Source organism: Prionailurus bengalensis, chromosome A2 (assembly GCF_016509475.1).
Source record: "Prionailurus bengalensis isolate Pbe53 chromosome A2, Fcat_Pben_1.1_paternal_pri, whole genome shotgun sequence".
NCBI classification, from domain to species: Eukaryota; Metazoa; Chordata; class Mammalia; order Carnivora; family Felidae; genus Prionailurus; species Prionailurus bengalensis.
Window position 1 is genome coordinate 60,667,652 of NC_057348.1, and position 130,754 is coordinate 60,798,405.

A 130,754-nucleotide genomic window follows, 5' to 3' on the forward strand; every position below is an offset into this window, starting at 1 on the left:
CAGCACCAGGCGCTAATCTGCCGATACACCCCTTCCCTTCCCCCGAGGAGTGCCACCTTGCCGGAAGTGATGCTTTCCTTGCTAATAATTTCCTTCTTTCTGTCCCCGCTCTGCCTTTAGATACCGACGTCCTGTGCAGCTCCCTCCTTGGGACTCCTTTGTATTTGCTGGATGGGTTGCTGCCTGATTCGTGAATCATTGAATAAAGCCAATTAGGTCTTCAAATGTCCTTGAAGGAATTTTTGTTAATTTAATATCTGAAATAACGTCCTTTTTTTTTAGTTTTTAAAGTTTGTTAACTTTGAGAGAGAATGAGAACCAGCAGGGGAGGGCAGAGAGAGAGGGAGACAGAGGACCTGGAGTGGGCTCTGCACTGACAGCGGACTGCCTGATGTGGGGCTTGAACTCGGAAACAGTGAGATGACCTGAGCCAAGGTCAAGGGTCGGATGCTTAACCGACTGAGCCACTCAGGCGCCTCTGAAATAACTTGTAAACCTACACTTGGGGTCAAATACTCAGATTGGGCCTGATGTGTCAGATGTGGAAGGAGTGGGCACAGGATCCTTCATTCCTCCCAGGGGGCCTGTGGCCTCCCCGCAAGTGTGGCATTGTTAGGTCACACCGTCTACTGACAACCTGGTAAGGGGGGTCCAGGAGAGGCCTGTGACCTTTAGGAGGGCCAGGGCTGTAGGTGAGTCCAGCAGCTGAGTGCAGGTTGAGGAGGAGACAGAGAAACCAGGCGCTTCAGCAGGGCCTCCTGCCCGCCCCCTGGCGGCCTCGCGCCGTCCCAGAGGGGATCCAGCCCCCCCACCCAGCCCCACCTCTCCCCCTCCCACCCCTGCTGTTCCGGTTCTCTGAGTCCCTCCTGAATGATCTGCTGGGTGTCTGTGGCCCAGAGCTCTGCGGCCATGCTCTCCTCCACCAGCCACGCGGCTCTGGGAGTCCAAACCGAGATGCACATCCGGTGGAAACACACAGTGGGTGTTGGATAGTACCGAAAAGGGTAAAAACTTTAATCATGTTTATACTGGTTACCTGTTGAAATTATAATGTTTTCGATAGATTGTGTTAAATAAAACATGATTAAAATCCACTTCACCTTCTCATTTTCTCTCTCTCTCTTTTTAAATATTTATTTTTGAGAGAGAGACAGAGCATGAACAGGGGAGAGGCAGAGAGAGAAGGAGACACAGAATCCGAAGCAGGCTCCAGGCTCTGAGCTGTCAGCACAGAGCCTGATGGGGGGCTCGAACTCATGAACCGTGAGATCATGACCTGAGCCGAAGTCGGACACTTAACGGACTGAGCCCCCCAGGCACCTCTCATTTTCTCTCCTCTAAAGTGGCTACTGGAAGACTGAACATGCCATCTGTGTCTTGACCCCTCTTGCCGTTGGACTGTGCTGTTCTGCACTGTTAGCTCCCAGGCTTTGGGGTTTCCAGGGCAAGCCAAGTCCCCCGGGTCTGAACACTGGCTTTCTGCTTTGCTACGTAAGCACTGCTGGCAGAAGACAGGCATCCTGCCTGCCGAGAGGCGTAAGCGTGGTCAGAGTAGAAAATGCGAGGGGCGCCTGGGGAGCTCAGTCAGCTAAGGTTCAGGTCATGATCTCATGGTTCACGAGTTCAAGCTCGGCATCAGGCTCTCAGCTGTCGGTGTAGAGCATGCTTTGGATCCTCTGTCCCCCTCCCCCCCGCCCCCACTGGGTCTCTCTCTCTCTTTCAAAATAAATAAATAAACAAACAGAAAGAGTAGAGAACAGTGAGCCACTCTCCACTGCCACTGATGCACTTTCTTGCTTCCCTGTGGACGCTGGTCTCTTCTCGGTGCCCACAGAGTGTGCAGGTGCCCTGCAAGCAGCCGTGGCCCCAGGTGGCGATCGTTAGGCTGTGGGTGTCCAGTACCCGTTAGAGCCGTGTGAGGCAGGTGTGGACACAGTGGATGCCCAGGTGGCTGGAATCCATGCCCGGCAGGACAGGCTCTGTCGGGAGACCTGGGTCCTGAGCGGCGCAGTCCCGGCATTGACCGTGACCCCCACAGCCCATGTGTTTCCAGACCCGCAGCACAGGCTGCCGCCGAGCATAGTCAGGGCTGTGGTTTGGGCTCACAAGATTCGCCCTAAGACGCACAGCCCACGCTCAGACATGAGCTCTGGGGCAGGGGTGAGTAACAGGAAATGGACACAGTGCACCACGGGGAGGTCCCCCTCCTGGCTCCCCAAAACTGTAAGGAAGCTACAACTGCTCTGTATGACTCCTCTCGTTTGTGCAGGTGACCCTCCTTCCTTAGCATTACGTTTTCATCACGGTCCTGAGGGTGGCCCGGTGCTCCCCGCGTGGTGGCCTGCTGCATGCAGCTCACATCCCTGCGCCTGCTCATTGCCCCGGCTCTGGGCCATCTGTGCTGGCCAGTTGTGGGGCGCGTGTGGCTCCCTGAGGTGCTGTCAGAGCCGCTGGCCCGCAGCTGGTCTGCCCCCGCCGCCGTCCTCCCGCACTTCACTCCCCTCTGGGAGCCTGCGTGGACTGCTTCAGCACCTCAGAGCCTGCCTGCCTGCCACCATGAGGACGCGGCTGCCAGAGCACCACGCATGACACAGGTACGCCGCCCTCCCCCGGATGGCTCAGCAGAAGGAGCCTGCGACTAGATTTCAGGGTTGCAAGTTCGAGCCCCATGTAGAGCTTGTTTGAAAAATAAATTAAAAAAAAAAAAAAACCACCAAAAACCCCTTCCCTTGTATGCTACGATTTCCCATTTCATCAGCTGCCATGTTATTTCACGTATGGGTTTTTTTTTTCTTTTTTATGAGAGCATTTTGCTTTTCACATAGCTCTGTACAGACATATGACACACATATATGCATACATGTACATTTTTCTGTCACATCTATGCCTTGCTCTCATGCTTACAAAGATTTCCCGTTGGGGGACCTGGGGGGCTCAGTCAGTTAAGTGTCGGACTCCGGCTCAGGTTGTGATCTCACAGTTCGTGAGTTTGAGACCCAGGTTGGGATATGTGCTGGCAGCTCAGAGCCCGCTTCAGATCCTCTACTCTACCTTCTCTGCCCCTCCTGAGAGCTCTCTCTCTCAAAAACAAACATTAAAAAACAAAGATTTCCCATCGCTAAGGTAATATAACTATTTAGATGTATATTAATCAAGTTTTCTTTTACATTTGATACTTTTATCAACCTAGATTAATTTTAGTAACATCTCCCAGATACCTAGTAATTTACCCCAAGAACACTTATTGGGAGGGCAGCAGTTTTTGTTGCTGTTCTTACCATATTTCATAATCTTAGAATGGAATTGTGCTGTGGGCTCCCTGTCTTGCTTTGGTCTGTTCTTCCTGTCTGTGGGTATCAAGGGGCCTCGAAGGTAGGAGAGCGTATCCTCCTGATTGTGTGGTAACTGTGCACCTCTCTGGCTATTTCCATGTGTTATTTCTTCTGGATGATTTTAAAACATGATAATATAATGCTTGTATTTAATGTAATTTATATGCTATGTGACAAGCCTCTTCATGACCCTAGAGAGAGAGCTGATAAAAGTCAAATGCATTTACAATTAAAAACTCAATAAGAAATGTGTCTAGGGGCGCCTGGGTGGCTCAGTTGGTTAAGCACCCAACTTCGGCTCAGGTCATGATCTCACAGTTCATAGGTTCGAGCCCCGCCTCGGGCTCTGTGCGGACAGCTCGGAGCCTGGAGCCTACTTCAGATTCTGTGCCTCCCCCTCTCTCTACTCCCTCCCCTGCTCCTGCTCTATGTCTCTGCCTCTCAAAAATACATATTTAAAAAAAGCATAAAAAAAGAAACGCATCTATTTCCTGAATAATCTCAGGTTGAAAGCCAAAATCCCCCACATGGGAGCACGATCCAGGCATCCCCTCGATCAAGAAGGCGATAGTGACTTTCACTGCCCTGCGTATTATTTAAGTTTTTTTTTTTCCCTGCAGGAACTATTCTAGAAGTCTTGAGAATAAAAATGCAGGAGATAAATGAAATCCAGGTATTAAAATCACAAAGAAGAGGACGAAGAGAGTTCCGTTCTCACAAGATAAGGCTTTGCACTAGGAAAACACGGGAGGATGGGGATCACAGGAACGTGGCACGTCAATGCAAGGGGCCTGTGACGGGTCACATAGGCACACGGTAATACTCAGAGCCACCTCTAAACACACAGACACACGGAGAGGTAGACTCAAAAACACCATCGGTGAATGAAAGTAGGACTCAGGTCTACGGGAGGGAAGATACTGTCACTGAATGGTGCTGGATACTGAATGTCCATGTGGGAAAACCAATGAACATGTACATTTACTTTACACCAGACGCAAAAACTAATTCCAGACAGATCACAGACCCAGACGTATAAGTGAAAATCGTAGCGCTGGGGCACCTGGGAGGCTCAGTCGGTTAAGCATCTGACTTCGGCTCAGGTCATGATCTCATAGTTCATGAGTTTGAGCCCCGCATTGGGCTCTGTGCTGACAGCTCAGGCACAGCACCAGGTCTGGCCTTGGCTGGGGGTGTCTGGGGGAGGTCTTCTCCCATAAAAGGCTCCTGCCTCCTTTTGGTGACCCTCCCTTGGGCTGGCCGCGCCCTGGGGGGCCCTTTCCTCCTGCCGCAAGTGCATCCCGAGGGCCCACCTGGTGTGGCCCCATGATGAGGTCCGACGACTCCCCTCAGCCAGGAGGTTTGCGCCCATCCGATGGGCAGCTGGTGAGCCAGGTGCTCTCGTTTCAGGTCTTTCCAAGACCATGGGCAGACCACCCTCTCCTGTGAACACCCTTTCCAGACAAGCCCCAAGCTGCTTGGCCTCCCCAGGCCCCCACACCACTCTCCTTTTCCCCTCAGGAGCCAGCAGGGGCATTCTGTGGGCACATTTTGGGGCCCTTCTGCAGGAGTGTGTATGCTTCAGGCACGGACACCCTCTATGTGAGCAATTCCCACCCTCAGTGGGACGGCTTGGTGGGTTAGGACCCAAGACTGCACAGCTGGCCCCTTCTGTGGGAGGAGGGGTCTTCACCCAGCTCCTGGGCCCCTCCTGACAACCCCTCTTCATGGCCAAGCCCCTCGTCTATAAACTTGGGGTCCACGATGCTGAGCACACAAGTGGATTCTGAGAACTTCACAGGACAAAGAGGCTTACCATGTGGGACCTTTGCTTGGATAAGGATTGAGACAAATATGTGGATTTTATTTTGATAACAGTTCTTACAAACCAACTGTAAAAGGACATTTGGCGAAAACTGAGCGCTGACCAAGTGTTCAGCGACATAAGGGAATTATTACACGTTTTGTTAGTTTTGATCCCAGCTTTTGGTCATGTAAGATAACATGCTTCATTTTGAGAGGTGCGTATTGATATATTTAGGGATGAAATGGTGTGGTATCTACAATTAACCTGAAAATATTTCAGGAAAAATTGAACCAAACGTGGCAAAATGTTCACACTTCACTCTTAGTATTGGATATATAGTTATTGTATTATTCTTTTATTTTTTATTATATTTTTCTAATTTTATTTTTGAGAGAGACAGAGCATGAGTGGGGGGGTGGGGAGAGGGGGCAGAGAGAAAGGGAGACAGAATCTGAAGCAGCTCCAGGCTCTGAGCTCTCCGCACAGAGCCGGACATAGAGCTTGAACTCATGAACCGTGAGATCACAACCTAAGCCGAAGTTGGACGCTTAAACGACTGAGCCACCCAGGTGCCCCTATTATTCTTTATAAATAACATTTTTTAAAAAGTTAACAAAAAAAATAAAAATAAAAAGTTATCATTTATGACAGCACCCAAATCCAGTGGGCCCACGAATTCATGTGATAAAGATGTGCAAGACTATTGCAGAGAAGCTCAGACAACTTATGACAGCTCATTGGCTAGACTTGGGGACACGGAAAGATATGCAGACATGGGTCAGAAAGCTTAATCTGTGTTTCCATTACCTATCACAGTGCAAAAAACATCACCACTGGATGTAGTGGCTTAAAACCACCACTGCTCAAAACTGCTGGTCTGGCAGCCTCCGCCCCACCTCTGTCTCTCTCTGTGTCTCGTGCTCTTCCCGACGTGGCCCCTTGCGACGTGGCCCCTTGCCACGTGTCTCTGGCTTCTCAAGGCCCGGGCCCGGAGACGCCCCCACCTCTTCTCAGGGCCAGCCTGGAGTCTGGGGGATCCTGCTTGGGCGCGGACATCCACCCGAGGCCAGAGGGCACCGAGGCCCTGACCCGTGAGGGGCAGCAAAGGCTGAGTCTCGTGACTCAGCAAAGCCAGTGCCTCGGCTGGTGTGCTGTGGGGCGTGTGTGCCTGGATCTGCCCCACTCAGCACATGATGGCTGGTCACAGAACCTGTCCCCTCCCCCCATCACAGAGCAAGATAAAGCTCACACTGACCTCGGACCTCGGCAGGTACGGGGCTGAGTGTCATTTGCAAAGCGCTCCTTATGTGACAAATTGGAGGATTTGTAGACTGATGTGAGGTTGAATACAGGGGTCCAGACCTTCCTCTTCCTGGCCTGTCTCCTGACCCCTCTGCTGGTGTCCAGACCCTGCAGCCCGGGGAACCTGCCTGGCAGTCATGACGCTCCTGTCTGGAGGCTGGAGAAACCACTTTTGGCTCTGGGCCTGCAGCACGGAGCACCCCCAGCAGGGCTGGACCCCCAAATGTGGCCAGGAAGTGTTTTCTCCCTCACAAAGCCGCAGAGAACCCGGAAAGGAAGCAGGCTGTCCTGCTGGCCTTGGCCAGGACCACCCGCTGTGCAGAGCAGCTGACTCTCCCGATCCCAGGGGATCTGAGCACCCTTCACCATCAGCTTGCTCTTCAGAGAAGGGCTGGCTTGTCCCAAGGCCACCAGAGCTGGGGACAGACATGGGAGTGGGCTATGTGGGACTCTCCATGGGCCTCCCGGCTGGGCTCCCAGGGCAGGAACAGCCTAACACAGCCACCCACCCAGCAGGTGGTGACCTGCGCACCCCCTGGGGAGGCCTCAGAAGTTGTGAGCCCTTCCAGGTGGCTGTGGTGGGCACATGCCACGTCCTTCCATATCAACTGGGAACAACAAGGCAAGGATGCTACCCAAATTTAGTGAGTCCCAGGAGGAAGGGGCCACCTATGGACAGAGATTTCTGGGGGTGGGGATGGCAAGGCTGGGACACTGAGGGACAGAGGGGCTGGGGACCCGCTCTACTGGCCAGAGAGAGGGAGGCGTATCCATCTTCCTCTGGGTGGTTTCTGAACAGCCCCGGACTCAAGGTCCTTTGTGTCCCAGAGGGAGGGTTCCTGGGGCCTGAAATGCCCGCACTCAGCAGAGACATAGCAGCTGGGACAGTGTCTGCTGCGCTTAGCCACAGCCCTGCCCTGAAGTGGCCCTGGGAGCCCCGAGCTTCCCCATGGCTCAGTAGGGATAAGGCGAGGAGCCTTATGGGAGGGGAACAGGAAAAGAGACCCTGGCCCTGGAACATAAAGGGCACTTTTCCTCCCGGACTGTGGGCAGCACATCCAGCGGGTCCAGTCTGGGGTCCCTGGAAGAACCGGGTCTTGCTGCCCCACCGAACTGGGCCCCCAGGCCTCTTCCTCCCCTTCCCGTGACCGCACGGGGTCAGCGGAGGATGCTGGGGTGACGTTTCCCAAGTTGTTGGCAGTTGTGCGGACGTCCACCCACAGATGCAAGTCTGGAAGGGCAGAGACACGCTTCCTTTATTGTGCGTTGCGGGGCTGGCGTTGGGGGGGGTGGTGCGGGGCTAGGCCGGCGGGTCAGCGGCTCGGCCAGAGGAGGGTGTAGGCCCCGCGGCTGCAGCGGAAATCTGGCTCCGGCTGCTCGGGCTTCGGCTCCACTGACACGAGGCGCCGGGCCCCGCGCTGGCTCAGCGGGATGCAGTCGGAGACACGGACCTCCAGGGCGCACCCCTCCCTGAATCCGGGCGGGAGGGCCGTCAGGGGCGGGGCGGGATCCGCGGCGCAGCACCCTCCCTTGTGCGCTCCGGGACTCACCCCTGGCAGTGCGCCCCCTGTCCCCGTGCCCCAGGACTCACCCCTGGCAGTGCCCAGCTCCCCGCGCCCCAGGACTCACCCCTGGCAGTGCTCCCCTCACTGCGCGCCCTGGACTCACCCCTGGCAGTGGCTCCCTACCCCCGCGCGCCCCGGACTCACCCCTGGCAGTGCCCCCCACCCCCGCGCGCCCCGGATTCATACCTGCCAGTGCACCCCCCCACCCCCGCGCCCTGGACTCACCCCTGGAAGAGCCCCCCCCCCCCCCCCCCCCCGCGCACCCGACTCACCCCTGGCAGTGCGCTGCCAGCACCCCCACCAGCTCCCCGACGCGGTTGTCCAGCGGCGGCTGGGAGCGGTGGAGACACACGACTAGGTCGTCCTGGCCCCGCGCGTGCAGCACCACCAGCTGATCCCGCCCACTGGTCACGCTCAGCCCGGTCACCTGCTCAGCGAGGGCTAGCTAGGTTCAGCCGCCCACCCCCTCCCCACCCGGCTGTCCCTGCGGCCCCTGCGAGCTCCCCCTCGCCCCCCGCCCCGCCCGGGCTCCCGCCCCGGGTCCGCCCCAAAGGGGAGGACTGGCCCAGGCGCTGCTCCCAAGAACTTGCTCCAGAACAGGGTGGAATGTTCTCGAAGGGCGCCTCTAACCCGGTGCCACCACTGCCCTGTGGCTCTCACCCTGAGTGTGCTGGCGTGGCGGGACGCTGAACCTTCTGCCCTCCACCCATTAATGTCTAACCGGCGCCAGTGGCGTGGCCAACGCACCAGGTGGGCCCCCACGCGGTTACAGCACCCCCTCCCCCACAGGGGCAAGAGCATGGTGGGACAGGAGACAGGGGTGCGGGGAAGAGGGCCCCGCGGCTCGGTCCCTGCCTTTCCCACCATCCCGAGCTGATGCTGAGTTCTAGAAAGCTCAGGTCTTCCTAGGTAGGCTCGAGGGGCGGGGCGCCGCAGAAGCCCCCACCTCACCCCCACGGGGCTCACCAAGGCCAGGGGCACGGTCCGCATCACCCGGTACTGACGGCCCGGGTCCAGCTTGTAAAGGTGCCGGTCAGTGAGCAGGAGCGCCCTGTCCTGTCTCTTGTTGAAGCGATTCACCTGCGGGACGGGTGCTTTGGGGGTCCTGTCGCGCCCCAGGGCCTCCTCTCCCTGGGCCCGGGTTTTCACGGACCGGGGTGGAGCTGACAGCTCCCGAAACCTCCACCCTGGGCTGGGCTGGGCTGCGGCTCTCCGGCCCCACTTCTCACCTTCCGGACGTGGCTGGAGAAGAGCACAGTCCCAAAGCCGTCCTTCTCGCGGAGAGCATTCAGTCGCTGGGCGAACAGGCCAGAGGCTGTGGGGTTGTCGGTGGCCTGAGGACAGATGGGGCCTGCCTGAGGGAGGTCCTTGCTTGACCAGCAGCAAGTCTGGTGAATCCACACGGCTACCCTTTGCTTTGGAAGCCAAGCTGAGTGAGGCCTTGTGCAGCCTCCCCTGGGTTCTCTGGGGGCCCCCCTGCACGGACCAGTGCAGCCCCAGGTTCTATAGGCCTGTGCCCTCCACTGCTGCCCACCAGCCCAGAAGCTGGGATGGCAGGGGCCAGACGGGACCAGGGAAAACTTTGAGCCCCTGGCCTTCATCCCCTGTAGAATGGGGCCAGGGGCACAGCTCCCGGTGCCTGTGTGAGGGCCAAGGGGAGCCATGGCATAGGGGTGCATGAGCCCAAGAAGGGGGTGGGGGTGGGGACAGAGGGTGGAGGAGACCATGTTCAGTAAAGCCCAGGCCAGCTGGTTCTGGGTGGAAAGCTGAAACTTCAGAGGCAAGGGGCTGGCAGAGGGGCATGGCCTCCAAGCCGGCTGGACAGCCAAGCCCTGGGAGAGGACACTGGGGGTGGACACCAGCAAGGTCTAGCCTTGAGCCTTTCCTTGGCTCAGCACTCACAGAGGACAAGTAGTCCCGGGCCCAGGCCCGCCGGCAGCCCCAGTCCTGCCGCAGCTCTTGCAGGATCCCCATGGCAGCCACCTTGGCCTTGATCTGGGCCATGTCTGAAGGTGGGATGTTCTTCACCAGCTGCCGGGCCCGCCACCTGAAGGGAACCTGGTGGTCAGATGGACCCCATCCCAGGTCCTGCCCCCCAGAACTCACATGCATGGCCTCTACTCCCTTCCCCCATGGGACAAGGCCCAGCCTCTCAGCCTGGCCCTGGCTGCCCTGTGTTTCAGCCTCCCTGGTCTGAGCACAGCAGTTGCTGAGGCTCCCTCCCGGAGAACTCCTGCCCAACCTTCAGAGCTCTACTCAGATGCTGTTTCCCCCACTGCCTGGCCCCAGCCAGCCACCGTCCTCTGCAGGCTTCCAGCAAGGAGACCTCGGGGCTCTGCTGATGACCATGGGGGTGTGGGGACCCAGCTAATGTGCACGGCCTCCTGTTTTCCCGCTTATGAAATGGGGCTTGCGAGGTGCAGGTGACTGGCACCGGGGGTTCAGTGGGCGCTAGCTGCGTGGGGGAGAGCACAGGGGTGGGGATGAGGGCTCGCACCTGCAGAACAGCAACCGGCAGGTGTCCTGGAAGGGCTGCAGCACAGCAGGGGGCGTCGGCCAGACCAGGTCCCGGCCGTACAAGGGGGGCTGCCTCGCGGCCTGGAAGCGCCTGTGCAGCTCCGCCAGGTGAGCGCGCACTTTGTGCTTCCGGAACCAGCGCATGATGGTGTAGACGGCCCGGAGACGCCGGCAGCGCCACCTGGCCAACGTGCCGCGCCATGCCTGGGGGCCCAGCCAGGCTCTCATCAGTCCCAGCCAGACCCCCACCCCCTCCACCCACAGCCTGCTGCTGGGCAAGGCTGACCTGTCTGTGTCACCCAGGGGCCACCTCCACCTGGCGGCAGGCTGCTTCCCAGGTGGGCACACGGCCCTGCCTGTCGGGGCCTCTGCCTGACCCCTGGGAGAGCTCCCGCTGCACACCCTTAGACGGAAGATCCGACACCCGCAGGTGTGGGTGCTTCCCCCCCCCACGAGGCGCTGAGCTGAGCTGGCCCAGGTCTGACCTCCAACCCCAGGAGGCCCCAAGATGGGGGGCACCCCAAGAATACAACCATGAAAACCCAGACTGGAGCCCCACAGCAGGCAGCCCAGACTCAAACAGATGGAGGACAGGATGGATGGCACTGTGGACAGCCCTGGAAACATGGGGCCACAAGGACCCAGTGTGAGCCTCCTGAGTCCCATTTCTGTGACAGAGGTATTGTGTCCTGTTCCTAAAAACGGTCCCTATGTGTTAGGAGAGAGAGCAAAGCTAACAATTATTAAATGCAGTGTGTTGTCACTGGCTGGGTTTGTAAAGATGTGAGAAGTAATAGTGGGACATTTGTGGAAACCTGAACACAGGCTGCATGTGATTCAGATATACGGATGATGTTTTATCAGCGTTAGGTTTCTTGTCTGCTAAGGTCAGCACGGTTTGACATCCTTGTTCTTAGGATATGTGTGCTGAGATATTTGGGGGTGTCATTACTTTATAGAATTCAGGAAAACAGAAATACACATGTATGAGTGTCTGAATGTGGGTGTGGGGACAGACGCACAGAGGTGGGGTAGAGGGCACAGGATGTAGCAGTCCAGGTGGACAGTAAGTAATCAGAGAAATCTGTTGACTTTTCAGTAGGTTTAAAATGTTAAACAGGGAGAGACACGGCGGCATCCCCATCCTTTAGAAACACATCCTGAAACGACTCGAAACAAAATGATTTGCTTGAACAGAACTGAGGTGGGGTGCAGGTATCTGCAGAAAACCACACTGGTCACAGGGTGACACAACTGATTGCGGGGAGTAGGTGGGGGAGTTTGGAGCACCAGCATGCATGGTTTTGTCCAGGTCCCAAGACTTTTAGAATAAAGAAGAAAAAAGTAAAAAAAAAAAAAAAAAAAAAAAAAAAAAAAAAAAAAAGGAAGGTAAAAAGATGGCAGCCAGATTCCTAAAAATCTTGTTCTGAGCACCTGGATCCACCCCAACCTGGAACCGACAGCCTCAAGAACTGAGGTGAACTGAACCACAGCCATACTTTTTGATTAAGTCAGTTTTAGTCCTGGTCTGTCTCTGGCTAAAGGGGATTCCTGTGGTGCCTGGAGGTGTGCCTGTGGGCCGTTGGTGCACGCACACCCCCAACTCCAGGTGGTGCACATCCACCCCTCCCCCCTCCAGGTGCACATCCCTCCCCCCTCCAGGTGCACACCCCTCCCCCCTCCCCCCAAGGTGCACACCCATTCCCGCCTCCCCCCAAGGTGAACACCCTTCTCCCCACACTCTCCATGGTGGGCACCCAGCTGGGCACACCTTCTGCAGCAGCAGCACGATGATGGGAATGAGGCGCGCGCGGCTCTGCTCCAGTGTGACCAAAGTCTGGGGTGAGCGGATGAAGAGCTTGGTGTGGCCAAAGGCCACATCGCCCTGCAGCCCATGCTGCTCCAGGAGGGCACTCGCGGCTGCCCTGTCGGAGCCCAGGAGGTGGTTGGGCCACGTGTACTCACAGGTCATCTTGTACCTGTGATGCAGGACGGGGCGGTGGGCGCCATGCTCTAGGGACAGGTGTGGAGCCGCCCCACGCTGGCCTGTCACACCTGGCCCATGCCACCGCCCCACATGCCACTCACTCCAGCCCACGGCCACCCTGTCCCCTGTCCTGCAAGGGTCCTCGCTGCCAGTGTCCTGTGTGTCTGCGTCTGAGGGACCCTGGCTGCGTCTGGGACCCTCTGCCTACCCCTCAGACTCCTCACTGGAGCCCGTGGGGGACAGACACTGGGGGGATGGGGCTCCTAGTCACAGGGAGTGGTACCTGAGCAGGAACCGAGGGTAGGGCTGGCGGGAAGCAAAGCCAGCCCTCCGGACACGCACATTCTCCAGCAGCCCCAGGTACTCGACCTGGTGGCGACAGTGGCCCTCGTCCAGCTTTGCGGCCACCTTGTCCTCATTGGGCTTGATGCAGCGGACGTAGAAAGGCTCCTGCCACGACAGAGGACACTCAGGGAGACCAGCGTCAGCCCCCCCACCCGGCCACCTGGCAGGTGTGCCCCCTGCCCCACTCCCTCACTGTGTGTATGGGAAGGGGCTCTTGCAGGGGAAAGGGGAGGCTGAGGGGCTGTGCCGGCCTCCCTCTTGCCTCCACAGAGGCCAGGCTGAATGTCCAGATGTTCTGTGGCTAAGCAGGCTCTGGGGTCTTCCTGAGGTCCCTTTTGACTTTGAGCTCCCCAAGAAGCTGCTTTCCTGTCCCTGTGAGTCCCGCCCATGCACTAGGCAGTGGGGACAGGAAAGAGGCTTCAAACCACGAATTTACTCAGGCTTCAGCCCAGCCCAGGACATGTCATTGGCACTGTGGCGGGTTCCTGCTGGCTGGTGGGGGTGGGCGTGGGGGTGGGGTGCAGCTCACTGCAGGAGGTGAACACCACCTTTCCCAAGATGTGCAGAAGTCGGCCGGGGGGGGGGGGGGGGTTGCAGTTTGATGCACAGGCACAGACAGAAGGACCTGGAAAGATCCAAGGCGGGGGCAGGGGCAGGAGGCAGTACCTTGGAGGCCAGGTTTTCCACCAGGGCCACCATGGAGTTCTTGAAGAGGGTGCCGGCTGTCAGGGGGCGCTTGGTCACCTCTGTGATGTCCTGCTGCCCGTCTGGCCACATGGCCCGCAGGGTGGGGTCTGAGCTGCAAACACAGGCCACATCCCCAGCCGCCCTCTGGAGGGCAGCCCCGCCCCAGCTCTGCCACTGGTAAGCTTTGTGGCCTCCGTGTTAAACCTCAGGCTGTCAGCCCATGAGGCGGGTGTCAGACCTGGGCGTCTGAAAGCATGTCGTGCTTGAAGCCCTGGGGCTCCGCCTGCACCTCTGGCCCACACACCTGTTGTATAGCAGCCGCTTGAAGTCCTGGAACAGGTGGTCCCTGTTCTTGTCGATGAAGCCCTCCACTGAGTACCTGCAGAGGCAGGGCTGGTGAGGGGCCTCTGACAGCCCCAGGAAGTCCCCACCAGCCTCCCCCCTTCTCCCCTCCAACACCCACATAAGACTCCCCTCTCTGAGAGCCTCCCTCCAGGAATATGAGTCGGTGGTTGTGCCCACGGCACTGAACCCTGGCTCTAGTGCATACGTGCTGTGTGGCCTGGGACCAGTGACAACCCGTCTGTGCCCTGATACACATCACATGCTCAGAACAGCGCCTACTGAGTTTCTGTAAGTATCAGTGGCAGCAATTAAATGAGGAACTCCTGACTCATTGGTCTGTTTTGACTGTGGCACCAAGAACCTCAGATTCCTTGTCTTGCCCTTTGATGACAAAGGCTAGAAATCGCTCAGGGCCAAACTCTTGGCTCCACCTGGGGCTCCGGCAAAGGCTGCGGGCATGGGGTCTGACCTCTGGCTGCACTGTCTTCTCCGCTTCTTGTCCTTGTGAGGGACAAGTAGACACTTGTGCCTCTCCCTGTGGGCCACCTCAAGTCCCAGTCAGGATGAGGTGAGCAACAGGTAAATTTGTAAAAATAGCACGGAGATTTCTGAAGGACTCCGCGGGCATTGGTACTGAGCTTGTTGGAAACACTGACTTTGGCCCCTTTGCGCCCTACCCCCAGCTCCCAACCTGCACCTCCAGGGAGGATGCCTCCATAATAGCGTGTCCCTCCCCCAGCACCAGCATGGGGTGGGGCCTAGATGAGAGCATCTTTTAAAGCTTCCAGAGGATTCTATGGTGCAGGCAGGACTGAGAGCTCTGATCTTAAAACCTCCATTTCATGCGTTTCACTTATGTACCTGCTGACAGGCACGTCTCAAGTGTGCAAGAAGGGGAGATGGGGTGCCTGGGTGGCTCAGTCGGTTAGGTGTCCGACTCTCAATCTCAGCTCAGGCCATGATCTCAAGGTTCATGAGTTCAAGCTCCACACTTGACTCTGTGCTGACAGCCTGCTTGGGAATGTGTCTCTCCTTCTCTCTGCCCCTCCCCTGCTGTACTCTCTCTCGCAAACTAAATAAATAAACTAAGAAAAAGTAAAAAAAAAAAAAAAAAAAAAAAAAAATGGTGAGAGGGCCTTACGTGACATCCCCTGCATAGTGCTTGATCCGGAAGTCTCGGCCAAACTCCATGGTCTTGTCTGTGGGGCAAAGCTGGGGAGGGGGCGGGCCAGGGTCAAGGCACAGGGCAGGGGTTGGCACAGAAGACCGTCCTTGAGGGGAGGCCCGGCCACCAAGGTCCCACCAAGACAGGCAGCACGGTGCCTGTGGGGCTCAGACAGGGACCAGCTGGGGACAGGTGGGGCGGGGGCGGCCGCAGGGGGCAGAGGAGCACCTGGCGGCTGGTGTAGTGTGCATGGTGGCGGTGGTTCGTGTCCAGGCTCTGCAGGAAGATACGGTCAGTGATGGTGCCCGCGGCACTGCAGGCCTCATCCAGCATGGCCAGCACGCCACGGTGGGGCCGCTCCACCAGGTCCACGATGGTGGCGTTGTTGAAGTAGTCCACCTGCAGAGCAGCTGGCGTCTCCAAGTGTGCCCGTGAGCCTGGGCCACTCAGTGCCCCAGGGCCCCCGTGCGCACCGCCCCCCATGGCCCCCACACACCCTTGCCGGCACTCACGCTCTGCCAGGCAATGCCCTCCCGCTCGTACTCTTCCTGCTCCTGCTTCAGGATAAGCTGGATGAACAGTTGCTGCAGCTTCTCGTTGCAATAGTTGATGCAGAACTGCTCGAAGCTGCGGGCAGTGGAGGGACCTGCGGTTATGCCCTGCACTCGCCCTGCCGGCCCGTCTGGGGCTGTTTGCTCTGTGTAGAGCCCATGCACCCACGGCGGCCCCTCCCGGAATAGCTCCCCTGAAGTTCCCCCGAGGCGCCCCACTGTGGGGGAGCATCTTCCACTCCAGATCACCCCCCCCCCCCGCCAATGCTCCAGAGTGGATTTGGGAGTCATGGCCAGGGGAAGTAAGCCCCAAATCTTGCCTTCTTGGGCACCACTGGATGGGAAGCACAGTTGAGGCACACTCGGGGGCATGAGCCTGGGGCTAGGGACCAGCTGAGATAGACAGACGCCGCACATCCTGCTCCCTAGCCCTGCGGAGCTCCGTGGGACTAAGGCGGCCCTAGAGGTTGGGGTCAGAGCGTGGGATGCGGTGGTTGGGCCGCCCACCTGTTCACAGGGAACACTTCAAAGCCATAGATGTCCAGCACGCCGATAACTGTGTCCTTGCCGTCACGCCGGGGGTCCCGGCCGCGGGGTTCCATGACACAGTTGATCCGGTTCACCACCCACTCAAACAGCCGCTGGTACACTGCCTGGGGGGAGGCCAGGAGCCAGCTGCTTTGAGCTGCGTCTGTCCTTGCCTCCTCTGGGAAGGCCTCCTGGGTGTCCCCGCCTCCCTCCCCACAGCCTGCCCCCAGAGTACCTTGGCACAAGCGTCCCGGGCATAGCTGGCCTCTGCAGCCGTGTGCCCCTTCTCAATGAGCTCCCTGCCTCCTGAGGCCACAGTGCGAGACAAGAGGCAGCGCATCACTGACTCCCGGGGCGTTGCCGTCAGCTCGGCCACGTGGTCCACCAACACCTCCTCGGCCACGGCCACATGCCCCTGCTCCAGCCCGCCCTCCTCCATCTCCACAAACTCGATGTTTCCCTGGTGATAGCGAGCCATGACAGTCAGGCTCCCCGTCCCAGATCTCAGAGGAGCCTGCCTGCACACCTCTACCCAGGGAGAAGAAAGGACAGGCAGGGATAGGGGTGTGGGGGGGCCTGGCTTCTGCCAGGGGAGTGGCCCCAGATGAGGGAGTGGTCCACAGCGCACAGTAGAGCCTTCTCCAAGGCTTCCCACCCAGAACATTACATCCGTGGTCCTGCTGCGTCCTCCTGCACCCTCTGCGCCCCCTGCTCTTCAAGCCACCTCACAGAGAGGCTCAGAGGGGTGGAGCAACTGCCTAAAGCCACACAGACCTCAAATGACAGGTGCAAGAGGCATCCGCAGGATGCTCAGCTTTGTTGAGCCTGCTGAGTGCAGGCTCACCTGCCAGACACGGACGTGGCATGTTGCAGGCCTGACCCGTACGTGGGCACACAAAACCCCCAGCTTGGGGCGGCCTCCAGGAGAGGGCTGGCTATGGGGCTGGACTGCCAGAGGCCAGTCTCCTCCTCCAGGGGTGGCCCTAGGACACCACGGGCCCTCAGCCCCTAGCCGGGCTCACCAGGTGCAGAATGGCGGCCAGGATCCGGCGCACGGAGTCCACCTCCTCGGGACTGAAGCCGATCACCCGCATGGCTTCCATCACTGCCTGGTGGTGGCTCCTCTCGTCACTGTCCAAGGGCTGCAGACGGAGGGGCTCAGCCTCCCGGTGCCACGCTGAGCCCGTGATGCCTCTGACCTGTCCTGCCTGCTCACCTGCTGCACCCCTCCCCACGCAAAGCCCCCAATTCCTCCCCGTGGATCCCCGTCAAATCGGGGCCTCTGTGGTCCTGCCGCCTGCCTATACCCAGTGCCCTGGCACCTGGCGCCATGGAGCCTGGGCACCCTGGTGCTCCTGTGGAGCCCCACCCCCACTCACATTGAGCCCCGCTCCCTGCCGGGTGAAGCTGTACAGGGCGGGGTTCCTCTGCAGGTGCAAGTCTTCCAGCTGTGAGTCCTCACAGCCCCGCAGGACCTGGAGGTCAGGCACACCCCTTCGTCAGGCCCTCCGAACTCCAAGGACTCCCCCCGCAAACGTGCAGGAAGACAAAACCGAGGGAGTTCATTGACAGTGTGGCACTGCCTGAGTCCAGCGGTCAGACATGCTGTAGACACCATGGGAGTACAGAAATATCCCGCTTCAGCAGTCAGGCATGATATAAACACCACCAGAGTCCAGGAAGATCCTATCCAGGGGGCCTCACCCAGTGTAGACACCGTCCCGATGGTGTCCAGGGAGCTCCCCAGCCGCAGGGTGGGTAGGGAACTGGCGGTATCACAGCAGAAGGGAGACCGGGAGGGAAATGGGCTGTGGGTGGGGCAGTCGGAAGGCCTTCCTGGGCGCCACTACACCCCTGCTTTGGCTCACCTGGTAGAAGGCGTGGAAGTTCCGTTCGCCCACGTGCTGCTTGAGGACCCGAGACTGAGGAGAGAAGGGCAGCTGGGCCCTGGCCCCACGCAGGGGACCCCTCCCAGAGCCCCCAGGGTGGTGCGGGCAGAGTGGGTGAGGCAGGCCTGGTGCAGAGGGGGCCCCCTCAGAGCCTGGCACCTCCCAGAAAGTGCGTCCTGCCCCCGGACCCCAGGCAGCAGGGCCCACCTTCTCCAGCAGGTAGCTGTGGATGTGCCCCCCGACAGGATCTCCTTTGAAGTCGAAGTTGATGTCCATGTACTTGCCAAAGCGGCTGGAGTTGTTGTTTCGGTTGGTGCGTGCGTTCCCGAAGGCCTCCAGCACGCACGTGGACTTGAGCAGCACATCCTTGACCCTGGCGGGGCAGGGGGGCCAGGCTGGAGGCCGCAGACCCGGCACCCCTGCCTGCCGCCTCCCATCTTGCGGGCTGGGAAGGCCACCTGCCAGGTGCTCTCGGAAGTGCACCTCCTTGCCTCCCAGGCACCTGCAGCCTGCAGGGAGGACAGCACACCCCGCCCTGCACCTCCATGCACCTCCAGTCCCGGGGTGGCCCAGAATTTCCAGCAGTGGGCCCCCAGCCCCCGGAACTCCACCTTGGCCCTCTCGACAGGAAGGGCCCAGGAAGAACTGGGGCTCTCACACAGGAAGCTGCTCCCACGTGGCCCCACTAGTCACAGCCGGTAAGCAGCGGGCAAGGAGGTGGACAGGCGGGCCCTCATCCGGGCCAGGCCCTTCCTGACCGTCTGGGCAACTACTCCCTTCTGTGGGGTCAGCCTGAGGGCCCAGCGCCTGTCTGTCGGCCCTGTGCACCTTGCCTCTTCATGTTCCTGGCGGTGGATCCCCCTGGCACTGGGCCTGCCTCCCCTGGGGTTGAGAGGGCCTGCGCGGGTCACCTGGAGCCCTCCTGACAGATGAGCCCACTGAACTCTTATGGGTCTTCCCCTCTAGGCGTTACACCCAGAGCCACCCCTTGGCCAGCTCTCCCTGCTCTCACCTCTCCACTTCTGCCCTCTGGCTGGGGTTGGTGACGGCAGCGATGTACTGCATGATGTGCTTGCTGGCCTCTGTCTTCCCTGCCCCACTCTCCCCTGCCGGGCAGACGGACAGTCAGACAGAATTAGCAGCTGCTCCCCTTGACCGGTTCCCTGTGCACCCCCCTCCACCGGGTCCGGGGAGGCTAGGCTACCTGGGCCCTGGCGACGGGGCACGTACCCGAGATAACAATGCAGGTGTCCCTGGACCGCCGCTTCATCGCCCTGTAGGCGGCGTTGGCCACAGCGTAGAGGTGGGGCGGCCGCTCATAGAGCTCACGGCCCTGGTACTTGGCGATGGCCTCAGGCCCGTACAGGGGCAGCTCCTGGTAGGGGTTCACGGACACCAGCACCTCGCCGATGTAGGTGTAGATGCGGCCCTTCTCGAACCTGGCACAGGAGGGGCTGGGCCTCAGCGCTCAGGACTGGGGTTGTACACCCAGGTGCTGGGGCCGTGGGCCGCTGTGGGGAGCCTTGGAGGGGCCCTAGACCACCCCAGGGCTGAGAGTGGGAAGCGGGTGCGGGGTGATCTGAGACTTCCTGGTGCCTTCCTGCCGGAACCCCACCCCTGCTGCAGGGTCACGTTGGGGTCCACGCTGCTCTCCACGGGGGTACCAGGAATCAGGACCACCCACTTCACGAAAGGCCGATTTGCCAAGGCCACACTGGGAAAGGTGGAGCCAGGTGGTCGAGGTCGGAGAGGAGAAAGGGGCTGGGAGGCAGTGGGAGGAGACTCGGGCTGCTTCCGTCCTGAGGCCCCCGCCCAGCCCCACCCAGATGGCTGGGACTGGGGAGGAGTGCAGGGAGGGGGCCTAGGGCTGCGGCCCCTCCCCCTGCACGTCCTCAGACCTCTCAGCCCTTCCTTTCGGGACCCCCCACCAAGACCTACATCCCTCCCCCTCTTGACCTTTCTGCCCTGGGAAGCACCCGGGGCTGCCTGCTCCCCAGCGGTCTGGGACCCGCCCTGCCCCAGCAGCTTGTGGCCCGTCCCTGTCAGGGGTTCCTCTTCCTCTGCTGCCGCCTCAGTAGAGGGAGTCCCTCAGCTCAGCTCCCTCCACACACCCTCTTGTCGCCCGATCTGCCCCCTGCGAACCATGTGGCCGGGTTCAGTGCTCCATCGTGAAAATGGAGCTGGGGATGCCCTCCCATCTCATGGGCTAGGTTGTCAGAATGAAGTGAGGTTATGCTTAGCCCTGGACAAAATAGCTCTTCTCCTGTCCTCCTCCTTCAACAATGTGTGCCGGGCGGGTGGTGCCCCCCAGCTCCACAGCCGCCTTCTGTTCCCCCTGGCCGTCCAGCTGTCCGGGTCCTGGCGGCCACCCCATCTCCCTATCCCCTGGCTCCTGCAGGGCAAATCAGACCCCATGTCACTTCTAGCAGCCACGCCCTGCAACACCCCATGCGCCCCCCTGAGCATCATCTCAGCTACACCCCGGGACAGGGCCTGCTCGCTTCCCTCGGGGCGGGGGGGGGGGGGCAGGGCCCAGCACGATCCCTGGCCAGCCTGAGAGACTGTGTGCCCTGTCGGGGCTGGCACCTGCCGGTCCCTCCCAGTCCCTGCCGGGCAGGAGGGGGCAGAAGGCAGCCAGACTGTGTGGAAGGCAGGGGTCTGGGAAGCCGGCCCATCACTGGCTGGCCACCCTCGCCCTGGGAGGACTGTCCTTCGTGCCCGGCCAGGTCCCCCTGTAGTCACCCAGACAGCGGTCCGGGTGTGTGTGTGTGTGTGTGTGTGTATGTAAGCACCACCCCCCCAACCTGGGCTGACAGGGACCAGGGAGCTTGGGGGTGGGGGAGGGGGCCCGGTGCCCTGCGTTCACCTGAGCTTTAGGTTTTCCATGAAGTCCTCCATGGTCACTTGGTCCAAAAGCACAAAGTCGGCTTTGCCGCAGTCAGGGCCTTCCTCATCCATCCTGCTGGCGGGAGGCACCCGGGCCAGGTGGCCCCGACCTTCCTGTGCAGAGGGACAGAGGGGAGGGTGCTGGGAGCAGGCCCAGCCCTCCGGGCCTGTCTCCCTGGGCGCGTGTGGTAAAGGAGGAAGTGGGTTCTGGCCCTGGGGAGGGGCTGCCCTCCCCCCTTGCCACTCCCTCCCGAGAGGGGCTTTCACCCTTGCTTCCTGGTTCCCCCACCCAGAGGGCGGTCTCCCGATGGTGGAGGCACTGGGGGCTCTGGAAGGTTTCTGCTGACTGCCTCAGTAAGCTTGGACCCTCTGTGGTCTCTACGCCCACGCCTTGGCCCAAGCAGGGGGGAGGGTCACTCGTGTGGCTTGACGTGGTCATGGCTGCCAACCCCATGTGTGTGAACTCTCAGAGCTCAACACTAGGTGCGTTTTAGGGTGGGTACCTTGTATCTTGATTAAGAGTGGGGAATGCTGAGGCCCAGAGCTTGGGGCCGGGGTCTAGAATAACATTCTTGTAATTGTGCAAGGCCACACCAGGATGTAATTGTGCAAGGCCACACCTGCTCCAGGTCAGACTGCACCACACCACAGGGCTGGTGGCCTGGGATCCTCACGCTGAGGCTGAGGCTGAGGTGCCACAGGAAGCCTGTCCCCCCCTCCCCCGGCCTATCCCTTCAGTAGTATCAGGAATAGTAGAGAGCTCTCTACAATGGGCAGACCGGCTGGCTCAGATTTGTCTCCAGCCTCCTTGACCCCATGGCATCCTCCAGGCGGACAGTTCTGTCTCCACCCGCTGGGTCATGCGGAGGCCAGAGTATCGGCCAAAATTGAGTCATCCGTGGGATGCTTTCGGGGGCCTGTACTCAAAAACTAGTCTGTTTAACTGCCTTTCAATGAACCCACTTTATGAACTCTGCAGTAACCGACATGCAAGTTAAGGGATTTTTTTTTGCCCCTCAAATTCATGAAGATGAATACAACCTAGTAAGACTGGGAAATGCTTATTCAAATGCCTGATTAAACTGGGCGGGCACCCTTGCACACCCTCTTCTCTTGGGAGCTGTTGGCCTGGCCCTTCCATCAAGACAGGTCTGGTGCTTTTGAAGGGCTTTTCCACACCAGCACTCAGGAGAATCTTGACCCAGGATGTCACTTCCCCAATCTCCAACCCATGGGGTCCCCCGTCCCCTGGCATGCATTAACACTAGAGGAACTCAGGTGAGGTCTGAAATTCCAGGGACACAAAAACCTGAACGGAATCAATTTTCACATCACTGGATAGTTCTCTTTGGGTTTTTCCTGGTAGAAATGTCAAGACCATCCTGAGCTTGGGGATTTGGCCCCTGGGCAGAGCTTGCTATGGGCTTTATGGGCTGTCAGTGTGACCTCGGGCCTAACCAGTCTTATCTGGAGATGGGGATGACATCACACCAAGTCCTTTCCCTTCCTGGTTGCCTCCCCATCTTGGGGGGCACAACAAACTCCTTGTGGGATTTCAGCTGGGGCATTGAGCAGGAGCACAGGGGGTGTTTCACTCTTCTGACCTCATGGGGTCAGCGGAAGTTCCAAGATGCCTCCCTCAGCCAGGTCCCTCTCCTTCCCGGCCCCACCCTGGCCCCTGCTGATGCCCTTGATCTTTTTGGTTTCTCCCTGGCAGGTTCCCGGATCACTCAAGATTTACGTCCATCTGGGGTGTCTGGGTGGCTCAGTCGGTTGTGTCTGACTTCTGGCTCAGGTCATGATCTCGTCGTTTGTGAGCTTGAGCCCCGTGTCAGGTTCTGTGCTGACAGCTCGGAGCCTGAAGCCTGCTTCAGATTCCCAGTCTCCTCCTCTCTGTGACCCTCCCATACTCATGCTCTGTCTCTCAATAATGAATAAACGTTAAAAAAAAAAAAAAAAAAAAGATTTACACCCACCTGACTGGGGAGGGCGTACCGAACCGCAGGCTGCTGCAGGGAAGGCCCCACCAGGGAGGGCACCTTGTCAGCCACCGCCCCCTCTTCCCCCTCCACCCCGGGGGTTTCCTCCCAGAAAGTACACTTCTGGTGTGGCCTGGAGTTACACCTGTGGGCACTGTGCATTCACACTATCAGTTAACAGACTGACCGCATGCATGACCGCACATGTTTTCTGATGCAAGCCGGGCCTGCTGACATTCCTTGCCAATAGCCTCACCAACGTGAGCTAAATAAACCCCTAAACCTGGGAGCGGGCAGGTGTAGTCCACCAGAGGGCCGGCGTCAGTTTTCCAACAAGTCAACTGTGTGTGCATTGCTCACACTGAGTGTCAGCCCACACATGGGCCTGGCCACCTGCATGTGTGTGCAGGTGTGAAGATGTGCCCCACACCCAGGTCTCACCGCGCTGGTGGGGACTAGAGGGAAGGAAGTCCGTCAAGGCAGCAGAGGCTGCTCTGAGGCTCCAGGTAAAGCTCCTGATGGTAGGGGGCTGGCGCCCCATCACCTATACAGCCATTTGCAAAGACAGGAGTGACAAGAAAGGAGACCCCTCCGGGCTGAACCACACACTGAAAAGATTTTATTAACTATCCCCATCTTCCCACACAGGAGCTGTCAGAGGGGCCGGGGTCACAATGACAGCGACGAGCCTTGTTTTGGAAGCAGACAGCGCAGCGGCATCCAAACCTGAGATCAGAGAACGCCAGTTAGAGTCGCACACCAGGCCCCAGGCCACCCTGACCCCAGCCTGGGCAGAAAACAAAAAATTCCAGCTGCCTCCATGAAGGGGAGCATGCCAGGACTCGTACCTGCTTTGAGAATGGGAGCAGCACAAGGGCATGTCTGTGGTGAGGTCACACCTTCAGGCAGGAGGAGGAGGGACTTGGAGGCCTGCTGTGAAAAATTAACTTGAGCACAGCCAGGGACTCCCAAATGTCAGTTGCCATAGAGGCAGGGACAGAACTGGACCAGGATCCACACCCCTGGCCACACCGTGAGCTAAGCAGCCCTGTGATGGGACTCAGCAGCAGCCTGGCCTTCCCAGGCCAGCACACCACCAACCCCGGAGGTTCCTGGGGAAAAGGCTGCAGGTCGAATCCAAAACCACCAAGGCAATCAACACCGTGCCAAAGAATCAGGGCCTGAGGAGTCCAGGTATCAGATCACTATCGTTCAAAAATAGTCTCGTGAGCTTGAAAGCAATTAATCTTTCTGGGACTCCATCATCTGATTTTCAATATGGGAAGATCAGAATAAGTTGATGGTTTTGAACTTCTGGGGCAGGGGACTCAGGGAACTCAGGGAAATTAGTAGAGGTGAAGTGAAGACAGACCTCTCCAGCACACTCACCACTGCAGATGCCAGGAATGGCTTGGCAGCCACCGAGGCCATCTCTCAGGGCTCTTGCGTCTTGGGATTGCAGTGGCTGACACACTGGGGGACCGCGGACAGTACTGTCATGTGCTGGGCAGGGTGACAAGGTGGCCCGCCAGTTTCAAGCATGCTGGTAGGGCACACAAGGCCCTTTGATTACAGAGCTGACCCTTCTCAGCAGCAGCAGTCAGGGCGTCGGCATCTTCCCCCAGCCCCAATTCCCACCAGGGGAGCTGGAAGACACCCACACACAGGGAGGGCTGCGTGTTACAGGAAAGCCAAGCCTTTTACCTGCTCTCTGCCCCAGAAGGAGGCACTCCCTTGTATGTCCCAAAGCTGGCTGCTATTTGAACATCTGAAGATGGGCCGGAGTTCAGTCAACGCCTTGCTCACAGGACCGCAGAAACAGGAGACTGAGTGTGTCCTCGAGGCCGGTGTGGTCAGCGTCTGCACGTGGACTGAAGAGGCAGATCCCAAGTCTGCTGAAAGCCTCAACCTTCAGAGGAGACGTGGTGTGACCCGGCCACCCAGAGGAGCTATGCTGCCCTGCCATGACCACACTTGCCGATCCCTGACAGCACCCAACAGCCCTCCACCAAGGCCAGGACACCCCAGGCATTCCCCTCCCACCTAAGCTTCCCACCCGCTTCCAGATTCCACTCCTCCCTCTGGGTCTGGCATCTGGAAAAGGGCAGACAGTAAGTAGGGTGGGAGAGGCCTGCTGTGCAATCACGATCTGCCAGTTTCTGGCTGGGCAACCCTGGACGTGGGCCCCTGTTCCATATTGGACCCAAGACCACCTCTCGGGGGTCCCCAAGGATTTGAACTGGGGGAAGAACAAAGACCAACAGGGGTGCCCTCCTTTAAGATGAGCACACGCTGGCTTCACCCTCCAGCAGCCCCACTGCAGAATTTCACCGTTTTTTTCCTACAACTTGTGATATCCCATCCATCCATCCATCCCACCGGGCTCGTCTGGCACTGTTTTCCACTCATCATTCCCGGAGGCTCCCCCTTTACCACTCCCCCTAAACTTCATTTCCAACTTTTGCAAGGCTTTTAAGGACAATGAAATAAAATCTGCAGCGAGCGTGAACACAGCAAACACCCCCAAATCCACAATAACTTCTGTAGATGTGAACGTTCTGTGAGCTGCATGGTCTCCAACAGTAGCCACTTGCCAAAGGTGTGTCTCCTGAGCACCTGCCAGGTGAGCAGTGAATAAAAACCCGGATTTGAAACTTTACTTCCTCTAAACTCACGTGGCAACTGCAGATGTTTACAACGTGCAGCACATCAGAAATGGAAAAAACGCGGTCATCTGTTCGAAATGTCTATAACCTTGCTCTGGATGGAGCAGGGCAAGGCCTCAAACCGTTTCCCAATGTTCTTGCAAGCACTGAAGGAATGCACGGGGCCACCCCAGACCCAGGCACGCTGGAGGCTTGCCGCTCACCTGCCCGAAAGCCCCTAGGCCTGGGGCACCGGCCCGGCCTGCAGACCAGACGGGAGGGGCTACCTTCAACGCTGTCCCCCACGACCCTGGAGCTCCTGAGCGGAACTCCCTCAACTTCCAAGAACAGAGAAACATCCGTACGACCGGTCATTACCCAGAGCTGCCCTCCTGCCAGTCTTCCCGGCAAGTACTCTCCAGCTGCGATCAGTCTCCGGAACGGCGGGCCGAGACCCCCGGGCACACTCGGCGGATTCCGCAAGGGCTTCCGGTGAAAGCGGGGTGGCGGGCGCCGTCGGCCGGGGAGCAGCGGCGTGAGCGGCGTCACTTCCCCGAGGCAGCGCCGCGAGGAGGACACGCGGTCAGCCGGCGCCGGGACGCCGCCCCCGGCCGCGACCCCATCCCCGCGGCGCTGCCCCCACGGCCGATCCTCCTCTGGCCTTAGCAGGGCGCGAGCGCCGCCGGGTACCCGCGATGGCCTCGGATGCCCAGGCCGCCCGGCAGCCTCCTGTCGCCAGCGACACATGGCAGCGCCGAGCAGAAGTCAGCGCGCCGGAAGCCGGCCGCAATGACGTCACGCAGCGCGCCGGAAGTCGGCCACCGGGAGGACGCGGGCGGAAGTCGGGTAACGGCTGTCCGGGGCCGCGGGGGCGTGGAGTGGGGGGCCCGCGTCCTGTCCGCTCCCGTCGGGGTGCGCACACCTCTTTTCCGCCTCACGGCCCTCTCCGCTCGAGTGGTGTCCCTGACGGCTCAGGGATCCGGGGTCCCGGCGCGGGGAGGGCGCACGGCCGGCGGGCAGGGCCGGTCCCGCTGGGCTGAGCGCGAGAGCGCTTTCTTTGTCGTCGCCTCCCGTGAGCGGTTTGCCCGTGGTGCGCAGCCCGTCCCGGTCTATTCTTTCGCTGAAATAAAAGTATTTCCTTCTCTTCTGCTTTTGTGGAGCGCTTGACTGGGTTGGGAGGGCCGCGCCGGGGAAGGTACTGAAGCCGGAAAGGGTGCGGCTGGTCGGAGATTTTAGGGCCTTCTCCGAGGGGACCGGGGGCACGGACTGCACGTTCGGGGGTGTGGGATCAGGGATCAGGCTCGCAAGGAGAGAACGGAGTTCTGTAAGTAAAGAAGAGCTGAGCAGTGCTCGAAACTCATTTTACTTACGGCACCTGCTAATTCCATTCAAGCACTTCAGCGTATACGAATCCCATTATGTATTTTATTAAATCTCATGAGATGGGGCAGGAGTTTTACTTCCAGATTGCTCACATGGAAAATAACATTTACCGAAAGAGGTTAGGAGGCTTGCTCATGATCTCCTGGAAGGCTAGGTTTTTCTAGCTCAAGAGTTTGGTGCTGTTTGCCTTCCGTGAGTCTGCCACGAGATAGAGAAACGGTGTGAGGGTGTGGGTGTATATGTGTGACCAAAAAAGGTGGGCTCTCCCCAGGACGGAAAGAGAAGAGCTTCTTTCTAAAATCATAACAAAATTCACTAGAGAGGAGATGATGCTCTATGGAAACTGTTTTCCAAAGAATAAGAAAGTGCCAGTGGCTTCTGGGTGGCTCAGTCAGTTAAGCATCTGACTTCGGTTCAGGTCATGACCTCCCAGTTAGTGAGTTTGAGACCCATATTGGGCTCTGCACGGATGGCTCTAAGCCTACTTGGGATTCTTTCTATCTCTGCCTCCCGCCAAATAAATAAATACACCTAAAACAAAAAGGGTGCCGAAACATTAAATACCATAGAACCAAAGCTCACTTGAGTTGTACAGGGAGGGTGCATGAGACAGGCACAAAGGGAGACAGACCTCTCAGCATCAATTTAACGACTTAACAGACTATCGAAAAGAACTTTCTTCAAATCCACATCTCCAAAGAATAACTCCACTATTCTTCCAAGCCAACTGGGATATATGCCTGGAAAAGAATATTACCAATTTGGCTCTGGAAGAATACATAAGGAGTTACAGCCAAGGAAATGTCAACGGGGAGCTGGCGGGGTCTCTTCCACAGGAGGCCACTCAGGGTGGCTGTACTCCACAGGGACTGTCACAATCTAGAGTTGGTTTGGTCCTTTATCATTTACAGGCCTGGAAACTTGAAATTACAAAGAGAATTCACTCGAAGTGAGTTGAAATTCTTTTCTTTGCTGAGTAAATCAACCCACTGGATTTGTCATGGGCACAGCATGGTATGAGGTGCATGTGTCCAAGAACAACTTGGAGACCTCTCGTTAGTTATGTGCTCTTTAGTCTCATGAGGGAGATCCTGGATGGGGGAGAGGGACAAGAAAGAAAACACTGAAGTCAGCCTTCAGAACAGTGAAAAGATTCACTTAAAAAAAGGGGGGGCACCTGGGTGGCTCTCTCTGTTGAGCATCTGACTCTCGGTTTTGGCTCAGGTCACAATCTCACAGTTCGTGAGTTTGAGCCCCCAGTCGGGCTCTGCACTGACAGTGCAGAGCCTGCTTGGGATTATCGCTCTCCCTCTCTCTCTCTGCTTCTCCCCTGCTCAAGTGCCGTGTGTGCATGTGTGTGCGTGTGTGTGTGTGCACACGCTCTTTCTCTTTGTCAAAATAAATAAACTTCAAACAAACAAAACCCACACCAATTAGCTGGAATCTAGCCAAGACATGAGTCCATAGAAAACTGTCTTTGAGAGGGTCAGTTGAAGATAAATCTTCACTTGTTCAGGGCTTTCTTGAACACTCGAGAGCTTAGCCAGGGGAGACTGTGTCCATCTTTGTCTGGCCAGGTGCACATCATTTGTCTCATTAGAACTCGGACACAAAGAGGAATCCCACACAGTCTCTAAAGGGCCTTACAGTCTAGTAGAGGAAATATCCTAACATTAACTCTAGCTAATTAACTCTAGCACCAGGACACACAAAGTATTCTGGGGCTGGAGGAGGGAAAAACTGCATCCAAAGATTGAGTGGAGGAGAAGATGGGTGAAAATGCCCAACAGTCAAGTCCACTAGGGATAAACCTAATAGACCAGGTCTGGTTTATTAACCTGTTGCAAAGAGAGAACCCTAGAGATTTCTCCATTGTGTCTCATGAGGAGACTGGAGAGGGAATTTTGTAAGGTTTTGGGTTGCACTGAATAATTCTGAGGAGGGGAGAGGGGAAGTGAGGGCCATCTTCAGATGGTTGCTGTCACGAAGTGTGGACCACTTAGTAACTGGGTCTTAGGTATTTTTGTTCATGAGGTGGGGCCACAGAGCAGGCTATGGAGGTTACCAGTAAGAAGGAAGAGGCTGTCAGGACACTTCACAGCTGAGTTGTGACCTTGGGAGAAATGTTTTCTGTTAACACTGCACTGGCTCATCAGTGCCTATTATGAGAAACTGAATATACAAGAGGCCAGTGGCCAGACCATTTATGAAAATAGGCCCACGGTCTGCAGCAGCCTGCCCAAAACCAATGCCTCTCTGCAGAAGCCCGCCCAGGAAGCCGGCTGCTCGAAGTCAGACTTGGGGCAATTCGGACTGCTGGCTCTGGTGACAACCCAGAAAGCCATACAATACCCTCTGACAGTCCAAATAAGCCAGATGGCCAGGACTCGGTCAATAACTGACATCTTACCTAATTTTTGTTCCCGGGTCCAACTCAGGACCAACCAGAGAAAATCGAACACAGGAGATGCCCCACTTCTCTAGAGTTCATCTCTGGCTCCCTCAGGCCCACAGCCCCCATCAGGGCACCCCTGAGTCCCCCTTTTCCACCATGAAGCTCTCCCCCTCCCTTGCTGCCTCTGGGCCTCTACCAGGCCAGGTGATGGAGTGACTCCCTCACTATCGCAGGCTCTGAACAAATAGCCTTTTCTTGTTCTCATTTGGTGGGTCCTCATTATTTCCCTGGGTTCAAAGAGCTCCTGGGTTGGTGAGCACATGGTGGTGCTGGTGGATTGGTGACCTGGAGATACATGGAACCCCCGTGTGTCCGTCCCTATACCTTGGTCCAGACATCTCTTTCATCTGGAGGCTTACCTGTAGCTTTTGTCATATCCTTTTATAATAAGTTGGTAAACAGTCTGTGAACTCTTTCTCTGAGTTCTGTGAGCCGCTCTAACAAGTTAATTGCACCTGAGGGAGGGTCATGGGAACCGCAATTCATATTCATAGGCAATTGGTCAGAAGCACAGATACCACTTTGGACTCGCGGTTGGCATCTGAAGTGTAGGGGGTCTTGCAAGATGAAGCCCTCCACCTGTGGATCTGATGCCGTCTCCAGGTGGATGGTGCCAGAGTGAGTTACAGTGGGATACCCAGCTGATGTCACAGAATTGCTGGGTGTCAGGATCTGGTGTCACACAGCTGGTGTCAGAATCGCTGCAGGAGCAGTAGCTGTTAAGAGTAAAGGAGACACAGGAGGAGAGTGGTTTTTCCTAAAACATGGGCTACCGCAAGCTGTAGTAGTGTTATGGGCTGCACCACCCACTGAGAGTATAGAAAAAGGTACGTTAGTGGGAGACCCAGAAGACCAGACCTCCGTGCTGGGGTGGGAGCCCTGGGCTGCACTGCTCATGTTTGCGGGGGTGGGTGCCAAACGAGGCAGATGTAAGACTGAAAGATCATTTCCCCCACCTCTGCTCTATATGCCAAAGGGCCTGGAATACCTTTGGGAGCGCTAGGGACCAGCTATTTATTTGGTATCTGTCTCAAATAGGGTCCAAGGGATAGGCCAGTAAAAGTAAAGAGAGCTCTGAAGAATGGGAGAGAATAGTAGAGGTAAGAAGGAGCCGCTATTCTGAGGGCTGGGATAAAGCCCCCGGGGGAAGAGACCTCCTTACCCCCAGGGCTGAGGTCCAACTTGCTTGGAGATAGCCTAGCTACAGCTCACCAAATGGCAGAGAAGCGCTGGCAGGACGTCTGGCAGTCCCTCCGGAGTGCCAGGAAAGCTGTTCAGGGGCGCGCCTTTGCGGCTATAGGGCAGGAGCTGGAGCAGCGTGCTGGCAGCCTGCACCGCGGAGTCGGGTGCTCGCGGAACCTGGAGCTAGAAGAAGCCGTCCTTGGTGCGGGGAGGTGGGCTTCGGGGAGGCCTCTCGTTCTGCAACTGGCAAGGGAACTCACTGGAGCCGGGCAGCAAAGCCCCTTCCTCCCGCACTGCCTTCCAGGGGGTTTCTTCCCCGGCACACCTCTGCAATGGCCCACCTGGCAGGGGAAGAGCGCTCAGAGGGCCCAGCTCCATCCTGCAGTGCATGGAATGAGAGTGAACGCGGAGCTAGAGATAACACACAGACAACCGGCGCAGCAAGCAACATTGTAAAACATCAGTGGAGACAAGTAATGGTTTGTTTGGTATCAGTTTACATTCTAGCTGTGCTGCAAGGTTCTGAAAACATTTTTTAAACTTTTTTTTTTTTTTTTTTTTAATTTTTGAGAGAGGGCATGAGCTCGGAGGGACAGAGAGGATCCAAAGAGGTTCTACGCTGGCAGCACACAGCCAGATCCGGAGCTGTAACCCACGAGCCACCCACGAGCTGTGAGATCATGACCTGAGCCTAAGCTGGGCGCTTTACTGACAGAGCCACCCAGGAACCCCTGTGCTGCAAGGCTCTTTCTTGCTAGCAGCTTGGCTTAGTGGCAAAATAGTGTCCTCCTGTTGCTGGCTCCCACTTGCAGCGTGGCGGGCAAACCACCAGACTCTCCAGACTCGTCTATAAAAGGCGGCAGTTACCCTGGTGACTCTTAAGGTCATTGACTGTTACGGTGACTGTTCTGATAGGACCCAGGCGTTGCTAGTTACTGCATCCCCACCTTCCTGAGGGCTTGTCTGAGCAACACAGGCACTGCAGCAGAGGAAGTCGCGGAAAAGGGCACGGCTGAGGCAGACCGAATTTAGGCGCAGATTGAGAAAGATAAAGGAAGCGGCTTCGCCCCGCTGGCCCCGCCCAAGCCTTCCGATGGCCCCGCCCCCAGCACCCAATCTCCCTTCCTGCCAGCCACGCCTTCCTATTCCCGTTGGCCCCGCCCACCCATCCGGCAGGCCCAGTCCTGGGTATCCTACCAGCCCTGCCCCCTTCCCCTTCCTGTCCTCACCTTCCGGCCGACCTCGCCCCTTCCTGCCAGCCACGCCCTCCCTCCCCGCTAGCCCCGCCCCACCCGGCGGCTCGCACTCAACTCACATGGCCCGCCCCCGCCTTCCTGCCAGCCACGCCCACCCTTCCCGCTAGCCCCACACCACCCCTCCGTCCTCGCCGCCATCTCATAGGCCCCACCCTTCTCTTCGTGCCAGCCCCGCCTCCTTCCCATTCCCCCCTCTCCACTTTCTTGCCTCGTCCCTTCCCTACAGGCCCCGCTCTCACCTTCCTGCAAGCCACGCCCCTTCCAGCTAGCCCCTCCTATCCCCGCCTGTCCCGGCTTCATCTCACAGGCCACGCCCTTCCCGTCCTGCTAGCTCCACCTCCTTTGCCTTCTCGTCCCGACTTTCCTACCGGCTACGCACCTTCCCTACAGCCCCGCTCCTCCCACCAGGCCAGCCTCTTCTCCACACCTGGCCTTTACCTTGCTACCGGCCCGCCCTCCTCCTGGTAGCCCGCCCCTTCTCGCAGGCCCGACCCCTCCCCCAGCCACACCCTGCTCTTATGGCTAGCCCCTCCCCTTTCCCCGGCCCCGCCCCCTGTTTCCATTGGGCCGGAGCGCGGCTTTCCCGAGCGCGAGGCAGGCCGGGAAATTGGCTGCCCTAAAGATGGCGGCAGAATTGAAAAGTTGGAACCACTCCTGCGGCCCTGAGGGGCGGGGCCCGGGCTGGGGGTGGGGCAGGCGCGCTCTCAGCCCCCCCGAAGGGCAATGGGGCGGGAGAGGGGCGCGGCAGGCGCGCTCCCGCGGCCGCGAAGGGGCGGGGCGCGCCGGGAGCGTCCCCGGCAGCCCCGAGGGGTGGGGGCGGGGCGGGGCGCGGGGCGGGGCCGCGCCTCGGCCCGGAAGTGCGGGGTGCGGGGTGCGGGGCGCGGACGTCCCCTGGCGGCCGCGGCCGGAAACTGCGGCCGCGCGGGCGGGAGGCGCAGGAGCGGCGGCGGCGGCGGCCGCGGGGCTGGGCGAGCATGTAGCGGCCACGGGCGGCGCGGGGCTCCCGGGGCGGGCCGGGCCGCGGGGGCCGCTCGCGGCGACATGGACGAGGAGGGCAAGAAGGGCAAAAAGGTGAGCGTGCGCGGGCGCGCGCCCCCCGGGGGCCGAGCGGGGGGCGAGCTGGACCCCGGGGCCGGGCGGAAGGGCCGGCGCCGGGGGTGGACCGGGAGGGTCCCCCGGGGTCGCGCTTCGGCCGGCCGGCGCGGGGTTCGGGAGGTCTGGTTGGAGGTCGGGCGTGGAGAGGTCGGGGGGAGCGCGGTCGGCGGGCGGGCAGGCGGGAGCTGGAGCGCGCGCGGCCGGGCCCGGGACAGGGCCGCGGGGGTCGGTGCGCGCGGCCGGGGGTGGGCGGCGCGCCCCCGGACAATGCGGTTAGGTGGTCCTGGGCCCGGCCCGCGCGGCGGGGGAGGAAGGAGCCACGCCTTTCCTCCCCTTCCGGCCAGTGCACCCCCCCCCCCCGCCCCCAAACCGGGCTCTGCACATGGCCATCCCCGCGGGTCAGCGACCGGGGGCTGCCGCGGAGCCGGTCCCAAAGTTTTCCGGGGCCGCAGCCCTGGGGACAATGGGGGTTCGGCCAGCCCCAACAAGGGCTGCTCAGCGGACCCGGGTGGGAGCAGAGGCTGCACCCCACGGGGCAGCCGCTCGCCGGCCGAGGTTTGCTCTGCCCGAGTGTAGCCGAACGATTTCAGTGACGCTACATTTGGCAGTTGTGTCTCGGACATAGTTCAGGAGGCGCCGTACTTAGTTCCTGCAGTTTTAAAAGTGTGGCTTTAATTATAGGCTGGAGTCGTTGGTACGTTCAGCGGGGTAAGCTGGAAAATGGGTCTTAGTGCTAAAGGATTTGTCTTCTGCAGAGTTTCGCTAGTGTGCACTCCGTGCGCCCGCTTAACACAGACCTTGGTGGGTCCTCCGAGCTTCGCAGCGGGAGCTGGCCCCGGCCATGACCTTCCATGACCCCTCTGCAGCACCGTGCTTTACCAGGCGCCCCGTTTTAAAAAGGCTGTATTTGAGGTCCAGTAGCGGGGGTCTTCAGGGGGTCGTGCCCAGCTTGTCCTCACTTTCTCTCCGGGCTGTGTTGTGAGCACTCTCGCTTCTAGTTTTGCAGTTCCCTACAGAGATGGTTAAGTCTGGTAAACAGCCCAAGAAAGTAATTCAGCCTGCAAGCGCCAGACTGCAGAGGGAGGTTGCCCACCTGGGGGGAAAGCTCCAGAAGAGTCAGTGCACTTCATTCTGCTGTGCTGCAGGCAGGCAGCAGGTGGGCCGGGACGGCCAGGACAGGGCCTGTCCCCAGTGCATGGCTGCCAGAGGAGCTGTGTCCCAGCACAGCACCAGTCTTGGCCTCCAGGTATATTTCACACCCAGGCCAGATGGTGCTGGCTAAGGAGAGTCACTCCCTTTGAATGGATGCTAACCTGTCTATGATGGGGAAGCATAGGGTAGGCTGAATTCTTTCTAGAGCCTTCCTTCTAGCAGGTTTGGTAGAAACAGTAGAATATTCAGCAGTGTTGAGAGAGACGGGAAATCAGTGAGGCATTCCTGAGCTTTTGAAATAGAAGTGACAAGCCAGCAAAACTCAAGAGTTTTGGAGTTGGGGCGGTGTTGAGATTCAGGCTAGAGAGAAGGTTAAAGATGAATTTCATTGTCTCTGTTAGAGAAGATAATCTCTTGTTACATAGTTGTCCAAGTCAGGCTTCAGTGTTTCTCTGTATCCTGCCACTGCCCTACCTCTTTTTCCCTGGGGGGCAGGGGGTGGGGAGGGGTGGGGGTGGTGGTGCTGGTCCCAGCCGGCTCTGGGACACGAGTTCCCATCCAGGCCACCACTTAGCACACTTTCTCTGTTGCTGTCTGCCAGGCATAACTGCTCTGCTCCTCCATTCAGTGTGAGGTCACTTCCAACTCACGAAATTTGGTGCTTATGTTGTTCTCATTGGGGTAAACTAACCAGATTAATCTATTTTAAAACTGATACACAAAGTGGGGCACCTGGTGGCTCAGCCGGTTAAGAGTCTGACTTCAGCTCAGGTCCTGATCTCATGGTTTGTGAGTTCAAGCCCCGCATCGGGCTCTGTGCTGACAGCTCGGAGCCTGGAGCCTGCTTTGAATTCTGTGTCTGCCTCTCTGTCCCTCCCCCACTCGCACTCTGTCTCTCTTTCTCTCTTAAAAGTAAACATTAAATTAAAACCTGATACACAGAACTCAATAGCTAAAATAGCAGAAAACATCTCTTTCAGCAACGGTACCGTGATGGGCGCGGCTCTGAGGTGAGAATGCCGTCAGCCCTCTGCCCGTGAGGTCAGGGACGAGTGCTAATTTTATGAAAGTACAATTTGGGCATGTAAATTCTCTCTTCAGGGGCGCCTGGGTGGCTCTGTCGGCTAAGCATCCAACTTCGGCTCAGATCATGATCACACGGTTTGTGAGTTCGAGCCCTGCATCGGGCTCTGTGCTGACAGCTCAAAGCCCGGAGCCTGCTTTGGATTCTGTGTCTCCTTTTCTCTCTGCCCTCCTCTGCTCGTGTTCTGTCTCTTTCTTAAAAGTAAATGTTTGGGGCGCCTGGGTGGCTCAGTCGGTTGAGCATCCGACTTCGGCTCAGGTCATGATCTCACAGTTCGTGAGTTTGAGCCCCGCATCGGGCTCTGTGCTGACAGCTCAGAGCCTGGAGCCTGCTTCCGATTCTGTGACTCCCTGTCTCTCTGCCCCTCCCCTGCTCATGCTCTGTCTCTCTCTGTCTCAAAAATAAGTAAAACATTAAAAAAAAATTTAAAAAAAAAGAAAAAAAGAGTAAATGTTTAAAAAATTTAACATAAATTCTATCTTCAAGTTAGCTCCCTCAAAAAATGCAGATTTGACCTTTATTTTTAATTTTTATTTAAAGGTTTTTAAGGTAACCCTTAGGCCCATCGTGGGGCTTGAACTCATGACCCTGAGATCACGAGTTGCATGTTCTACTGGCCAAGCCAGCCAGGCACCCCCAGATTTAACCTTTAAAAACATGGATTGATAGGCTTTTTCAGGTCTTCAGACCCCAGTCAAGCAGTTATTCAGGCTTGTTCTAACGTGGCCTATTTATTTCCTCGGGATGGGAATCTGTGAGCTGCCAGAGAATAAATAGAACAGAGTGGGTTTCATACAGAGTGGCCCCAGGTACAGCCCTGTCCTTTCTTTTTTTTTATTAAAAATTTTTTTTTTTATGTTTACTCTTTTGGGAGAAAGAGAGAGAGAGAGAGACAGAGAATCTGAAACAGGCTCCAGGCTCTGAGCTGTCAGCACAGAGCCCGACGCAGGGCTCAAACTCGTGAACTGTGAGATCGTGACCTGAGCTGAAATCAAGAGTTGGACACTTAACTGACTGAGCTGCCCACGTGCCCCTGGACCAATGCCTTTATATGTTCGTCTCTCCAACCGTCAGAGAGCCTTCTCCACGGGTGTGTGTGTGTGTGTGTGTGCAAATATTTGTATACCTGAAATGAAACTTTTGGTGCTTAATATAAGCAATACACTCTGATTTTTTTATTCTGTTCTCCCCTCCCTCCCATTAAAAAACTGCCGGTCACGCCTTGTCGCAGCCGGAACTGCTGAGGTGAATTAGCCAAAGGCACTTGGGGTGAATGCCTTGTTTCATCTTTCCTCTCGGGTGGTTTTCACGGTGATTCTTGTGTGACCATGTGGCGCCCTGAGCAAGGAGGCGGGAAGAGCAGTGCACGACGTGCCTGGCAGAAACTGTAGGTCAGGCGGCCAGTAGGTGAGTCCAGGGAGACCAGCAACTGTGAGGCTCATTCCTCTCTGAATCGGAGAGTGTTACACACACTCCGTGCCCAGCGCGGAGCCTGTCGCGGGGCTTGAACTCACGACCGACCATGAGATCAGGACCTGAGCTGAGGGTCAAGAGTCCAGCCCTCAACCCACCGAGCTACCCAGGTGCCCTGAGATAGTATCCTGTATTTATTAATTTTCAACATGAGGAACGTGGAATCCCTGCCACCTTCAGTCAGATTCCGTGATCCACTGGCCACCGTGCTTTAGAGTCCGAAGGCGCCAGAACCTTGCAGGGCTTGGCTGTTACTGCTCTGAGCATCATTCGGGAGGAATGTCGTGTGGAGGAAAACATCTCTTTCAGCAACGGTACCGTGATGGGCGCGGCTCTGAGGTGAGAATGCCGTCAGCCCTCTGCCCGTGAGGTCAGGGATGAGTGCCTTTTGTCCCAGTGCGCTTGGTCACTGCAGTGACCGCTGGTCTCACGTTTCTTCATTTCTGTCGGCAGCCCGGCTCTGTGGTGGGAGTCAGACTGTAGGTTTAACACACAGCATCTTCCAGTTCATTCATCCCAGCGCCTTTGACCTGCCACGTGCAGTGAGGAGAAGGGCTAAGGACACTGCACTTGTTGGGGCCATCACCTCTCACATGTCATTGGAGAAGGAGGGGGCCAGTGCCACTGCGTCGGGAGAGACACGGTGGGCAGCAGCCTGTCTCACGTGGGCACCAGTTCATGACGCTCAGCAGCGGGGGAGGTGCAGGGACAGCCTGGGCCCAGTGGGGCGGGGGGATTTGGGTCCCAGCTGCAGCAGAAGACCCCGGAGGTTTTCGTACGCCTTTAAGAACTGTTTGTTGGCAACTGACCATGTGCTGGACTGGACGCTAGGGGACACATGAGCTCTGTGGCCACTGAGCTGGAGATGCGGCTCAGAGGGCAGATGAGAGTGAAGTCGGAGGAAGCTTTGATGAGTGTGCGCAAGACCCTGTTGTTATGAAGACGTCAGGTGCAGGCATGGAGACAATCTTGTACTAGAGTTCCTGTGCCCTGAGTGCAAACATCATTGGTCTTCTCCTCATCCAGCCTGTTCCCCAGCTGTGATGGGCTGGACCAGGGCCCCCCAGTCCTCATGGGGAAGCCTGGACCCCCAGCACCCCAGAGCTGGTGTATAGGTGCAGACGGGTCTTTGAGGAGGTGATGGAGGTAAAACAAGGTCACGAATGTGGGTTCTACTCCAATGTGACTGGTGTCCCTATAGAAAGACAGCTGGGACACAGACATGCACAGAGGGACAGCCACGTGAGGATACGGAGATGACACGGCCATCTGCACCCCCTGGAGAGGCCTCGGGAGGGACCAGCCCGGCTGCGCCTGGATCTGGGACGAGCAGGATTGGGAAAGAATAACTGTGTTGTCTGAGCCACCTGGTCTGGTGCTTTGTCAAGGCCATTCGAGACGTCAGGATGATGTGGCCAGAGTCTGTGCTCGAACTCTGTTGGGGGGAGTGGTCTCAATGTAGCCCAGGGGTTCTGATTGTCCCCACTGACCCCTCAGACACGGATGAGCCACTCAGTGGCAGGATGATGCGTCGCACACTCGGGATGTGTAGCCCATGACAGGCTCGGTGCCTGGAGGTCTGCAGCGGGGGGCGGGCTGAGGGTGTTCGTCCTGCCCCGTGGTCTGCACAGGTACATGTCTCTGCCCTTCCCCATCTCTCAGCCCAGGAACGGCAGCTTGGTTTTAATGGTTCCGCTGGGAGCTCCGCTTTGGATTTGTCAGTGGACAAGTAAAAAAGAAATCCCCCCCCTCCAGCTCCAGCCAGTGCCAGAAATGTTACACTGTTTCCTCTTGGCACTGTAAAAGTAGCAGTTTCTGGCCAGGCTGCCAAGAACTGGGGCACCTGATTGTGGGCATTGGATCCGAGCAGTGGAAACCATCCCCTTCGCCAGGTGCAGCAGGCAGTCGGAACTGGGGCTTTTGTCTGAGGCTTAGGGTGCTGGGTGTCCTGTAACTCGGGAGGCGGGAAGAACAGTGGACTTCTCAAAGAGCGGCTGGTGTGGACGGGTGTGGCGCCATGCACTCATGCGTGGTGGACTGCTCGACCTGCTGTCCCATGTGACTCTGAGAAGGAGACTTCTGTCTTTGAGTCTTTACGGTCCGTCCTACGGTTAGAGTTGCACGCGGTGTCTTTCCCCAAATCCACTATGCCTCCTGGGTATTGTTACAGCCTCCCTGCGCTCAGGCGTGGTTCAGGATCCCTCGCTGTAGACCTGGTGGGGACACAGTTCACTAATTTCATGCCTATGTGTCAGGTCTGTCATCCTGTGTGTCACATGTCATGAAACGTCCCAGGTCTAAGTGCCAGTAGACACGTCACCATACATGGCTCTAACCAGTTCACGTTTGGCGGGGGAGCAGTGGCCGGAGCCGATCTGCCCTTGTGTGCCCTGATGTCAGACCCATTTCTGGCCCTGTTACGAGGCTCCTTTCCCCCAGCACTGAATCTTCAGCCCCCTCCGTGGAGGGAGAGTATACAGTCCGCCCCCCAGTATTTTATTATGAACGTTTTTGAATACACTGAAGTTGAAAGATTTTACAGTAAATACCTGTCCGCCCACCCCCTAGATTCTACCGTGAACGTTTGCTGTGCTTGTCTTGTCCCATACCTACTCCTCTGCTTCTGTCTGGACCCCCATCAACTCACTTTGTCCTCCTGATACACTTGAGACATCATTCGCTTCGATCTGAGTATGGCAACGTGCACATCATTAGCTAGAGTTCAGTGCTGTTTACAGTTTTTTTTTGCAGTTCTCTGTGCAACCGATATAGAGCGAAGTGTGCGTGTCAGCTAAATTTTGACAGTTGTGCATACATACAGCCCAAACCCCTGCCAAGATGTAGGCCGTTTCCCTCACTCAGAAAGGTCCCTCGTGCCATCCCTGGGGCGGGTACCGTGCCAATCGTGTCCACTCTGGAAGAGTTCTGCGGGGTTACTTTCTGTTCTCAAACCTCACACGTGGGTTCACGCAGTACACGTTCTTGTGTGCTTGGACCCCGTTACTCAGCATCACGGCTCTGAGACTCATCCATTGTGTCGAGTGGCGCTCTGTTGTGCGCAGAGAGCACAGCATGTTGATGCGTTCGTCTGCCGCCGGCCCTTCAGGTCCGTTCCAGCTTCAGGCTCTTAGGAGGAGCTCAGAACGTTTGCGAGCAAGTCAGTGCGTGGTTGTATCTTGTCGTTTCTTTTGGGCAAATACCAAATGCTGGCATTGCCAAGTATATGGTAACCACGTTTTAACTTTGAGACACTGCCCCACGGCTTCCCAGTATCTTTGTCACCTAATTGTGGCAGCTACTGCGAGACTGGGCGCTCAGATCTCGGGCGATCATCCTGGGTTCGTTTTCTGTAGTTCCGTTCATTTTGGCTTCAATCTTTTTTCTAAAGGACGTACACATTCAGGATCATTGTGTCGTGGAAGTCGTGGAAATGACTCTTTTTCATTGTGAAACAACCATCTTTATTTCTGGTATTATTTCTCGTTTTGAAATCTACTTTGCCTGATGTTAATATAGGCACACCAGCTTGGTTTTTTTTTTTTTGTTTGTTTGTTTTTTGTTTTTTTTTGCGTTTCTGAAAATCTCTTTATTGTCTAGGTAAATAGAAGGGTGCTAGATTCTCATATCTGCTTCTGCATTCAGTCTGTTGCTATATGTGGTTTTGGATGAAAAGTATGAAGAAAATCTGGCCTCACACGGATATGTAGCTGGAAAAGGAAGAAATATTTTAATAGCCTTTTCAGATAATGGTGGATTCTTTTTTTTTTTTAATTTTTTTGATTTTTTTAAAAAAATCATTGCTTTATTAGTTTTTTAAAGGGCTCCACACCCAGGGTTGGGCTCGAACTCCAGCTCGTAGGATCAAGAGTCATATGCTCTACTGAGTGAGCCAGCCAGGTGCCCCAGTGGTGGTTTTTCCTTTTTTTTTTTTTTTTTTTTATAAATATGTTTACTTATTTTTGAGAGACAGCAAGTGGGAGAGGGGCAGAGAGAGGGAGAGAGAGAATTCCAAGCAGGCTCTGAGCTGTCAGCACAGAGCCCCAGGTGGGGCTCAAACTCATGAACTGTGAGATCATGACCTGAGCTGAAATCAAGAGTCGGACACATAACTGACTGAGCCCCCCAGGTGCCCTGGCTTGTTATCGATACTATACCAAAACTCAACAAATGGTGGTCTCCTAATGGCTAGTCACAATGTGCAGTTGGAAAGCACTGTCATAAACTTTTCATGTTCTGTGCCGTTGAACCACACCAGCTTTCTTCGACTGCACGTGGGCATACTGTGTCCCCCAGCGTGTCTATAGCTTTGTATCTAAACTGCATCTGTTATAATCCATGTACTGCTTGTGTGGTTGTTACGCCTTTTTAATCTAGTCTAACAACTTGTGCCTTTTAATTTTGCCTTCACAGGTAATGTAATTATTGATAGCCATTTCACTGTTCATTTCCTGTTTCTCTTCTGTGCTTTGATCCTCCCTTCTAGTCTTTTTTGGGATCGAGTATTTTTAGGGTTCTGTTGTATTGCTAACCACTCTAGTTTGGCCTGCTGTGGGGGCTGTAGGGTGCACAGACAGCCACAAATCACTGCCATGCTCCCCCCCCCCTTTTTTAAGTGGGCTTCTTGCCTGGCGTGAAGCCCAACACAGGACTTGAACTCATGACCCTGAGGTTGAGACCTGAACTGAGATCAAGCAGCAGATGCTTGACTGACCAAGCCCCCAGGCGCCCTGCCATGTTCTTTCTTGTCCTGCTGCGGGAGACTGTCAACAGTCTAGCTCCTGATTTATTCCTGTACGTGTTGTAAAGCCAGCATTATCATTTTTGCTTTAAACAATTGATTTTTTCAGGGTGCCTGGGTGGTTCAGTTGATTGAGCATCCAACTCTTGATTTTGGCTCAGGTCATGGCGTCGCGATTTGTGGGATAGAGCCCTGTGTCAGGCTCTGCGCTGACAGCTCGGAGCCTGGAGCCTGCTTTGGATTCTGTGTCTCCCTCTCTCTCTGCCCCTCCTCCATTCATGCTCTGTTTCTCTTTGTCGCTCAAAAATAAATGTTAAAAAAAATTAAAAACAAAACAATTGTTTTTTTGCTTTTTTATATTGAAATAATTTTAATTGTGCGTGAAATTGCATAACTAGCACACAGAATCCCTGTATACCTTCCCCCCAAACTCCCCGGCTGTTAACATTTCTAAATCGTTTAAGAATTGATTGCCGACGTGATGCCCCATGACCCTGTTGCCCTCAATGTGTGTTTCCCAGGTGCAAGGACCCTCCAGCGTCAGTCAGACTGTTGTGATCAGGAAAATTAGCATCAGTCCAGTATTGCTGCCTGATTCTGAGACCCCATCCACACTTGCTAACTGACGCTGATTTGCTCTCTGGTGACACTGACCCATCACTTGCCAGGTTTCTGCATCTTAAAGTCTATTCTTATTTTACTCACAAGGCTATAATCTTTTATTATCATTATTTACTTTTAAGTTCAAATTGTCCCAAACTCAGCCAAAGGGAGCCACTTTAGGCTGGCTCTGGTGTCTATTTATTTATCAAAGTTTGTGGATTTGAGAGCGAGAGAGAGCATGAGGGACAGAGAGAGAGAGGGAGAGAGAGAGAGAGAGAATCCAAAGGAACTCCGCATTGTCAGTGCAGAGTCTGATGCGGGGCTTGAGCCCACACACCATGAGATCATGACCTGAACTGAAATCAAGAGTCCGGATACTAAACTGACTGAGCCGCCCATGTGCCCCTGGTGTCACTTTAGTTTTAATTGTGGTAAAAAACCCATCACCTACCTTTTACCGTTTTAACTTTATTTGTATATTTATTTATTTACTTATTGTTAAATTTTTTTAAAATCTTTATTTAATTTTGAGAGAGACACAATGTGAGAGCAGGAGAGGGACAGAGAGAGAGGGAGACACAGAATCTGAAGCAGGCTCCAGGCTCCGAGCTGTCAGCACAGAGCCTGACACGGGACTCGAACCCACTGTTCATTAGATCATGACCCGACCTGAAGTCGGACGCTCAAGTGATTGAGCCACCCAGGCGCCCCTTAACCATTTTTTTAAATCTTTATTTATTTTTGAGAGAGAAAGAGAGAGCATGAGCAGGGGAGGGGCAGAGAGAGATGAGACAGAGAATCCCAAACAGACTCCGTGCTGACAGCTCAGAGCCTGACACAGGGCTCAAACCCAAGAACCATGAGATCATGATCTGAGCTGAAGGCAGACACTTAACCGCCCGTGCCATCCACGTGCCCCGCCAGTCTGGTCATATTAAGTGTGTTCACATTGTTGCATGGCTGGTGGCTTTTGACCAGTCCCCAGTATTCTATGAGCTCTTGCTTACATTTGCTACAAGATGTTCTGGGCTAATCTGCAGCTTTCCTGCCTCAGCCCAGAACCAGACATTTGTCCAGGGGCCTGGTTGTTCTCAGTGGAGGTGGTTTCTAGAAACCAAGATCTGGTCAGTGGATGTGTTCACTGCTGTGGGGGTGATGTTACTTCTATGAGGGGACTAGTAACCTCTTGTGGATTATTTTTCTTGACAGCGTATTTTTGGAGAGCTTTCATTATGCATTTGTTACTCCTCTTTGGGGCTCAGTGGCATTTTCCCTTGGATTAATAGGATTCATAATTGAACAGTAGCCTATTTATAGAATTTTACGTTGTCATTTTGCTCCAACAGAAAATGCAGAGATTGGCTGTCTACTAACCTTTCACACGTGTGTACTGTCTCCATGGATTAGTTCCCCAAAATGCAATCGTCAGGAAGGCTTACGTACATTTGTAATTTTAGTAGGTACCTGTAAGTTGTTCCCTACGGCAGTACAGGTTTTGATTCTGGATCAGACTGTTGAATGCTTGTCAAGCCGATAGGTGGAAATGGTATTTGCTAATAATTTGGGGATTTATTTTCCAAAATGAAATGAAAAACGCACAGCTGAGAAAAAGTAGCAAAATGTATTTAAGAAATAAATGGAAAAAAAATCCCATCTTCTAGAAACAACCATTAGAGCTTTTCAGGTGGCTTTCTTACATGTGCGTTCTTTTCTGTGTTTGTGCACAGTTGTATTTCTTTGGTTTCATTCATTGCAAACACTGGTTTAGTGCTCACTGAGTGCAGGGCTTTCTGGGAAACTGTCACTGCCTTCCCAGAACTCCTTCACCATCTGCTGGGGGAGCTTTTAGTGCCATGAAATAGAGAGAGTGAGTGCTGTTAGAAGGAGCACAGGGCGGTGGGTCAGGATGTGCACTTTGCAAAATGAGTGGATTCTCTGAAGGGCCCTTCTTCCATCTCCTTGCTATCTTCACCTTGTCACGTGGTCCTCTTGTTGCTGGACAAGTAGGGCCCACCCTGCCTGCCCCTGCTGGGCTGCTCCTTGGTGACCAGCACAGATTTCTGTAGCTACATCTGGCCTGTGTAAAGACAAGCAGGAGGTGGAGCTCACCTGTGAGGAGTTACTTGTCCTGGAAGAAGGTGGAGGCATCAGGGTAACTGGTTGTGGGCATCCCTTGAAGATTCTGTTGTGTTTTAATGCCTGTTACAAAGAGACATCCGCGGACCCTATTTCTGGGGTGACCCTTCTGCGTCTGTGTGAAGTGTTATCGTAAATTTGCTCCTATAGCTGAAATTTTGCTGTAATTACCAGAGGGAGAAAACCCGGTTGCAGCACACCCTGTCAGCGGTGTTTTATCACCTGGGGCATGCAGAGAAGACACCATGCGACAGCCATGGATCTCCCGGAGCATCCTGCTTGGGAACCCTCATTTCCAGAGCTCTTCCTGAGTGTCTGGATCCTACACATCATAAGAAACTCGTGCTTATCTCCTCAGTGGCACAGCATTTTGGAAGGGGCATGATTTGACTTTTGCAGGGAGGTCCTGGACGCCTGGCCCGCCTCGTGTCCCCAGTGCCTGCCTTCAGCTGTGGGACATGGTTGTCTGACTCCCTGTTTTGCTTCATCCGTTGTTGGGGTTTGGCCACGGAAGGAGTGGCACCCCTTATTGGTCCCTTGTCCTGGACAGAACGAGCCCCGTGCCCACCACCAGGGGATTGCGGAGAGGGCCTCACCCAGAACCCAGACGTACTGCGTGGCCACCGCGAAGCTGCCCCTGCTGGGGCTCCCCAGCAGCCCCCGCAGGGTGTCCCGCAGTTCCTTCTGCAGGGGTGTGGCCTTCCCATCACAGGCCAAGAGCCCGGGCGCCCAGTCTGAGGCCGGCAGGAGGGGGCCCGTGTACTCAGGGTGCTCCAGCTGGGCGGTGGCGCTGATGTGCAGCAGCTTCTGGAAGGTGCTCTGGTCCTTTGGGGACTCGCTGCCTGAGGCAGAATGAGAAGGGAGGGTGAGCCGAGGCTGACGCCGGGCCAGAGAAAGAGGGGGATCAGGCAGGGGACAGTGACACCCTCGCCTCCAAGTGACCCTGAACTTGGCATCATCAGGGGCAGAGACAAGAGGTCATGAGGGCCACGCATAGGGAGGGAACGAGGGGGGCAGAAACGGGGGGACTGGTCCCTGGTGGGTGGTGGGGAGCTGCTCGCCTCCAGCCACACTGGGAGGAAGCTGTGGAAAACCCACACGTGGACGAAGCCTCCTGTGTCTCCCGAGAGGCTGTGCGATGTTGGGTATCCCCTCTGCTGTTGGTGGCCGTGGGGCCCGCCTGTGTGGGGCTGTCCGTGGTCCTGTCCAGGTGTCTCAGGGTGATCTGGGGAAGCTGGGCCATTGCCTTCGCCTTTGTCACGACCTGCCCTTTAGGCAGAAGTGCAGAAACACCTGGTACCCTTGCAGGTGGTGCTCTCTGGAGGCCATCAATCAGCCAGGACTCCCCCCAGAATGAGGCCCACCGTCACTTGGCATGTGCGGGCGTCGTGCAGTCAATGGAGAGGTCAGACGGCGACGGGCTGCTCCTTGTCTCCTCCTCAGAGGGCACACGAGGGGCCAGCAGTGGTGGCGGCACGTCCAGGCCCAGTTACTTAGCCGGGTGGCGTGGGGGCAACAGCCCTGCCGTTTGGGGGCTCCATGCACCGTGGCTTCTGCCCGACTTGGGCTCTGTCGTGTGTCTTGGCCCCTCTAGGGGTGACGGCCTTACCGCGTGGCAGCATCGGTGCCCTGAGCCTTGTCTGCCAAGCACCCCAGCACCAGCGCTCACATCAGCACGGGCACTTGTGGGCGGTGGGGAGCCTGTGTCGCTGGCTCTGCTCGGCCCGCTGGCCTGTAATAGAGAGGGCCCTGCCCATGGGTGCTCTGGGCTGAGAGCAGACCTGGCCGAAATTGTCTGCAAGACAGACTCCTGAAACAGACCAGCGCTGGCGGAAACGGGACCCGTCTCGTGATTGGACGGGATGGCGGCCCCGTGAGTGTGTTGGTCCCCCCGGGACCCCGCAAAGATGCCACCCGTCTCTTCTCTGGAGCCCAATGACTCAACTTCACGCTCCCCCGAGGAGTTGCCACAGGCGCGGGGCCGCACACAGAAGGGTAAAACGCGTGCGTCCTTCGTACTCTGTGCCGACGAACAGCAGATGGACAGAGACTGAAGTGAGAAACAAACTAGTTGAGCAGTAACATACACATAAGCAGACTAAAAAGTCAAACAGGTGGAGAGGACAAGACCTGTGACTTCTAACAGGGAAGGTGAACATCTCGTAAATAACACATGGAAGGCAGAGCAGAGGCCCGGGGCTGAGAGGAGAAACAGGCAAGACGTGGGAACAGACAGCTCATGGAAAGAGAAACGCCAAAGGGTTTTGATGTGTGAAGACACAGCTCAGACTCCTTAGAACAGAAATGCAAACCGAGAGCACTTCTGGCCATCAGTCCCTCCCCCCCAGGTCCGCGGAAACCCCCCAGCTGACAGGGCGCCGTGGCATTGACTGAGCCAGCATCCCACTTCCGAGGACCGCCCAGGGACCTGCTGGCAGCAGTGGAGAGCAGTTTGTGCCCTGAGCTGTGCATCGTGGCCATGTGCCACGTGTAGGTGCGCGTTCCCCAAACCGCGCTGTGCCCACACGCCGGCTGTCAGGGCGGCATGACCAGAGAGCCCTGTGAGCGGGCCCCAGGATGTGCGTGTGGGTGTACTCACTCTGATGGTTTGTAAGTGGTCACCTGGAGGCAAGGAGAGTGGGACTGCTTAGCATAAGCCTCATGACCACAACCATCCAATGTTCTGTTATACTACAAATTGAATAAAAGCTTCTTAAAATGTCACTTGGAAACGAAAAGCAAAATGTGTATCAAAAATGATATAGGGGCACCCGGGTGGCTCAGTCGGTTAAGCGTCTGACTCTTGGTTTTGGCTCAGGTTGTGGTCTCACGGTTCGTGGGATGGAGCCCTGTGTGCTCTGGGCTGGCAGTGCAGAGCCTGTTTGGGACGTCTCTCTCTCTGTCTCTCTCTGTCTGTCTCTGTGCCCCTCCCTGTCTTTCTGCCCCCACCTTCTCTCAAAATAAATAAATAAATAAACTTAAAAAAACGGGTGTAAACCAACAAAAAGGATAACCCCTCAGGGAAGAGTTATTTGAGGTAATTAAACCGTGGACATTTGACGCATGCCCCTAGTGGGCTCTGTACCAAGGACGAGACCTACAAAAAAAGCCCTAAACAAGTTGTTTTCTATGATTGTCTTATTGGTAATAACCCTGGTGTCATTTTGCAACTGCTGTGTGTGTTTGAGGATAAAGTGGCAGTGTGCTTGCATTCGCATCGTTACGTGTGGACTCTTGTCATGGAGGCTGGGGCACAGCCTGCCCAGGAAGCTGATCCGTGACCCTGTCATCCCAGATGGATTTGGAACTGTCACTCTGAACTCCTAAGGTCTTTAAATGCAAAAAGCTCATCTCCTCGCTCTCTGTCACCAAGTCCCCAGAACGAGCGCCAGCAAACACCTCAGTGCTTTCCTGCAGGGGCAGTAGTGCTCCCGGTGGCTCCTCCCCGGTCTGAGCTGTCCCTAAACTGTGCTCCGAACTGTCCTCCAAGCTGTCCCCGAGCTGTCTCCTGAGCTCTCCACCAAGCTGTCCCTGAGCTGTCCCCTGAGCTGTCCCCCAAGCTGCTCCCCTGAGCTGTCCCCTGAGTTCTCCCCCAAGCTCTCCCCCAAGCCATCCCCCGAGCTGTCCCCCAAGCTCTCCCCCGAGCTGTCCCCCGAGCTGTTCCCTGAGCTGTCCCCCAAGCTCTCTCCTGATCTCTCCCCCCAAGCTGTCCCCTGAGCTCTCCCCTAAGCTCTCCCCTGAGCCATCCCCCAAGCTGTCCCCTGAGCTGTCCCCAGGGTCTCCCCCAAGCTGTCCCCTGCCACTGGCCAGAGGGTGGGCTACATGAGCATCCGCAAGGCGATGGCCATGGATTGTCCTCAGTTACGTTGGGTGATGGTAAAGGATCAGCATTGCTGTGGCTGCTGTGACCAGAGAGAAGGGAGGATGACCGGAGCAAACTCTGGAGCAGCCTGTTTCCTTTAGCTTTGTACTCAGCTTCTGTCATGGGGGCGGGGAGGGGGGGGTATGCCAGGTGCTCTGTGGTCGCTGTGATGAGCCCCAAAGTGCTAGGACCTGGTCAGACATTGGTGTCCACCTTCCTCCTCTCACATGTCCTCCTCCTCCTCCTCCCCCTTCCCCTCCTCTCCCTTCCCCTCCTCTCCTCATCCCCTCCTCTCCTCATCCCCCTCCCCTCCTCCTTTCCCCTCCCCTCCTCCTCCTTCCCCTCCCCTCATCCTCTCCTCCCCCTCCCCTCCTTTTCCCTCCCCTCCTCCTCCCCCCTTCCCCTCCCCTCCCCCTCCCTTCCCCTTCTCTCCTCATCCCCTCCTTTCCTCATCCCCCTCCCCTCCTCTCCCCAAGAGTTTTTGGGGTATAAACATTCCCCAGCACTGCACATATGAACTTGACCTTGCTCTGCCTGAACTTGATGGACAGTTTGACCTCATATGAACTTCTAGGTTCAAAATAATTGCTCCACGGAGCTTGACAGGGATGCTTCTGAGCTCCTTCCAGAACGGGAAGCCCTTCCACGTTTTCTTGTAGGAACGCTTTAAGTCCCCTGTTGGAGCCCTGCAGTTTTATGGTGCTGGGTCTGCGTGTCTGGGGTCCATCTGTCCCAGTCGGCCTTCGTACAAGGTCTTTTCCAAGTCTGTAGAGCCAGTGTCTTAGCACTGTCTTCAGAATTTGAGTCCCTTCCAGTCTGCCCCCCCTTGACCCCTCCTGGATTGTCATGCCCCTCCCGACCCCTCCTGGGTCGCCATACCCGCCCTTGACCCTATGCTCCCCCTTGTCCCCTCCTGGATTACCTACAGGCTATGGGTCTGGCGTCCGTGGCCTGTAGTGTTTCTTGTCTTGTTTTTCATGTTTTGCTTTGTGTTCTAGGACAGGGCAAGCAAACTTCAGTAAAAAGGGACTGGTAGTGCGTATGTTCTGTTTTGTGGCCCAAGAGGGAAAATCAGGGACACAGAGAGGGAACGGATTCCCACAACATCTTCACGGATGAAGTTCAAAGTACAATGATCGTTGAGTACAGTGTTTTTGTGTCACAGCCCTACCGAGAATGGGATTGTTTTGGGGCCTGGTGTGTGTTGTTTAATTGGGGTTCAGCGTTAGCGCCATGGGCACATTGGCCGGACGGTCCACTAGTGGGCTGGTTCCATCCACGCCCTCCCCAGACACCTGCAAGGGGCATGTGTCCGTCCTTGTCTCTCTGCAGCATCTGCTAGGTGTTCACTGGCCTGTTTCTTTCTCATCCAGCAGGCAACCGTGGTATGTGTGGGAGCAGGCCACCTGGCAGGTAGGCACTTCCCAGGGCTTCCTGGGGTTGTGCGTGGGTCGGGGGGCCAGCCCGCATCTGCTCTCATCAGCCAGGTGGGGACCAGGGCCATGAGGTCCTGCTTCGCGGGGGCGGCTTTGAGGAAGAAGGAGAAATCCGAGGTTAGGCAGCGTGCGGCCGCAAGTTCCTAAGGAGATAAAGGGACAGTCCAGCCAGGACCGGGTCTCCTTCCAGCCAGGACCAGGTCTTCTTCCAGCCAGTCTGATCCGGCAGCCTTCCTTTGCTATGGCACCTTCTCCATCCGGGGTGCACGGGTGGTAACTGAGGCACAGAGTGATCGCCTTGGAGCTTTGGTCTTCTCGGAATTGGGAAGTACTGAACTTTGCCAGTGTCTAAATGGAATCACAGGAAATGGCCACTTTCATGGGCAAAAGGCTGTTGAAAGTCAGCACGTGGATTGGGCTCATGCTAATAACAAACCTGTTGTAGGGGCGCCTGGGTGGCGCAGTTGGTTAAGCGTCTGACTTCAGCCAGGTCACCATCTCGCGGTCCGTGAGTTCGAGCCCCGCGTCAGGCTCTGGGCTGATGGCTCAGAGCCTGGAGCCTGTTTCCGATTCTGTGTCTCCCTCTCTCTCTGCCCCTCCCCCGTTCATGCTCTCTCTCTGTGCCAAAAATAAATAAATGTTGAAAAAACAAAATTAAAAAAAAAAATAACAAACCTGTTGTAATTGTTGAGTTTGTTGACCAATGAGCATACGTGCTCGCTCTCACCAGACGCTTAGTTGCTAGCCTTCCCTGTCGGCAGGCTGTTCTGGAATGTTCTGTGCAAGGGCCTTCACCGGCAGCTCATGGGCTTCCGCTTTTCCACATGAGCGGCTTTGACCCCGAAGACGTTGACGGGAACTTGCTCAGAGACACGCTCTTCAGGGTCACAGTGGGGGCCCCAGCTTAGGAGCCCAGGGGGCCAGGAGGCTGAGGGCCAGGAGGCACCCCCCAGCGGTGGAGGGGGGAGCCCCATGGGGCTCTGGGTTTGCTCACTCACTCTTGTTCACGCTGGTGCAGGATTGCAGTCATGCGGTTCGGTTGAGCCGCGGCCCCAGCTGGAAGCGTGGGGAGGCCGCCCGTGTGCCCTGCTGGACACACTGAGGCGGTGAGGGTGTGGCTCCGCTCCCGTCTGTGCCCGCGGCTGTTCTCAGGCTTTGCAGGCACTTAGACGTGCTGCCCACCTCTCATGCTGTTGACGGAGCTGAACGGCTTCAGTGGGTTTGCAGAAGGAAGCTGTGGTCTCCATCTTCCTGTTTCTCATATGTGTCTTTCGGGGGGAGGGCTGCCATCCGAGCGTGTTTTCATCACGATGAGGAGTGAGCAGAGGAGGGAGGAGCAAATGGCCAGTGCAGGGAGGAACCAGCGCTCTTCCCAAGTCCCTCCCTAAAGTTCCTCCCCGAAGTCCCTGTTTGGATACACCTGCTGGCCGGTCCGTGTCCCATGGAGAACGAGGTAGGTGTCAGCCCGGTGGGGCTGGAGCCAGCGAGGACGATGGCTTGGGCCTGGGCCGCCCCGGGCCCCCCCACCCCTGCTTCGGGAAGAGGGGAGGAGGGTTCTTGTGGCTTCCGGGTCTGAGAAGTGGTGGCTGGTAGCAGATGGTGAGTGATGAGGAGGGGCCGTCATCATAACTCAAGAGGCAGGAGGCCTCAGGTGTCCTGTGTGCAGGGGACGGTGGTCGGCTGGGACCCAGGATCTGAGCTGGAAAGCGAATCAGGGAAAGGATGAAGAGAAAGCACATGTACATGTGCGGCCAGGATCTTGTGGGTGATGTCCGTGGGTGGCCTGCATGTCTGCAGCCATGGGGACCCAGGCCTGCGGGAGGCCTGAGGGCATGGGCTGTGTCCTATTGGCGGGAACTTAGTACTGAAGATGATTTAGAAAGCTTATCTGTTGGGGTGCCCAGCTGGCTCAGTCGGAAGGGTGGGCAGCTCTTGCTGTCGGGGTCATTAGTTTGAGCCCCACATTGGGGCTGAAAAATAAAATCTTAAAAAAAAAAAAAAGATGAGCAGTGTTGCAGCACAGGTGTGAGATGAAGGTGCTGTGTGTGTGTGTCTGGACGCTCACCGCAGGGGGTTTCCACTCAGCCGCGTGCGCCTGGGGCAGATGTGAGTCTATCGGGCAGGAGCCACTGACGTGCCCAGCTGGACGGAAGTGTAGCCTCGGGGCCTTCTGCCTGACTCCCACTCTGGCTCCAGTGCCTCCTCCAGTGTCGACCACAGCCCCGCATGGCCCCTACCACCGTGCACAGCTGCCCCAGTGCCGGGCACGAACGAGGTACTCATTACACATTTGCTCAGTGCTGAACTTAAGGATGCCATGGCCTTGCACTTGGGGCGGGTTCTGTATCATTAGGTAAAGGATTAAATACAATATGTCCTTGAGAATGCCTGCACCTGCATGGAGGCGCCCCCGGTTCTCAGCGCGTCCCCTCCCTTCCGGAGCTGCTGGGGACTTTGTGCAGAGCACACTGAGCTCCGAGTTGTGCACACGCGGCCAGGTGATATGTGTTGCCTTAAGATTAATGTAGGTTCCCAGTAGAGACCACTGTCCCCTGGTTCTGTCAGAGATACACAGCAGGCATACATTTTTTATTGTGGATTTAATGCCTGTTCACCTGCTCTGGGCTGACTCCCCTGCCTGACTGCGCCTTCTCGATGTAAGAATTGTGTCATCTACCCATGGGGCCTGCCTGTTGGCCGGTCAGCACAGGCACTGAGTGTTCACCAGCTAGTACTTTCTGCTTCCCCAGGCGCTGAGGTCCTGTGCAGGGTCCCCTGCAGCAGAGGCTGATGGTGTGGGGCTCAGTAGGGGGACGGTGGCCCCTGGGCAGTAGGAGGTGGCTGTCCTGGTTTCCTCTGCCTGCAGGGGCCAGACAGGTGCTGTTTATCGGCCTGCAGAGGGCCTGCCCTGAGAGCTGGCTGCAGGGGGAGGCCCGGGGTCCCTCGCAGCACAGACTGTGTGCGCAGACTAACTCTATGAGCTGTGTCTCAACCTGAAAGTAACACTGCGGGTCACGTGTGATCAGTGCACCTGGTGATCTGGCCTGGGTTTCGTGGCGAGAAGCTGACCTTGGCAAACCTCTCCTCTCAGAGGTCAGTTCCCAGGTGCTGCAGCTGGTTGTGATCCAGGAGTGTGAGCTCTGTGGGGCTGCCAAGTGGAGGTGGTATGGGGACAGACGTCAGCATCTGTGCAGATTGTAGGTTTCAAGAAGGTTGAGGTTTTTGTGTGCTGCCTCAGTTTTTCCACAGCCCTGGGGCAGTGCACACCTGTCACAGGGTCTGGGAGGTGCTCTGTGTTCAGAAGCCAGTGATCAGGAAGGGCCCTGATGATGAGGGTGAGGGCCAGGGCGGTGGCCACAGTCCAGTGTGGCCCGCCTGGAGTGGGGCTGGTGAGACGTGGTGTTCGCTCTACTAAATTTCCAGGGTCGTTTTCAACTTGAAGTTTACTGTTGGTGTCGGGCCAATTGTGGGTGACTGTTTCCCACCGTTCCCTGTGGGAGTTGCACACAGTGCCCACCTGCTCTGATGCCCCCAGGCTTTCACCCAGAGCACCCCCACTCTCGGCCACTCCCCAAAACTGTGCGGGGCTGGAACCCCCTGTGGTCTGCCCAGACCCCAGGGGCAGGTGGGCTCCTTGGAGATGCTCTGTCTCTTTTCAGTCCGTCATGTGCCTGTGGTGGCCGTGTTCCGGTGACACCAGGCATCTATCTTGTCTCAGCTGAATCACTGGCAGGAGCTGTGCTTGTCCTTATGTAAGACACTTAGTGAGATGGAAGGTTCGAAATATAGATGAGAGTAGAGACAAGTATGTGAAGCTCTGCGTGGACATCATCCAGCTTCCATGGTAGCCCTGTGGGCCTCCTTCCTTATTCTACTCACCCCTGGCAAGAGCGCTGAGGCCTTCCATGGAGGGGGCATGGGGAGTGGGAGGAGAGGGGTGCTCCAGGGCAGGGGGGAGATGCTCCAGGGGAGGAGAAGCTGCTCCAGGGCAGGGGGGAGGTGCTCCAGGGTGGGGGATGAGGTGCTCAGGAGAGGAGGAGTTGCTCCAGGGTGTGGGGGAGGTGCTCCAGGGCGGGGAGGGGGTGTTCCAGGGCAGGGGGGTGGTGCTCCAGGGGAGGGGGGAGGTGCTCCAGGGCGGGGAGGGGGTGTTCCAGGGCAGGGGGGAGGTGCTCCAGGGAGGGAGGATGTGCTCCAGGGCAGGGAGCGGGTGCTCCAGGGGAGGGGGAGGTGCTCCAGGGCAGGGGAGAGGAGCTCCAGGGTAGGAGGAGATGCTCCAGGGTTGGAGGAGGTGCTCCAGGGCAGGGAGGGGGTGTTCCAGGGCAGGAAGGAGGTGCTCCAGGGGAGGAGGTGCTCCAAGGGAGGGGGAGGTGCTCCAGGGCATGGAGGGGATGCTCCAAGGGAGGAGGAGGTGCTCCAGGGGAGGGGGAAGTGCTCCAGGGCAGGGGGGAGGTGCTCCAGGGCAGGGAGGGGGTACTTCAGGGGAGGGGGAGGTGCTCCCGGGGAGGAAGAGGTGCTCCGGAGCAGGGAGGGGGTGCTCCAGGGCAGGGAGGGAGTGCTCCAGGGCAAGGGGGAGGTGCTCCAGGGAGGGGGTGAGGCTGCATAGCAGAATGTGCTGGTGGGTGCAGGTGTGCTGAGAGGCACCGATGCCTTGCCTGCCTTTGCTGGGGGTTGGTCCTTGCCCCTCTTCACCTTTGCCCGTGAGGCTGACAGGCTGGGGAGGAGCCTCACAGCTTCAGAGGTCATGGTGGTGAGATTTGTGTGGGATTTGTCCTATGGCCCTATCCCGTGCACAGGGGACACAGAAGCAAGAGCTTGTGAGGAATGTTCTGTGGTGTCGGCCTCCAGGTGTTTCCGTGAGTGTGGGTCTAGGCTGGGCCTTGGGTCCCAGCTGCATTCGGGCACCAGGCTGCATAGGCTGGCGAGTTGCCCTCTTGGACTGATGGGACGTTGCTTCCCAGTGAGGCTGTGCGTGGGTTTTCTCTGGTTTGCGTTCCTTCGGGCTGGCTGGACACAGTGACTGTGTGAGCATCTGTGCCCAGGCGTTGAGGGGCTTTCCTGCAGAGTCACATGGAGGGAACCCCAGGCCTGTTCCTGGGGCTGACTTGTTGGCCGCACCCCCCTTGCTCATGCTCTGTGGGTTGACTTTGGTCGTAGGGTTGGGCTCCAGGGGAGACCCCGATCGGCGTGTGGGTCGCACCGTGCTGGTCAGTACCCGGGGTCAGCGAGGCCCTGGACGAGGGAAGGGAACGCAGAGTGCACGTGTCAAGAAGAGGAGGGCGGGCATGGAGCTGTTGTGCTGCAGCCTTTGTGAGGCCATGTCACCTGCTCGGGGTCCTGGGGTGAAGTGACCTGCTGGTGTCAGGGGGTTGGGTGGCACTACATTCCTGTCTTCTGGGGGGCCCCCTTCCCGTTCTCTTCTTAGCCATGAGGTCACTTGCCTGGACAATGGGCCCTTGTCCTTCTGGGTGTCTGTGAGCGGGTAAGGGACGGGCCTGCGTGCACCTGCGTGTCTGTGATGGATGATGGATGGCCCCCCTGTGTACCTGCGTGTCTGTGAGCGGGTGAGGGATGGGCCCCCACCCCGGTGTGCACTGGCCCTCGGCCTGTGCATTCCAGGCCCACGAGGATGGCCCCTATGCGTGGGGACCGTGCTTGGTGGCTTCAGCTTGTTAGCCGTGGGGGCAACGCAAAACCTTCAGGAATAACGAACTCCAATCCTTGCCGTTTCTGCCTGCAGCCCGGGATTGTGTCGCCGTTTAAACGAGTATTCCTAAAAGGTGAAAAGAGTAGAGATAAGAAAGCCCATGAGAAGGTGACAGAGAGGCGCCCTCTGCACACTGTGGCTCTGTCCCTGCCTGAGCGCGTGGAGCCTGACAGACTGCTGAGCGACTACATCGAGAAGGAGGTGAAGGTAAGTCCGGCCACAGGACGTGCTGCCCAGCGCTCACACCACGCTGCTCTGCCTGCTGTCCCGCCTCAGTGGCCTGTGGGGACTGTGCCCACGCTCTAGCCTCCTGCCTTCCGGCCCCATTTCCGGCTCTTTCCACCAGAGCAGCCGCCTCCTTTCTCTTGAGGGCTGGCGGGCATGCGTGTTCTGTGTGTCATGGTCACGGCCTGAACCTTGTCAAATCCTGTGCTCGCTGGGTGGACACAAGCCAGAGGGGGGGCCGTGGCCTCAAGGTCAGGGAGGTGTGGAGGGGGCTCCTCCAGGACCATGGCCCCCGTGCTCAGAGAGGGAGCACGGTGTGCGGAGGGGATGCATGGTGGTCCAGCCTGACCCCCAGGTCAGAAAGGCCTTGGGCCAACGTGTGTCCCTAGAGGGGGTTCCACTCTGGCCGGGCCGTCAGGTGACCAGGGAGGTGGGCAGCGTCCCCGGCAGACACATGGGACTGGGGAGGCTCAGATGTGGGGACACCTGGCATGGAGGAGGGTTTGGGCGACCCAGAGTGAAGACGGGGAGTCAAGCCGGCCTATGCACAGAGTGGAAGGTGCGTCCCCATGGCCTGCTGTCTGCGTGCTGACCCGGTTACCGCCCCGCCGCCCATGCACGGCTTCTGTCAGGGGCTCTGAGGTTCGTATACATTCGAGGAAAGGTGACCTCAAGATGGAGCCCGAGACAGGCACAAGCAAACGTGGATGTGACAGCAGCCGTGCAGGACACAGTGGGAAAGCGGAATATTCTGGAAGAGGTAAGAGGAGATACTGCGAACTGTGAGGCGACAGGATCCACTTTTAAATAAAGGGCTGAAGACCAGAGCCTTTGGGACAAAAGGATGTCAGTGTGTGTCTTGTGGACGAAAATCAGGAGAGGTACCAGGAAAGAATAATGGGAAGATGAAGAGATAGGAAGTTTGTCAACAGGAGACGGAAAGGGAGCCAGAGGAGATGAGAGGTCGGTCCAGGAGGCCCATCAGGTGTGGTGGAGGAGAGGTGGCCTCCGGACCGTGAGGTGGGACCCGTGCCAGCCACCAGTGTGACCTCGTGGGACACGGGCCCCCGTTGGGAGGGGACACAGTGTGAGGGTGGAGATGTGGGCCCAGAGCCTAGGCTCCAGCCCAGGCAGGAGCCCAGACCCCTGTGAGAATGTGTGGACTGGCCGCGGCAGCACCGGGACAAGGGACAGGCTGGTTTTGTGTGGTTGCAGGAAGAACTGGGAAGAGTTGGAGCCACGTGAGGCGGGCAGAGCAGGTGCTGGGGAAGGTGGCCTGCATTAAACCACAGAGTAAGGTTGGGGATTTCTGCCGCATGTCCTTGTCCCTCTTACCATGACGACTGAAGTCCTGGGCGTCATCCGTGCAGTGACAGTAAGAAAGCTCTGCAAGGTTGGCAGAGGGCAGAGCCCCAGGGGCCTGTGGGCCCGACAGGAGGCCCCTGGTATCTCTCTCTCCACCTGAATCCCAGGCTTGGAGCCGAAGAGGCTGGCAACCCAGAGACACCCATGGGTGCGGACACACCCCAACAGAAGCCGCTCCCTCTGGCCTGAAGACCAGGAAGACGATGGTCTAGCAGGACAGACAATATCTAAGAACAAACATGGTGGGAAAGCCTGAGGCCCCAGCTCTGCCCCACCACCGAACAAGGGTGAATGGGGGCCCACGCCCTCCCTGGGAACAGGGACTTTCGCCCCCAATGAACCCGGGGGACACTAGGGTGTCTGGGGGCCCTGGGGGAGCCGGAGCGTCCTTCATTGCCCAGTGGGAAAGAGGAGCGCCCTGGATGGCCGCTGTGGGACCAGAGCACACTCCCAGTGTGGGTGTCGTTAGGGTTCTGGAGGGGGCGCCGAGAAGCTGTTTGGGGCAAAAGACAAACCTAGAGATTTGAGAAGCCTAGCACAGCACGAGTGGTTCACACCCACACGTCATCAGGGAACTTCTGATGAGCAGGGACGGGGAGGACCACGTTGTCCACAGGGAGAACGGAGGACAGCAGCCACGGGGCCCAGGGTCAAGGTGGAAAAGATGGCGGCCAGCAGGTGGACCGCCTCCTTGAGCCCCGGCACATGTAGCAGGAGGACAGGGTGGTTTGAATCGCGCTGTAGCTAGTGACCATGCTCAGCGGCCCATCCAGAACCTTCCATCCAGAAGCCTCCAGGCCCCCGTGCTCTCCCTGGAGTGCTCTCTCCGGCGTTTGGAGAATCGACACCAGTTCCACACGGTGTCTCCCGGGAAGAATGAAGGGGACAACTTCCTTTGTGAGGGGACGAGGGGCTGGCTCAGTTTTCCGAGGGAGCCACAGCCCGAGCCCGCACCTGTATGTACCAAATGTCACTTGGAACGGGCAGAGCCGGCTGACATGAACCTGTCCCTGGGCCACATGCCAGGGCTGACTTGGCTCCCTCGCGGGACGGCGCCTTTCGGGACCACAGAGTCTGCTGCCGTGATGAGGACTGCTGTGTGCTGGCATGTTCCCGGATACTCGAGCCAAGCTAGAGCCTCCGCTTTCCGTCAGCTCCATGCAGGCATCACGAGGCCATAGGGTGAGCTAAGGGGAGCCCCGCGCGTCTATGGGGTCCTGGGGTTCTGCGGTAAGACCGTGATCGTGCTTGGGCATGGGATGTGCCCAAAGAGCAGCTGCCAGCTGGTGCTGAGCTGGGCTCAGCTCTCACAGAGAGTCTGTCCGGTTCACTCGTGCGGGCCACGGCCATAGCCACGTACCAGGCACCAGTGGTTTTGCAGGAGCTGGGCACAAGGCGGGGTCCAGTATCCTGGAGCCATGTAGGGCCTGGAGGGCAGCACTTCTCTGCTTTTGCGAGTGGCAGCGACTTGTTCTTGCTTTGGTACTGTGGCCAGGGACAGCTGTGGGATGAATTCCAGGGGCTTCCACACGGCCATTTGTGTACCAGCAGCTCATGCTTGCCCGCGGCACAGGGGACGTGGGTCTGGACCCTGAGGTCGCGCCCTGTGCTCACCTGGGCCCGGCCCCTGCGCGTTGTCCCAGACCTGCCTTTCCAAACCTGTGAAGGGTTTCCCGTTCCCCAGGGTGCCCCGGGGTGCCCCGGGGTGTGGCGAGTCTGCCTGTACTGTGGGTGCCTTCTCCTGGGACTGCGTCTCCTCTGGCCCCGCTTCTGGTCTGGAAGCGGCTCACGTCCTCTGTGTGGTCCGTGTCTGTGTGCTGTGCATGCGCGCTAGGTGGTTCCCCGGCTGCTCGGTGCCGTCTGACTCTGCTCCCTGAGTCCCGTCGTCCCCTCGCTCCGGGGTGTCTCATGCGGTCACCTGCACCTTCACGGAGCCCCTCGTGGTGCTGCTGCCTCTATTCCAGCGCACCTTCCAAAGCTGGGTGTCCATCTGGCCCTCCCAAGGGGCGGGGATAGCAGCAGCCTGGAGGTCCCTCTTACACAGGGGGCCCTGGCCACCACAGCCACAGTGCAATGTACCCTTTATTGAGTGCAGCCCTCACTCTTGCTGAGCTGCTGACAGCCGTACCAGTGGCGTTTGTGCCGTGGGGAGAGGCCCATAGCCCGTCAGCGTTCAGTCTCCAGACGTGTTCTGTTGAGATCTGACCGAGGCCAGACCCCGGGGAGGGTGAAGGGTTGTGAAACGTGCCCATCCCATTTGAGGCCTGAGTGTCGTTGCCCAGCAAGGGGTGTGTACATGCCTGTGTGTGCATGTGTGTGTGTGGGGGGCAGGGGTTGTCTGTCTTCTGACAAGTGGGGATGGGCCACTTCTGCAGGCCTGGGGCATCAAGAAGACATTTAGGTCCCCACGTGCACCTCCCTGTGTCCCCCTCCCCATGTGAAAGCCCTGCCCTCCTGCCAGGCCGGCCCCGCCTGCCATGGGGTATTGCCGGTCGAGTCCCGCACGGGGTGGATGTTGTCAAGAGGCCAGCCTGGGGTCAGCTGCAAATGGACTTGTATTGTGTCCCGTCGGCAGGGAGTTTTGGAAGCACCTTCTGTGCCTGGAGCGTGAGGTTGCCAGCACACACTGCTGTAGTCCCCGTGAGGGCGGTGGGAAGGCAGTGGGGTCAGCGGTGCCTGACACGGCCTGGCTCTATCATCTTGCCCCTCGTTGGTGCCAGGCCACCGGGCACATGACTGCCAGTCAGACGTCCCCTCGGTCTGTCACGCTTCATCATCTTGGCCCTGCTGTGGGTGGCACCCTGGGCGTGCTGTGGGTATGGGCCAGCTGCCGGGCCTGCAGGGGTGGCCAGGGACCTTGCAGGACCTTGGGAAGGGTGTGGTGAGAACTGGCCAGGCCACCCTGTTTCACCAAGACCCACTCGACCGCGAAGAAGATCTTGAATGAGGACTCACCTAGGAAGGAAGTAGACTTATCTTTGGAGATCTGCTGGCCTGAGTCTGAAGCTTGGTGGCGCTAAGAGGAAGGGAGGATATGGGCAGCGTTGTCCTTGCCGCCCCCCCCCCCCCCCCGCGGCTGCAGGGAGGCAGGGCAGTCCCCGTGATATCCCGTACACGCGAAACTGGGACACGTTCACTTCAGCCAAGCACTGAAGCTAGGAGTGCTAGTTAACACCCAGTATCATGTTGATGGTGATTCGAGACATTTCTAGCAAATGAAGTGAGTAAAGTTAACACGGTCATTTTTTATCCTGGTAAAACATACACGACAAAATTTGTCACATTAACCACGTTTGAGTGTGTGTTTTGGTGGCACAAAGGACACTCACGTTTATGTGCAGCCCCTGCCACCGTCTGTGTCCGGAACATTCTCATCTCCCCAAACTGAAGCTCCGTCCCCGTGGAACCCCAGCGTCCCGCCCCCCGGCACCCCCCATTCTGCTGTGGGACCTCCGACACGTGGAACCACGCAGTGTGTGTCCCTCCGTGTCTGGCTCGGTCCACCTGGCGCCACGTCCCCCAGTTGTGGCTGTGTTGTTGGAGGTGTCAGAGTCTCTCCTCATGGCTGGGTGCGTGCCGGCATGTATACGCACATTTTACTTATTACCCCTCATCCAGCAGGGCGGTGGGTGGTGTCCGTCTCGTCTGACTGTTGTGAATAGCGCTGCCGTGAACTTGGGGACAAATGTCTGCTCAAGTCTCTGCTGTGGCTCAGTTGTGTTAAAATGCACATAACGAAGTCTCCCACCTCAGCCGTCTGTGAGCACACAGTTCAGAGGATTGAGTACGTCCACGCCGCTCCGCAGCTGCCGCCACCGTCCGGCTCCGTCACTCTGTCCTCTCATAAACCTGAAGCTGTCCCCACACGACACCTCCCCGCTCCCCTGCCCCAGCCCCAGGGAGCCCCTGTTGTGTCTTCTGTCTCTGTGGTTCTGACCGCTCTGAGTGCCTCATCTAAGTGGCATCACACAGCGTTTGTCTTTTTGTGACTGGCTTATGTCACCTGGTGTAGTGTCCTCACAGTCCACCCTGCACCTTATGGCAGGATTTCCTTCCTTGTTTTGTTTTCTTTTGTTGTTGTTTATTTATTTTTGAGAGAGAGAGAGAGAGAGAGAGCGAGAGAGAGAGAGCGCATGATCAGGGGAGGGGCAGAGAGAGAGGGGGGCAGAGAATCCCAAGCAGGCCCTGCGCTGTCAGCACAAAGTCTGACACGGGGCTCGAACTCACGAAACCCTGAGATGATGACCTGAGCCAAAAACGAGTCGGATGCTAACTGACCGAGCCCCCAGGTGCCCCGGGGTGCACCTTCCTTCTTAGGCTAACTCACTTCCCGTTGCGTGGATAGACCCCGTGTTGCTTCCAGCCTGAAGCTCTGTGGTTCGTGCTACTGTGGACGTGGGTGTGCGTATCTCTTTGAGATCCTGCTCTCCAGTCTTGTGGGTGTAGACCCAGGAGTGGAATACTGTGATTCGATTTTTCATTTCTTGAGGAGCCAACACACAGTTTTCCCCAGCAGCCACACCATTTCCCACCAACAGTGCACAGGGCTCCAGTCCTGCACGTCCTTGCCAGCACAGCATTGTTTTGTTTTGTTTTTAAATTTTTTTAAATGTTTGTTTATTTTTGAGAGACAGAGCACGAGTAGGGGAGGGGCAGAGAGAGGAGGCAGAATCCAAAGCAGGCTCCAGGCTTGGAGCTGTCAGCACAGAGCCCGACGCGGGGCTCGAACTCACAAACCGTGAGATCATGACCTGAGCCGAAGTCGGACCCTTAACTGGCTGAGCTGCCCGGTCTCCCCTAAAACATTTTAGAACGAGTGTGTGTCTCCCTGCAGAGCTGCCCGGCACCCGCGGACAGCTGTTGAAAGCAGCTTTTCTGAAGTTTATTCCGCTCGACTTGCACCTGCTGCTGTGTGCGGTGTGCATTTCCACCAGTTTCCTCCTCGAGGGGAGGTGAGCAGGTGATTGCCTGGCATAGCCCTGGGCAGACCATCCTGAGCCTCCATGTTTATCTTGCTCGTGCTCAGTGACTCCGTGTTTACCTTGCTCGTGCTCGGTGATCTTCAGAGTAACCTACCTGCTCGGTTCCCCAGTCGGAGAGGGCTCTGCATATAAACACAAGTTTGATTTTTTCTTTCCCAGTCTGTACCTCCAATTTCCTTTTCTTGTCTCGTTGCCTTAGCTAGGACTTCCAATACAGCGTTGAAAAGCAGTGGTGAGAGGGGACATCCGTGTCTTTTTCCTGATGTAAGTGATGTTCAAGCACGTCACCATTAGTTACGATGATAGCTGTAGGGCTTTTGTTGATGCTCTGTATCAGGTTGAGGAAGTTTCTTTCTGTTCCTCCTTTGATGAGTGTTTTTGTCACGAATGGGTGTTGGATGTTGCCAAAGGTTTTTTCGGTGTCTGTTGATAAGATCATATGATTTTCTGTTTTAGTCTGTTGATGTGTGATGGATTACATTAATTTATTTCTGAATTTGGAATCAGCCTTGCCTACCTTGGATAAATGCCACTTAGTCATTGTGCATAATTATCTTTATGCCTTGTTGGATTCAATTTGCTAATATTTTATTGAGGATTTTTGCATTTATGTTTATGAGAAATACTGATGTGTAGTTTTTCTTTTCTTGTAGGATCTTTGATTTTGATACTAGGGTAATGCCACCTCATAGAATGGGTTAGGAAATGTTTTCTCTGGTTTTATTTTCCAGAAGAGATTATAGAGTGTTGGTATCATTTCTTCCTTCAGCGTGTGCTAGGATTCACTCGTGAACGTGTCTGGGGCTGGTGCTTTCTGTTTTGGAAGGTTTTAAATTGAATCAATTACTGTAATAGATCTATTATGCCTATTCAGATTATCCATTTTTCTTTATGTGAATTTTGATAGTTGGGTCTTGCAAAGAATTTCATTGTGATTTGAGAACATACTGTGTGCGGTTTGTAGTCTTTTAAATTTAAGGTGTATTTGATGGCCCAGAATGTGCTGCCCCTTGGTGAATGTTCACGTGAGCTTAAGAAAAATGTGTGCTCTACAGCTGTCCATTGAAGTCGTCTGTAGATACCAGTTATATCCTGTTGATTGAGGGTGTTGAGTTCACCTGTGTCCTCACTGATTTTCTGCCTGCTGAGTCTTTCCATTTTTTTTTATTTATTATTATTATTTTTAATTTTTTTTAACGTTTTTATTTATTTTTGAGACAGAGAGAGACAGAGCATGAACGGGGGAGGGGCAGAGAGAGAAGGAGACACAGAATCGGAAGCAGGCTCCAGGCTCTGAGCCATCAGCCCAGAGCCCGACGCGGGGCTCGAACTCACGGACTGTGAGATTGTGACCTGAGCCGAAGTCGGATGCTTAACCGACTGAGCCACCCAGGCGCCCCTTTCCATTTTTGATAGAGAGGGGGTTGAAGCCTCTGGTTACAGTTGTAGATTCATTTATTTCTCCTTGCAGTTCTATTAGTTTTTGCCCTGTATATTTTGATGCTCTGTTGTTGGGTATGTATATGTTAAGGATTGCCACATCTTCTTAGAGAACTGTTTTCGTTATGTAAGGCCCCACTTAAAAAATTTTTTTTTTTTTTAGAGAGAGAGACTGTGTGTGCACAAACCAGGGAGAGGAGTGGTGGGGGGTAGGGGGTGGGCAGGGAGAGGATCTTAAGGCATGGAGCTTGATCCCATGACCCTGGGATCGTGACCTGAGCCAAAATCAAGTGTTGGATGCCCAACCAACTGAGCCACCCAAGGCCCCTTTGTGTTTTACTTTTTTTTTTTTTTTTTTTTTTTTTTTGAGAGAGCACAAGCTGGGGTGGGGCAGAGAGAGAGGGAGAGAGAAGGAGTGAAGCAGACTCTGTGCTGTCAGCACAGAACCTGATGTGGGGCTTGAACCCATGTACTGTGAGATCATGACTCAAGCTGAAGTTGGTCACTTAACTGACTGAGCTACCCAGAAGCCCCCCCAAGGCCCCTCTTAAAATTTTTTTTTTTAATGTTTATTTTTGAGACAGAGAGCAGGGGAGGGGCAGAGAGAGAGGGAGACACAGAATCAGAAGCAGGCTCCGGGCTCCGAGCTGTCAGCACAGAGCCCGACGCGGGGCCTGAACTCACAGACCAGACCGCGAGATCATGACCCTGAGCTGAAGTCGGACACCCAACTGACTGAGCCACCCAGGCACCCCCTAAGGCCCTCTTTAAAGGGGGTTTCTTGTAGTCAACTTAGAGTTGGGTCTTGAATTAAAATTTTATTTTTAGCAAGCTCTGTGTCCAGTTGGGGCTTGAACTCACGACCCCAAGATCAAGAGTTACATGCTCTACCAACGGAGCCAGCCAGGCATTCCTGGGTCTTGAATTTTGTATTGAGTCTGACAGTCTTTGTCTTTTAATCGGTATATGCAAACTGCCACATTTAAAGTGATGATTCAGACACTTGGATTCGTGTCTATCATATTTGTAGCTGTGTATATTCACTGCCCTTGTTCTTTGCTTCTTTTCTCTGTTTTGGTTTTTGGCCTTCTTTTTCTGCCTTCTCTGATTTTATTTGAACTCTCTGAATACATTCTTTTAACGTCTCTTGCCAGGTAACCATTACATCCCTCCAATTTTGTTTGTTGGAGACAGGTTTTTTTTTTCCCCTTTGCTTCAAGGGACAGGCTCAGTGGATACAGAGTTGCAGGTTGATGGTATTCTTTCCACACCTGAGTGTTTCATTCCTCTCCTGTGGGCCTGGTGTCTGGAGAAGTCTGATGTCCTTCCTCGGCCTGTTCCTCGGTAGGGATGTACTGTTCTCCCATGGCTTACTTTAAGTTCTTCTCTTTGTCCTTGATTTTTTATGGGGTGAATATGAAATGCCGAGGTGTAGGGTTTTTCCTTTTTCTCGCTCCTCTCTTCTCCTTCTACGTCCTGCTTGGTGTTCCCTGAGTTTTCCGAGTCCGTGGTTTGGTGTGGGGATCGTTCCGGCATCAGATATTTCTTCTTCTTTCTCTTCTTCTCCTGGTGGTCCCGCGACATGTATGGTGCACCTCTTGTCATTTTTGTACCGTTTTTTGATATCCTGTCCCATCTTCTTCATGCTTCGGCCTCTTTTTCTGCGTTCTGGCTGACACGCCTCCATGCTCACCGATTCTTCCCGTGGCCGTGTCCAGCCTGCTGACGCATCTGTCAAAGGCGCTCTTTGGTCCTCATCTCTGTTGTGGTGTTTTTGATCGTCCGTGTTTCCCATTGATGTATATTTGGAATTTCTGTGTCTCTGCTTCACATCACCCATGATGAGCGATGTCCACTTTTTCTGTCGGAGCCCTTAGCGTACCAGGCACGCTGCTTTGAGCTCTGGGTCTGGCGGTTCCTGAGAACAGCCCTGGTGCGTCTGCATCTGGCTCTGATGCTTGCCCTGTCCGTTCAAACAGTGTTTCTGCCTCTCAGCGTGCCCTGTGACTTTTTGTTGGAAGCTGGACAGGATGTATCAGGTAGAAGGAACGGAGGTAGACACGCCATGCATGTGAGGTTGCGTGTTGATCTGGCTGGAGGTCGACGTGTGGGGGCGGGGTGCACTCTCATCCCGTGGCTGGTCTGCCTGCACCCTCCCCCAAGCCTGTGCCCCTGTGCTGCCACAGCCACACATGCCTCTCACTTTGCTTCCTCTTCCGGAGAGAAGGCTGGGGGCCGGAGTCGGGGGTTCCCGTCCCTGGTGGCTCCGGTGCTAGGAAGCGAGTTCTCCTTGTGGGAAGGCCCTTGTCATGGAGAACAGAACGCTCTGGTCAGAGTTCTGAGGCGGGGAGTGTGGGAGCGTCTCCTCCGCCAACAGGGTTTCCCCAGGAGCTCAGAGTATGCTTCCTCGGGGGGCCTCCGCTCTGAGCCGGGCCAGCAGGCCTGGTGGCGGAAGGCGGAGGCCGGGCTGTGCCCTCTGCATACCCACGCCGGCTGATCTTCCCTTCCTTTCCCTTCCTCACAGCGGCTTCTCTCCTCGCTTTCTCTCAGTACTTAGGTCAGTTAACGTCCATACCAGGATACCTGAATCCCTCCAGTAGGACCGAAATCCTGCATTTCATAGACAATGCAAAGGTAACCCCATCCCCCTGACCCTGACCTCTGACCCTCCCTCTGCTCCAGCTCCTAGCTCTGGCCTCTGACCCTCATACTGTGACACTAGCTCTTGGTCCTCTGACACTGGGCCTCCGTGGCCGTGAGCGATGGTCCTGTCCCGTCATGTTATGGGTGCACTTGGCTCTTGGCCATAAAGACTGTTTCTGTCCAAACATGAACTTTATTCTTCCTTGTGGCCTGGGGCTGTTTCTGGAAATCACGTTTCCAAGATAGGTAAAGCACACGCTGTAGTCTGAACCCAGGCAGCTCCAGAAGCCACAGAGCTCCTGGAGCAAGCGTGGCTATGCCGTAGGGCGAGTCCCGGCCTCTACACGCTGTGGGGCTCCCGGGGCCATGGCCGGGCCTGCGCTTCTGATGCTGTGGTACCTTCCAGAGAGCCCACCAGCTCCCCGGACACCTGACCCAGGAGCACGACGCTGTGATCAGCCTGTCTGCCTACAATGTCAAGCTGGCCTGGCGGGACGGGGAAGACACCATCCTCAGGGTCCCCATCCATGACATCGCCGCCGTGTCCTACGTGCGGGACGACGCCTCGCACCTGGTGGTCCTGAAGACAGGTATGGACCTGGGAGGTGGGGCCAAGGGGTCCTTGTCAGGCGCAGCCCGCGGCCTGGTCCTTGGTAGTGAGTCTGGGAATCCGATGGAGCCCTGGAGACAGTGCCTCCAGCGTCGGGTCGCTGCTCTGGCCCGGCCTGCTAGCTCTGAGGTCAGCCTTGGCCGGAGGTCAGTGACCTGAGAGGCCAGGAGAAACAGGTGCTGAGCCGGCCCCTCTCCCTGGGGGTCCGTGGGCCTGCCCCTGTGCCTGGTGCTGCCCCCTCTGGGACGCTGGAGTGTCCTCTAGGTGTGCAGGTGTGGTACAGCCACGAAGTGCGCCTTAGCTCAGCCCTCCAAATATCTGGGCTCTGCCTTTGGCCATGGCTTCTCAAAGCTGGGTGCAGAGGTGAGACCGCACCGTCATGGAGCTCCTGGTCCTTGAGACGTTCTGCGCGTGTCCTTGTAGGAGTCAGGAGGGCCCTAAGACCCGCCCCCAGGGGGTGGGCCCCCCACCCCCTGCACCTAGCCCACCCCTCTTCTGGGGATGGGCACCCAGTGTCGCCTGCTGGGCTCTCCCCATGGGCCGCCCACCAGGGGCCGCAGCCTCTGCCTGGTACCCAGTCCCTGAGACATGAGGAAAAAGTCACGGTCTTGCTTGAGCTGTGCCCCTCGGGGAAATCTGAGGTTGGCGCCGCGGTACCGATGTCCTGGGCTCCTTTGGGTGCTCTGGGGGCCGGTGGGGTCCTGAAGCCATTCATTTCCAGGGGGCCTGGGGGCAGGGCCTGCGGGGGGCCAGGTGGTTCACCCAGAGCACACTTTAGGCAGTGCAGGCAGAACGTTGTTTTTCTGCCCGAGGTTGGCGGTTCGTGGGGCATCTGAGAGATTTTCTTAAGAGACCGGATCCTGGTGAGGCTTCTCACACATGCCCCTGAGCGTAGGCGGCTCTCGAGGACAGTCGGGAGGTTACCGCCATGAATCCAGGAGGCCTACTGTGGGGCCACCACACGGTACCTGTAGCGGCTTGTGGGGGCTGCCCTGGGAGTGACAGACAGGCCCTCTGCTTGTGCGGCTGTGGCTTAGCACTCCTGCACACACTGCACATCACACACGTTCCCACCACACATTCACACCACACACTCCTGCACACGTTCACACCACACACATTCACACCATGCACATCCACACCACAGACATTCCCGCAGATACCACACACGTTCACACCACACATACCATGTTCACGTCACACACCTTCACACCAGACATGTTCACACCACACACTCACACACTACATATACTCGCACACACCAGACACGTTCATACGACACACACACACCAAACATATCACAGACACCTTACAGGTTCACACCACACACCCCACACATCAGGCACATTCATATTCACACCCCTGATCTGACACACTGTGCATCGAGGTCCCCTCTGTCATCTGCTTATTCTTGCCTTAGCTGAGCGTCTGATGTTTAATGATGGGCATTATTTCAGGTTGAATGATGCAAAACTTACAATACGTAACCATTTTAATTTATAAAAATGGCGGTTTGGTGTGGCTCAAACTAGTAGAAAGTGTGGGCCCCGGATCATCTCATGCACTCTCCACATAAGCTGTGAGGAAGGTCCCGTTCTCCCGCTTCACAGATGAACCACCAGAGCACAGAGGTTGAGGGACTGGCGGAGGGCCAGGGGGGAGATGGGGGGCTGGCTGGCCTAGGAAATGGCGCTGGAAGTGCTACCGCCACTGCTGCCCGGTGCCGCTGTGGCCACCCGTTTCCCTGCCTGGGGACAGACAGTCCCGCAGGAGCCCTGAGGTCTGCGGCATCCTGAGGGACAACAAGCGGTGGGAAGACCGGCCTCTGAGCAGCGCCTGCCAGTGTTGAGCCTGCTGGGTGGGCAGCCGGGCCCCCCTGGTTTCTTGTGTTGCAGGACATTCATCTGCGTTCATCATTAGAGCCAATTGCTAGGAAATGGGGAATGGTTTTTTCTAAAGGGAGAGAGCGAACTCCATAGGAGACACTTGGCAAAGTGAGACGAAAACTTGAGAGCTTTCGAGTTGAAGGAAGAGAATGAGTCCGTGTGTCCCGGGCATCTTCGTCATTTTAGCGGCTGGCCCTGCAGCGAAGGCCCAAGACTGTGAGCCTGCACGTCCGCGAGGCTCCTGTGTGCGCCAGGCGTGCTGTGTATGAGGTCCTGAGCAGAGCGGCCCTCAGCACGCTGGCACGGGCAGCTGACATTTGTTAAGTGCCTACCGCGTGTAGCGCCCCTGGATGCCTCTTTGGGTCCAGGGTTCGCAGGTGCTGGGAGGGGTGCGTGGGGGTCACGTCTGGCTGCGGGGGCTTCCGCGCGTGGCAGGCCCGGCTCGGAGGGCGGGGGCCAGACGTCCAGGCTCACCGGGCTGGAGCGGACTGCGCAGTCTCATGGAGGGGTTTCCGTGGATGTGTGAGGGCGGGTGGGGATCTGAGGCAGCAGCTGCGGGACGGCTGGTGGGGATGCTGGTGGCGGCCGGATGTGGGCTTGTCGGAGACCGCACATGCGCACTGGACCTGACTGTGGGGCCGCACACCCTATGTCCCTGGAACGGCCATGGAGCTACTTAGACTGTCCTCGTAGTCACAGCAGTGACAGCAAGCAAGGGAAATAGGTGTCCTTTGTGTCCCAGATGTGGTGCTGGCGTGTCACCAGTTCAACCATCGTTAAGACATCACGTGTTCTTCTCCGTACTTCCCGAGACCCTGTGTGTTGTTCACACTCCGTGCGCACCACAGGGTGGACTTGTCACATTGGACATGTGCAGTGCCTGGTGCCGACGTGGGGCTGTGCAGCCCTGGGGTCTCACTGCGGCGTTTGTGGGTCTTGGCCCCGCATGGGGTGCTGCCCGCCCTACTGGGCCCTGGTCTCTGTGGGCACAGGTGTTCCGACTGTGGCTCCTGCCTGGTTCCCGTGTCAGGCCACGTGTGAGTCTTGGGTGTCCTCTGTGGTGAGGTGGGCTTGCCCCCAGACACCCCAGCATCAGGGAGGCTCCACCTCCCATTCCTGCTCCTGGGCCGCCCAACAGGGGCCTCCCCACTGCGTCTGCTCCAGGGCACCTTTGGGGAGGTGCTGTGTGGGGTGTTAGAAATGTGGGTGGGAGCGTGTGCGGGCCGGGCCCCCTCCTGGCCTCTGCTCCTCTCATGCCCTTGGGCCCGGCCCTTCCGGCCCCCGTGCCTCAGTTTCCCTGTCTCCTGTCGGAATTGTGTTCATGCCCATGGTTCAGTGATGCTGTGAATGGAACCCCGGGAATACCTTCTTCTGTGTGGATCCAAAGCAGCCGAATATCGGCAATTTCGTGTCTCAGCCTAAGGTGCTTGCGTCATCGGTAGTGGGGATGCCAGGAGGTCCTGCAGGGTGCTGATTCTCAGTGAGCAGCGGCCGAGCAACGGCCCAGGGTGAAGGCGCGTCTCACCTGTTCCCCGCTTTGTTTACAGGGGGTGAGGGAGGGGCATACCCGGGGCAGGCCTGTCCCTCACCTGAGCCAGGTAGGGGCTGCCCAGAGCCTGCTCTTGAGCTTCCACACCTGCCCTAACCTGCTGCAACGTTGCTTCCCAGCCCAGGACCCTGGCATCTCCCCCAGCCAGAGTCTGTGTGCAGAAAGTTCCAGAGGCCTCACCGCAGTCTCCCTGTCAGAGAGTGGAGTGGGGCCTGTGGAGGCGTGCTGCCTGGTCATCCTGGCGACCGAGAGCAAGGTGGGTAGAGGATGGGCCCTGGCACTCAGACCCGTCCCCACCAGGTCCCTAAGCCTCCTAGAGCTGGCCCAGGCCCCGCCCACAACCCAGGCCCCGCCCCAACCCCCAACCCAGACTCTGACCCTTCCCACACCCCAACCAGGCTCCTCCCAGATGCCCCCCACCCAGGCCCTGCCCACACCCTGACCCAGGCTTCTCCTACACTCCTCCGACCCCGGGGGCTCCTCACACACCCTGAGCAGGCTCTGCCCACACCCTGACCTAGACTCTTACCACGCTGCAACCTAGGGTCCGCCCACACCCTGATCCAGATTCCGCTCATACCCCTGTCTAGACCCCGCCCACACCCTGACCCAGGCTCCTCCCACGTGCCGGCCCAGGCCCCTCCCACAACCTGCCCAGGTCCTACCTACATCCATGACCCAGGCCCCTCCCACATCCCAATCCAGGCTTCTCCCACATGCCGGCCCACGCCCTTCCCACAACCTGCCCTGGTCCCTCCCACAACCTGCCTACACCCATGACCCAGGCCCCTCCCACATCCCAATCCAGGCTCCTCCCACATGCTGGCGCACTGCCCTGCTTAGGCTCCTGCCAGCTACACTGAGTCTGGTGCCTTCAGGCTGTGCTGCTTTTTTATTTCAGGGGCCTCACCCCTTTTTCTCTAAGACCGATGGGGGCAGTAGTCTCCCGTACCCCAAGCTGTGCCCTGAGAGGGGCGAGTGCGGGCTTGGGGCCCCCCAGCTGCCTCAGGGCTGGCAGCCTAGGAGAGCTCTTTAGTAGTCATCAGTTTAGTTTATGTCTGTAAGACTAGTGGGGACCGCGGTGCCGCGGGAGCCTCTGATCAGTGCCCTTCCTCAGCTCTGCCCGCCTTCCAGCCAGGCAGCTCTCAGGGGGCTGTGTCCCTGGCCTGTCCCCACTGCAGGTCCCTCTAGACACCACCCCGTGACCGGAGGCAGAACTGCCCCCGATGGGACCCACATGCCTGTGAAGCTGTGTGCTCTCCCCAAGCTCCGGGCAGCAGAGGGGACCTGGGCAGCCCCGGGCAGCAGATGGGGGCTGGCGGCTGACGCACCTGGCCCCTCGGGTCCAGAGAGCCTTCTGGACGTGGGCTGGTCCCCTTGGGGACCCGCTGAGAGGTGGGGGGCCCAGGGCCCGAGAAGCAGGTGCCTGGCAAGCCGCCCAGGAGGGTCCAGCTTTGTTGCAGGTCGCTGCTGAGGAGCTGTGCTCCCTGCTCGGGCAGGTCTTCCAGATTGTGTACACAGAGTCTACCATCGACTTTCTGGACCGAGCCATATTTGACGGGGCCTCGACACCCACCCACCACCTGTCTCTCCACAGCGGTACGTGGGCCTAGGTGAACAGCCATGCCGTCGGTCGTTGATCCGTGGCCTGACAAGGCAGCCAGGTCCCCCGCCTTGGCTAGCCTGGTGGCATCCTGCATGACTGGGGGCCAGGGAACGCTCTCTCAGCCAGTTGCTTCACTGACCTCTGAACAGAGGGCCAGGAGGGGCTCGGAGCACAGGGGGCTGGAGGGTGGGTATGGGGCAGGACCCCCAGGCCTTGCTGCTCTCGGGGTGAGGGCTTCTTCCAAGACCAAAGCTGCCTGGGTGGTGGGCACTTGGAAGCCACCACGTCCTCTGGTATCTGTGGAGCATTTTCAGGTGCGCTAGAACACGGGACGGGCTTCACCTGCACACGGCTGGCTCACTATATCTGTGTTTTGCACACCAAGGGTGTCCATTGGTTCCCACTGCCAGGGATGCCCCTTGCTTGTCCCACCCGCCCCTCTCAGAGCTCACCAGCTGCACACAATGGTGTCCGTGTTCCTCATGATCTGCATCACACGGACCTGAGGTCATCTGTCCAGTGTTTCCCGAGGAGCTGCTGTGCACCAGGCTCTGCCGGTGTGAGGGTCTTAGGCCCCCGGGGGCCGCCTCTGTCCTCGGCGAGTAGCTGTCCCCACATGGAGCTCCCTGGGTCCAGGCTGAGGGTCAGACCCACCTCTGATTGTGGCTTCTGCACCCCTGCCCCCCCCCCCCCCCGCCACCGCGGCCGTGAGATGTGGGGCAGGTCATCCGACCTCTGGGATTCAATTCCTCATCCAAAGGGGGCAACACAGCCTCGAGGACGCTGCTGGCGCCCCCAAGTTGCGTTTCCCTTATCCTTGGCCACTGGGGAGCACTCTTCAGGCGCCCGCTTGGTGCGTCCTCTGAGGCCAGAGCCTTGCACTCAGGCCCAGACCTGCAGCAGGTGGTGTGGCTCAGGACCCCCCAGGAGGGGCCCGCGTCTTCTGCCAGGTGCTGGGCCGCCAGTCTCCGTGCCCCCTCCCCATGTAACCGGCAGCCTCTTCCACACTCCCTGCAGATGACTCTTCCACCAAGGTGGACGTGAAGGAGCCGTATGAGACGGAAGTCAGCACGTTGTGAGTACCCCGCCCACTGCCCCTCGCTCCTGTCAGCTGCCTGGACTGCCATGCTGGGCGCCCCCTGGCCGTCATTGGACCCCCGTGGGGCGTGGCAGGGCAGAGGCGGGGAGCCGCATGCCCATGGCCCCTGTCCTTGCAGCTCCTTCCCCGAGTGCGCGCACGCAGGCGGCGTGTCGCCCTTGTCCTTCTGTATGCAGACGGCGCCCCACTCCAAGACGGTCAGTGAGAGCGAGCTGAGCGCCACTGCCACCGAGCTGCTGCAGGACTACATGCTCACGGTGCGCCTAAGGGAGCGGGGGGGGATGCGGGGAGCAGGGACAGGGGACCCTGCTGGTGACCTCGTGTGCTTCTCTGTGTGCCCGCACCCTTAGGGCGCGCTCATGGTCAGAGGAGGGCTGCCGGGTGGGCTCCTCGTGGGTGTTAGTCAGCGTTCCCCTCCCTGTAGGAGGACGGCAGCTGTGGGGCAGGGGGGAGGATCAGCAGCTGCGGGGGCGGGGGGGAGGACAGTGGCTGCGGGGGTGGACATTGGCTGCAGGGGGGGTGAAGGAGAGCAGCTGCAGAGGGGGAGAACCACGGCTCTGTGTGGGGGGGGGACAGAGGCTGCAGGGGGGAGGACCATGACTGTGGGGGAGGACAGCGGCTGCAGGGAGGAGGACCGCAGCTGAGTGTGGGAGGACAGAGGCTGCAGGGGGGAGGAATGCGGTCATGTGTGTGTGGGACGACCACAGCTATGTGTGGGGTAGGACCGCGGCTGTGTGGAGGAAGTCAGCCGTGTGTGGGGGGAGGATTGTGGGTGTGGGAGGGAGGATCACGGCTGTAGGGGGGAGGACTGCAGCTATGTGTGAGAGAGGACAGTGGCTGCTGTGGGGAGGAGCACAGCCGAGTGTGGGGTGACAGCGGCTACAGGGGAAGGACCGTGGCCGTGTGCTGGGGAGGATCGTGGCTGCGTGGGGGAGGATCGCAGCTGTGTGTGTGGATCACAGCCGTGTGTGTGGGAGGATGGCGACTGCAGGGGGGAGGACCATGGCCTTGTGTGTGGGAGGATCGCGGCCGAGTGTGGAGGGAAAGGGGCTGCGGGGTTTGTGGCGGTGCCGCTCATCCCCGCCCCCCTCCCCCGGCAGCTGCGCACCAAGCTGTCCTCGCAGGAGATCCAGCAGTTCGCGGCACTGCTGCACGAGTACCGGGATGGGGCCTCAGTGCATGAGTTCTGCATCAATCTGCGCCAGCTGTATGGGGACAGCCGCAAGTTCCTATTGCTGGGTGAGTCCCGCAGGGGTGCGGCTGGAGTGTGGGAGGCTCCATTGAGGATGGGCTCAGGGTGGGTCGGCCCGGAGGGCTCTTTCCGTTGACTGGCAGGACCTGCCCACGGGAGCCAGACTGAGGAAGCCGGGACTGTGTGCGCGGTCAGAGCAACTGCTGGGGGTGGGGGGGCTTCCTCCAAGAAGATGGCACTTGAGTGGGTTTTGGCGGGTGACTAGGAGTTCGCTGGGCGGAGAAGCGAAGGCACCACTTCCAGGAAGAGGGACCTGCCTTTGTTGAGACGGTGGCCCTGAGCTCAGGCGGTGGGTGGGTGACATGTGGCCCTACACGCCTACTATGCACACCCTGTGGGATGATGGCCTCGGCTGTGTCTTCTGAACCCTGAGCCCGGAGAAGGCAGCCGGTGATGTGGGCTCTGCCCCCCACTGTCCAGGGAGGGTGCACTTGTTCAGGCTGCCACCTGGCACATCCAGCCCGAGCTCTTGCCGACCCCCAGCCTCCCCGCCGGGGTCAGTTACCCGCACCCCTCGCCCCCCCGCCCCCATGTTCCTTTGTGTCTGGTCCTCGCACAGAGGAGTGGGTGGTGCCAGGGGAGGCCTGCCCACCCTCTCTCTTCTGCACTCAGAGGCCTGTGAGCAGCCGCAGCCAGAACCAGGCAGGGATGGGAAGCCAGCCACCTGCTGCAGAGCCAGGACCTGCCGGCGCTCCCCCTGCGTCTGTTGGGCCGGGGGGGCGGGGCTGGACGCGGGGCAGGAGCCTCAGGTGAACCCTGTGTCCACAGGTTTGCGGCCCTTTATCCCGGAGAAGGACAGCCAGCACTTCGAGAACTTTCTCGAGACCATCGGGGTGAAGGATGGCCGGGGCATCATCACCGACAGCTTTGGCAGGTACCGGCGGGCGCTGAGCTCCACCTCCACCTGCACCTGCCCTGGGAACAGGGCCACGGGCAGCTCGGACGACCAGTCTGCGCCCTCGGAAGGGGACGAGTGGGACCGCATGATTTCGGACATCAGCAACGACATCGAGGCTCTGGGCTGCAGCATGGACCGGGACTCGGCCTGACCCTCTACTGTGAAGGACGCGCCCTGGGGCGCCGGTGCACGGGCCTGTCCCTGGAGGGATCCTGGGGGTCCCTTCGGTTTTGCACACGACGTTCCTGTCGAAACCCTCAGAGACCTTCAAAGAAGTTTACTGCGATGTGAACGATTCATCCGTGGTCTTGGTGTGCTTGTGATCTGGTGGGTGGGGGGCTGGGGGCCTGGGGTGGCCGCCCTTTGGCTCTTGGGGCAGCAGGTGCTGGTGTGGCCCCTCACCTGAGTCCCTGGTTCCTTGGTCTCCCTGCTGTCACAGGTGGTCCCACCCCAAACCTGTCCCCCTTTCTCCACCCTGAGAGCCCAGGGTCCTGGTTTTCAGGGGGCCATCGGCACTGCGTCCTAGGTCTTTCTTGGCTGGGCCCCTCCTGTGCCCTTGGCACATGGGGAGGCAGCAGGGGTGACCCACCCTGGGGTCGGGGCCTGGAGATTGTAGTGCAGGAGGGTCAGGTGGAGAGCCCCTCCTCACCCAGGAGATGCCTCTGCCCGGGGAGACCCCTGGCAGCATGTGCAAGAAGCTCCAGGCTGAGCTGGGTGGGTGCTGGGTCCCCAAGGAGGGAGGAGAGGGCCCTCAGCTTCCAGGGAGGCAGGGGTCCCAGCAGCATGTTGGGATGCGAAGAGGGGTCTCATTCTTGGCTCTGGCCTGGGCTGTCTGGGAGCTGGTCGTGGGCCTGGGCAGGCAGAGCTAAGGGGACATCCAGTCGGGGCCAGCCTCTCCCCAGCCCACTATGGGTCTGAGTGGCCATAGCGGGGGTGGGGGAGGTGGCCACATGACAGGCCCTGGCCTAAGTGTCCTGTGTGGATGGCAGGAACGGCTCCCTCCCCTCTGCGGGCCCCGCTCCCATGTGGCCCCACTCAGCGGGTCCCTGGACTTTGGAGAAAATGTGGAGAGGCTGCATGGCCATTCTGGGCGCAGTGAGGGGCCAAGGACTTTGGGGACCCACTGCCCCAGCAAATGCCTTTCCGCAGCTGATCATCCAGAGCCCCTGGGTCTGGGGGTTCCTTCCCGAAACTCCCATCCCCAGGCCCACGCCTTTGTGACTGCCCACATTCTCTGGGCAGGTGAGGCACCCTGGACATAGATGGGCCTCCCCCCTGGGAGACGGGTGAGGACTCCCACCCTCCAGAGACACATGGGGACAGAGTCCCACTTGGGGGTGGACACAGGACCCCCATTCTGTGGGACATGTGGGAACAGAGCCCTGACCTCTGGGGACACAGGGAGAAGACACCCACCCTCTAGGGACACAAGGAAGCCACCACCTCTGGGACATGAGCAGGTAGGACCATCACCCTTTAGGAATACAGGGGATAGACCTCCATCTCTGGGTCACTGGGGGAGGACCCCCTCCCTCCGGGACACAGAAACAAAGCCCCACCTTCTAGGGACACGGCACCCTCATTCTCTGGGGATAAGGGATAGACCCCGTCCTCTGGGATGTGTAGGCAAAGATCCCTGTCCTCTGGGGACATGAGGGGAAGACCCCCACCTTCTGGGGTATGTGGGAACAGAGCCCTGCCCTCTGGGGACAAAGGGAGAGGACACCCACCCTCCAGGGGCACGGGGAGGCCACCATTTCTGGGACATGAGCGGGTGGGCACACCAGCCTTTACGAACACAGGGGACAGACCTCTACCCTGTAGGACTTGGGAGGGGAGACCCTCCCCTCTCCTGGGGCTCTGCATGGGTCCAGGAAGTGTCTCCCCTTCACAAATGCCATGTGGCCGCAGCCTGCCCGGGACTTTGGAGCAAGAGCAGAGGCTCTGAGGAGACACCCATTTATTGAGCAGCACAGCTGGGGGTGGGGATGGATCCGTGGCGGGCGGGTGGCGGTCGGCGGCTACATGGTGAGCTCCTGTGGGAAATGCAGAAAGACAGGGCAGGCTGGGGAGGTGCCCGGCAGGGCCAGCGACAGGGGTCTGGGAAGGGGCCAGCCGCTCACCATGATGGCATTGACGATGTCACTCTGGTTGTCCCTCAGGGCCCGCACGGCCCTGGCCCTCGACACGTTGGCCTGCGCCATCACCAGCTCGATGTCCCGGAGCTCCAGCCCTGCCTCGTCCACCTGGGCGGGGTGGGGGGAAGTGAGCAGGCAGGTTCTAGGGCTGCCCCCTCCCCGGGAAGAGCCCAGAGAGCCCCTGGCCCCCCTGTGTCCCTGGGCCTCACCTCCTCCTCCTCTTCCTCTTCCTCCTCCTCCTCACACTCGGGCCTCACTAGCGGCCCCGGCGTGGACTCGGGAACCAGGGCGGAAGGCTCCGTGGGCACTTTGAACTTCTCGGCGGCGGCTCTGTGCACCTGCTGGGACAGGTCCTCGATCTGCAGTAGGGGGCACGGCTGTCAGCCAGGCCCCCGCCCCGAGTCCCCGCCCCCACCCCGGGCCGGCCAGACCTTGGCTTCCCCGAAGACAACGTAGGTGTCCGAGGCCGGGCTCTTGAAGACGTCAGGCTTGGCGATGACAAAGAGGATGTTCTTGGACTTCTGGATGGTGATCCTGGTGACCCCCTGGATTTGCCGCAGGCCCAGCTTGGACATCGCCTGCGGGCACAGTGGGCTCAGACCCAGGCATCGGCTGGGGGGGGTCCCAGGCTGGGGTCGGGGGGCGGCACGCCGACGGGGGAAGGGGGGCTCTGCTGCCGACTCTGGGACCCTCTGTGGGCTTTGGGCCCACCCTGACCCGGGCGTACATGGGGCCCCAGCTGCGCACCGGTGTCTGGGACTGCGTTTACTCGACGGCTCGTCGGCCATTGGCTCTGAGGGGTCCCCTTAAGTGGCCGGCTCCCCCACCCACCTTTCGGGCCTTCTTCTCACTGCGACTCTGCTTGGCTTTGGCGACGGTCTCCTCGCTGCCACCGCTGGCCGGGGCCTGGGGAGGACAGGGTCTGAGCCCCTGACTGGGGGGTGCCCTTCCAGGGGTGCGCCCTCCCCCCTGGCCAGGCACCTGAGCCGGGCACTGTGCGCCCTGCGCTCCCGACAGTTCCTGCTCCTCTGGTTCTGCCGACGACTCCCCATGGCTGTCGGAGTGCTGGGCCGATCCCTGGCCGGATCCCGGGGCCCTGGGTGGCGAGTCTGGGGAGGGGGTAGGTGTGAAGAAGGCCTCTGCCTTCTGACTTGGCCCCATGGCCCGCCCACCCACCCACTCTGGTGCCCCGCTCAGGACTGCGCTCCTGCCGTGTCCTCCCCTGCCCCCCACTCACCTTCCTCCAGGCTGTCCTGGTCATCCTGCTGCTCGGCGGCTGGGAGCCCTCGAGGGCCAGGAGGCACTTGGCGGGGGGGCGAGAGCCTCCAGGCCTGGTCTTTGGCATGGGTGTCCCCCACAGGGGCCGTTTTGGGGCTGAGGAGGGGGGAGTGGGGCGGGAGGCCTACACGATGCCCGGCCCCTGGAGGCTTTGTGGTTCCTGAGAAGGCAGCTGCTGCCCGCTGGGCTCCTGCCCGTGGTGGCTGGAGGCCCAGAGAGCCCGAGGGCTCCTTGCCCTCCACTGAGTCTTCCCTGGGGCCCTGGCAAGGGCAGGGAGCAAGGAGTGCCTCTGTGGGGACACGGGGAGCAGAGGGCTCGGGGCCGAGGACCCTGTCCTGGGGCACGCTGGGCGGGCCTCTGGCAGGGCTCTCCAGGGACTGTGCTGGGGACAAGCTGGGGGCTCCTGGTGCCACCTGCGCCCACGTTCCACTTCCCGGTCCAGGCACGGGCTCCCGCTGCAGACAGGGTGCTGGTGCGTGTGGGGTAGGCTCTTTGGGGCAGCCCCTGCCTGGCCTGGGTGCGGACCTCAGTGGGGACTCAGCACGGGAGCCCGGCCCAGCCTCTGAGGTCACAGCAAGGGGAAACCCAAGCCCCTGGTTTGCTCTTTGGCCTACCTCAGGGTGAGCCGCAGGATGTGCCCTCCTAGCCCCCTGGGGTGCTGGCTCAAGGCCCCCAGCCCGGCAATTCTCACCCCCTAGGGCCTCCTTCGGGGCTGAGCAAGGCCCAGCTATGTGGCCAGTGCGCACACGGGCCCCGGGATGGGTTCTCTGCTCAGGTGCCAACAGGACCACCACTGCTTCCTCTCCAGCAGAGACAGGAGTGGGTGGGGCCATGGCCTCCCCGGCAGGCTCAGGGTGTTCTAGGGCCTCTCTGGCAGGTTCTGGAGGTTCTGGGGCTGCTACGATAGGCCGAGGGAGTTCCAGGACCTCCGTGGCAGGCTCAGAATGTTCCAGAGCCTCCGTGGCAGGCTCTGGGTGTTCCGGGGCCTCCGTGGCAGGCTCAGGGTGTTCCGGGGCCTCCGTGGCAGGCTCTTGGTGTTCCGGGGCCTCCGTGGCAGGCTCAGGGTGTTCCAGGGCCTCCTTGGCAGGCTCAGGGTGTTCCGGGGCCTCCGTGGCAGGCTCAGTGTGTTCCAGGGCCTCCTTGGCAGGCTCAGGGTGTTCCGGGGCCTCCGTGGCAGGCTCAGCGTGTTCCGGGGCCTCCGTGGCAGGCTCAGGGTGTTCCGGGGCCTCCGTGGCAGGCTCAGGGTGTTCCGGGGCCTCCTTGGCAGGCTCAGGGTGTTCTGGGGCCTCCGTGGCAGGCTCAGCGTGTTCCGGGGCCTCCGTGGCAGGCTCTGGGTGTTCCGGGGCCTCCTTGGCAGGCTCAGGGTGTTCCGGGGCCTCCGTGGCAGGCTCAGTGTGTTCCGGGGCCTCCGTGACAGGCTCTGGGTGTTCCGGGGCCTCCTTGGCAGGCTCAGGGTGTTCCGGGGCCTCCGTGGCAGGCTCAGGGTGTTCCGGGGCCTCTGTAGCAGGCTCTGGGTGTTTCGGGGCCTCCTTGGCAGGCTCAGGGTGTTCCGATGCCTCCGTGGCAGGCTCTGGGTGTTTCGGGGCCTCCTTGGCAGGCTCAGGGTGTTCTGGGGCCTCTGTGTCAGGCTCAGGGTGTTCCGGGGCCTCCGTGACAGGCTCTGGGTGTTCCGGGGCCTCCGTGGCAGGCTCAGTGTGTTCCGGGGCCTCCGTGGCAGGCTCAGGGTGTTCCGGGGCCTCTGTAGCAGGCTCTGGGTGTTTCGGGGCCTCCTTGGCAGGCTCGGGGTGTTCCGATGCCTCCGTGGCAGGCTCTGGGTGTTTCGGGGCCTCCTTGGCAGGCTCAGGGTGTTCTGGGGCCTCTGTGTCAGGCTCAGTGTGTTCCGGGGCCTCCGTGGCAGGCTCAGGCTGTTCTGGGGCCTCCGTGCCAGACTCAGGCTGTTCCGGGGCCTCCGTGGCAAGCTCAGGCTGTTCCCGGGTCTCAGTTGCAGCCTCAGGGCATTCTGTGGTCTCTGTGGTAGGCTCAGAATGTTCCAGGGCCTCTGTGGTAGGCTCTGGGTATTCTGGGGCCTCCGTGGCAGGCCCAGGATGGTCCGGGGTCTCTGGGATGGACTCAGGGTGTTCTGGGGCCTCTGTGGTAGTCTTGGGGTGCTCCAGAGCCTCCATAGCAGGCTCTGAGTGTTCTGGGGCCTCCCTGGCAGGCTCTGGGTGTTCTGGGGCCTCCCTGGCAGGCTCTGGGTGTTCTGGGGCCTCCGTGGCAGGCTCTGGGTGTTCCGGGGCCTCCGTGGCAGGCTCTGGGTGTTCCGGGGCCTCCGTGGCACGCTCAGACTGTTCCTGGGTCTCAGTTGCAGCCTCAGGGCATTCTGTGGTCTCCGTGGCAGGCTCAGAATGTTCTAGGGCCTCTGTGGCAGGCCCAGGATGTTCCGGGGTCTCTGGGATGGACTCAGGGTGTTCTGGGGCCTCTGTGGTAGTCTTGGGGTGTTCCAGGGCCTCCATAGCAGGTTCAGGAAGTTCTAGAGCCTCTGTGGCAGGCTCAGAATGTTCCAGGGCCTCGGTGACAGGCTCAGAGTGTTCTGGGGTCTTGGTGACAGGCCCAGGATGTTCCAGGGCCTCTGTGACAGCCTCAGGGTATTCTGGGGCCTCCATGGCAGGCCCAGGGTGTTCCAGGATCTCTGTGACAGGCTCAGAATGTTCCAGGGGATCTGTGACAGGCTCAGAGTGGTCTGGGCTCTCGGTGACAGGCCCAGCATGTTCTGGGGCCTCTGTGACAGGCTCAGGGTGTTCTGGAGCCTCTGTGACAGGCTCAGAGTGTTCTGGGGCTTCTGTGGCAAGCTCAGAGCGTTCTGGGGCCTCTATGACAGGCTCAGAATGTTCCAGAGCCTCTGTGACAGGCTCAGAGTGTTCTGGGGTCTCGGTGATGGGCCCAGGATGTCCCGGAGCCTCTGTGACAGACTCAGGGTGTCCTGGGGTCTCGGTGACAGGCCCAGGATGTTCTGGGGCCTCTGTGACAGACTCAGGGTGTCCTGGGGTCTCCGTGACAGACCCAGGATGTTCTGGGGCTTCTGTGGCAGGCCCAGGATGTTCTGGGGACTCTTTGGCAGGCCCAGGATGTTCTGGGGTCTCCATGGTAGGCTCAGGGTGTTCTGGGGCCTCTGGGACAGACTCAGGGTGTCCTGGGGTCTCAGTGACAGACTCAGGGTGTTCTGGGGTCTCCATGACAGATCCAGGATGTTCTGGGGCCTCTGGGACAGGCTCAGGGTGTTCTGGGGCCTCTGGGACAGGCTCAGGGTGTTCTGGGGTCTCAGTGACAGACTCAGGGTGTTCTGGGGTCTCCATGGCAGACCCAGGATGTTCCGGGGCCTCTGTGACAGCCTCAGGGTGTTCTGGGATCTCCGTGACAGAACCAGGCTGTTCTGGGGTCTCTGTGGCAGGCTCAGGGTGTTCTGGGGTCTCAGTAACAGACTCAGGGTGTTCTGAGGTCTCCGTGGCAGACCCAGGATGTTCTGGGGCCTCTGTGGCAGGCTCAGAGTGTCCTGGGGCCTCTGTGACAGACTCAGGGTGTTCTGAGGTCTCAGTGACAGACTCAGGGTGTTCTGGGGTCTCCATGACAAACCCAGGATGTTCTGGGGCTTCTGTGGCAAGCCCAGGATGTTCTGGGGTCTCCATGGCAGGCTCAGGGTGTTCTGGGGCCTCTGGGACAGACTCAGGGTGTCCCGGGGTCTCAGTGACAGGCTCAGGGTGTTCTGGGGCCTCTCGGACAGGCTCAGGGTGTTCTGGGGCCTCTGTGGTAGTCTTGGGGTGCTCCAGGGCTTCCGTGGCAACCTTGAGGCATTCTGGGGTCTTCGTGGCAGGCTGTGGGGGTTGTGTAGCCTCCGTGGCAGACTTGGGGGTGCCTGCAGTTCCCCTTGAGGCCCAGAGTGTACCAGTGTCTGCAGCTGGCTCCACGCCTTCCAGCTGGGCTTGGTTCCAGGCCGAAGGCTCCGGGTCTCCAGCGTGTCTTGTGTCCCTCTCCTCAGGTGCCGGCCTCAGTTCCAAGGTTGTTTGTCCTTCCTGCTGGGCTGCGGTGACCACAGGCTTGATCCTTGGGGTGTGTACGTGCAGCTTCTGAAGCCTGGCCGCAGCGGCAGGCCCCCGGCCCAAGGGGAGGCCTGTGTCCTGTGGGGGCCGGGCTGGGGCCACAGAGTCAGGGTCCTGGCCTGCTTCTTGCTTCAGGGTCTGCGGAGAGTCTGGGCTTGGTGTGAGGTCCCCCTCTTCCAGGGCAGTGCAAGGGGCCAGGCCTACGGCAGCGCCGTCCTCCAACTGCAGGGGCTGAAGTGTGTCTGTGGCAACAGGCGCTGGGCCCAGGACGGAGCCCGCCTCCTCCCCCCAGGCCTGCAAGGTCACCCAGGGGCGGCCTGGGGCTTCCTGCAGGGCAGGAGCAGGGACCGCCCCTGTCTCCTGGGCACCCGGTTCGTGGCCCTCCATGGCCCGGCCAGCCTCTCCCTCAGAGATCCCAGGAGCGGGCGGCCCCCCAGGGCCGTCCTGGAGCAGGGCGGTGGGCTGCGCATGGGGCTCCCCGCTGTACAGCCTCTCGTCGTCTGCCCCCGCGTAGGAGGCAGAGTCGGGGTCAGACGAGGCCGCTGAGGTGTCGTCCCGGAAGGCGAAGGCCTCGTCCATGCCCTCGGTGATGGAGAGGTCGGACAGTGACTGCAGGGAGGAGGCGAACGTGCTGTCGTCCTCACCCTCCCCGGCTGGGTCCCCTGCAGAGTCCCGGCCGTCCTCCTCTTCCTCCTCCTCCTCTTCCTCCTCCTCTTCCTCCTCCTCAGGGGCCCTCGGCGTCACCTCCACGGCCTCCACCTGGAAGAGGAGGCTGCCCCGGAAAGGCAGGAGGGAGGCGGGGATCATTGGGTCGTTGGCCAGGAAGTCCAGCTCGAAGAAGTGACCATCCTGGCCCCAGGAAGAGCTGCTGTCTGCCGAGATGCTGGACTCCGGGGATGGGGGCCCTGGGGGCCCGGCAGGGGACGGCTCCTGCTCGTCCGCCACAGACCCCGGCGGGGAGAAGCCCCAGCCTGAGGGGACGTCCAGCCCTTCGGCCGGGACCAGCAGGCTCAGGGAACAGGACGGGGACGAGGCCCAGCTGTCGCCGTCCGCTGTGATGTAAGAGCCCGAGGGCGAGGCTGGCGGCGAGTCCCCCAGCTCAGCCTGGGTGTCCCGGGCGTCCCTGCGGGGCCCCGCGCCGAGGAGCAGGGCACAGGTGGTCTCGGTGGGGGTGGAGGGAGGCGTGAAGTAGGAGTCGGGGTCTGGGGCAGGGCAAGGCACAGGAGGGTCACCCTGAGAACACAACTCGGAGGGTGGGTTCAGGCTGGGATGCCCACCTTCCCGGTCCCTGAGCTCTGGCAGAGCTGCCCTGGGTGGCGGGGGCACCCGGCGGGTCTCCTCGCCCATCACGATCCGGGGCTCCAGGGTGGCCGGAGGGGGACCCCCGGCAGGCCGGGCTTCGGGTGGCCCAGGGCTGGGGCTGCCTTCTGCGGGGACCGCCCAGGCCGAGGGGGTGCCGCGCGGCCCCGCATCCCAGCTGGCTCCCTCCGGCGGGGGCCGGGCACCCGGCTTGCTGGGTAGGAACTCGAGGGCCAGGCCGCCAGGACCCGGGCTCAGGGCACAGTGCTCCAGCCGGTCCCCTCTAGGGGTGGAGGCCGAGGCCACATCACAGGATGACTCTGTGGGAAGAGAAGGGCGTGAGGAGGGTACAGGGTGTGGAGTGCAGGGCAGGCGGGAGAGTGACCTGGGGCCGCACCATCTGGCGTGGGGTGTGGGGCACAGCGCAGCAGCGACGGGGGGATGGGGAGTGGCAGGAGGTCAGCCGAACACACTAATGGGCTTCTCTCTGAGGCTCCGCAGGGGTGAGGCTGGTACCCGTCTCCTTGGGTGCTGGCTGGCTGGCCCCCTGCCCTCAGTCTGTGACCTCTCGTGACCTCTAGGGAGAGGCCTCCGCATTCAACTGCCCTGGGACAATGAAGGCCTCACAGCTCCTGTGACGCGGGGGCCCGGGCCCTCTTCCTCATCCCTCTCCTCGCTGCCCCGTGGGCACCTGAGGCCAGCCTGCCTGCTTGTAGCCGGCCCCGCCCCGTACCTGCTCCCAGAGCTGACGGGACAGGCCCTGGGCTGGAGCACACGGTGGAGGCAGCGCCGCAGTGGGGACGGGCCCTGGGGGGTCACGGGGGGCTGGAAGGGCTCCCCCCCCCGCCCAGGAACACACGAGTGGGTCCCCTGGTGGTGTTAGGGAGGCTGCCTCTGGGGGTCCTGCTCTATGACGCTCACCTGCGATCACCCCCCAAGTACCTCTGTGCCCTGGCTTTCTGTCTGCAAAGTAGAGTAACTGCCAGGACTAGAGAGGAAACTTTCACGAAGGGGCAGCCCCCTCCCGGGCCTACCCGTGGGCCTGCAGCCGTGGCTGAGCCCGGGGCCCTTGGGCCACACCACTGGGATTCTCAGGTGGGGGGGGACCCTGAGAAGCGGGTCCATGAGCTGGCTGCAGTGTGACAGACACCCAGGGCCTGGAGGTGGGTGTGGTGGGTGGGGTCGGGTGGAGTCGGGGCTCTTGGCACCGAGCCAGTGTGGTGCCCTTACCAACCCGCACTGGGGCAGGGAGAGGGCAGAGCTGGGCCAAGGGGGGAGGGGAAGGGAAGCCAAAGGTCAAAGGTTTTTGTAACCATCAAGGTCATCAAGCGGCCTGAGCAGAGCCAGCCTGAGACCCTGGGTCTGGGGAGTCCTAGCCTCCATCCACTTTACGGGACCCCAGAAGGAGACCGGGCCCCTGGGCCCAGGACTGGTCACATTGCTGGGTGACTTCTATCCACAGCAAGGTGCCCATGGCCCTCCAGGACCCACACATGGCTGACCTCCGGCTGGTCACCCTGGCTGGTCCTCCCAGACCCAGGCAGACCCCCTCAGCCTCCACCAGCAGTGCTGGCCCGGCCTCTCCGAGGATGTGGGCCTGCGCCCTGGCCCTAGTTCCCCAGACTCTGCTCCCCCAGGGCACCCCGGCTCACAGCGGCCCCTCTGCCTTCCCCAGGCTCCAGCTCCAGTCCTGCTCCGCAGACCCAGGCCCAACCAGTCACCGGCGCTGGGGCGGCCTTCAGGCATCTGAGGGTTCAGCTGAGACCTGAGCCGCCCAGGACTGCCTGACCCTGGGGTCCTCGAAGACAATGGGGCGGCGGCCCAGAGGGCGGGCGGTGGGCCCGCGAGCCCCAGAGCTGGGGGATGATCCCCACGAGGCCCCTCGAGTCTCTTCTGGCTCCTGGAGGACACCGGGGTTCCCCCCTCCCCCCGCCCTTCCCCGCAGTCCTGAGTTGGGACTTGCGGGGCATTGGGTGGCGGCGGGGGGGGGGGGGGGGTGTCAGGATTCAGGTGCTCGAAAGGGCAGGACGCCAAAAGGACCGGGAGGGGACGGGGAGGGGGCTGGCTAGAGAAGGGCGGAGAGGGACAGGCGGGGAGAGGCGGAGGGCGGCCGAGACGCACGCAGGAGCGAGACCTCACCTGTGCGGGGCCCGGGCCCGCCCGCCTCCGGCAGCAGCAACTCGGCGCGGGCAGCTTCCCCGGGCATGGCCTGACCGCGCGCCCTTCCCTCCGTGCCCGGTCTGTCCGTGTGTCCGTCAGGCCGAGCCTGCGCGGCCACCGCCCCTCGGCCGGGGGGTGGGGGTCAGCGGATGATGTCAGAGGCGCCCCGCCCGCTGGCGCCCCGAGTGAGCGTGCGCGTGCGCTCCGAGCACTGCGGAGGGCCGTGCTGGGGGGAGGCGCCCGGGTGGGGGTGCAGCCTCCCTCCCTTCCCCGACCCAGGCTGCGCCCTCCTTCCGCGCCGCGCGGCCCCGCCTTTCCCGCAGCATCTCCGTCTTTAACGGGAGGAGCCCGACCCCATGGAGCATCACCCCTAAGCCGGGAACTGGCAGGGGCGGGGGCGGGGGCGGGACGGTAGCCAGAACTCGGGCTGCGGGGGGCCTGGGCGCTCTGGGGGAGGCGGCGGCGCAGTCCTGGTGCCCGGCCTCCTGCGCCCCCCACCCCTTGCCTCCATCCCGGAGGTGAGCTGGAACCGCAGCTCCACGCTGATTGGCTGGTCCTCGCCGTCGGTCTCCGTGGCAACCGCCTCCCGGCTCCATGGAAACCGGAGGGCAGGGAAACCGGTGGGAGCGCCGCGGGGCGGGCGGCCCCGGGGGAGGGGGAGCCGCGGCCAACCCCAGTTCCCGCCCCGGTCTCCGTGCCCCCCCCGCCGCTGGGCTCTCGGGGCGGAGGAAGAGGAGACACGCCTTCCTCGCCCCGGAGGCCGCCCGGGCCACACCCCAGGGGCGACAGCGCTCTCGAGCCTCCCTGATCTGTGCCCTCACTCCCACCCAGGCCCTCCCGCGCTCGCACCCGCCCAGTGCCAGGCTCCGGCCCGGGGACACAGATGACCATTGTCACCACCCCTGAGCTGGGTGCAGGCAGGGAATCAGAGCAGCAGTTGTCGCGGGTGGGGGTGGGGGGAGTGTCCCCCACCTTGTCTGCTGCTGGCGCGACCCCAGACGCAGCGTGGGGCTGGCTCTCTGCGTCCTGCACCCTGTCACCTGCTGGCAATGCCGGCGACCCGTCCCCTCGTCCCCCTCCCTCTCCCCCCCCCATGGGCTCCCCTTCTCTTCCTCTCCTCCCCCACACCCTTCATCCACACCTCCCAGGCTTTCCTAAGTTGCCTCCTTCTAGGGCCCTTCACCCTTTGCCTTGGCAGACCCCCTCCTAGCTCCCACTGCCCTGCAGACCCCCTACCATCTGGACAACACAGATTTTCCAGAAACCCAAAGTCCTTCAGCAGTCCCGAGGGGCTTCCAGTCTGGACATAGGCTGGTCTCTCCGTTCCTCCTGACTAATCTAACAAGAAATGCAGGAAGTAAGAGACAACCAAAACAGGGGCGCCTGGGCAGCACGGTCACTTAAGTGACCAACTCTTGATCTCCACTCAGGTCATGATCTCAAGCCCCACGTCGGGCTCTGCACTGATAGTGCAGAGCCTGCTTGAGATTCTCTTTCTCTCTCAAAATAAAAAACATTAAAAAAAGAGGGAGGGGTCACCTGGGTGGCTCAGTCGGTTGAGTGTCCAGCTTTGGCTCAGGTCATGATCTCACGGTCCATGAGTTCTAGCCCTGTGTCAGGCTCTGTGCTGACAGCTCGGAGCCTGGAACCTGCTTCGGATTCTGTGTCTCCCTCTCTCTCTGCCCCTCCCCTGCCCGTGCCCTGTCTCTCTCTCAAAAATAAATAAGAAAAAAATAAAATAAAAATTAAGGAAAAAGAGTATTCAAAGAAATGATAGCTGAAGCTTGTAGGCAAAGAATAGAAACATATCTTCAAGCAGCTGAGCAAATCTCAAACCCTAAGGCAACCCACATCGGGACGCCTGACCTGTGATGTCTAGCGCTGAAGACAAAATCAGGGAAGCGGCTGAGAGACCCAAGGGAGCACCGAAGAGACCCCCCCCCCCCCGTGCACTTCTCCCCTCAAGCCAGCCCCTGTCATGCAGCATTTCTGCCTTTCCCAGGCCCCACCCCTCCTCCCTCCAGGTGCTCACTTGTCCTGTCCTTCCTTTGTCAACAGGCATGCTTTTCCAGGCAGGTGGGGTGTGTACCTGTGGCCAAAGCGCCTTCCTTCTCCAGTGACACTTTCTTTCAACGCTTGAGAACCCTCCTGCCTCCGGGGTGGCCCAGTCGGTTAGGCGTCCGTCCAAGACTTCGTTTTGACCCGGTTTCGGCTCAGGTCATGATCTCACCGCATTAGTGAGACTGAGCCCTGAGTGGGGCTCTGTACCGAGTACTGAGTGTGGAGCCTGCTTGGGATTCTCTTCTCTCCCTCTCACTCTGCCCTTCCCCTCCTTGTGCTCTTTCTCAAATAAATAAATAAATAAAAATAAATTCACAAATCAGGAGGCAAAGATTTGCAGAGTGGATAGAAAAGCAAGACTGGGGGTGCCTGGGGCTCAGCTGGTTAAGCGGCCAGCTCTCGATTTCGGCTCGGGTCATGATCTCAGGGTTGGTGAGACTGAGCCCTATGTGGGCTCTGTGCTGACAGCGTGGAGCCTGCTGGGGACTGTGTCTACCTCTCTCTGCCCCTCCCCCACTTGTGTGTGCGTTTGTACGCACGCGCGCTCTCTCTCTCTCAAGTTAAATAATCATTAAAAAAAAGCCAGACAACTACATGCTGTTTATAATAAACTCACTTCAAGTCCAGTGACAGCTGTGCTGGAAGAAAATAACAGAAAATGACATGAATAGTAACCAAACACACACAGCACACAACCACAAGCAGGGGTGGCTAGGTCAATATGTGAGAAAGTGCACTTTGGGGTAAAGGGGTAGGCGGCGACAGACTGACCCACGTTATGGGTAATGGAGCCACACGCGCCGGCTCTCGGAACCTCGGAACACATGAGGCCGAGGCTGACCGAGCTGAGAGGAGGGGGTGGGTCTGCAGGAACGGTGGAGGACTGGACTTGACCGTCAGGACCTCTAGACAGAAAAGCAGCCGGATGTAAGGGAGTCACGTCACCCGCCCGCAGCGGTCTGCAGGGTGGTACCCCCAGCAGCGCAGAGTGACCCTGTGTTCAACATGGGAAACGTTCCCCAAGAGAGATCAAACCCCAGACCGTAAGGCAAACGTCAACATGTCTAAAATACCTGAAATCACAGGGTTTGTACTCAGACTGCAATGGACTCCCACCAAGTCAATCAGCAAGAGGAAAATCTCCAAACACTGGGAAGAAAACCACACTCATAAATGATCCTGCTCAAACTGCAAGTGCTCCAGGGCATTTTTAAAAACACAGAACTGGTTAAGCATCTGACTTCGGCTCAGGTCATGATCTCGTGGTTCATGGGTTCGAGCCCAGAGTCAGGCTCTATGCTAACAGCTCAGAGCCTGGAGTCTGCTTCAGATTCTGCGTGCATGTGTCTGTCTCAAAAATAAATAAACGTCAAAAAAATTAAAAAAACACAGAACTCAACAGGATAAAAATAAAAATACGGAACATCAAAGTGTGTGGTCTGCGAGTGCCAAGAGTCATCAAGGCCTCAAAGTCATCGTAGGTCCTACCTTGTGAAACTTGGGAAGAAAGAGCAAAATAAAACCAAAACAAGCAGAAAGAAGGAAATAATAAAGTCAGGAGCAGAAATCAGTGAAATGGAAAACAGGAAAAGAGAGGGCATCAATGACACCAAGAAAAGGTTCTTTGAAGAATTGGTTAGATAAACCTCTAGCGAGGCTGCCAACATTAAAAGAGCAGACACAGATGACCAGGGCCAGGAGCACACCGGGGGCTGGATGGTTAGTTCCATGTCAGCCCGAGGGGGCCGCAGGAAGCCCGGGTGGCAGGTGAGATACTCTTCTGGGAGCGCCAGAGTGACGCATGAAATCCCGGAGGCATGAGAAACATTAAAATCCACCAAATTCGAGCAAGCAAGATGAAATGGATAATCTGAACAGTCCTATAACCATGAAAGAAATTACTTTTTAATTTAAAAGTTCACCCAAAGAAACTTTCAGGCCGAGATGATTTCAGGGGAATTCTACCAAGTCTTAAAAAATTTTTTTTAATGTTTATTTTTCAGAGAGAGAGGGGGGCAGAATGTGAGCAGGGGAGGGGCAGAAAGAGAGGGAGACACAGAATCTGAAGCAGGCTCCAGGATCTGAGCTGTCAGCATAGAGACCAACATGGGACTTGAACTCACAGACCGTGAGATCGTGACCTGAGATGAAGTCAGATGCTTACCTGACTGAGCCCCCCAGGCACCCCTAAAGTAGAATTAACATCAACTTAAAGCAATCTCTGCCCAGGACGCCTTGGTGTCTCAGTCGGTTAAGCATCTGACTCTTCATTCGGCACAGGTCATGATCTCATGGTTTGTGGGTTGGAGCCCCACATTGGGCTCTGTGCTGATGGTGCAGTGCTTGCCTGGGATTCTCTCTCTCCCTCTCTCTCTGCCCCATCCCCTGCTCTCTCTTTCTCTCTCTCTCAAAAAATAAACTAAAAATTAAAAAAAATAATAAAGCAATTTCTGCCAGAAAACAGAAGAGGAGGGAATGCCTCTTAACTCGTTTCCTGAGACAAATTTATTTTATTATTATTTTTATTTGTGAGAGAGAAAGAATGAGCTGGGGACAAGGGCAGAGAGGGAGAGAGGCGGGGGGGAAAGGCGGAGAATATTAAGCAGGCTCCATGCTGAGCATGGAGCCCGACGTGGGGCTCGATCACAACCCTGGGGTCATGACCTGAGCCCAAATCAAGAGTCAGACACTTAAAGACTGAGCCACCCAGGTGTACCACGAGACAGAGTTAAATACTGTTACCAAAGCAAGGCAAGGACAGCACCAAATACAAACAAAAAACTACAGCCCAATCTCTCCCATGAACTTAGGCACAAAAATTCTCAATCAAATATTGGCAAATCCAATCCAACAATGTACAGAACAATCACACACCTCTGACCAGGTGTGCACGGGCGGCTCAGCACGTGAGAATCATTCAGCGGAACCCGTCAAGCCCACAAGCTGGAGAAATTATGCGATTGTGTCAATCGCATAATCCGACAGCCATTGCGATTGTAAAAGATTTATCAGCAGGTTAAAATTACCTCCATAAAAATCATATGCAAAAATCTTAAGCCAATGCCGGCCCGGGAGCCGGAAGACTGAACGCTAAGGCCGGGCCGGGACAAGGGCCTCCGCTGCTGTGCCCGTTTTCAACACGAGGCCGCAGATCCTAACCCCGCAATGGGGCAAAAGAAGAAGGCAAAGCAGACAGACTTCCAGAACGGAAGCACGAGGGGCTCCACCGGCCAACCTCCCCGTGACACCGGTGGAGATCTTATGGCCAACAGTTAAAGCTCCCAGAAAGGGTCTGATGCGCAAATGAAATAGCTGTTCAAGACACTGAGTGCCAAGTCCTCAGTGGGGCGCGAGTGGAGTGGAACCGAGGGGCACGAGCTTCTGCTCTCCAAGGCAGAGAATGCACCTGACCTGGCCGAGGAGCACAGGGCCCCCGGTCCCCCAGCACTTCCTGGCCAGAGGCGCCACCTGCTGCAGGGGTGGGGGCAGGAGTCCCAGGCCAGTGTGACCTAGGTGGCCCCTCCTCCCTTTAGCCTCCGCGTGTGGGAGGGAGACCCTCCCTTGGGCCCAGCAGCCCCTCGAGGCCGTGGTTCCACACCACAAGAGGCTGCCGTCCCCCGTCCGCTGAGGGCTCAGCTCCCACACTGAGGGCATCTCTCCCAAGCCTGCCTGCCCCAGCTGAGATTTGGCCGGGCTGTGAAGTGGGTGGCTCCCAGTTTCTTCCCACAGGATCTGGCTTCACTTGCAACTGAGCAGGGGGTAGTGTGAAGCTGAGCGCCACCTCAGGATTGTGGAGGTTGTGGTCAAAGGCCTTTGGGAGAAGACACACTGAGCCAGTGAAGACGCAGCCTAGACAGCGGGCTGGAGTGACTGGGGGCGCAGCCACGCACCTCACTGAGAAAAAGCCCCAGGGCCCTGCAGGGGAAGAGGAGCGGGCTTCCCCCAAATCATCTAACCCATCACCAAGCAAACGGGCAAGTAACGACAGTAACAAGCCCCAGAGGAGAGGGGGTGTTGGGCCAGAACCCAGAGTTGTTACAATATTTTATTTAAAATGCCCAGTTGCCGGGGCACCTGGGTGGCTCAGTCAGTTGAGTGTCCGACTTTGGCTTGGGTCATGATCTCACGGCTTGTGGGTTCCAACCCCGCGTCGGGTTCTGTGCTGACTGCTCAGAGCCTGGAGCCTGCTTCAGAGTCTGTGTCTCCCTCTCTCTGCTCCTCCCCCACTCACGCACGCTCTGTGTCTCTCACTCTCAAAAATAAATTAACATTAAAAAAAATAAAAAAAAATTTTTTTAACGTTTATTTTTGAGACAGAGAGAGACAGAGCATGAACGGGGGAGGGGCAGAGAGAGAGGGAGACACAGAATCGGAAGCAGGCTCCAGGCTCTGAGCCATCAGCCCAGAGCCCGACGCGGGGCTCGAATTCCCGGACCGTGAGATCGTGACCTGAGCTGAAGTCGGATGCTTAACCGACTGAGCCACCCAGGTGCCCCTAAAAAAATTTTTTTTAAATGCCCAGTTGCCAACAAAACATTACCAGGCACAGATAGGAAGTATGACCCATGTACTGGCAAGAAAGCAGGCAACACAAACTGCCTACAAGAGCGACCGGATGCCGTATGTCACAGAGAAAGATGTGAAGGCGGTTGTTGTAAGTTATGCTCACTGCTAAAGGAGAGCATGGTTAAAGCAAAGGAAGGTACGATGATGAGGTAGCAGCAAGTAGAGAATATCCACAAGGGACAGAAATGACGAGATTCACTTTAGGGGCTGAGCAGAAGATCTGAACTGGGAGAACTAGTGAACTTGAAGACAGATCACAGGAGATTATGCGAGCTGGAGAAGAGAACAGAAAAACGCACAGAGCCTCCGAGAGGTGTGGAACACATTAACCGCACCAGCACATGCAGACTGCACACGGACCGGGGTACCAGGAGGAGGACAGCATCCAAAGAAGGCACAGCTGCAGACTTCCCAAGCTGCAAACAAAACCCTCCCACACACTGAGGGGGCTCGATGGACCCCAGGCAGGGTGGATGTGGACAGACCCACAAACACGCGTATCATATAAAAGTGTGTAAAGTCAAAGACAAAATCTTTTTAAAAGCAGCAAAAATCATTAGGAATGATAACATTGGTTCAGCAAGGCTGGAGGATTCAAGATCAGGATATAAAAATCTGTGCTGACAGCGTGGAGCCCACTTGGGATTCTTTCTCTGTCTCTCCCCACTTGTGCTCCCCCTCCTAGCAAATAACAACAACAACAAAAAAAACCTGTTGACCTCAAATAACCAAAGCAATCTTGAAAAAGAACAGAACTGGAGGCATCACACTCCCAGATTTCAAACTATACTGCCAAGCAAATAAGTAATCAAAACAGTCGGTACTGGCAGGATGCACAGATTAACAGAATTGAACAGAGAGCCCAGAAATAAATCCACATTTATAGGGTCAATGAACCTATTTTTTTAAGATTTTATTTTATTTATTTGCTTTGAGAGAGCAGGAGAGCTCATGCAAGTGGGGGAGGAGCAGAGAGAGGGAGAGAGAATCCCAAGCAGGCTGTGCATTGTGGAGCCCGACATGGGGCTCGAACTCACAAACTGTGAGATCAGGACCTGAGCTGAAACCAAGAGTCAGATGCCTAACCTACTGAGCTGCCCAGGTGCCCCGATGAATCTATGACGAAGAAGGCAAATATATGCAATGGGAAAAAGTCCATCTCTTCAGCAAGTGGTGCTGGGAGAACTGGACAGCTGCAGGCAGCGGGAGGGAACCTGGACCCTTCTTAAACCACGCACAAACATGAACTCCAAATGGATCAAAGACCTCAGTGTGAGACCTGAAACCTTAAGAATCCTAGAGAAGCACATGGGCAGTAAGTTCTCTGACTCTGGTCTCGGCAATGGTTTTGTGGACCAGTCTCTTCAGGCAAGGGCGAGAGAAGGTGGGGTTGCTTCAAGCTGGAAACAGAGAGAACTACTGAGTGGGAGAAGGTATTTGCCAATCATACAACAGATAAAGGGTTAACATCCAACTATATAAAGGACTTACACACCTTAATATAAACGACAAATAACCCTATTAAAAAATGGGCCGAGGGGGCACCTGGGTGGGCTCAGTCAGTTGAGCGTCTGACTTTGGCTCAGGTCACGATCTCACGGTTCATGAGTTCGAGCCCCGCGTCGGGCTCTGTGCGGACAGCTCAGAGCCTGGAGCCTGCTTCGGATTCTGTGCCTCCCTCTCTCTCTGTCCCTCCCCTGCTTGTGCTCTCTCAAAAATAGATAAAAAAAAAAATTAAACAAATAAAAGGGCTGAGGACTCGAGTAGACATTTCTCCAAACACCTGGAGATGGCCAACAGATGTGTGAACGGTGCCACACCGTCGTCATCCAGGAAACGCAAGTCAGAGCCCCGGGAAGACACGACTCTCACCTGTCAGGATGGCTAGTATCAAAAAGAAAAAAATGACCAGTGTTGGTGAAGATGTGGAGAAAAGGGGCCCCTCACGCACTGTTGGTGGGAATGTAAGTTGGTGCCACTGCTGGAAAACGGTATGCAGGTTCCCCCCAAAATTATAAAATAAATTACAAATAAATCTAAAAAACCCACACCAAATGGAAGCACATTTGTAGATAAAGCAACTGTTGGTTACCACAGGAGGGAGGGGTTGGAGTGGTAAACAGATAAAGGAGATTAAGAGGGTGCAAACATTTCAGTCACAAAACAAATAGGTCACATATGTTAACACAGAGCATGAAGAATACTGTCAATAATATTTCAATAACTTTGGTGACAGATGGTAACTGGACTTATGGGGATCATTTCACATGTAAAAATACTGTATGTGAATTCATCGTGTGTGAGTTATACTTCCATTAGGAAAAGTTAATTATGGGGTGCCTGAATGGCTGTCAGTTGAGCATCTGACTTTGATTTCAGCTCAGTCATGATCCCAGGGTTGTGGGATCGGACTCTGAGTCGAGTGTGGAGTCTGCTTGAGATTCTCCTGTCTCTTTCTCCCACCCTGCCCCTCTCCCTTGCTGTCATGCTCTCTCTTAAAAAGAGAGAGAGATGGGGTGCCTGGATGGCTCGGTTGGTTGGGCGTCTGACTTCAGCTCAGGTCATGATCTCACGGTTTGTGAGTTCAAGCCCCGCATCGGGCTCTGTGCTGACAGCTCGGAGCCTGGAGCCTGTTTGGATTCTGTGTCTCCCTCTCTCTCTGCCCCTCCCCCACTCATGCTCTGTCTGCCTCTCAAAACTGAATAAATGTTAAAAAAAAATTAAAAAAAAGAGAGAAAATCAATTGTATTTCTATAAACTTGCAATAAACAATCCAAAATTAAAGAAAATCCCATTCATAATGGCACCAAAAAGAATAAAGTACTTAGGAATCAGTTTAGCCAAAGAAACTCAAAATTTATACTCTGAAAATTACAAAACTGTCAAAATTAAGGAATACCTAAATAAACATCCCACGTTCACGGATCAGAAGGCATCACGTTAAGATACTCCCCAAACTGATCTAAGGCTTCCTTGCAATCCCCACCATAATCTGAACTACTTCTTTGTAAGAATTGATAGGCTCTGCTTTTTTTAAAAAAATTTATTTAGACAGAGAACGAGCACACGCACAAGCGGGGAGAGGCCGAGAATCCCAAGCAGGCTCAGCACTATGATGGGCGCAGAGCCCAAAGCAGGGCTTGAACTCATGAACTGTGGGACCTTGACCTGAATCGAAACCAAGAAATGGACACTTAACCAACGGAGCCACCCAGGTGCCCCAACAGGCTACTTCTAAAATTTATATGGAATTGCAAGGGCCCCAGAATAGCCAAAACCATTTACCTGGAAAATAGAGAATAAAGCAGGACTCACACTTTTAAAAAATCCAGTGTAGTTAACATACAGTGTTGTATTAGTTTTGGGGGTACAGTATAGTCATTCAACACTTCGCAGATCATTCAGTGCTCAAGTGTATGGGTGGCTGCGTGGCTCAGTTGGTTTCAGGTCATGATCTCGCAGTTCAAGCCCCGCATCGGGCTGTGCTGACAGCTCAGATCCTGAAGCCTGCTTCCGATTGTCTCCCTCTCTCTCTGCCCTTCCCCCACTTGTGCTCTCTCTCAAAAATAAGCAAAAAAAAAAAAAAAGAAGAAAAAAGAAAAAAGAAAAGCATGCTTAACCCCCTTCACCTGTTTCCCTTACCCAATCCTCACCCTGCCCCTCAGTTAAGAGTCTGTTTTCCGGTTGTCTTTTTTCCTTTGTTCATTTATTTCTTCAGTGAATGAGCGACATCATATGGTAGGTCTTTCTCTGACTTCTCTCACTTAGCTAATACTCTCTAGGTCCATTCATGTCTCTGCAAATGGCAAGACTTCATTCTGATGGCTGATATTCCAGTGCGTGTGTGCGTGTGTGTGTCTGTCTGTACATGTCTTCCTTTATCCATTCATCAGTTGATGGCCTGGCTGTTTCGAGTTTGGAGTTGTAGATAATGTTGCTGTAAACACTGGGGTGCACAGATCCCTTTGAGTTCACGTTTTTATATTATATGAGCAAATAACCTAGTAGCAAAATTGCTAGATTGTAGGGTAGTTTTTAACTTTTTGAGGACCCTCCATACTGTTGTCCAGAGTGGCTGCACCAGTCTGTATCCCTACCGGTGGTGCGGGAGGGCCCCCTTCCTCCACGTCCTTGACAACTCGTTTCCTGTGTTGATTTTAGCCACTGACAGGTGTGAGGTGATCTCATCCTGGTTTCGGTTTGTTATTTCCCTGAGGAGCGATGTGGAGCATCTTTTCATGTGTCTGTTAGGCACCTGGAGCTCTTCTTTGGAAAAACGTTCATGTGTTGTGCCCATTTTCCACATCTTTTCTTCAAGTTTATTTTGTTAGGGGTGCCTGGGTGGCTCAGCTGGTTGAGCATTTGATGTTGACTCAGGTCATGATCTCACCATTTGAGGTTGAGCTGGATCAGCACGGAGCCTGCTTTGGATGCTCTGTCCACTCCCCCTCCCCCTGCCCCTCCTCCACTGTGCTCTCTCCCTCAAAAATAAACAAACCTTAAAAAATAAAGTTTGGGGTGCCTGGGTGGCTCAGTCAGTTAAGCGTCTGACTTTGGCTCAGGTCATGATCTTGCAGTTTGTGGGTTTGGGCCCCACATCAGGCTCCGTGCTGACAGTTCAGAGCCTGCTTGGGACTCTGTGTCTCCCTCTCTGCCCCTTCCTGCTCACCTCGGTCTCTCAAAAATAAACATTAAAAAATTAAGTTTATTTATTTTGAGAGAGAAAAGTGCACATTGGGGGAGGGATAGAGACTTCCAAGCAGGCTCCTTGCTGTTAGTGCAGAGCCCGATGTGGGGCTTGAACACCTGAACCATGAGATCATGACCTGAGCCAAAATGAACTGGACGCTTAACTACCTCACCACCCAGGTGCCCTGTTCTGCCCATTTTTAAGTGGATTATTTCACTTTTGGTGTTAAGCTGAATAAGTTCTTTGTATTCTTTGGGTACTAATCTCTCCTCCCGTTCAGGAGGCTGACTTTTAGTTTTGTTGGTGGTTTCCTTCACTGTGCAGAAGCTATTCTGATGTAATCCAGGACTCACGCTTTCTAGTTTCAAAATGTCCTGCAAAGCAACAATCAAGAGACAGCTACCGAGCACCCAGAGTTAACCCCAGACACCCGTGGCCAGCAGAGTTTCAACAAAGGTGCCAAGAACAGAAGACAGAATGATCTTCTCGGTGACGGCACTGGGGCAGCTTAAGAGTCATGTGCAGAGTGGAGCTGACTGCACACCAAATACAAACATTCACTCGAAGTGGAGAAATCTGTAAGGGCAAAATTAAGTAATCAAATTCTCGGAAGTAAACAGGTGTATTTCCATGACCTTGATTCACCAAAGGACTCTGGGACAGGATGCCAAGAGCACAGGCAAATCAAGAAGATATGGTGGATGTTGCCAGAACAGGAAGCTTGCTGCCTGAGGGCCACCACTGAGAAAGTGAAGACGGAACCCATGAAACGGGAGAAAACATTCACAAACCATTTCCTGATGGGAACTGAGTTCTGAGTGTACAGAGAACTTGGCGTGGGCGCTCCCTGGCACCGGCCAAGGGAAGATGTACCACCTTCTGGAATGCACAGGATGGCATAGTGACTCTGGAAGGGCTGGGCAGCTCAAACTCCCACATAAATGCACATGGCGGGCATCTATCCCGGAGAGCGAGGCTCCCTCCACCCCGAGTGTGGGGTGACCGGTCACCTGCAGGAACACGGAAGCAGGGCATGGACCCCCTGACGAGTCTCCCAAGAGAGCCCAGGCAGATCCAGCCTGAGGGCTGTGCAGACTCCTCTACAGAAAGCTCTGGAAACAAGAGTGGAGATGAAGGTCAGGCTGGTGGCCACCAGCAGGGGGAGGTGTGGGTGTGAAGGGTGGCAGGAGGGGCCCCTGCATGGAGGCAGTAGCCCTACACGTGGATTCCTATTCCCGGTGTCCTGGTGACACATACCAGTTGTAGATGTCATCACCAAGAGTAATAGAGGACACAGGGACCACTGTGATGTCTCAAGACTGCAAAGGGACCTGAGAGTCTCCAGTGAAAGCCTGTGGTCCTGAGTGGACAGGACCAGCTCCACGCCCCAACCCTCATCTATGCCCGTTCTTCACTGCATGATGTCATCCCTGCCCCCACATCTTGCCTACGCTCGGGGACACCGGCTTCAGAGTCCTCTCAGCTGCTCCTCCCTCTGGCCTGTGCAAATGACAAGTGCCAGAGGCCCCCCTCCACCCGTACCCCAACGTCTGTGGGAGCTGCACGGTTTTGGGAGACTGGATTAGCTCTTCCAGAGGGACCACTTTGGAGATGGCCCTTCTCCCTGCCCCGCTCTGAGCTGCTGGGGGCAAATGGCAGCATGTGGCGGTCATCCTGCTTTTGCAGCAGAGGCTTGGAGAAGGGACAGACTACTGGGTGGGGCAGGGATGAGGCTCGGGCCACTCAGGGACAGGGCACATCCCCCTGGTCTGGAGGTGATGGTAGCTGCATCCTGTCAGCGGACTGCACCTGTCCCTTGTTCCAGAGCCAGTGACACTGGTCAGCTTGGGTCCTTGGGGGTCCTTCACTCATCTGAGACCACAGCACAGGCAGGCAGGGACGCCCAGGACGCCTGTGGTCAGTGCCCACACCAAGATCAGAACCCCAAGCCGTGTCCTCAAAACCCTACAGGCCTGACCCAGGAAGTCCTCGCAGCCCAAACGCTGGAATCCCAGGACCCTGGGTGTGGACCGCACGGTGTGAACAGCAGGCGGCTCCGTGTGAACATGTGGGACAAGGGGACCTGGGGAGGCAGAGAAGCCGGGACAGACAGGCCGCCATGAGAGCAGGGTGGGTGGTGGCAATGGTGACAAAGTCTGGGACACCTCCTGGTGTGGACACTGGAATTCACTGTTTATTGCCCACAAGAGAGCAGGAGCTGCCGGCCAGCTCCCCCACAGTGCAGTCCAGGCTATGAGCCGGGTCCCCCAGGGCGCAGTCCAGGTCACTTGGCCAGGGCCCCCAGGGTGCAGTCCAGGCTATGGGCTGGGTCACTTGGCCAGCTCCTCCGCCACTGCTTTTCGCATCTTGTCCTTGAGGTAAGCGCCTTTCTGCCACTCAGACTTGAGCTCCAGCCACTCGTAGTAGGGGACCTGCAGGGGGCAGGGGCACCTGTGCTCTGCCCGCTGCTCCACACCTGGCCTCCCCACCCTCCAAGCCCACGAAGCTGCCGAGTGTGGCTGTGGAAGAAGCTGCCGGGGCCTGAGCCCCCGGGGCCAGGGATCTGAGAATCTGTGGCACCTGATGACAACTTTTTCATTTTTGAAGTGAAAAACAAAAGCCCATTGAGATACCAAAACTACCACAAGAAGTAAATGTGACAAAACCCTCATACGGTGTCTGGCGCTCCTGGGTTCCCCAGCCCATATAGGACTGTCTGCTGTGGAAGGGGTCAGTGGCCCCGGGCCAGGCACTCGTGGGGCACAGACCTGCTCTAAGAGCCCTGAGCAGACGCTTTAGGGCCGCGGCCACAGGGAATCTACGAGGTTCCGGGCCTCCCTTCGTCCCACACAAAGGGGCCCACTGGACTGGCGGTACTCACGTCCACCACCAGGAAGCCGGCGGCCCGCACGTGACGCCGGGCCAGGGCGAAGCGCCCCAGCAGGTCTCTGCTCCGGCTGCTGAAGTTGGGGAACTCCCAGCGCAGGAACGCCAGCCTGGTGGGGGAGGGGCAGAGCGCTAGGCATCCTTCCGGGGGAGGGGGAAGGAGGAGGAGGGCACCAGAGAAGAGCCAGAGTCCAGGGCCGGCCACAGGCCACCTACCTCTTGGCCCCAGGGGGCAGCGGCTGGGTCCCGGAGGGAGGAGTGAGATGCGGGGCTACAAAGTCTCTCAGGGGCAGGAACTGGCCGTCCGTGTCCAGCAGCACCTCGGCGTCTAGGGAGGGGCACGGGTGGACATGGAAGGGACCGTCCCTGGGGCACAGAGACCTTGTCCTGGACAGAACAAGCCCCGTGCCCACCACCAGGGTAGTGCAGAGAGGGCCTCACCCAGAACCCAGCCGTACTGCGTGGCCACTGCGAAGCTGCCCCTGCTGGGGCTCCCCAGCAGCCCCCGCAGGGTGTCCCGCAGTTCCTTCTGCAGGGGTGTGGGCTTCCCATCACAGGCCAAGAGCCAGGGCGCCCAGTCTGAGGCCGGCAGAAGGGGGCCCGTGTACTCAGGGTGCTCCAGCTGGGCGGTGGCGCTGATGTGCAGCAGCTTCTGGAAGGTGCTCTGGTCCTTTGGGGACTCGCTGCCTGAGGCAGAACGAGAAGGGAGGGTGAGCCGAGGCCGACGCTGGGCCAGAGAAAGAGGGGGGCCAGGCAGGGGACAGTGACACCCTCGATCCCAACTGACTCTGAACTTGGCATCATCAGGGGCAGAGACAAGATCATAAGGGCGACGCACATGGAGAGGCAGAGGAATGGAGGAACAGATGCCAGCCAGGTGAGCTCTGGGCACCATCTCGCTGCTCTGGAGCCCCCTCCCTGCCAGGCCTGAGGCCCCCAGACCCCTGGAGTCAGGGAGGGGAGGGGAAGCCCCAGCACTCACCCAGGAACCGGGCATGCAGTTCAGGGCAGAGCACCGCTCGCAGCACCTCCCCCTGCACCTGCTGCAGCACGCACAGCGCCCACACCACATCCACCTGCAGGGCCGGGTGCAGGCTCCGCAGCTTGGGCCCCAGCTTCTCGTGAACCTAGACAGGGGCGGGGCGGGGGGGCTCTGCTCAGCAGCCGCATACCTCCTGGGCCGGAGGCAGTCGGAACGCTGGAATGGCTTGGCTGCGCTGAGGCTAGAACAACTACTGGGAGCAATCCTGGCTGACGTTCTTGGCCAGGCTTGGAGCCCCCCCCTTCCCCCAGTAGAAAGTACCAGAAACCTTCTTCCTCACCCGGGACTAACGGACAGCACAACATGCAGCAGGACTTTCCTGCTGCCCCTCCCAGCAGCAAGGGCCTGTGGCACAAAATCACAGGCCCCTGGGGACAGGGATGTATTTCTGGCCCTGGGAGAACTTGGAGAGTACAAGGAGGGCAGTGTCCCCGTGGAGGCCCAGGTGCACACGCGAGATGTGTCATGCCTGAGTGGGCCTGCTCGGGCCTGCTTTGCATGGTGGTGTGCCAAGGGTTCAGAGCACCAGCAGGACAGTAAGAGAAAACCAGTGGCCCCCTAGCCCTGACTGCGGCGAGTGAGCCGGCCAACACCTCCCAACCTGTGCACACGGCCGCACAGCAGGCATGTAGAGGACCTCACATCTTTTGTCCCCAAACCATCCCTGTGACACGGGGCTCCAGCTCCCCTCTCACCCCTGAAGCCCCCAGGTCAGGGCTCCCCTCTCTTGCCTCCACACCCAGGGTGGGTGAACAGGTGCACAGACCATACCAGGCCGAAGAACTTGTCCTCTCGCTCGGGACGGAAGTTCAGGTGTGCGAAGGCCAGAAGCACGTTGCACAGGTGCGGCACGGTGACGGTGTGGGCTCGGTCTACGACGTGCTGGGCCGGCCACACGGGGTGGAGGACAGAATGAGAGGGGCCCTCCCACAGGGCCCACGAGCCCCCAGCTGCCCGGGGGCCACCTGGACAGGGTGGCGGGCCAGACCTCCCCCTGCTCATTGCCCCCACCCAGAGACCGGTGGTAGTGTCACAAACGCCCTGGGTGGTCTGCGCAGCCTCAAGCCGCTGCAGGTAAAGTTAAGTGTCTCTCCTCGCTGTTTCAGGGGATGAAGTTTAGAGCCCTGAGCAAATTCCGAGCCTCACGGTCCACACTACGTCCTGCTATAGCCACCCGAAGACGGATGGAAACTCCTCCAGAGCCCAGTGACACGACGGAGGACACCGTCCTCACCCACCATTCTCCACTGCCCACAGAGGCCGCGCCTCTACGAGTGAGCCGGGTAGGAAGCCCCTGTTCGTAACCGGGGAGTGTCCGGGGCGGCCATGCCTCCCCGGTGGAACGAGCAGGGTCTGCCCGGCTCACCTGGGCCAAGGCCTCGAACAGGGGAGGGCTGAGCCACTTGAGGAGGGCGAAGGACTTGGCGCCACGGGCCACCTCGCCGGACGTCAGGCTGGGCACGTGGGGCAGCAGGTCGGCAGCCAGGCGCTGGAGCACCTGGGTCTGGTGGAAGCCAAGTTTGCCTTCGGGACAGAGCGACCCCAGGGTTCACCTGGTGAGGGTGGGCAGGCTGCTCTGCCCTCCCTCCGCCCCCACTGCCTGGCCTGGAGCTCCAGGGGCTTGGTGTCCGTGACCGAATTTATCCCTGAGGCCCAGCACAGAGGATCAGGGCCCATGAGCCACGGTGTTCCTGTGGCAGCCTCTTGGGCCGGCGCCTGCCACGGGTGGGCAGGCACCGAATTTGACATGGCTGCGGCCAGCCCGCCTCCCTTCCCACCGCTCCCCATGGGGAAGGCTCACCGTAGGCATAGGCCAGATCCAGGAGCATGCCTTTTGTTAGCGGGAATGGCTTCTGGACCAGGTGGTAAGAGACGGCGCGCAACAAGGGCACTGAACGCCGGTTCTGAGCCGCCAGCGTCACCAGCACCTTCCGCAGCTCGTCGGGGCCGAAGCGCTCCACCAACTCCAGGCACTGTCAACCACAGCCCTCAGGGTCAGCTTGGCGGCCCAGGCCGGGGATCCCATGCAGCACCGCCCCTGCGGGACAGCGACTGGACCTGAGCTCAGTAATCCAGTACCCTGCCGTGTGGGCCTACTCGGTTCTCAGCTGGGGCACCCGTGGGCCCGAAGTGGCCTGTCTGCAGCCAAACTTATCCCCGGGTCCCAGGGCAGGGGACCCGGAGCCCATGAGCTGCGAGCTTCCTGTGGCAGCCATCTGGGCCAGCTCTCGCTACAACAGGAGCGGGGGCCGAATTTGACTTGACTGCCGGGGGCTTGTGGCACATCACCAGAAGCGTTAAGTGGAGCCCCCTTGTAAGCGCGGCTTAGGCTCTGCCCTACCCCCGAGGCCCTCCACGGAGAGGAGGAGAGCTGGCAGCCCGCTAGCTAGGTCCACCGCCAGCTAGGTCCACTGTGTGGCCACGGGGCGCGCCTGCAGCTGCCCGGGGCTCCTGCCGCAGTACCTTGTCCTCCAGGCGGTTCATCAGCGGCTCAGAGAGGTGCCCCGTCTTCGCCATCAGGGCCACCGCAGTGCGGCCATCATCAATCTCCGTCCAGCGCCGCTCTAAGTGCAGCAGCAGCTCAGCCAGCAGCTCCGGGGACTCCCGCATGTGTGTGGCGCTGGACTCGGCCAGGAAGGCCAGCTGCCTGTACTTGAGCCTACGCAGGCGCCAGCGGACCTCCTGCTCCACTGAGCGCAGCTCCCTGCAGGCCGCGGGCAGCGCCAGCGCATACAGGCTGCGGAGCAGTTTCACAAGGGTCCCGTGCCACACAGCACTTATCTGGTGGGGGTTGGGGGGGGAAGGGGACACACACGGGGCAGTCACAGCCGGGACCCCACCTGCCCTGGGCTGGTCTGCAGCCCACCACCAAGTCTACCTCCCGCGCCACCTGGTCAGCCGTGCAGGGTCACCCGTGAGCAAGGACCCCTGTGCGAGTCAGAAGATTTCCCTTGAGGGGAGACCACAGACACCCGCTGTGGCTCCGTATGCCCAAACCCAAGCAAAACCGTGGAGTCCAGAAGCCAGGGGGAAGCGTGTGGGACAGACTCTGAACTAAGAGTTTTGTCAACCCGCTCGTTCTGTTGCTTGTAGCGACGGTAACAGTTTTTAGGTGTTACAGACCCACCGGCCCTTCTTCAGAAGCAGCGGCCACATCGCATCTGACAAACCCCGAACCCTGAACCTCTTTTCTCCCACAAAGCAGTCCTAAGGTTTCCGGGAACGTAGTTTCTTAGGAATGCAACCACCGAGGACAGCAAAGGTGACATCCCTACAGAGCATGCCCAGGCATCAGCACCCCGCCAACCCCCACCTTCCAGGGCTGCTGCTGACACCAGCCAGCACGCGGGGATGCCCCTGGCACGTGAAGCTACGTGAAAAAGCGCTTGATATGCGGGCAGAGAGAGGCCAGGTGTCACAGAGTCCTGCCTACCCCACACTCCCTGGCACCAGCGAGGAGTGGGGCGGGGGGGAGTGGCTGGCCAGCCACCTGCTGCCACCGGCACCGTGTCAGACACCGGCACGCCGTGAGGCTTCACGCCGGGCTCCACGACGTCCCCAAAGCCCCAGTGCACACGGCAGAGCTTCCCTCTTCCTGGGGGCCTGCCTGTTTCTGAACAAGGGGGCCCCCTGTTCTCAGTGTCACAGTCCGGTGCAGGACCCCGCGGTCCAGGTGCGGCTCCACCTGCAGCACGCAGCCTCTGCCCGTTAGGGGGTGTGGGGGGGCTGAGTGCAAACAGGGAAGGTGGCGTGGAGGGGCTGGGCAGCTGGAGACATGCATGCTCCATGACAGCAGGGACACTTTCAAATAAGAGAGCCTGGCCACCATCCGCATTACCCATACTCTGGTCCCCACTTGCTTTCGGCTTACGACTCTGTTACAAGGTTCACTCTTGTCTCCCAGAACTTGCTTCGGTTCCGTGTGTGTGTGTGAAATGTGCACTGACAATTACAGGCTTACAGCCTTGGAACAAGAAGGGACTCAGTGAACCGTCACCAGCTATGGCATCACCAGGAAGCAAACTGGTGCCCTGACCCCAGCACACACCTCTAACTGAAGCAAGAGGTTCCAGGATGCCATGCTCCCCTTACCACGCACGCATTCTGGCATTTTCTCCATTACCCTATCTCATTAAAACCAGCCGGCCACATCCACTACTCTCACAGCCTCTGGTTTGGAAAACACTGTTAGTGCAACCGCCACCCCGATCCGTGCCTCTCCTCCCCATCCTCTCGGACAACTGGACACAGAGTCCCCTGCTCAGTATCGGAAGCACGGCTTCTTCCCGGTAGCACGGACCAAGGCAGGGAGTGAGGGCCGACGCAGCCAGTGCCACGGGCCCCTGGCACCGGAGCGAACAGCCTGGCTGAAGGGAGTCCTTCCTCAGCCAGCCCAGAGAGGGCCTGAGGTCTGACCACCCCGTCCAGCTGCCTGGGATTCCCCGTCAGTCACCCCACATCCCCTGCAGCCATAGGAGTGCGCCCACAGTTGGCCAGACACTGCGGCAGGGTCATGCAAGTCAGCACCGCCTGGCAAGGGGACGAGCACCCAAGGAACCGGGTGGAACCAGTGCGGCTTCCTGTGCTTCTGCGTCCCGTGTGCTGCTGAAAGGACAGTGGAAGGATGGCAATGTTCACCTAACGGGACCGCTCTGTGATCAGTGGGGAACAGCAAGCAAAAGTAGCCTAGACTCTATACAACAAAAACTTCTCACAGGACGGAGAGAACTAAGCAAGGCAGCACAGTTCCCGTCTATACCTGCAAAGTGACTGGCTGCTTTGGACTCTGGTGCCATTGTTTTCTGCATGGGGAACCCTGAGAGAACATTTTAGAAACCCACCTGGCTGTCAACGAGATGGAGAAGCTGCTGAAAGCGGGGATCCTGCACGAGCAAGGCTCTGTCTTCCGGCTTGTCAGACAGCAGACGAGAAAGCTGGATAAGCATGAGGGCCGCATGGTTCTCTTGCAGGCAGCGACTGTCACTGAGCAGCTCCAGGAGCTCCTCTGGCCGGGTGGCCTTCTCAATGAGCCGCTCCACCTCCTGGTGCTCTGGACAGGGGGCAGACAGTTGTTCCTTCTCCACAAGCCCCGACAAGGGGCCTGGGAAGTGGGAACTGGGGCAGGTGGCTGAGAAAGTCAGAGTCCTATGCGCCACGCTGGCAAGCCTCAGTCGGCCTACCGGAGCCACCACAGGGGCCAGAAGGGTGGCCTCTCTCAGGAGGCACGCGCATCGCTTCACCAGGCGGGCTGCCATGATGGCCTGGGTGGCAGGGAGGGCAGATTCCTAGTGAACAGGTCCAGGTCCAAAGCCCTGAAGAGGAAAAGGAGAGAAAGGGGTGATGCAGGCGCAGCTTCTGAGTCAGAGATCCGAGAACACGGCACGTGACACAACGTTGCGGCCACTCTCCACACTAGCCGGAACCTCTGCTTTCTGCCTGCCCCATACCTGGGGCACAGAGGCTTTTTGTTTCGCTGTAGGATGGAACCAAATGCCAACCCCAGGAGCATTACAGCTAGGGCTGGAGAGCACAATTGTCTACGGGGTGGTTCAACCATTCAGATCCCCAGGTTCAGCCCCGGGTTCCTAGGTGGGAGTCTCCGCAGGATCGGACAGTGTCCTTTCATTTACTTTAAAAGTAACCCAGGATCAAGAATGATGGACTTCCAGAAGCACAAGACGATATTTCACATCAGACTGCTCCTGGAAAGCCCTGGACGTATGACCCACATCCCGCAGCCTCACAACGTGGCTCAGAATGACCTCCTGGGTTTACATCCCTCATCCCGACAGGCCCTGCACCTTCAATAGACCCAGCCAGGGCGACTGCCCCCCACCCCCAGCACAGCACCCACAAAATCACCCATCACCTCTCCACATCCAGGCAAGACGTTACCTTCTCCAGGGGTGTGTCACATATCCCGATACTGTTCAGTTCTGCCTGCCTCTGCGATCAAGTGATGGGGTCCGCGCGCCTGCCAAAGCAGAGAGCGTAGTGTGTTCGACCTTCGGTTTCCCGGAACCCGGTAGTGGCCAGCGCATTATAGCCGCTGTAAAACGCTTAGTCTAATTACACAGTATAAGAGGCTCAGGAAGAACACCGGCCCCAAGGTAACAGCCCGCACCCGCTGAGCCCGGTCAGAGGGAAGCCGGAAACAATCCGACCGGTCGATCCCACGACCTGGGGAGCGAGCTGCGGTCCAGGAGCGCAACTGGGCTACACCGGCCCCGAAGCTCCGCCCGCAGATGCAGACCCCGCAGCCGCACCAAGGCGCGGAGGCCTGCGCGCTGAGACGCTAGGGTCAGCGCGCCGCTCGCGGGTCACCATGCGGGACCGCGGTGGAGGTGCGCGTGCGCACACGGGCGAGAGCCGCTCCTTCCCCCACCTCGCGCCGCGCCCCGGCCCCCCCCCCCCCGCCTCCACCCCGCCAGCCCAGCCCCCTGACCCCCCGCGTCCCGGAGCGCCTGTCCGGTCTCCTCCAGCCGGCCACGCCCTCCGGCCCTCGGCATCCACGCCCCGCAGCCTCTTCCCCGCCGCCGGGAGACCTGAGCTGCCGCCGCGAGGGCCGCCGCTGACCTCCATGCGCGCCCGCACTGTCCTCGGACCACGCCGCGCGGCGCGCTCGTCACGTCACTCGGGGCGCCGCCGGAAGCGAGCCTCGCCTTGCTCCGCCCGGCCGGAAGTCACGCCGCTACCCTTTCCAGTTGGATGCCATCTTTGCTGAGGGCACGCAGCCGGCTGGAAGTCGCGCTGCCTGTTCCTTTCCGGACGGGTGCCGTCTTTGCTGAGGGCGCGCAGTAGGCGACGGGGAGCGGAGAGGAGAGCGTTGGTCAATGGGGGGGTGGGGGTGGGGTGGGGGTGAGGGGAGGGGAACAAGGATCCCCGTTAGCGGCGGGCGGAGGCTCGGCGCCCTCCGGCCTGCACCCCAGCGTGTGGGGTGGCTCTGGGGTGGACGGCGGCCTGAGGTCCTGCAGGCAGTTTGCGCACATCTTGCCGGATTTTTTTTTTTATATGGAATTTTATGTGCAATCTTCTGATTTTTGAGAGTGTTGACGTTTAATTTTGAAAAAAAGTGCGGGTAAGCCAAGCACACGAGGCACCTGCAGTCCGTGTGCGGGCTTGATCTCCCTTCCTGCCACGCTTTTTCACTTTCTCTGAATTAGTAATTGCTTTGTTTTCTGTTGTTGGATTAAGATTCCACGTGTTTATTGATTTGGGAAACAAAGGCAAGTGAAAAATCAAATTCCCTTACTGCCTGTGGACAAGTCCTTGAAACAGGCAGAGTGACCTCTCTCTTTCCCTCCCTTCCCTCCCTTCCTTCCCTCCTTCCCTCCCTCCTTCTCTCCCTCCCTTCCTTCCTTCTTCTTTTTAATTTGTTTTGTTTTTAATTTCTAAAAGCTTGTGTCTTGTCATGATTTCTGATATTTCTCAATGATGCAAGTCTCCATCCTGAGCGCCTGATGGGCCCTCAACCTAAAAGCACTTGTCTTTGGGCCGGAGTTCGTTGTTGTTTATTCGTATTCCCTTTCTTCCATTTCCTCTAATCTGGCTTTCCAAAATGCCCACGTTTGAATACTGGCTCTTGTACACCAATTTCTGGTTTTCCCTGGTTTTCCCATCCTGTCTTTGTTATTCTTTCATTATTTCTTTGCTCGACCTTCAAGTATTTCCTCCTTAGCTTCCGGCTCTTCTCCTGAAGGTTCCTGTCAACACGTGTTTCTTTACCAAGAGCTCCTTTTTTGGCTTCTGAATGTTCCTTTTTACAGTTTTTTTTTTTTTTTTTCCCACTATTGCGATCTTTTGTCTTAACCCCTGTAAGGATTTCGATGATAGGGGTTTCCTCCCTGAGTTTTTCTTCTCCCTGTTTACTTGCTGTTATTTTTTTCCTCTTGCTGTTATTGTTCGTACTGTTTTGGTTTCTGTTCTCAGATGTAAGGGTGGCGGAGAAGGAGCTCTCATCTGTGCTGGTTGGAACTGCAACATGGTGCCGTCACTTTTGAAGTTTACTAGTTTTTGTTTTGTTTGTTTTTTTACAAAACTAAGCATACTCTTACTGTCCAATGGGCTGAATGTTTCTGTCCTCCAGGTTCATACGTGGAACCTAATGACAGTGCTAGGAGGTGGGGTGTTTGGGAGGTCACTGGGTCATGAAAGTGGAGGCTTCAGAAGAAACCCCAGAGAGCCCCTGGCTGTTCCACCACGTGAGAACCCAGCGAGAAGTCTATACTACAGGACAGACAGCCCCCCTCCACCGTGCCGGCACCCTGACCTCAGAGTTCCAGCCTCCAGAAGTGTGAGAAACAGGTTTCTGTTGTTTGTAAGTCACAAAGTTTATGGTATTTTGTGACTGCAGTCTGAAAGGATACCGTGCAGTCCGGCAACCTTGATCCGTGGTTCACCTGGGGGAGGTGAAAACATATCCACACAGAAGCCTGTACACGGTGTTTACAGCAGCTTCAGTCATAATTCCCAGGACTTGGAAGCAACCAAGGTGTCCTTCAGGAGGCGGATGGATAAATGAGCTGTGGTGCGTCCAGATGATGGGATATTATTTAGTGGCGAAAAGAAAGGCACCATCAAGCCATGAAAGGACATGGAGGAACCTTAAATGCATGTTACTAAGTGATAGAAGCCAATTTGAAAAGGTTGTGCACTGGGTGATTCCAAGGACATGACATTCTGGAAAAGGCAAAGCTGTGGAGACAGTAGAGAGGCCAGTGGTTGCCAAGGGTTAGGAAGGATGGGAAGGATGAATGGGGAAGGATGAATGGGCTGAGCACAGAGGGTTTTTGGGGCAATGAAACTATTCACGTGATACTGTGATGGATGGGCTATCACAGCTTTGTCCAAACCCATAGAATGTATACTCCAAGAGTGAACCGTAATGTGAATTGTGGGGTTTGGTGGTCATGATGAGTTATGATGGGTTCATGGATCACAGCAAATGTACTTTTGGTGGGGGATGTTGAGACTAGGTGTGCGGAGGGGACAAGAGGTAGATTTCACTGTATTTTGCACTCAGTTTTGCTGTGAACCTAAAATTGCTCTAAAAAAATGAATATTAAGAAAAAGCAATGAGGGGTGCCTGGGTGGCTTAGTCAGTTGAGTGTCTGACTTCAGCTCAGGTCATGATCTCACAGTTTGTGGGTTCAAGCCCCATCTCGGGCTCTGCTGACAGCTCAGAGCCTGGAGCCTGCTTTGGATTCTGGGTCTCCCTCTCTCTCTCTGCCCCTCCCCTGCTCGCACTGTCTCTCAAAAAATGAATAAGCGTTAAAAAAAAAAATTAAAAGAAAAAAGAAAAAGCGATGAACACCTGTGCTGGCAAGGACATGGGTGAGTCTCAAAACGATGGTGTTGAGGAAAGAACCCTTACGATGTGACAGTAGAAGGCAATTGCCCAGGTAAGAACCGCTCAAAGAATCTGAGTAGACGTTTCTCCAAAGAAGATACACGGAAGTCCGGGGAGCACGTGGACACTGCTCAGCATCCCTATCCATCAGGAAGATGCAAATCAGAACCATGATGAGGGGCCCCTTCACACCCACTTTGGATGGCTGCAATTAGAACAACAGGAAAGCCCAAAAAATACCAAGCGATGGCGATGATGTAGAGAGATCAGAACGCTGAGGCAGTGTTGGGGGGCATGTGAAATGGCATGGCTGCTTTGGAAGACAGCTTAGCAGTTTCTTGTCAGAGAATTACTGTGTGTCACTTAGGTGTATACCGCAGATAACTGAAAACACGTCGGTGCAAAAACTTGTATGCAAATGTTCACAGAAGCGTTTTTCATAAAAGTCAAAAAACAGGCACAATCCAAATGCTAACCGATAGATGCGTGAACAAACACGATGCGGTATATCCACCGTGGGATATCAGTCAGCCCAAGTTAACCTAGAAGAACCCTGAAAACATTACACTTGATGAAGGAATCCAGACGGCCTACTCCCTGTGTGATTCCATTTGTGTGCAGTGTCCCCGAGAGGCAAGTCCACAGAGCTGGAGGTCGATTAGTGGTTTCCAGGGGGCTGTGGACGTTGGGTAAGATGGGGAGTGACGAATGGGTCTGGGATTTGTTTGGGGTGCTGGAAATATTCTGGGATTGGGTGGTTGCACGATTAACTGTGAAGGTATGGGGAGCCGCTGGGTTCTACACGTTAAGGGGTAAATATCCGTCATGTGAGTTGTATCTCAGTAAAGCTGGTACCTTAAAAAAAAAGTGGCGGGCCATTAAGAGGACTTGCTGGCAGTGAACCTCACCGTCAGGCTGTTTTTAGGGAACCTACAGTTGCCATCTTGTTAGTTCTTTCCTCTTGGGCCAGAGCTGCCGACGTTTGGGGAACCTGATGGGGGGAGGATGGCTGGGTGGGGGAACAGACAGTCTCGGGCTTGAACGCACGTACCTTTCCTCTGTCGGGGTTCCTGTCGCTGTTGCTAGTGGAGGTTGTGAGGGGGGCACCTCCCCTGCAACGGCTGGGGGCTGGAGATCCCCGCCGAGAGCCCCTGTGCCACATGGCAGCCTCTCCCATGAGTGAGCAAACAGGAGGTCCCTAGAGGTGGTCTCAGCTCTGCCTCTGACCTCACTCTCGGGGGAGCAGTGTCGGACCTAGGGGCTAATTTAGAGCGGCCACGGTCAGGTTTTGGCAGAGTAGCTCCACGCTCTGAGACTCTTGGTCAGGCCAGATGCCTTGGCCACACTCTGCAGAGAGGAGCTCCTGGCTTAGGTGGGGGGTGGGGAAATGGAGCGGCTCCGTTTTGCGGGCCGGTGGAGAGGATCTTTGCGGGATGTGTTCAAACATGTTCCTGAGCTTCAAGCATGGCATTGCCTGGGCCACCAGAGGCAGTAGGCCGGATGGATCGGATGTGGAGATGTGGGGATGTGGGGAAGAAGTGGCAGTTTTGTTCATTCTTGTCTCCCTCCCGATTCTGCTCCGTTAGAGCCCCTCCGTGTTCCTCCTCCTTACTTCCTACCACCCACCGTTTCCGGTGCCCCCTCCCAGCCTGGTGGGCCCAGCACCAGGCTCACAGGAGCACTGGTTGAGATGGGTTTGTCTCCCCTTGAGGGAGAGGAGGGATTGCTGGGAAGACCTCAGTCCTTCCGTCCAACACACTTGCTGACGAACGGATGGTGGTCAGGGGCATTAGGGTTGGCTGGCGTCTGGAGACACGACTGCTTAGAGGTGCCATACACGATGCGGCCTTCCTGGGCCTCCCTGGGGACGTGGGGCCGTCCTGCACCTGCTTGCCCTCTGCGGGGCTGGGTTTTGGCGCACTCTGGGTGGAGCGCATCCAGCCCAGCCCTGGGGGGAAACCCTGGGCACTGAGCCCCTCCTGGCAGACACATCACTTGTGTTACTGTGGAACTCATCGCCTCCTGGGTGACTGTTCCCGAGAGATGTCTGGAAGCTCCTGCCTGCCCTCCTCCAGAATCCCCCCCCCCCCCCCCGCCCCCGTTCCTCTTCTCTCCTCCTGCTGTAAGAAGTCTTAGCTTTGCAGAATCACAGAGCCTGGGGACAGTCTTGGGGACTCTCCACCAAAGGGCTTTTCTCTCTCAGGGAAAGATCCTCCCTCAGGGCCTGCATGGACCCCTGAAGAAGAGGAATCAGAGCTGGTCAGCCTGGCCCCAGCTCTGCCCAGCACATGAACCTGTCCCTCACACGCTCTTCATGTATGGAAAACTGAGGCCAGAGAGGGCGGGGAGGGGACTGCCCAAGGGCACCTGGAGAGTGAGCACCCAGGGTTCCTACAGATCTCTGAACTCCCAGTGCCTCTCCATCCTGCCTGGAGGCTCCCTCCCAACTGGGGAAGGATGATGAGCCCTCTGCCCTCCCAAACCCCAAATCCTGCCAGCAGCCAGGTCCCCAAAACCCACAGACTGATACATCCCCCCTTCTTTGTCTTTCCCTTCTCCTGCATCACCCCTCCTCCTCCTCCATCCCTCCTCCTGCATCATCCCTCCTCCTCCTCCATCATCTCTTCTCCATCATCCTTCATCATCCCTCTTCCCCCTCCATTATCCCTCCTCCATCATCCCTTCTCCTCCATCATCAACTCCTCCATTTTTCCTTGTCCATTCCTCTACCTTGTCCACTTCGGGGGGATGGAGCTTAGTGGCCTGGGCAGGAGATCAGCCTAGTAGGGCCCAGGAGCCCTGGGCTTGGCTGCCGTAAGCACGTGGTGGGAGATGGTGGAGGGGGGAGACAATTCCCCACGCCCCCGGGTCCTCTCTGAGATGGACCTCCAGTCCCTGAAAGCGATTGTCTTTAAAATATCTTTATTAACAGAAAGTCCTGGGTCTGGTGAGGCCAACAGATCAGGAAAGGACTGCCGTTGACTCTAATGTACGAGTCACAGTTTTCAGGGACAAGGGCAGCCTATGCCTCTCAGGGTCACACAGGGAAGCACTGTGTTGGTCAGGAGGCGGGGGTGGGGTCACTGTGGTACAGACCTCTGCTGTGGTTTCTGTGGGGAGCAACAGACAAAGGAGGGCAGGTGGGCTTAGGACTGGCTAGTGTGAATAATTAGCATGCTCTGCTGTGGGAGGGCTGCCCCCAGCTGCCCCTGGGAGGGGAGGAGGGCTGGGGATAGTGGCCTGGATGGTAAGACCCCAGAGAGAAGGGGGTTGGGGCATGGGCTCTGCATCCTTTGATTTGCATTTGAAAAGTGTTCCCCTTACCCCATGGGAGGAGAGGAGTCCTGGGGCAGTTGTGGGGGAGGTGGGGTGGGGTGGGTAAGTTGACTCAAACATGACATCAGTGTCTAGTATGCCTGCGGGGCAGATGTTAGGGCGCCAGGCTTACAGAAGCTGGATGTAGGGCTAACGCAGGGATGGAGGGGATGGGCGTTCTCTGCAGGGGAGGAGTCCTCCAGGATGGGGGTGGTTCACTCTGAGCTTGAGGAAGGGTGAGCTGGGTGGTTCCAGCTGCCCAGGCTGGGCTCAGGCCGCCCCCACCCCCCTTCTGGAACCCTGAATGGAAGCTGCGGTCATCTGACGGCATCCTCGTGAAGACCGTTGGTGCATATCTCTGGCACGGCCACCCCTTTGGGTTGCACGGGGACGCACAGCACGGGGACGCACATCCTAGGATGCCGGGTTTGATCCCTTGGTTCAATTAGGGGCCAGCTCTCTGCTGTGGGAGGAGCTCCCCCTTGGGAATAGCGGGGCTGCTTTGAGACTGTGATGTTTCTGCAGGGTTTCCGGTCATCTGGGTCGTCTGGTGATGCTTGGCTGGAGGAACGATTACTTTGGAGTTGGGAATGGTGGGTTTCTAGTCTTTCTCTCCCCCCTGATGTGTTGACTGGCATTTTCAGCTAAGAAGAGCCTCCTCTCCTCTGTATGCTGGTGGCGCTGGGGGGAGGGGCAAGGTTGTCTGGGGGTGGCTGCAGGTTGGCTCCCGCTTTCTGACACATGGTGTCCCCCATGGCCTTGTTCTTTGTTCCCTCAATGGCGTCTCCAAGGAATCCTGCTTCCTTTTGCTGGAGAATGGTCCAGGAACAAAATTCAGCCACTGGTGAAAGACCTTTTTATTTGGGACGATCCGTCCTGTCTCCCTGGCTCCTGACATGTTGTCTGGCATGTGACAGGTGGCTTCAGCGTGCGCGACCTGGGGCCAGGCTGGGGGAAAGTGCTCCCCTGGGCTGGCTGTGCATGGGGGCACGGTGAGGAACTCTGGTCTCTCTCTGTCCCCTTCCTGGAGCAGCGCTTCAACACCTTGTGGTTTCCTGGCTGATGCAAGTGTCGTGTGTTGTTTGCAAGGACTCCTTTCTCACGCCTGAGTTTAAACAGATGCGGTGACTCTGGGGTAGGGGTCCCTCATGGCACAGGACAGGCTGGTGGCCTGGAGCCAACCATGTGGTTATGTGGGGACTGAGCTGGTCAACAACGGCTTCATCAAAATGCCTACTAATGTAAATGTTAAAAAAAAAATTAAAAAAAAAAAAAAAAAGGGGCGCCTGGGTGGCGCAGTCGGTTAAGCGTCCGACTTCAGCCAGGTCACGATCTCGCGGTCTGTGAGTTCGAGCCCCACGTCAGGCTCTGGGCTGGTGGCTCAGAGCCTGGAGCCTGTTTCCGATTCTGTGTCTCCCTCTCTCTCTGCCCCTCCCCCATTCATGCTCTGTCTCTCTCTGTCTCAAAAATAAATAAATGTTAAAAAAAAAATTAAAAAAAAAAAAAAAACAAAATGCCTACTAATGGAGCTTTGAGAAAACCTCAGGGAGCTTCCTGGTTGGTGACATGTGGACGTGCTGGGAGGTGGCACGCCCCAGCCCAGTGGGGACAAAGGCTCCTGCATCTCTGCTCCCACCTTCCACGTGTGGCCTTTATTTGGCTTTGCTGGTCTGTGTCCTTTATCACAGGGTGTGATCCGAAGTGTTGTGCCTTCAGAGTCTTGTGGGTCATTATCACAACTTATGGGAGCTGTGGGGTTCATGGGACCCCAAGACTGGTAGCTTGGGGTTCGTGGGACCCCCAGGACTGGTAGTTTGGGATTCGTGGGACCCCCCTCCCCTGGGACTGGTAGCTTGGGGTTTGTGGGATCCCCGGACTGGTAGCTTGGGGTTTGTTGGACCCCAGGGCTGGTAGCTAAGTGAGTCAGGGTGCAGGGCAGGTGTCTGCGGTGCTGGCAGCCTGGTGGGAACTTGGGGGGGCCTAGCATCAGAACCGCAGTGGTCTCCGGGGTGCCCGCTGGGTGTTGGGTGGGGTGCACGTGCTTCACTGCAGGTCCTAAACAGGGCTTCCTGGGAGCAGTGTCTGTGCTCCCCATAAGCACACACTGCCAAGTGGGTGGGGGCCACACACAAGCCGTGGAGAGAGGCCGTGGCAACCTCCAAGCCCCAGCCCTCCCTGCAGACTCCACTCTCCTCCTGTCCCCACGCCAGCAACGCCTCTCAAAGAGGCCAGACCCCAGAGGGCCAGAGCCCTGAGTGCCGGTGGACAGCCTGGTGCTCCCAGAGGCCTGTGTGCTTTGTCTGCCGCCCCCGCCCAGAGGTGCCCGGGACATGTGACAGACAGACAACAGAGAGACATGAAGCTGAGTGGGTTTTTATTAGCAGCAGGTAGGAAACATCTTGGGCTTTCTGGATCCGAGAGAGAAGGCTTTCGCCAGGCAGGCTCAGGTGGGTCACTCCGGGCAGCCAGGGACTCCTGGGGAAGCCCGTCACTGAAGGGGGTCCTCTGCAGGGGACACGGAGGCCTCAGAGGTGCAGGGTGGGGGCAGGGGAGGGAGGGACCCTGTGTGCAGGTGGGCCAGCGAGCTCTCCACACCCACCCCTCCCCGGCCCTCACCAGAGCCCACTGGCAGGAAGGTGGGGTCACAGGTAGCCAGGAAGCAATTTCCCAGCTCCCGAGCCAGGTCTCCTTGCAAGATTAAGTGGCCAAGGCACAGACCCCGCTCGGGTGGCCGGCCCAAGTCCTGCCAGCCAGGTCTCTGAGCCGCCTTTGTCTGCCCGGCAGCCCCAGGGGCCAGCGGCTGTGTCCTCGGGGCGGGTCTGGGGCGCTCACCTGTCGCAGGGTCCAGACACCGCATGGCGCACGTGCTGAAACAACACTTCCTGCTCCCTGCACACTGGCTGTCCACAGAGCACTCGGTGCTCTCTGAGCAGGGCTCGGGGGCCAGCGGGACGGGTACCCGGGGGCAGCGGCCAGCCTTTTGCAAAGGTGCTGCGGAGACACGGGCCAGCCCTTCAGGTCCTAGTGGTCCACCCTGCTGCTGGGTCCCGGTGGGGGCCCCCACACCACTGTGCGGCACCCTGGACGGCAGCCGAGCCCTCAGGGAGGGGACCCTGAGCGGAGCCCTGTGGCTGAGCCAGCAGGTGGGTGGGGTCACTGCCTGGTGGAGTTTAGGGGGCTGTGGGGCAGGCCACTGAGAGGGGGTGTGGACGGTTCCTCCCTCCACCAGACAGGGTCTGGCGTGGGCACGGGGGTGACTGTTACCCATGACGGGGAACACGCAGGAGCGGCTGCAGGGGCTCCTGGGGCAGCATCTGATGCCTTGGGGGCAGTCATCATCGGTGCTGCAGGAGACGACGCAGGAGTCCTCTGAGGAGCTGAGCTCCGGGCACATGGCCTGCCCTGCACACGGGACAGGCAGGTGGGTGGGCGCCGCTCCCAGGATAGGAACCTAGCACCCTGACACACCGTTTCTTGTAAGGAAAAGAATCTGCCGGAGCGTGACATGCCTGCCCCAGGCCCGCGACAGCAGGTGGGGTTAAGACCCAGGGGGCCAAGGACAGGCCCCCCCACGCTCAGCTAGCTGTCTCACAGTAGCCTGGGCCCTGCCGCATGGGGGTCTCCGGGCAGGGCCCTGCCCTGCTCTTCTGCCTCCTCTGCTCTGCTCCTCCGGTCCTGGTGCCGTCCTGGTGCATGTCAGGGAAGCGCCTCAGAGACAGGGAGGTCAGAGGGCCCTCCTGGGTGCCCCCTGTGGCGGTAGCTGAGGCCTACCTGGCACAGTGAAGGCCGGGGCCGCGGCCAGGGCCACGGCAGCCTCCAGGGCGAGCAGGACCAGGGCCAGGCTGGCAAGACAGTGCATGGTGGCCAGTGGCAGGCCGTGGTGGATGGTGGCCAGTGGCCCCGGCCCCACTTTAAAGGAGGCAGTGGGAGGAGCCGTAGGGGAGGAGAGGCTGGTGCCCGCCCAGCCGCCATGGGGCTTCCGACTTGGAGGGGCGCCAGGCTGGACAGCCACTGCGTCAGGGTCACGTTTTAAAACATAGAAAAGTTCCTGATAAGGTGGGTGATTCCACTCCCTTGTGAAAGCACTGCCAGTTCATAGCCAGGATCAAGCAAAGGACTGACCAGGGAGGGGGGCAGAAGGGCGTGATGGGTGGTCTTCGCGGTTCACAAGACCATGTTGCGTTTGGGGGGGGGGTCACTTGGACAGTACATCTTGAACATTCTCATCGCAAGAAAAGAGTGTTTGTCAGGAGGTGACGGAGGTAATGAGACATTGTGGGGATCACTTCCCAAGGTTTGCAAACATCAGTCACCCGAAACCAATATCCTCTTGTGGATGACGATACCAACTAAGAAGAAGGTAAAACAGAACAAAGAAGTGCAGGGCAGAGGACGGATGGCACACATCTTCCCCGTCCCGGACGGCCCTGCAGGGCCCCGGAAGACCTGCCTGTCCTGTACTCAGAGCGGGGGGGGGGGGGGGGGGGGGGGTGGGCAGCTGTGGTGGGGCAGCCTCGGGGGACATTCTGTCTCTCTTGTGGTGCCTTTCATCCCTTCTGGACCTTTCTAGGAGCAGCGTGCTGTTTCTGTGCAGGGCGGTCACCGGGAAGGGCTTTTCCCAGAAGGTGTCAGGGTGAGACTCCTCCTCCATTCTTCTTCCCTGAGGACCTGGGCAGGAAGGGGGCCCCAGGGTGGGTAGGGAGGGGGCCCCAAGGTGACTGTGGGCTAGGGCTGCCTGGTCTAGGCCGCACTCCTCGACCTGGCCGCCTGGCCGGGGGCCTCCACCTTGGACGGCACTCCCCTGGGACCCTTAGCCTGTGCTGCGTGCATTTCCAGATGCTTCGGTCCAGAGACTTCCACTCGGGCCCCCAGCTGTGTCCACCCGGCCCCGGGAGCACCCTCTCGGCCGAGTCCTGGGGCCTCAGCCCAGGCCCAGCCCAGGTGGATCACCCCTGGGATCCTGGCCAGCGACAGTGAATTGCAGCCTCTCTGCTTTTCCAGGCTGGCAGTTCATGGGATGTTTCCGCACCAGAGCCCAGGAAGGAGGCAGCAGACAGGCCTGAGTCAGAAGACCGAGCCCAGGAGGAGAGTGTGGGGAGGCCACTGTCACTCACTGGAGGGCCCTCTGCTGGCCCTTCTGCCTGTTCTCTGTGCCTTTGCCTGGACGCTGGGTCTGAGGCCAGGCTGAGTGCACCTGCCCCCCGCTCCCCAGGACATGGCCTGCTGCCTGTGGGACCTGTGGGCACAAGTCCCTTTCTCCAGGACCGCTCACAGCTTCTGAGCTGTGCTGTCCTGCATTGGACCTCTCCCTCCTCTCCCCTCCCTTCCCCTTCCCTTCCTCCTCCCCTGCTTCCTCCCCTCCCCCCTCCCCACCCCTTCCCTCCCGTTCCCCACCCCATCTGCCCTTCCCCATCCCTTTGCCTTCCCTCCCCATGCCCTCCCCCTCCTGTCCCTCCCTTCCCCATCCTCTCCCCCACTCCCCTCCTCTCCTCTCCCCCTTCCCTCCCTTCTCCTCTCTCCTTTTCCCTCCCCTCTCCTTCCCTCCTGTAGTCCTCCCCTCACCCCCAGCTCCTCCCCTATTCCCCCTCCCTTTCCCTCTTCCCCTCTCCTCTCCCCCCCAGCCCCACCCTCTTCTCTCCCCCTTCTCACTTCTCCCCCAGCCAGGCCCCCCCAACAACTGCTGCTTCCCCACTGGGGTCCTCTGCCCAGCCCTGCTGACTTGGCCTCACCCCTCCCAGCACAGGCAAAGGAGCCTCCCCTCTGGAAGCAGCTTAAAGGCTCTCAGGCATCTGGCACTTCCTTGACACACTGTGACTGGTCCTGGCTACTCCTTGGGTGTCTGTTCCTCCAGAATGAACCCCCTATGTCAGGGCTCATGTCCATCCCCCTGATCAGTGTGTCCCCAGTCTGGGCTCCCATGGGCAGGGGACTACATCAGGCCTCCCTCCCAGACGGTTGCCCACGCAGTGGCCAGTGACCTCACACCTTAGGTGACCCTCTCCCCTGGGGGGTGGAGTCCAAGCAGGGGTGTGGCACGAGGGTCCCTCCTGAGAGGGACGTTTGAGCCCCTGTGCTCATGTGGGTCCCCAGCTCTGCCAGGTGCGGGCCTACAGCAGCTCATGCTTCCTCCCTGCGGTGGGTGGTGGCGCCTCCCGGCCCACCTGCTGCCCAGAGCACCCGGAGGGGGTATGCAGGGGGGTCGGGCTCTGCCCTCATCCCGGAGGACCTTTCCCTGCTCTCCTGGGCTCTCCTGGGTCCTCGGGACTGCACGAGGCCACTGGTACCAAAGGTGCCACCAAATCTGGAGAGTTTCTGTGATGCGATTCAGGTTGTGGAGGAGACAACCTCCAATATTTCCCATCAGATAAACAACACATGCATTGCAGGAAGCTCGGACAATCCAGAAAAACAGAAGGAAACAAAACTCACAAGATCCACATCCTGGAGGTCTCTCGTTACCGGTCTGGTTCCACGTCATCCAGGTGTTCCCTGTGCAGACATTTCTGTCGTCTATCATCTATCTATCAATCATCTATCTATGTGTCTATCTATCTATCTCCTGTCCCCCCCCCCCCCATATACATAGATACTCCCCCCCACCCCAATCTCGGTCACTGGGGTCATGCCGCAGGTGCGCGTACAGGCACATTATACTCGGAGCATTCCCTGTACCCTCAAGACTTCTGGAAAGCAGGAAGCACTGTGTGGCCAGTGGCTGTGGAGTGTGACACTTCACCTGCGGGCTGCCATCATTTAAACCATTTCCTTGCCTTGGAAGGGAGGCTTTTAAGCACTGTGGCTGGGCCACACTTCTGCCTGAGCTCGGGGTCTCCTGTGGGGGGCATGGAGGTCAGGAACTGTGGCCAGGAGGGGTGCACAGCCCACAGGGATGGGGGGGGGCAGGGGCCAGAGGTGTTGGCAGGAGAAGCATGGGGGCAGGTTCACCTCTGTCGTCACAGCCCCGAGGGCAGGTGGAGAAGCCAGGGGTTCCAGGAAGGATGTCGCCTTGAGCTCTGTGGCCCCAGGACAGGGATGTGGGGTTCTTCTTGGCCTGGGGATGTTTGCTGGCCCCGTGGGCCGAGCCTCAGCCCGTCTTCTTCCGAGACAGACATGCCTTCCTGCTTCCCAGCAGCTCCTGAAAGCCAGGACAGCTGGGGAAACGGGCCCATCTGTGATCACCTGGGGCATCATGGACTTAGTGGGCAAAGCACAGAGGCCCCCACTGGTCCTATGGGGTTGGCGGGCTGGGGTTTCCTCCAGTTCTCCAGGTCAAGGTTGGGTCAGGGCGGCCACACCATTCTCTCCACTTGCCCCTCTCAGTGGGGACCGTCCCGGCCCCTGAATGGGGGTCCTGTTCCCATCACTGGTGTCACAATCCCAGGGTCAGGGTCACATCCCTGTCACCAGGTGTTATGACCCCGGGGTGAGGGTCCTGTCCTCAGCCCTCTGCATCGGGGCTCTCACGGCGCGAGGACCTTTCCACACCCGTCTCACTGAGCCTCGCCCTTGTGCACAGCGGCTGCACCTCCTGCCTGTCGCTCCTCTCTGGAAAGTTCTCTCCTACGCAGAGTCTCTCAAGGCTGTGTCAGCACCTCTGGTGCTGGTGGGGACTGTGGGCCTATGGATCTGGGGGGCCTAAGGAGAAGTGGGGTGTCCATGTGACATAAGTATGTGTGTATCTCTACTTGTGCATATGGACGTGTATCTGGCCATGGACACGTGCACACGTGTCCCTCTACATGTGCGTGGACATGCACACTTACACATGCACTGCTCACACCTGTACGTGTGCACCTGCGGTTATTGTGGCCCCGTGTGACAAGGGTGTATGTGTGTATCCATACGTGTGCATATGGACGTGTATGTGGACATTGACATGTGCACATGCACACTCACACGTGCACTGCTCACACCTGTACGTGTGCACCTGTGGATATGTGTGGCCCCTTTGCCTCGAGGCTTCCCATGTTCCGTGCACTTTCCAGAATGATCAGTGAGTTACTTCTGTCTGCAGTAGCCCCCAGGAAGGGTCTGGACGCTGCCTCTGGGCTCAGGACTGCCAGAGGACTGCAGTCTCTGGGGGTCCCTGGAGTGCACAGCTGGCACCGGGCTCTCCTTCCTGCAGGAGGTACTGAATGGGTTTGACACAGCATACAGGTGGGTCTGGGATCTACACCACAGTACTCTGAGCTATGTGGCCCCTCTCGGGGTTGAGGGACTGCCACGGGAAAGTGACTTCGGGTGTGTCAGCTCGGCTGCCTTGGGGTCCCCTGACCCCCGCCCCTCACACCCCCACCCCCACCCACAGACCACTGCTGGGACAGCCGGGTTCGGGCATCCAGCTGTTCACCTGCAACCCCAGGCCTGCAGGGTGTCTGCAAACGGAGACTTATTTTTTAAAAGTTTATTTATCCTTGAAAGAGAGAGAGCGGGGGGAGAGAGAGAGACACAGAGCGTGAGCAGGGGAGGGGCAGAGAGGGAGACACAGAATCCGAAGCAGGATCCAGGCTCTGAGCTGTCAGCACAGAGCCTGACACTCTGGGGCTTGAACTCACAAACTGCGAGATCATGACCTGAGCTGAAGTTGGATGTTTATCCGACTGACATACACAGGATGTTTAGTGTTAAAAGTACATGCTTGTCTCTGTGTCAGCCATTTCCAAGTGCGGGACCACCCTTGGGAATTAACCACACAGGTCACGGCTGTTCTCTGTGACCCTCCTTGGGACATCTGTGTCGGGACTTCTACAATTCCAGAAACTCTCACGCAAAGCCAGGTTTAGGGACCCCCTAGAATGAGGGAATTCTAAACACAAATTCCCAGTGCGCTGTCTCTAGTGCCTATGAGAAGTGTGACCTAGGGGCATGCGAGAAGGGCAGACAGCTTCTCAGCAACACAAACGACTCCACGGTCATCTGAGCTCCACAGACCTCAGGACCGCGTGGTGAGCAGGTTGCAACTGGGCGGTGTCCCTCTGAGGGGCAGGCAGAGAGCTGGAGTGGACAGGGGTTGGGCTGGGCCCTCTCTCTGTGCAGGTCTGGGCCCCGGAGAAGGGATGGTCGGGGCCCCTTCCTGATTGGAGCGAAGAGAAAAGCTGGCCCATGAGGCGGGAGGCGGACGGTGGACGGTGGGCTCGCGCACGGGGCTGCCTGGGGAGCCTGCCTCAGGGACCTGGCTACCTCCCCTGCAGCCCGCGTTAAAGAGGACAACACCAGTATGTCTCTCTCGACACGTGACAGAATGGCTGCTCGGACAATCAGCAAGGACGTGACAAACTCAGCACCAGCTGAGTCCAACAGGACCCCTTTGGCAGTGACAGAACTGTCCATCCGCCAATGGCAAAGCACACCTGCTGTCCAAGTGCCTGCGGACAAAGGAGGGCCGTGTCATGGCCCTGTCTTCTGGGAGCACAGGGGATTTAAAGTGGAAATTAGTTACAGGAAAGTTACCAAGTTCTGGTAAGTAAGCAACACCTTCCAAATAGCCCAGGGCAGAAGGAAGGGCCGTAGGAGGCAGAAGAACCATGGAGGATGTGGCATGTTGCAGCCTGGAGGTGCGGTGACGGCTGTGAGAAGCAGGGTGGGTCCCAGGTCAGTGGTCTCGCCCCCCTCCCCCCCCCCCCCCCGCCCCCAGAGGGGTTGGGAGCAGAGCAACGCTAGCCCAAGCCAGCCACAGGAAGGAAATGGAAAATACAGAAAAATATATGGAGCAAACCCCCCACAAACTCTGGTTCTTGGAAAGATCAATCATATCGGCAAACGTTGGCAAGAGGGACAGAGAAAAAGGACAGGTGAGCACGTGTGTTCGGAAACCAGGGATGGGGCGCTGGAGGGGCGGTGAGGGAATCCTGCAGGCGGCTCTCCGTTGCTCATCGTGGACCACTGTGCGGACTGCGAGGCACCTGGAGGAGACAGTCCAGGGGTCCAGCTTGTAAACCGCGGCTCCCGCAAAAGCAGTTTCCAGCCCAGGGGGCTTCGCTGCAAACATTTAAGGGAGGATCAAGGCGGGGGCGTCTGGGCCGCTCAGCCACTTCCACACCCGACCCACGATTTTGGCTCAGGTCATGATCTCATGGTTCTTGTGATCGAGCCCCAGTTCGGGCTCTCTCCCTCCCTCTGCCCCTCTCCCCCTCGCTCACAGACGCTCTCTCCCTCTCTCTAAAATGACATAAAACAATAAAGTAGAATTAAGACCGGTATCCTACAGTCAGTTCTAGAAAATGGAACAGGACGGCCCAACTCCTTCCTGTGGCCAGCAGCATACTGACTCCATCCGGATCTGACAGAGAGGGGAGAGCACACACACACCCCTGCACACACACCCCTACACACATCCCTACACACACACACACCCCAACACAAACATAGACACAGATACACACAGATACCCCCCCCCCCCAGACACACACATACACGGATACACAAATGCAGACACACAGACGCATAGGCACACACACACACAGAAGTCCTCAACGAGCAACAAGTAAGTGGAACCCAGCACTACTGATGAGTTTATGAAGTGGGATTCGTGAGCCAACGGCTAAGCAAGAATTCTTGAGACATTTTTCATGCAAAAAGGTGACTTTATTACAGCATGGACGCAGGACCCACGGGCAGAGAGAGCTGTGCTGGGGTTGTGAGGGGAGGCAGATTACATACTTTTAAGTTAGTGGAGGGAGGGGGGTAGACTTAAAGTCAGTCTCTGAGGAATCGGAAGCAAGTCTTCCAGGACCTTGAGGGGCTGGTGCCGCGAAGATAAGGTTACTTCCAGTCTTTAATGAGACAAAACATTAAGGCACTGGGGGCACCGTGCGTTCCTCCAGGAAGGTGACCCTCTGCACGCATCAGGTGTCTGGGAAGGTGACCCTCTGCATGTGTCATGTGTCCGGCAGTGGGCGGTGAGCCGTGAGGCTTCATTGAAGTTGCATTTCCCTTGCATTCTTTTCCTCATCATTTTCCCCCTGAACAATTCTGATCCTTTGATCTTAAAGTTGTTGAGGGAGGAAGGTCTTCTCTTCTGTGGCTTCTTCTTGCTGAGTAGGGGCATAGAGATGTCCCTACCTCTGGGCCAGCATTGGTCAGTTCGGGACGGAGGAGTTCCAAAGGCAGAGGCAGTGGAATCCAAGGGGGACCACGTGTATGCATCTCCTCAAGTGGGAGGGATCGCTTGTCAAAGTGCAGCTATTGTAGTGATGGAGCCTCAGCCCAAGCCGAGGGACATGGAAAGACACAAGGTAAGACGATCGGCCCGGCCGTAAGAATGAGAAGCCCAAAGAAGAGACCTTCGTAGTTGACCACGGTCCTCCCCCGCCCCAGGAGCTCAGCCAGTCGTTAAGAGAAAGAGAAAGATCTTGTACAGCCTCAATTGGAGGATTCGTCCCTTTCAATAGTCCTGAGACATTTTCGTGATAATCTGGGATGTGCACACAGCGTTCTGTTTTAATAATGGTGCACAGACCACATTGTGCTGCTGTGAAACACCTGAAGCCATTCTATCTGGTAGAACTGTTTTGTGCATTTGTATGCCCTCAGCCCTGAGTAAGGGGGAGCTGGCTTCTGAGTCACTGAGTGCCTTTACGGTGTACTTACTACGGCTTCCACATGCCAAATCATGCTTTCGAAGTGTGCAGGTGGAGTGAAGATGGGCGCTAAATGATCATACCAATGAATGGCAGATTGTTTCCATCTTTGCTTTAAATTGGGAAGACTAGCTGGGGGGAGTGATGGTTGTTTTTTTTTTTTTAATGTTCATTTATTTTGAGAGAGGCAGAGCACGAGTGGGGGAGGGGCAGAGAGAAAGGGAGACACAGAATCCGAAGCAGGCTCCAGGCTCCGAGCTGTCGGCACAGAGCCTGACACAGGGCTCGAACTCCTGGACCGTGAGAGATCATGATCTGAGCCAAACTCTGACGCTTAACCGACTGAGTCCCCCACCGGCGCCCGAAGAAGGTGTCTCTTACATCAAGTACTGTAAGCCAGTTGACATCATCGGGGACCTGGGTGACAACGGCAAACGGATTTGGCACTGTGGGACGGATAGGCACCACCACCTTATTTATGGCTCTTAAGTCTTGCACCATTCAGTATTCTCCATTTTTTTATCAGCAAAACTGGAGTGTTTTTTATCGGCAAAACTGGAGTGTTATAAGGAGATAGACAAGGCTTTAAAATGACCACGTTGGAGAAACTTGTCAGTAAGTGTTTGTAACCCAGCTTTTGCCTTGGGATTTAAGGGATGTTGTCTTTGATGAGGCGTAGTGACTGGGTCCTAATTTAAGGTCGCTTTAACTGGCTGGGCTTTAGGGGCCTGTCCTGGGACATCACAATCCCAGACCTGAGGATATACTTACTTCCCGATGTTAGAAGGGGTAACGTTTTCTTTTTAAAGTTAATATTTATTTTTAGAGAGATAGAGCAGGGGAAGGGCAGAGCGAGAATCCCAAGCAGGCCCCGAACTTTCAGCACAGAGTCCGACGCGGGACTCAAACTCACCAACCGCGAGATCATGACCTGAGCTGAAACCAAGAGCTGGCCGCTCAACCAACAAGTCGCACGGGCACCCTCTCGAGGTCAAAGAGCACAAGGCGACTTGTTTAACCGGAGCGAAGCCGCTTCCGGGCTTAGGCACGAGGTCTCATCCATGTAATCGAGTGGGATGAGACAGAAGGACCAGAAAAACATGGGTGACGAATTGACGGTTATATTTACAAGATAAAAGCATTTCTGGTGGCACATTTTGGTCCCCGTTCTATGCCAACATTTTTATGGCCAGAAAGACAGTAGGGCCAGAGTGCTGGATAAGCTTACTTCCCGAGTCCGGGGTAGCCAGGGCTCAGTCAACCTGATGTCAAAGGGAGTGGGACCAGCCTCCGGGCCCCATCATGCCAGATCTTCTGGTTTCTGCTTTTGGGCGGGAAGGTGACTTCCTGCCCCCCGCCCCCTCTGGAGTGAGGATGTCTCTCTTCCAATGTCCCCCTTGTTTTACGGATGGGACATGGTCCTGGAGGAGATCTTTTGTGTGGAACTCCTTTGCTCCAAGGTCCGGTCTGGCCTCTGCTGCAGCGTGGGGACTTACCTGATTCTTTGTCTGATTCTGGCTTTTTCTTTGGCCCCTGGCTAGTCTGCTGTCGTGGAGACTCCGCTGTGGCAGCAGCCAGTATTTCAGCCTGATTCTTACCCTGCAATTTAGCTGTCCCGTCCTGTTCTAGCTCTAAGACTGCACCTCTATTACCAAAGACTCCGGTCGAACCTCTAGGAGGCGCCGGGTAGGGGTAGGGGGCCTACAGCCATCTCAGTCCATTTTCGGTGGATGCCAGGTGCTGACGGACTTACAAAATGCCCGCTCAGTGTAGTTTCCCCTCAGGTGAGGCGGGGTCCCGATCTGTGTGTTTACAGATGGCATCTATTAAATGGCCCTGAAATACAGCTGGATTCTTACCAGCCCCTTGAGTAACTTCCCTGAATTTTATCGAAATTTGCAGGTTTAGGGAAACCTTTTCCCATTCCTTCTATTCAACAAGCGACCCTATGATCTCGTCTTTCCCTTCCCTGTCTCCCCTCTTGGTGACTCCAGTGTGGCTCGGTGTTCGGGACAGCAGCGCCCTGTCGGATGATGTCCCCGGCCTCCTGTGGCTGGTTCGTCAGCAAACTCCTGGCCGCTGCCCGGAGACGGTTCTTCTCCTCAGTGTGCAACAACGTGGTGTGCACATCTTGCCAGGTCAGATCAAACACAGTACGCACTTGTTGAAAGCCCTCAGTAGATTGGGAAGGGTTTTCGGAACATCGTCCTGACTGCTGTGTGATCTGAGCCCGGTCTGCTGCGGAGAACAGGACAGGGACCCTACTTGTGCCTGTTTCTCCATCAGCCACCTCCCTAAGGGCGCCATCCAAACCTGCGGGCCCGGAGTCTGGCTCCTGGTTAGTCCAGGAGGGCCGGGAGCAGAGGGGTCTTGGGGTCTGTAAGGAGGAGGGAGAGTGACAGAGCCAGGGGTCCTCGGTCTGGACTGGCTGGCGATTCCTCCAGTGGCCCGGGCCTGTCAGGAGGAATGAGTCTATCTAGAGCCATCATCCGATATGTCCAGAGCGGGTTTATTAAGCTGGTTGGTGCTTAGACACTCTGTACAAGAGGCCTTCGGGTCTGGATCCCGATTTAGAGCCATGAAGGTCTGGACACAGTGCACCTCAGTCCATTTGCCCTGTTTCTAACTGAAGAGATCTAACTGACAGATTGTATTAAAGTTTAACGTCCCGTTAATGGGCCATTTTTCCTCATCTCCTAAGGAGTGCTGAGGCCAGGCAGTGTTACAAAAGAAGATTGTTTTCTTCTTTCTTAGATCTTGCAATCCGAATTGATTCCAGTGGGTTCAAAAGCATCTCGAAGGAGAGTCCTTGGGGACTGAAGAAGATCCCAAGTTCCTGGAAGAGTAGAGAAGGCCAAGAATTTTTACCCAGAATCCTCCCTGACTCCCGGGTGGCATCTCATGTGGGATACGTCAGAGGTTCCTGGTGTCAGATGTGGTAGGGTCTCCTCCCTAAGGAATGTGGTGAGAAAAGGCCTCAAGATAAGGGAAGGCAACCTGGCTGTGTGCCTACGTGACATTCCTCACGACTCTGTCTGTACCTGACATCCCGCCTGCCCCTGTAACATGAGACCCATTCACACTGTATGTCTACACCTTCCCCACGTGTGGCAAAGAAGTAGGAAATGCACAAAACGCTACACCTCACTGTGCTTGGGGCTCAGCTCTTCGGGTACGAACCCGGTGGAGCCACGCCAGCATGAATAACGTTGCTTCCTGGAAAGAAATGTCTCGGTGTCACAACTCTCTGTGCGAACCTTGGTCCTGTTACAAAAATGACCCAAAGCGTCCCTCAAATGAAGTTGCTACAATCTCTGACCAGCCACTAAGGCCCCAGAGAAGAGATGCTAGCATCCCCCATCTTCCCAATAGCATTCTAGACTCCAGATGGGCACCGGCATAGGGACCGAAAAACTGTGCCTTGTCTTGCCTTTTTTAACTCATGGAAAACACTAGAAAAGCTTTACAAGAGGAACTTACCCAATTTTGTAACTGTAGTAGTCAGTAAGGGACACCGATGAGAAACCGAAGACAGAAATCCATCATGATCTAAGTGACATTCCCGCACATGGAGACTCTACAGCCGACTTCCTAGGAAACCATCCCCGGTTGGGTTTTACTTCAATCCGGCACTGGTTTCGGCCGGCTCCCAGTGGAGGTCCTGCAGCCAGAAGTGTCTAGACCAGATGTGGGGGCCGGGGTGGGGGATCATGTGAAACCAATGACGACGAAACCTCACACAGGAGTCTTAAGATTGGCAGCTGTCCTGGTGACTTCGGTGGCTGTCCCATGCCCAAGACAGACAACTCTGTAGAAGGACAGGAATAAAGAGAGGGCATTGAGTTCCTGGGTCTTATTACCATTCCGGCCAGGGCACTAACTTCCAGCCAAAAGTCAGGCTTTCTCCTCCCCATGGAGTAGCCACGGGCTCAAGGACTGCATCTGGAGGGCTTGACAGGAAAGTGTGCCAATAAGACCACACTCCCTGAAAATACCCTGGAAAGAAAGTAAAGGGAGAGAGAGGAATTACTCACCGAGTTTGCACCGACACTGAGTGCAGATGAAAATACTCGACGCTCTGCATTCAGGTGCCAAAATGATGAGATTATGAAGTGGGGTTCGTGAGCCAATGGCTAAGCAAGAATTCTTGAGACGTTTTTGATGCAAAAAGGTGACTTTATTACAGCACGGATGCAGGACCCACGGGCAGAGAGAGCTGCGCTGGGTTGTGAGGGGAGGCAGATTACATACTTTTAAGTTAGTGGAGGGAGGGGGGTAGACTTAAAGTCAGTCTCTGAGGAATCGGAAGCAAGGCTTCCAGGAAGGACCTCGAGGGGCTGGTGCCGCGAAGATAAGGTTACTTCCAGTCTTTAATGAGACAAAAACATTAAGGCACCGGGGGTGTCGTGCGTTCCTCCAGGAAGGTGACCCTCCGCACGCATCAGGTGTCTGGGAAGGTGACCCTCTGCATGTGTCACGTGTCCGGCAGTGGGCGGTGAGCTGTGAAGTTTCATTGAAGCTGCATTTCTCTTGCCTGTGTTTCCTTCCTCACTGTGTGCAGAGAATTACACACCAGGAGCGAGTGGGGTGTGTTCCAGGGACCCCAGGCTGTTTCAGGGTGTGAAAACCAATCCGTGTAATCTACTGTATTAACAGAGTAAAGAAGAAAAATTGGGATGGAAACTCTCGGAAAGTTAAGAATAGAAGAGAACTTCCTGGACTTGATAACATTTATCACACAATTCCTGTCAGAATCCCAGAAGGATATTTGGAAGTCATAGACAAGGTCCGTCTAAAATTTTCCATTGGAAGGCAAAATGACCCGAATAGCAACAACAGTTTTGGGAAAGAATCCAGAGGGAGGAAGCTGTCTACCTGCTCGAGGATGCCTGCAGCTGTAGCAGTTGGGATGGTGTGGATGGACCAAGGGACAGACATATGGACGGTAGACAGAACACAGCATGCATGGGTAGCCCCGCACAGACACGGCCAACCGACCCTTTGACAAAAGTGTGAAACCAGTTCTGTGGAAGGAAGGGGGATCTTTTCAGCTGATGGTGCTGGAACGAGACTGCCCCCTAAAACTATTGGGACTAATCAGTGACTTCAGTAAAAGTGCAGGATACACAGTCAACATAGAGAAGTCAGTTGTGTTTCTATATGCTAAGCACGAAATGTCTGACAAATAAACAGAACAATCCCATTTACAATAGCATCCAAAGCAATAAATCACTCAGGAATACATTTACCCAAGGAGGTGAAAAAGTTTTATACTGAAAACTGTAACACTTTATGGGCGCCTGGGTGGCTCAGTCGGTTGAGTGTCTGACTTCAGCCCAGGTCATGATCTCATGGCTTGTGGGTTCGAGTCCTGTTTTGGGCTCTGTGCTGACAGCTCGGAGCCTGGAGCCTGCTTTGGATTCTCTGTCTCCCTCTCTCTCTGCCCCTCCCCCAGTCGCACTATCTCTCTGTCTCTCTGTCTCTCTCTAAAAAATAGACATTAAAAAAAGAAAAAGGATTTCTTAGAAGTATCCTGTGTGGGGGCGCCTGGGCGGCTTAGTTGGTTGAGCGTCCTGATCTCAGGTCATGATCTCATAGTTTTGGCTCAGGTCATGATCTCATAGTTTGTGAGTTTGAGCCCCGCGTTGTGCTCTGTGCTAACAGCTTGAAGCCC

General features: G+C 57.7%; 4 protein-coding genes and 3 non-coding genes across 29 annotated transcripts; 1 reads left to right on the forward strand and 6 right to left on the reverse strand.

Moving 5' to 3' along the window:
* Positions 1-7,679: 7,679 nt before the first annotated feature.
* On the reverse strand, positions 7,680-31,596 carry MYO1G (myosin IG). 4 transcript variants are annotated; one of them, XM_043588376.1, is made up of 26 exons: positions 30,531-31,595; positions 25,909-30,084; positions 24,590-24,756; positions 24,275-24,428; positions 20,887-23,611; positions 19,251-19,459; positions 19,033-19,126; positions 18,228-18,393; positions 18,000-18,053; positions 17,511-17,606; positions 17,154-17,273; positions 16,367-16,591; positions 16,111-16,256; positions 15,565-15,679; positions 15,281-15,451; positions 15,029-15,099; positions 13,847-13,921; positions 13,522-13,654; positions 12,794-12,960; positions 12,295-12,502; positions 10,504-10,727; positions 9,909-10,053; positions 9,236-9,340; positions 8,973-9,086; positions 8,279-8,433; positions 7,680-7,911 (listed from the first exon to the last, which is right to left on the reverse strand). In XM_043588376.1, the coding sequence occupies exons 5-26, from the start codon at positions 20,976-20,978 to the stop codon at positions 7,755-7,757; spliced, it is 3,042 nt and encodes a 1,013-aa protein (XP_043444311.1). In that variant the 5' UTR covers positions 20,979-23,611; positions 24,275-24,428; positions 24,590-24,756; positions 25,909-30,084; positions 30,531-31,595; the 3' UTR covers positions 7,680-7,754. The 4 variants fall into 4 exon arrangements, with proteins under 4 accessions (XP_043444311.1, XP_043444312.1, XP_043444313.1 ...); XM_043588377.1 differs by lacking the exon at positions 30,531-31,595 and having other exon boundaries at positions 25,909-27,111; positions 27,496-28,163; XM_043588378.1 differs by lacking the exon at positions 30,531-31,595 and having other exon boundaries at positions 25,909-26,852; positions 27,024-27,340.
* On the reverse strand, positions 25,618-25,749 carry LOC122488849. The gene has a single exon (XR_006298762.1). It is a non-coding gene; the product is annotated as a small nucleolar RNA SNORA9 (small nucleolar RNA).
* A 1,129-nt stretch (positions 31,597-32,725) lies between the features above and the next one.
* On the forward strand, positions 32,726-74,943 carry CCM2 (CCM2 scaffold protein). Of its 6 annotated transcripts, none has more exons than XM_043588395.1 (10): positions 32,726-32,877; positions 55,123-55,296; positions 65,652-65,735; positions 66,151-66,334; positions 69,909-70,045; positions 71,289-71,388; positions 72,413-72,470; positions 72,613-72,751; positions 73,595-73,733; positions 74,515-74,943. In XM_043588395.1, exons 1-10 carry the CDS (start codon positions 32,848-32,850, stop codon positions 74,793-74,795), a joined length of 1,326 nt encoding a protein of 441 aa, XP_043444330.1. In that variant the 5' UTR covers positions 32,726-32,847; the 3' UTR covers positions 74,796-74,943. The 6 variants fall into 6 exon arrangements, with proteins under 6 accessions (XP_043444330.1, XP_043444328.1, XP_043444334.1 ...); XM_043588393.1 differs by having other exon boundaries at positions 32,740-32,877; positions 71,253-71,388; XM_043588394.1 differs by lacking the exon at positions 32,726-32,877 and adding an exon at positions 50,707-50,838 and having other exon boundaries at positions 71,253-71,388.
* Positions 74,944-76,587: 1,644 nt separating this feature from the next.
* On the reverse strand, positions 76,588-85,825 carry NACAD (NAC alpha domain containing). Of its 4 annotated transcripts, none has more exons than XM_043588392.1 (9): positions 85,572-85,825; positions 81,417-83,752; positions 78,020-79,976; positions 77,764-77,891; positions 77,614-77,688; positions 77,214-77,360; positions 76,992-77,141; positions 76,768-76,890; positions 76,588-76,680 (listed from the first exon to the last, which is right to left on the reverse strand). In XM_043588392.1, the coding sequence occupies exons 1-9, from the start codon at positions 85,636-85,638 to the stop codon at positions 76,666-76,668; spliced, it is 4,998 nt and encodes a 1,665-aa protein (XP_043444327.1). In that variant the 5' UTR covers positions 85,639-85,825; the 3' UTR covers positions 76,588-76,665. The 4 variants fall into 4 exon arrangements, with proteins under 4 accessions (XP_043444327.1, XP_043444326.1, XP_043444325.1 ...); XM_043588391.1 differs by having other exon boundaries at positions 78,020-81,416; positions 81,567-83,752; positions 85,572-85,823; XM_043588390.1 differs by having other exon boundaries at positions 78,020-81,296; positions 81,327-83,752; positions 85,572-85,823.
* Positions 85,826-99,081: 13,256 nt separating this feature from the next.
* On the reverse strand, positions 99,082-107,518 carry TBRG4 (transforming growth factor beta regulator 4). 12 transcript variants are annotated; one of them, XM_043588404.1, is made up of 12 exons: positions 107,414-107,518; positions 106,733-106,811; positions 105,679-106,149; positions 103,301-103,618; positions 102,639-102,810; positions 102,204-102,361; positions 101,609-101,719; positions 100,778-100,922; positions 100,237-100,482; positions 100,012-100,123; positions 99,791-99,905; positions 99,082-99,341 (listed from the first exon to the last, which is right to left on the reverse strand). In XM_043588404.1, exons 3-12 carry the CDS (start codon positions 106,090-106,092, stop codon positions 99,240-99,242), a joined length of 1,893 nt encoding a protein of 630 aa, XP_043444339.1. In that variant the 5' UTR covers positions 106,093-106,149; positions 106,733-106,811; positions 107,414-107,518; the 3' UTR covers positions 99,082-99,239. The 12 variants fall into 12 exon arrangements, 11 of the variants coding, with proteins under 11 accessions (XP_043444339.1, XP_043444337.1, XP_043444336.1 ...); XM_043588402.1 differs by having other exon boundaries at positions 106,733-106,886; positions 107,414-107,490; XM_043588401.1 differs by having other exon boundaries at positions 107,383-107,468.
* Positions 102,460-102,593, reverse strand: LOC122488842. Its single transcript, XR_006298756.1, has one exon. It is a non-coding gene; the product is annotated as a small nucleolar RNA SNORA5 (small nucleolar RNA).
* On the reverse strand, positions 102,971-103,106 carry LOC122488843. The gene has a single exon (XR_006298757.1). It is a non-coding gene; the product is annotated as a small nucleolar RNA SNORA5 (small nucleolar RNA).
* Positions 107,519-130,754: the final 23,236 nt, after the last annotated feature.

Coding starts and splice junctions, on each gene's coding strand:
- MYO1G (XM_043588376.1), bottom strand. CDS start 20,978: ATGGATGAGGAAGGCCCTGACTGCGGCAAAGCCGACTTTGTGCTTTTG. Junction 19,460..20,886: donor ATGGAAAACCTAAAGCTCAG/GTGAACGCAGGG, acceptor CTCCTGTGCCAG/GTTCGAGAAGGGCCGCATCT. Junction 8,434..8,972: donor GGACCGTGCCCCTGGCCTTG/GTGAGCCCCGTG, acceptor CTCGCTGAGCAG/GTGACCGGGCTGAGCGTGAC.
- CCM2 (XM_043588393.1), top strand. CDS start 32,848: ATGGACGAGGAGGGCAAGAAGGGCAAAAAG. Junction 55,297..65,651: donor ACATCGAGAAGGAGGTGAAG/GTAAGTCCGGCC, acceptor GCTTTCTCTCAG/TACTTAGGTCAGTTAACGTC. Junction 71,389..72,412: donor CCACCTGTCTCTCCACAGCG/GTACGTGGGCCT, acceptor CACTCCCTGCAG/ATGACTCTTCCACCAAGGTG.
- NACAD (XM_043588389.1), bottom strand. CDS start 85,638: ATGCCCGGGGAAGCTGCCCGCGCCGAGTTGCTGCTGCCGGAGGCGGGC. Junction 83,753..85,571: donor CGGGCCCGGGCCCCGCACAG/GTGAGGTCTCGC, acceptor CTCTTCCCACAG/AGTCATCCTGTGATGTGGCC. Junction 77,689..77,763: donor GCGCACAGTGCCCGGCTCAG/GTGCCTGGCCAG, acceptor TGTCCTCCCCAG/GCCCCGGCCAGCGGTGGCAG.
- TBRG4 (XM_043588400.1), bottom strand. CDS start 106,092: ATGGCAGCCCGCCTGGTGAAGCGATGCGCGTGCCTCCTGAGAGAGGCC. Junction 103,619..105,678: donor TCCATCTCGTTGACAGCCAG/GTGGGTTTCTAA, acceptor AACCCCCACCAG/ATAAGTGCTGTGTGGCACGG. Junction 102,811..103,300: donor TGAACCGCCTGGAGGACAAG/GTACTGCGGCAG, acceptor TGTGGTTGACAG/TGCCTGGAGTTGGTGGAGCG.